Source organism: Silurus aristotelis (genome assembly GCF_946808225.1).
Source record: "Silurus aristotelis genome assembly, chromosome: 16".
NCBI lineage: Eukaryota > Metazoa > Chordata > Actinopteri > Siluriformes > Siluridae > Silurus > Silurus aristotelis.
Window position 1 is genome coordinate 16,836,568 of NC_139589.1, and position 107,664 is coordinate 16,944,231.

A 107,664-nucleotide genomic window follows, 5' to 3' on the forward strand; every position below is an offset into this window, starting at 1 on the left:
TTTCCACATATTTTCTTAGGTAGTTAGCAAAGATGATTCTGAAATTATTCATAATTTTATAATTATCAGTTTATAATATTTACATTTAATGCTAGCTGAGTAGATAACATAATAAAATTTACCCAAATATCGACTGCAATCAGATGCCAATGAATGCTAGTTGATAAGTACTTGAAGACACACGCTTTTGTCTGACTTATATAAAATCCCATTTGTGCCCCCACTGTGACTATCTCTCATCACACTCAAACACACTTATCTTGTCCCTCTTAAAAACACCTTAAAACATCTTATCACACTTAGACACACTGGCCACTCTCATTCAGACACAGATATCTGTCCAACTGTTCTATTCTATTCAGACACACCAATCTGCCATGGTCAAAACATGTCAGTCAAAGGCACAACCATCTCTCCCACACAAAGATAAGTCCATAGATTCTTGCCAAAGAAGGACCTATCTGTCCATCTCAGGCACATATATTTATCCCTGGTAATACACACCATCTCTCCCAGTCAGACACACCAATTTCTCCCAGTCAGACACACTATTTCTCCCAGTCAGACACACCTGTCCCATAAAAATACATACTTATTTATCCCAGTCAAAAACACATAAATCTCATACAGTCAAACCAATACTTCATATGCAAAAAATGCCCTTATACGTTCACAAATTTACCTCCAGTTAAGGACACGCCTCAAAGCCTCAAAGCCTTAAAGCCTACACCTACACACCAATTCAAGGAGGCAGAAATCTTTCCCACTTAAGGATACACACACATTTGTACCTCTCAGACACACCCATCTGTCTATCTCAGACAAATCCATTTGTCCTTATCAAATACACACTCCGCTGTCTCACTCAGATCCACACCCATCTATCCCAGTCAAAGATACACATCTGTCCCACTCAGAGACACGCATTTATTTCATTCAAAGACACATCTATCTGTCTCATTTGAAGACACGCAATCTGTACGTTTTAGATACATTTATTTGTCACTCTGAAAGACACACCCCTTCTGTATTTCTCAGTCACACCTATCTGTCCCACTAAAAGTTACACCTATAGGTCTCACTCAGACACACCCATCTATTCCAGTCAAAGACACACTTATCTATTTCACACACACACACACACACACACACACACACACACACACACACACACACACACACACACACACACACACACACACACACACACACACACACCAATAGTTCTGGTATGAAAACATGTCCTTCTGTAATATCTGTAATAATTTATGTAATAATTAATCTGTAATATTTAATAACACTTCCATCTGTCCCTCTCAAAGGCACACCCATTTATCCCTCTCAGACAGACCCAATGGTCTCAGTCAAAGAAACACAAACCATTTCACCCAGTGGCTCTCTCCCATTTATTTTTTCAATCTCCTATACACATTTTTTTCTCTCACTCTGATAGACCTTTCCCTTGTGTCTGCCTAGTTCCAGCCAGCCTACTTTCTTATTAACATTCCCTTTATTTCGGCTTTACTTCTATTGCTGCTTTTGGGTGATATGCACGAATCCTACTTCCCAAATAAGTAGGTCATTTCTAAAAATGCCATCAGCCCCATCAAACCAAGACACATTTTTGAATCAGACAGATAAAATTAGTGTTCCAGCTAATACCAGGCTGGTACAAGGAGTCTGACGAAACATTATAAAACTGTATCAATGCACCACAAAAAAGGTATTTTAGATCAACACTTAAGACAAACTATTTTGTTAATTATCAATGCACTTTAAGGTTGACTTTTTTTTACCAATATGGTACATAAAAGCCAAAATAATAAAATGATGGTAATAAGGGCCAATATAATGCTATCTAAATTTACTTAGCCATTAGGGTCCTTAGTGCCGGTCCCATGCCCGGATAAATGGGGAGGGTTGCTTTAGGAAGGGCATCCAGCGTAAAACATCCGCCAAATCAAATATGTGGATCACAAATCGGTCGAGGCCCGAGTTACCAACAACCGCCACATGGTATTGTACGCCAACAGGGTACCGGTGGAAATTAGGCTGCTGTTGGCCGAAGAAGGAATAGGAGAGGAGGAAGACGTCTACAGAGACAGCAGAGAAAGGAGACGTGTAGGAGAGTGGAGGTTCGGGTTGGTACTTTAAATGTTGGTACTATGACTGATAAAGAGAGAGAGGTAGCTGATATGATGGAGAGGAGAAAGGTAGATATGATGTGTGTTCAGGAGACCAAGTGGAAAGGGAGTAAGGCCAGGAACATTGGTGGTGGATTTAAACTGTTCTATCATGGTGTGGATGGAAAGAGAAATCGTGTAGGAGTGATCCTAAAGGAGTGTACAGTAAGAGTGTAGTGGAGGTGAAGAGAGTTTCTGAAAAGGTTATGAACGTAAAGCTGGAAATTGTGATGAAGCTGGAAGGGGTGATAATAAATGTCATCAGTGCCTATGCTCCACAAGTGGGTTGTGAGATGGAGGGGGAATAAAAATTCTGAAGTGGTAGAGAGTGTACCAAGGAATGAACGATTGGTGATTGGTGCAGACTTTAATGGACATGTAGGTGAAGGGAACAGAGGTGATGAGGAGGTTATGTTTAGGTATGGCCTTAAGCAGAGGAATGTGGTAGGGCAGATGGTGGTAGATTTTGCTAGAAGGATGGAAATGGCAGTGGTGAACACGTATTTTAAGAAGAAGGAGGTGCATAGGGTGACGTATAAGAGTGGAGAAAGGTGCACACAGGTGGGCTATGTTCTATGTAGGAGATTCAACCTGAAGGAGATTGGAGGCGTGGTGTTGGGTGGGGACAGTGTAGCTAGACAGCATCGAATGGTGGTCTGTAGGATGGTTTTGGAGGTGAAAAAGAAGAGGAGGAGAGTGAGGACTGAAAGAAGAATAAGATTGTGGAAACTGAAGGAGAAAGACTGTAGTGTGAGGTTCAGGGAAGAGGTCGGACAGGGGCTCAGTGGTGGTGAAGAGGTGCTGGATGATTGGGTAACTACTGCAGAAGTGATAAGGGAGACAGCTAGAAAGGTACTTGGTGTGACATCTGGAAATAGAAAGGAAGACAAAGAGACGTGGTGGTGTAATGAGGAAGTGCAGGAAAGCATATAGAGAAAGAGGTTTTTCCAAAACAAAAATGGGATCGACATAATGATGAGAAAAGTAGGCAGGAGTACAAGGAGATGTGGCGGCAGGTAAAGAGGGATGTGGTGAAAGCCAGGGAAAAGGCATTTGAAGATCTGTATGAGAAGTTGGACACTAAGGAAGGAGGTCAGGCAGTTGGTCAGGCAGAGAAACTGAGCAGGGAAGCATGTGCTGCAAGTTAGAGCAATAAAGGAGGGAGATGTAAATGTGTTGACTAGCAAGGAGAGTGCGTTAAGAGGGTGGATGAAGTATTTTGAGCAGCTAATGAAAAAGGAAAATGAGAGAGAAAGAAGGTTGGATGATGTGGAGGTGGTGACGCAAGAAGTGGATAGGATTAGTAAGGAGGATGTGAGAGCAGCGATTAAGAGGATGAAGAGTGAAAAGTCGGTAGGACCAGATGACACACCGGTAGATGCGTGGAGATGTTTAGGAGAGCTGGCAGTGGAGTTTATTATTATTTATTATTATTATTATTATTATTATTATTTTTGGAAGCTGAGAGGATGTCTGAGGAATGGAGAAGAAGTTTGCTGGGACCAATTCTTAAGAATAAGGGAGATGTGCAGACCTGCAGTAACTACAGGGGAATAAAGTTAATCAGTCACACCATGAAGTTATGAGAAAGAGTAGTGGAAGCCAGGCTGAGAGAAGAGGTGACCATCTGTGAGCAACATTATGGTTTCATCCTGAGGAAGAGCACCATATATGCATTATTTGTTTTAAGAATGTTGATGAAGAAGTATAGAGAAGGTCAGAAGGAGTTGCATAGTGTGTTTGTGGATTTAGAGAAAGTGTACGACTTGGTGCCGAGAGAGGAGTTGTGGTATTGTATGAGGAAGTCAGGTGTGTCAGAGAAGTATGTGAGGGTGGTGCAGGACATGTATGAGGACAGTGTGACAGCAGTAAAGTGTGCAATAGGAACAATAGACTGGTTCAAGGTGGAGGTGGGACTGCATCAAGGATCGGCTCTGAGCCCTTTCCTGTTTGCAGTGGTGATGGACAGGTTGAGGACAAAGTCAGACAGGAGTCTATGTGGACTATAATGTTTGCAGATGATATTGTGATTTGTTGTGAGAGTAGAAGAGGTTTAGAAGAGCCACTCTTCCATAATGACATTACAGAGCTACTGGATGTTAGATACATGGTGCTTCTTACTCTTTTGCTTGAGGACGCCCCACAGGTGCTCAATAATACAATTTTATTTAAATTCATTTTTATTTGTATAGAGCTTTTAACAATGAACCATGTCTCAAAGCAGCTTTACACAAATAATGTGGTGATAAATAATGAATAAGAATGTTCTTTACAAGTGTAAGTTTGTCCCTGATGAGCAAACGGGTGCCAACTATGTCAAGGAAAAACTCTCCTTGAAAAACCTTGAGAGGATCTAGGTGGCACAAAATGTCTATTTATTAGTTAAACGAAGTTGAGGTGTGCAGTGATGGTGATCAGATGCAAACTGTTGTCCTAAGTCAGTGTAGACTTTTGACATTAACTACAGTCCAAATCCAAATCCTGAAAGCTCCTGTTCTTATTCCGTAATTTCATGGATCCCAGGCTGTTAATAAGAAACCATCCCCAGCTGCAATCGAAGAGAACACCATCCAGTGGCAGGCCAGGACAAAGCGGGCAGATCCGAGGAGAGGAGAGGGGCAGGAACAGTGGTCACTGGAACCTCAGGAGAATGTTTACTGTTTACTGTTTTCTTTGTAACTTGAGAGAGAGAGAGAGAGAGAGAGAGAGAGAGAGAGAGAGAGAGAGAGAGAGAGAGAGAGAGAGAGAGAGAATAGATGGGTGACAGGGAGAGAAGGATATGGATTGTTATCGTTATTGTTGTATAAAACTCAAAGACACTATGCATTTGGGGACTCCAGCAAGACTTGCTATGGCAGCATAACTAAAAGAGAGAACCAAAAGGTAACACAGACATGAGAGATCTCTGGGATAAGAGACGACCCACCACCCCACCGTCAACAAACCTGAGTGATCTTTTGAGAGAGAGGGGACGACAGCATACAAATATCCCAGTTCACCGAACACTCTATATCCATGATCCCTCCAGATCTGCTCCTTTACCTAAAATAAAATCTACAGATAAAAGACGACTAAATAAATATGTTTTCAGGCTCAACTTGAACATTGAGATTGTGTCTAGACTAATTGGAAAGCTGTTCCCTAACTATGGGACTTTATAAGAGAAAGATCTGCCCCCTGCTGAGGTACAAACAAATAGCCTGAACTGTTTGATCTAAGTGGGCATGGGGGATGGTATAGAAGTTAATTTAGATACTTCGGCATCAGACTGTTAAGTGCTTTATATGTCATTAGTGTTATTTTATAATCAATGCAAGATTGATCATTTCTTGATCTAGTAAGGGCTTATGCTCCTGCATTCTGAACTAACTGAAGCATTTACTCGAACACCCAGACAGTAAAGCATTACAGTAGTCTAATCTAGATGTAAACAAAAGCATGAACTACTTTTTCTGCATCCTTCAACGACGTCACATTTCTAATTTTAGCAATATTTAGTAAGGTGAAAGAAGATGATCCTGGTAATGTTATTCACATGAAGGAAAGACTATGGTCAATAATCACACCAAGGTCTTTGACTGCTGTACACCATGTGACAGAAAGACCATCCAGAGATGCTACATAGATAGTCAATAGGGTTCAGGTCTGGAGACATACTTGGCCACTCCATCACCTTCACCTTCAGCTTCCTCAGCAAGGAAGTTGTCACCTTGGCGGTGTGTTTGGGGTCGTTATTATGTTGGAAAACTGTTGTTTGGCCTATTTTCTTAAGGGAGGGCATCATGTTCTGCTTCAGAATGTCATAGTTCATTTTGAAATCCATGTTTCCCCTGAACCACAAAGTACCTGCAGCACTCATGCAGCTCCAGACCATGATGCTACATCCAGTGGTCAGTATGAGAGAATTGTACTCTAAGCACCAAGTTTTAACTGCTCTAATAGAAGATACACAAATTTGTATGGTCCTGTCAAGCAGACAAAAACATAAACATGATGAATAGGACATGTGGCTTTGCTCAGCTGTAACGACTTAGGGTGTACTCACTTTTGTTGCCAGCTCTTTTGACAATAATTGCTTTATGTTGAGTTATTTTCAGAGGACTACTCTAAAATATATCCAAGTTTAATTTCTACAGTGTTATCCCTTGAGAAGAAATACTAAAATGGTTGCTGAAATGTGAGAGGTGTACTCACTTTTGTAAGATACTGTATATGGAAATTTGTACATATAAGTTTTACATTATAGATTTTTCCCTCATAATTTATCAGCCTAACTTGCTAAGATCATCAACATCCTACATATTCTTCAATAACATGAACACTTTTAATACTTACCTTAAAACTACTCATAATCTTTACAGTCCGTCAAGATGGAAGGTCCGAATTTTTGTGCACCTTCACCTATTGTGTGTAGTTTTCATGTAAATTCTGATTAGAAAAGGTCAATAGACCAAACCCAGCCATTATGGATGCACAAGCCAGTGCACTCTTAGTGCCGGTCCCAAGCCCGGGTAAATGGGGAGGGTTGCGTTAGGAAGGGCATCCAGCGTAAAACATGTGCCAAATCAAATATGCGGATCACAAATGAGAATTTCATACCGGATCGGTCGAGGCCCGGGTTAACAACGACCGCCACAGGTATCGTTAGCCGACAGGGTACCGGTGGAAATTGGGCTACTGTTGGCTGAAGGAGGAGAAGGAGATGAGGAAGACATCTACAGAGACGGCAGGGAAAGGAGCAGTGCAGGAGAGTGGAGGTTCGAGTTGGTACTTTAAATGTTGATACTATGACGGGTAAAGGGAGAGGCGTAGCTGATATGATGGAGAGGAGAAAGGTAGATATGTTGTGTGTTCAGGAGACCAAGTGGAAAGGGAGTAAGGCCAGGAACATTGGAGGTGGGTTTAAACTGTTTTATCATGGTGTGGATGGAAAGAGAAATGGTGTAGGGGTGATTCTGAAGGAAGAGTACAGTAAGAGTGTAGTGGAGGTGAAGAGAGTTTCTGATAGGGTGAAAATCGTGAAGGTGGAAGTTAAAGGGATGATGATAAATGTCATCAGTGCCTATGCTCCACAAGTTGGCTGTGAGATGGAGGAGAATTAAAGATTCTGGAGTGAATTAGATGAAGTGGTAGATGGTTTACCTAGGAAAGAACGATTGGTGATTGGGGCAGACTTTAATGGACATGTAGGTGAAGGGAACAGAGGTGATGAGGGGGTGATGGGTAGGTATGGTTTTAAGGAGAGGAATGTGGAAGGGCAGATGGTGGTAGATTTTGCTAAAAGGATGGAAATGGCAGTGGTGAACACGTATTTTAAGAAGAAGGAGGATCATAGGGTGACGTATAAGAGTGAAGGAAGGTGCACACAGGAGGACTATGTGCTATGTAGGAGATGCAACCTGAAGGAGATTGGAGACTATAAGGTGTTGGCAGGGGACAGTGTAGTTAGACAGCATCGGATGGTGATCTGTAGGATGGTTTTGGAGGTGAAGAAGAAGAGGATGAGAGTGAGGACTGAAAGAAGAATAAGATGGTGGAAACTGAAGGAGGAAGAGTGTAGTGTGAGGTTTAGGGAAGAGGTCAGACAGAGGCTCAGTGGTGGTGAAGAGGTGCTGGATGATTGGGCAACTACTGCAAGAGTGATGAGGGAGGCAGCTAGAAAAGTATTTGGTGTGACATCTGGAAATAGAAAACAAGACAAGGAGATGTGGTGGTGGATGAGGAAGTGCAGGAGAGCATAAGGAGAAAGAGGTTGGCAAAACAGAAGTGGGATAGACAGAGTGATGAGAAAAGTAGGCAGGAGTACAAGGAGATGCGGCCGCAGGTAAAAAGGGATGTGGAGAAAGCCAAGGAAAAGGCATATGAGGAGCTGTATGAGAAGTTGGACACTAAGGAAGGAGAAAAGGATTTATACCGATTGGCCAGGCAGAGGGACCGAGCTGGGAAGGATGTGCTGCAAGTTAGAGCAATAAAGGATGGAGAGGGAAATGTGTTGACTAGTGAGGAGAGTGTGTTGAGAAGGTGGAGGGAGTATTTTGAGCGGCTGATGAATGAGGAAAATCAGAGAGAGAGAAGGTTGGATGATGTGGAGTTGGTGAAGCAGGATGTAGATAGGATTAGTAAGAAGGAAGTGAGAGCAGCGATTAAGAGGATGAAGAATGGAAAGTCGGTTGGACCAGATGACATACCGGTAGAAGCATGGAGATGTTTAGGAGAGATGGCAGTGGAGTTTTTAACCAGATTGTTTAACAGGATTTTGGAAGGTGAGAAGATGCCTAAGGAATGGAGAAGGAGTGTGCTGGTACCAATCTTTAAGCATAAGGGTGATGTGCAGACCTGCAGTAACTACAGGGGAATTAAGTTGATCAGTCACACCATGAAGTTATGGGAAAGAGTAGTGGAAGCCAGGCTGAGAGAAGAGGTGATCATCCGTGAGCAACAGTATGGTTTCATGCCGAGGAAGAGCACCGCAGACGCATTATTTGCGTTGAGGATGTTGATGGAGAAGTATAGAGAAGGTCAGAAGGAATTGCATTTTGTATTTGTGGATTTAGAGAAGACGTACGACAGAGTGCCAAGAGAGGAGTTGTGGTATTGTATGAGGAAGTCAGGTGTGTCAGAGAGGTATGTGAGGGTGGTGCAGGACATGTATGAGGAAAGTGTGACGGCAGTGAAGTGTGCAGTAGGAAAGACAGACTGGTTCAGGGTGAAGGTTGGACTGCATCAAGGATCAGCCCTGAGCCCTTTCCTGTTTGCAGTGGTGATGGACAGGTTGACGGACGAGGTCAGACAGGAGTCTCCCTGGACTATGATGTTTGCAGATGATATTGTGATTTGTGGTGAGAGTAGGGAGCAGGTTGAGAAGAGCCTGGAGAGGTGAAGATATGCGCTGGAGAGAAGGGGAATGAAAGTCAGTAGGAGTAAGACAGAGTACATGTGTGTGAATGAGGATGAGGTGGAGGAGTTCAGGTACCTGGGGTCAACAGTGCAAAGTAATGGAGAGTGTGTTAGGGAAGTAAAGAAAAGAGTGCAGGCAGGGTGAAGTGGGTGGAGAAGAGTAACAGGAGTGATTTGTGATAGAAGGGTATCTGCAAGAATGAAAGGGAAGGTTTATAGGACTGTGGTGAGACCTGCGATGATGTATGGATTAGAGACAGTGGCATTGAGTAAAAGACAGGAGGTGGAGCTGGAGGTAGCAGAGCTGAAGATGTTAAGATTTTCGTTGGGAGTGACGAGGATGGACAAGATTAGAAATGAGTTTATTAGAGGTACAGTGCATGTAGGATGTTTTGGTGACAAGGTGAGGGAGGCGAGATTGAGATGGTTTGGACATGTGCAGAGGAGGGACATTAATTATATTGGTAGAAGAATGCTGAGGATGGAGCCACCAGGTAGGAGGAAAAGAGGAAGGCCAAGGAGGAGGTTCATGGATGTGGTGAGGGAAGACATGCAGGTAGTTGGGGTGAAAGAGGCAGATGTAGAGGACAGGGTGGTATGGAGACGGATGATCCGCTGTGGCGACCCCTAATGGGAGCAGCCAAAAGAAGAAGAAGAAGAAGAAGAAGAAGAAGAAGAAGAAGAAGAAGAAGAAGAAGAAGAAAAGGTCAATAGATTTGAGTTTGAATCTAGAATCTAGAATAGAATCGGAGTTTCTAATACTAATGTGCTTAGTTTTAGTAATAAATGCTCATTATGCACATGAAAATGAGCTCTGTATATGGTCCAGAATGTTTAATCTGTAATGAAGCTTAACACAGAACATTGAGAAAACTTACAATATCTAAAATCTAATATCCAACTGTAAAAGCTTATATATACACACACACACACACACACACACACACACACACACACACACACACACACACACACACACACACACACATTGCAATACCATTCCATATGAGGTACATTTTGTTCGTGTGAATAAATATTACAATGTGTGGTAATTATTATTATTATTATTATTATTTTTATTATTATCATCATTATTGTTGTTATTGTTGTTGTTATTATTATTATAATGATTATTATAATTATTATAAATTTGTATTATTATTCGTAGCAGTAGTAGTAGTTGTAGTTTTATAACATCATTTGAACTCTCTTGACTATGCTAATACATATGGTTCTGCCACCTCGTATATGCATCAGACATTCATAAATATGCAACCTGTACATAAATATGTATCGTGTTAGTTTTATAAACTTTTATAAACAAAAAAAAGCTATTTCGTTTTTCCACGCTGAAGATTTTGGCGGTTTGAATTATTTGAAGCAGACCAGCGAGTGTTTCCTTACACGAGCTTTACATGAATTAACATACCGTATTAATATTTCCATCAGAAAAGCCAGAAAATGTACACATGTTGCCAGTCTACCAGTAATTTCATTATGTTCAACTTGTATTTATTTGTAATTTATTAATGGACACCTTACGGAATATTCGTAATTATTGATATCTCTATTTCGTCTGCAATATCTTTCCATCTCTCTGCTGATTTGTTCCACGCGACTGAGTGTCATATCCGGTCTCAGGGAGCTCGGACGCGCGCGCACGCTCTCTATTCCATCCTCTTGCTCACTCCCAGAGAACTAAAAACTTCAGAAGCTCCTGCAGCTCGGGCTGCGGTTCCTGAGCCAACTTGAAGATCCAGAAGAGCCAGACCTGGGAGAGACGCATAATGCTCAGTGACGCCCACGCGAGGCAGATTTTAGCTCCTACATCGTTCCGCTGCTGAAGAAGAAACAGAACATCAAGGCGAGGAGGAAAGATAGAGAGACGGGAGAGAGGAGAGGCGAAGCTGTTTAAAACTGCTGCGAGAGGAGATGCAGCCCGCGAGTAAGCTTCTGAGCATCATCGTGCTTATGCTGTCTGGCACGAAACTCACGCAAGTACGCTCAGTCCTACACACCCCCTAGCGCACCTTAGACACGCACGTGCCGCGCTCACATCACGCGCGGGTCGGGTTTACATTGGCAAAAACCGGATTAAAGTAAATTATGGCCTATGGATATCTTATTAGAATATAATATTCGACATTGCGCAAGAGCCTGTAAAGCTTGTAGCAAAGCAAATACTTGATAGTGTTTTTAACATCAAAATGCAACTCTACTAAAACCGCGATATATCCCACAAGGTCGTAAAAAATCATTGCACTTTATGCTTCGCTTCTATAATCGGAGTCATTTCCCTGACATCAATGTGTACAGCTCAGAAGAAATCCATTTAGTGGTCAGAGGGAAACTTTGCCCTCGTACGTTTAATACTGACCTCCACAATGCAACTTCAAGAGTTCCCAAAGAGCTCTGACGCTATCATGACAGGAGTCTTTTTAAACCTCAGACTTGCTTTAACACATCAGTTTTCAATAGTATTGTGGTTGAATCAACTTTACCTTGTAAATAAAATAGGTCATGTAAAATCACAATATAATGAATAAAGAAAAAAAGGAATTCCTCACACAGCCTTTACTTAGAATTTAATTAAGCATACACTTTAATCATGGAGCAGTGGTGTGGTGCATAAGATCATGCAGATGCAAGTCGAAAGCTTCAATTGATGTTCACATCAAACATCAAAAATGAGTTTGACCATGCCCAGGTTTTTGGTGCCAGATGGGTTGGTTTAATTATATCCTTTTTAGCAACTGGTGATACCCTTGGATTTTCACTCAGTGCAGATTTTACACAAAATGATGCGCAAAACAGAAGGAGTAAGTGGTAATAAGAGTAGAGTGACCTGAATGGTTTGAGCTATGATTACTTAATCATTACTATTATAAACATTCTTAATGAACAAAACCCCACCATATCAGAATGCAGCACACATTAAAATTTCTTTCAGCAAAGCGCAGCATTGTGAGGCTGCAGTGGGATCACCTGTTCTTTTTCCAATCTTCAACTGTCCATTTTCAGTGAACCTGTGACCACATCTAGCCTCAGGGGATCAGCAGTCTCTGAAATAATCAATCCAGCATGTCTGGCACCAACAACTATGTTACAGTTAGAGTCACTACGATCACATTTTTTCCTATTCTAATGTTTGAGCATAACAATACTCACTCATGATGTCTAATTGGATAACTAAATGAATGTCCAGGTATACAAGTGTTTATCAAGTCTATATATATTTTGTGACAGGCTGCATCACAACATGTTACTCTGGATTATTTTTCTATATCAGCACACACCGGTGTGTCATACTTTTGTTTTCATCATTTACAGCTTGTTCCTCTCTATGGTGGTATGGTGGAAATAAAGCTTCATGATGAGCAGGGGATCCATGATAGCTTTAAGAGGAACTTGATTTAGACTGAGTAAATAGTCATGGATAAAATGATAGTTAAGCTGTTAGGCCAGAGAAAGTAAGTGAGGAGGAACATGTAGTGATGAGATACAGACACACATTTCTGTCAGCACTTAACTTTTAAACAAGATGACCATCTCAGAGTGAAGATTTAAACATGGTATGGACTCTTAGCTGTGATTGAGCCTTTTTTTGGTAGATATACCACTTATTTTTTGACTATGTGGTTGTATGTAAACTCTAAATGTTATGAATATATTTGACCAAAATCACATTAAGTGATTTGAGTTCATGTTTAATTCTGCAGAAGCACAACAGTTAAGTGTGCTTTCTCTAAATATTGAATGTCATTATTGATCTAGTTTTCTATAGCTATGAATGGCGGACATGAGAGAGGAAATGCGACCCCGATTCTTTTACTTTCAGCACGGAAGATTATTTGAAAATAAATTGGCTAAACATTGCTGCTGCAAAAAACACAATATAGAAAGAGCATCATTTATCACACACTCCTTCTCCAAGACATTATATTTCCTCAACCTAGACTACATACTCCCTCCACCCAAATCAACTGAGCGAAGTTGCTGCTGACTCCTTCCTCTGGCAAGAGAGGAATTCCACATAGCCATCTGTGCATGTGTTCTGAAGACCACCTCAGACTTGAATAGCTGAAGTGCCAAGTACCAACAAGTGATAAACATTTTAGCCTCTTCCATGTGGTAGAGCTGGAGCTGGCATAGTCCGAACACGAAATGAAGACATGTTCCAAATGATTATTATTAGAAGTGTTAGAGGATTTGGACCACCCACTTGATGGCAAAGTATACTTGCTTGATCCTACTATAATAGCTCTCCTTCACAAAGATTTTTGCAGACCACCCTTTCAATAATTTGGGACATCTGCTTTTCTTTCCATTGCAAAAAAATAAAAAATAAAGGCTGGTGACATGGTAATTTGAAGTGAAATATTTGCTGTGTCCTGCAATTTTCCTTTGTCCCCTTTCCCTTTTTATAGTAATAAAAATGGGAAGAACCTTGTGGAGTTCTTCATGGGACCTCTCCAACTATAAATAAAACAGGGTTGAAGCACACAGAAGATCCCATAACCCTAATTTAAAGCACCCTACAATTAATCATTTTTAACAATTGATTAAATCATTCAACCAAACACTGGTACTAACTGACTTAATAGCTAATCATTAAAACAGTTCCAAAGTGTGTGACATAATATTAATGACCTGTGTAGTCAGTATCTTTTATGTGATTTGGACATTAAAGTTTACTTGACTGTTTCTGCAGCCCTGCATGTAGGAATGAATGACACTTTTTGTGGGTTATTTGTTGTGTAATCTACTAGAACTAACACAAAGCAATGCCTTCATGTACTCAGTTTTAATGGCCTGTGAAGTCTTCCAATTTTATCAAAGGGGACCTCATTCAGAAGAGAGACCGACGTTACATTAGGGTTAGCCGGAGGATTTATCAGCTGACATTTACACCATGTTGCACATCACCTAAGTACATTGAGGAATCTTGTCTCCCAAATACTCCAGAAGGAAATCCCTAAGGTAATACTCAGAAATGTGGGTCCAGATGATGATGATACCTGATGATGAGCTAGTAGATATTTGTCAATAATTTCATGCACACACCTTGTCTTCACCTGCGTCACCACTTTTGTAATTACATTTTGGTAGTTTAAGTTAGAACCTAAATTAATCAAATACCCCTTAGGTATGCAGTATGTTCTTGCTTAATAGAGGTAAGCCTATGGCATGTCAGAGAGCCCGAAACATGTTCCTACTTAACCAGACACTGCTCTTGTAAAGGTCCATGCTCCCCACAGCACCAACATGCCTGTCTTTAGTATAGTCTGTCTGTCCCTGGATCCTTGCTTGCCATGTGATCCTCACTTGCTGGATTGCCTTGTCCACACTGTTAGTTGGTGGACACATGCAAGTGCTGCTGGCAATCATGCAATGACCTGTTTAAGCACCACCTGATCGATGATGGTCATGACATTATAGATGTTACATCACCTCAGTTGTGATGTCACTTGACCATCTGTTTTCTGGAGAGCCACAGGATCACCTTCTTCAAATCTCAATACAGTTCATTTCAACCGGGAAATGCTTTTCCGATTGCAGATGACGCAGTCAAATGGCCCAATGCAATTCAGACAATGCCCATGCTACCACAGCACCCCCCCTGGCTCATCCTGGCCTATCATCTTGGTGAATGGGTTAGAAATGATGTTAGATTGGTACGATGGTTAGAGATGGTGAGATGTTCGAGATAGTAAAGCTGGCTTGGGTCTTTGGCCTGGGTTGCATCCAAAACAGTAGAAGGATACAGTATTATTTATTTATTAACTGTTTATGAAATCACAGCCCTTTTCCCATTGCCACAGTTCTTCATTTTACAGATGGTAGTATTATTATTATATTTTTTTTGTAGGCTTTCACTTGAAAGGAACCATTGACTATTAAATGGTCATGATATTTAAAAATGGAAAAAAATTAATAAATCATATTTCACAGGTCTGTTCGAGATACAGCATGGCATGCATACAATCTCTGTGATTAGAGAAGGTCAATACATCAATATAAATGTTTTTATTTATAGCCATTTTACACATAAAATGTATAAAATAATATATGAACCACAATTATAGGCTGAAATTACTTTGCCTTTTTTGATAAGACATAATAAAATGCTCAAAAATTTCCCTTGGAAAGCTTTAAATGATATATTTACTGCACTGTTTTATTATCGTTTTGTGACTATAGTTTCAAGGACCAGACTTCCCCCTCTGCTTTATTTGTCGGTTTAGTAAGGTAGAAAAAACTTTCTAAAAATTATTTATCAGATATAAATCACTCTACACATTTGGAAATGAATATGTGAATAACAACGTAATTTATGTCAGCATCTTATGTTTATTCAATTAATTGCCAGTCAAATTAAGTATTTAGATTGCTGTTAGTTAAAATGTGCTTCTGTGCAAAACATTACATCTTTAAATTTTATTTTGTTTTACAAATAAATGTAAAATTAAAAAGTTATAAATAGCAAAGCTTACATTGTGACAGCTTATTCTGTACATTGTACTACATTTCAGTGCTTTACTTTTTTAGATTACATATCATTTTAATGTTACTGGAAATTGTGGGTTGCGCTGAATGAAGGGAAAGTCAGCGATTGTTGGGCATTTTGCTTTGAGGTATGAAATTGTTTATTATTAATTCTGTTTCACATCAGCAAAGGGTGTATGGAACTATTTCAACCACAGCATGAGAGAAGAGGGGATTTAATCCATTTGGGTGAAACCTGAGTAGGCTGTATGCATATGCAGTATATATGTGTGGCTGGATTTGTAAATAGATTGATGGACTAGATGGACTGACTAAATTAATGGACAGGGTTATGACATACCTGAAATTATTATGCTGGGTTTTATGGTTTTATCTCACCACAAATTTGTTATACTATTGTAGCCTAATGTGAACGCTAAAATGCATTTTCCCTCCTTTGCTATCATAAAAACCGCAGTGTCCTGACATAATTACGAGCCCGTGAAGAGAATGAAGCCATTACATGAATAATTAAATTCAATAAAAATGGCTAAATTAATTTATAAGTCTGCAGCAGTAAGTTTTTTTGTTTTGTCTTTTTTTTCCCACAGCACTCCGCACACCATTTTGCAGATTCTGCATGAATAAATAAAGACTACCCTTTGATTTAAAATAAAGGATGAGGCAGTTCACAGAGCCTCCACTTCAGTTCTCTTTTACAACCCAATAAGAGTGATGACCGCATTAGACAAGATGATGCGTTAGTGGTCAACTTTAAAAGCTGTTAATGAAGAACAAGTGATAACAAGTTTTACTTCTATCACGATGTGGACTTTTATAAAAAAAAAAAATACACAAATGAACATTTTACTGTAAATATTAGAAATATTTCGCTATTGATGAAGTTAATGTTAATTTAGATGCCACAGTACCACAGTATATTTGAGATGACATCAAATATTAAGTATTAAATAAAAAAATTTTACAAATTAAATATTGGTTCTAAATACAGACGTTAAACTTTTATGTAAGGTATTTCTGAATCTAAATGTGTATAAACTAATTAATGATTTTCCCCATTATTGGAACCAAAGTAAAAGTTGTGTGTTGTTCCCTGATTATTGTACTTATAGTTAAACAGATGAAAAATCTATAGGTAATGTGTGGCATTTTCATTTGGAATCTGTTGATGTTTACTTTCAAGATGAAGTTTAAAGAAAAACAAAAGATACATTATATCACAGAATCAACTGTTTCATAGAAAACTACCAAAAATACCAATAAAATACAATACTAAAGGGTCTGGAAGATGCAATAACAGAATTATTATTTCCCTGGTTATGAAAAACCTTTCATAACAATAGAGAGCAATATTCAGGAAATATTTCCATCTGTCAAAGTCAACAAGAATAGACTTTAGCACAGTAAATATTGAGGGTTTACCACATTTTTTAAACCACTGGCCTGCTTAAAAAAAAAACCAACAACAACAGAAAGACGAGATTAGAATTAGCACAAACGTTTAAAATAATCCATTATAGTTTTAGACCAACATAATAATGACCTGAAGTAAACTGTGAAGCAACCTAAATCTTTATCTAAGCAAAAAAAGTAAAAAGTGAAGTAAATCACATGAACTGAATCCAACTATATTTCTATTCTCTAACCAGAGACCTGCGTTTAGCACCTCAGTCCATGGGCTCATATAAAGGCAGCCTTGTTTCTAGCAGAATAGCTAGTGGTTTGCATGCTACTGGTTATTAACTTAATAAGTGGCAGCAATTAAAGACAATTTTTCAGAGTATGCACTTAATTTAAAAGCACAAAATAGGGTGGAAAAAGGCAATACTTTTTAATTGAGGTTATAAAGGAAAAAGGCAGCTGTGTCTCTCCTACAGTGTTCCAAGAATAGCATTGTTAAAAAATTGTTCAAGATGCAGCCATCATAACAAAACACATTTGATGGATAGTTTCTACTCCCTTAGCCAACTTTTTGTACAATTATTTGAAAAGTTTTCTTTGCAAGTTACGGCCATTGAGCAATAATGACACTAATTGTGCTTATTGTTCTTGAAATGTCTCTGCTCTGTTATTTTGCTCTTATTCTCTCATACATCACATTATTTTTTTTTTGAACAAAATACTGTCTCTTGGTCTCTCTTTTTACATTCATGCATTATTCTATCTGATATATTTCTTCTTTACAGATTTAAGTTTTCAGTTTTAACATGAAATGTTAACAAGCACCTGGAGATTACAGGATGCTTCAAAAGATTTGACTGTAACCAAATCCCATAGTCAGATAAGAGAAAATAGAGCTTTTTAGCTAAATAGTGGGCTTGGTGTGGTAAAAAGGGGTGTGATGTACACAGGAAAAACTTGAAAGATATATGATGTAGGGCTGTTTTTCTGATAAATGCCCTAGGAGTCATGTAAAAATACATGGCAGTCACTCAGGAAATTTTGTTAAAAACTTACAATTGCACACAAAAAGGTTGATGGACCACAGCAAATATTTTCCACACAGTCACTCAGATTCCAGAAACAACCCCAACTGAAAACATGTGGGGTGACCTAAAGAGAGGAGTCTACAGGAGGTTCCCTGATACTCTGTATTTTCTGCATGCATCATAGGAAAACAATCAGTGCTGTTATGTTGCACAAAGTACTAAATGCTGGGGAGATATACAATATAGGTATTTTGTATTTTATAAGTGTTCATGATATGTGTGGTTAATTAAATGGCAATTAAAGGTAGATTTCCATCATATTTTAAATGTGAGATTAATAAAACTAATTTTTGTAAAAACTTTTCTACATATTGATGGCAGTAATTCAGGAGATGGATGTACACTTTGTGGATACTTTGCACTGACTAATTGATGCAGCTGGTCGTTTCGGCAATGCCGAACTTTCTGGCGTACTGGCTCCTGGCCCGTTACATTATTCAGAACACAATATACATAATCTATTGTTCGTGCGACTTTGCGTTTAAAGCTAATGATACTGATGTAACACTAGTCCAGGCAATCGATTACTAAAAGGTTTCTTAGCTCTGCAGCACGATGCACTGAATCAGTATGGTTCAGTACAGCGCAATGATGGTAATGGCGACTAGAGGGCGATCGAGTCATTCTGGTGCATTTCCACTCTAAGGCAACCCATTTCTAGTTTTTGTTCGCGCACAGTACGCAAATTGTCATAATGTTAAAACCTTTTGCTTTTGGGATCACCGCCATCTTTGTGTGTTTAAGCGAACAAACCATTTATTTATTATATAAAGCGTTACTGAATTACTGTGCATCTTCCTTCTTAATTACTATCAGTGCATGGACACACCCATTTTTCTTTATGTAGAATGTAAAATGGAGTATGATTTGGACACTTGTTGGCTGGAGGACAGAAGCCTGACCTGCTGGCAGTGGAGTAAATTAAACGTGACCTTGGTTGAGCACGCTGCGTCGGCGCTGGAGCTGGAGCTCGCGGTCTCGCGCGGCTGTCGAGGGCGTGGTGCTGTAGTAGCCCTGACGTCATTGCACATCAGTTATTAATGAAAGGGGGCGCGCGGCGGCGCACTCTTCTCCTCTAGTCAGAGCGGGGAAGGACCTCGGTGGCGCGCACCAAAGGTTCATCATTGGCAAATTTGAGAGGGCGACGGGACGTGGTTGAAAAAAGAGAAGCATGCACATTCCACATGTGCCGGTCTACAGTCGCGCACCACCGGCTCTCGCGACGTAAAAAGCAATCACACCATGGCACGGTCTAACCCAGGGTGCGAGGCTCTCTCGGGTGGTTTGACGGCTCTCCGGTAGCGCGCGCGCGCGGTGGCACGAACGCATGAGAGCTGCAGAGCGCCAAGATGACGGTGCCGCTGCTGAAGATCGGTGTGGTGCTCAGTACGATGGCCATGATCACCAACTGGATGTCGCAGACGCTCCCGTCGCTCGTGGGCCTTAACGGCACGGCGCTGAGCGCGGCGCGGAGCTCATACCCAGACCGAAGCATAGGAGTAAGTGCGCAAACCTGTCCTCTTTGTCTGTCTGTCTGTCTGTCTGTCTGTCTATCTATCTATCTATCTATCTATCTATCTATCTATCTATCTATCTATCTATCTATCTATCTATCTATCTATCTATCTATCTATCATCCACGTGTCCATGTGTCAATTCTTTTTTTTTTCTTTTTTGGTTTCTTTTTTTTTATTATTATTTTGTTACTTCCAAACTGCCTGTTTGTCTCTGTATCAGCAGAGGTTGGTTTCTAGTTCATCATGCATAAGAAGGCTGAGTTCTAGAAAAAAAAGAGATTTTTCCATCATTTAACATTTCTAAATGTGATACAGTGTAAATCATAGCAATATGAAAGAGTAACAGGTAGTGTGTTACACACATCTGTGACCAGTTAAATATAATGTGTGATGTTACTTTTTTACACATCCACTATGTTCCCACCTCAGTGGTGTTCATAGTGTAAGAGATGTCAGCCTGTTCGAAAGCTTTCCCTGCACACGTTTATTTTACAATGTAAGAGTACAAATTATGGTTCAGTAATAGGAACTGTTTTAAAGTGATCAGATAAAACATAATACTTATTTGATTTGTCACTGACAATCAATGTTAACTACATGGCTCTTAATTACACCATTAATTTAAATGGATTTATTAGAGTAATCTATCATGGCCATAAAAATGTTCAACGGTGAAAACTAACTTTTAAGTGCAAGATTGGAGATGACAGAATAATTCTTACTATGGTGAAGAGAAATAACGTTTGCAGTAGTTTTCTAGAACATTGACACCCTTCTGGGAGGCATATTTGTGGCTACAATCAAAAAAAGTACAACGGGTTTACCACATGGTTATAACCTTAACCCTAACTGCAAATCCTAAACCCTACCCCTTAATATGAGATCAGATTATTTGCCAAAAATACAGAAAAAAGCCTTTACAGTGTTGTAACAACGTGATCAACATACCAGAATAATGGGGAGAGAAGGGTACAAGAAAATAAGGAGTTTCTCATGATACAAAGTGTGCAGCATTTAGTGCATCCAGTGTAACTGGGACTTACATTTATTGATGAAGTGGTTGCACATCAAACACAAATGAATGCTGGTGCTTTATTATCTGCTTACATATTCAATTCAATTAATTTTTATTTGTATATTGCTTTTAACAATGAGCATTGTCTTAAAACAGCTTTTACACAGATAATGTGGTGATGAAAATGAATAAGATGTTCTTTATAAGTGTAAGTTTGTCCCTGATGAGCAAGCCGGTGGCGACATATAAAGTGCTAAGATTTCTTAACGTTCATATATTCTTATATTACAGTTTTTCTCTGTTGCTTTGGAGCATTTCTCAGATCAGAGATAAAATTCTCAAAATACTTGTTAACTTCCACATCATGCAGTTACTTGTGCACACCATGAAAGCATTTCATGTTGCTTTGAACAAATTGCAAATGCTTTGGTACTTCAATTGATTGTGTACAATTGTCTTCTTTTTCCTACATTATCAGTTGTTTGTCATGTTAATCAGAATATATTGTACTGGTTTCACCTAAATAGTCTCAACCCTCAAAAGATCTCAGCATCAGTTCATTGCACAAGTCATTGAATGCAAAATGGTTAAACTAGTTGTCATCATCTGTCATCTAAAAAATTTTTTTGTAAATGTGACTTGAATTGATGAATTGTGCAGATGAATCTTGAATGTCACTAATGAAGAAGAGTGTATGGCATCAGACCAACCTCGTGAACCTTCAATTGGAGAGTGTATACAGACCGAGATAACACAGAATTATAAATTCTGAAAATGGATGAACAACTAAGAAGCAAATGAACACTCGTATAAAACAGTAAAAGTGTGAAAGCTGTCTGGTCTGTTGCAATCAATATAAATCAAATATGCAATCAAATAAATTAATTTCTGCTGCTGAAATTCATAGATGCCAAACAGAAGGAAATAAAATTTTGTGCATTTTCAGTCACTGTGATCCAAACCATAGTTTATATAAAGAAATCCTGAAAACTGTGTGCCGTCATACTGACAACAGGACTAAACATTTTGATGATTTTGTTTGTGAACAATGATGAAGGGACTTTTCATTCTGATGGGAATGATATGTCCATTGACACAAGTACTTACTTTTGAGAGATGAAGTAAGAATTTTGAGAAAAGTACAGACTTTTGCAAGAAATCCAATGTTTTGTGCTGTTGCACAAATTGTTTAGAAAATGCACTTACTGGTTTGCAAATATTAAGAATGATTTGCGAAATGCTCCAAAGCAGCTGAGAAAAACTGTAATTGATTGTTTACAATTGTCTGCTGTATCCTACATTATCAATTGTTTTTGTCATGTTGATCAAAATGTATTATACTGGTTCTCACCATAGTGTCTTACCATAGTCTTAATCCCCAAAACATCTAGGCATCAGTTAATTTAATGTCATTGAATGCAAAATAGTTAAACCAGTAGTCATCATCTGTCAAGCTTACATTTGTATTAAACCTTTTTTGTAAATGTGTCTTGAATTGATGAATTGTGCAGATAAATCTTAAATGTCATGATTGTAGTCGAGTGTATGGCATCAGCTCAATCAGTAATCAACTAGTTCTCTAAAACAGGTCAAAGGTGAAACTCGTGAACCTTCAATTGGTATATACAGCCAGAGCAAAGCACAGAATTAATACTATGACTAATACTTCATGCTATTGCTGTTCTATTTAAAAATAGCAGATTTACATGCCAAATTTACAAGACAAGGCCTAATGTTTTATGGCATTATCTATTGAATCAGTAACTTGCAGTCTACATGTTGTTACTTTCATCCAGCTGGTATAGTATCTTATGTCAGACTGCTAACCGTGTATATGGGAGTCATTTACCTGGGGAATAGATGGAACCAAGATGTACAATTGGCAGAAGGCAGATTGGCTTCATGGAAACAGTATTCCCTAATGGTAATAACAAATTAGTTTCATGGCAACCATATTCCCTAATCTCAACTTGATTGTGCTTCACATGTGCCGGACAAATAAGTCAGATCCGTAGAGGCCTCACAATTACAACTTACTGTCAGCTGGTCGCACGAACATTTCCGCGATCGCAACGTCTGCTTCCGGTTCGGTGCCATCTTGCAGCCAGTGGCACCGGAATGCCAGCCATCTTGCTTCTGTATAAATATGGCTTTGCGCTTCGTTTGAGACCTTCCAGCCTTCCATTTCCCCTCATGGAAAGTTTAGTTTTGGTTTCGGATCTCCTGGTTTCTCTGACTTTTGCTTTGCCTCGATTTAGTCTGTTTTCCAGCTCTTGACTTCGGACTGGTTTCGGACTCGCTTTTCCTCCATTGGATCTCCCCCCTGCTTAGCGCTCCCAGCACCACAGACGTGCAACATTAACCCAGTGAGTTAAACCCAGTAACACAGCTGGCTGCCTTTGAGCTGCCACCTGATCAGGATGCCTTGATCGCCCTGGCCACTCGGATTGACCGGCGAGCACGGGAACGTCGCTCAGATTGTTTTGTCAGCCATCCGGAGCGGGTCTCCTGCCCGCCTCTGGCCTGTCATCATACACCCCCTCAAACTACTCCTTCCCCAGTGCCCTCTTTCCCACTGCAGCCTATGTAAATTGCATGTCAGTACCCGTCTCTGATGGAGAAGGAGATACGCCATTCCCAGGGGCTCTGTCTCTACTGTGAAGAGGCTTGGCAAATGCTTCTTCATGTCCAGCAAGAGCGGGCTCGACGTTAAGGAAAGGGGCCACAGCGAGCTGCACACTATCAGTCCCTTCCAAGCCCTTATTCAGGATCCGCATCCGTTCTGGTACTCTTTGTCGACTATGGGGCGGACGCTGAATTTATGGATCTAGACCTTGCCGGACAGCTGGGGCTGGAGACTAAGTAATTACCGAAAATCCTTCAGGTCCATGCCCTGGATGAACACCCCCGAGACAGGGCCACTTGCCAAACTAAGCGAACTTCAGGACTCGCTTGCTGCTGGCATTATCCGCCCATCCTCCTCTCTGGCAGGCGCTGGGTTTTTCTTTGTGGAGAAGAAGGACAAGAGCCTCCGTCCTTGAATTGACTATCGGGGGTTAAACAGCATAACCGTCAAGAACCGGTATTCATTGCCCCTGATGTTTTCCACGTTCGACTCTCTCCAGGGCTCCCATCATCTTCCAGGTGCTAGTAAACGATGTTCTTCGGGATATGCTTAATCATAATCGTATACCTGGATGACATCCTTGTCTTCTCGCCTTCGGATGACGAACATGTCCAGCACTTGCGTTCGGTACTCGGGCGGCTCCTCCAGAATGGGTTATATGTCAAAGCTGAGAAATGCAAATTCCTTGTATCCAACACGTACTTCTTTGGATTTTTCCTTTCAGTCAGTAACATTCAGATGGACCTAGCTAGGATTCAGGCAGTAAAGGACTAGCCTCAACCCACTCCCCGTAAGCAATTGCAGAGGTTCTTGGGGTTCGCCAATTTCTATCGACGGTTCATCAGGGGCTATAGTTCCGTCACAGCCCACCTTAACCTACCTCACCTCCATGTGTCAGGCCTTCACCTGGAACCCTGAGGCTGAACAGACCTTTACCAAGCTTAAGAGTCTCTTCACCTCAGCCCCAGTCCTGACTCTTCCCGTATCCAACCCACTAATTCTTTTGATATTTCAAAAGTAGATTTTAATTATACAAATGTCTTTTGTCTCCATGTAAAGTAATAAAGTAAACATGTTTACCTGTAGCTGCCTTGAATGTTTTTTTTTGTATGGGTGTGAATGTTTGTATGGGTGTAGGGGGAGAACAAAATCTTCTGAGAGCAGGGGTTTGTTTATTAAATGAGCTTTAATTTAATGGATGAAAAATAGATGCTCTTGTTATTATGTGTAATGTGGTTATGTATGTGTGCTAATCTCAACAGCAATCAAGATCAAGATTTCTTAGAATACACACCTTAATGAAGTATTACTACAGTTCTCACACAAATTAAAATTGTCTTGTCAAAATAAATATACACTGATTGTTATAATATAAATAATTACATTTAACAATAAAAATTTAATGTGTTGAAGAGAGTTATAATATAAGGCAAATAATCAAGCAGAGACATTTCATTGGCTGTAAATTGAATCATAGTGTCTGTTAATGCGAGCCATCTGGTACTGCCTTGTTGATATTTAGCTTGCCTGAAAGGTTCCAGAATGGATAGTTGCTAGAAAGGAACTCCAGATGCTGTTTTCTTTCTAGGTTTTAGTGGGTGTTAAACTGTTGTTGCATTTTGTTTTTAACTTAAATATGTACACTTGAGTAAGTTTGACTTCCTGTCTGGTTTTGTATGATTTTTGATAAATGTAATTAAACTTTTCTTATATTGTTTTTTTAACAATGGACATTGTCCCAAAGCAGCTTCATAGAAATAAATATTTTACAAATATTAATATTGTAAAATGTTGTCATTATTTTGTCCCCATAAGTTTATTCCTGATTAACAAGCCACTGTTTGCCACAGTGAGAGTAGCCCATCCTTATCTTGGTAACACTGAATATTCATTTATTATAGTGTCAAGATTATTCGGTTTATCAACTGTTCACTGGTGGACACTTGAGTGCAAAACTGTTGATTATACACTATATTTCCTATACTATAGTGTATATAATGTATAATACACTATATTTCCAAAATTATTGGGTCACCTGGTCAAAAGTTTGGTATGTGATTTTTGAGCATTGCATTCCACATTTAGTCCCAATTTGCTCCCTCCACTCTTCTGGGTAGATGTTCCACTAGATTTTGAAGTGTGCTTACGGATATTTGTGTTCATCAGCCACAAGGGTATTACGAAAGGCAGGTACTGATGTAGGTGAGGAGGCCTGGGGTGCAGTCAGTTTTCCAATTCATTCCAAAGGTGTTTAGTAGGGATGAAATCAGAGCTCTATAGCAGGCCACTCAAGATCTTCCTCTCCAAAGCATGTACACCATATCTTCAAGGAGCTCACTTTGTGCACAGGGGCATTGCTATGCTGGAACAGGTTTGGGTTTCCAAGTTCATGTGAATGCAAAATTTTATTATAGCATCTAAAGACGTCCTATACAATTGAGAGTCTCCAGCTTTGTGGTAACAGTTTGAAAAAGAACCACATATAGCAGCAAAGGTCAGGTGACCCAATACTTTTGGAAATATAGTGTATAAGAAAAATGTACTCTGTCTACTTAAAAACAGTTTATTTATTAAATCTATTATTCATTCTTAATAGTTAATAAGCAAAAAAAAAAACTGCCTAATATTTACCTAGTAAGTTTATGTAAATTAAAAAATTATCAAAGATGTATTAGTAAAAAAAAAAAAAAACATTACAATGTGACAGCAAAGGTTTCTTTATTTACAGGTGTGATGTGAGAAACATATTTGTTACATAATAAATGGGCGCTGGGTCTGGGTAGTCATTTATTTACCTTAACTAAAGAAAAACTGTTTAGGCTGACCAAAGAAAAAAGTATAAATGACACTGTTCTCTGTCATTCAAGCATAAAGTATTGAAGTTTGGATATTGCATGTCATTACACTTTACAGAATAAAATTACATTATAAATTTGGGGAAATTTATTTGCTCTGATGCAGTTTCATAAGAAACACTTGGTTTATTGTAACTAATTTGGTGCATGAATTTGTGGCGATGTTAGATGGCAGGGAACTGTGGTTTGACGTAGTGTGAGCAGATGGGACTTTGCATAAGCTTCTGTTGGTCTGTGTGCCTGTGTGTGTGTGCGTATATGTGTGGGCACATGCTAGTATGTCTATGTATATGTATGTAAAGTGATTTTCACATTTTATTTATGAAAATGTAACAGGAAAGCTTAAAGATGCTTGTTTATATAGGTAGAATTTATTTAATGGTGTAAAGATCTGTGAATAGATCAAGTTGTATAGCATTTTGTATAGCAATGGAGACTGTCCCAAAGCAGCTTTACAAAAATTAATAGATTGGGAAAATACATTTAAACATTATAATATAGTCCCTATAATTTTATCCCAAATGACCAAGCCAGTGTCAGCCGTGGCCAGAAAAAACTCCCTGACATTGTCAGTGGAGCGAATGGAAGGACCCAAAATACAAAGTACAAATTAACCAATCTTTATTGAATAAAGTAGCAAAGACAAAAGGCATCCAAAACTTAATAGCACTTGGAGCTGGTGCGAGAGAGTAACCATTCCTAAATTAAAGCACAAAAAAAAACTGAGCAGTAAGGGGGCAGAGCAAAATATTTGTCCAAAAACAGTCCTATTAAAACAAAGAAAAAAAGACAGAGCAAAGCAGGGAAGACAAACTACTAAACAGACATGAACGTCCTTGAGCTGGGGCATGAGGCCAAGCGAACACCTTGGCGAAGCCCGGAGCGGAGCAACGTAGTTAGCAAGGCTTGGAAGTGCAGCAGTGATCTCAAAAGGACAAGAAAGCAGAGCCCTTGGTAAGACTCTGCAGATGACACAGAGTGATTCACTCTGCATGGACCAGTGGCGGAGCGACGCCCTCTTAGGGGACCAGTGGTGGAGCAAAGCCCTCTGTGGGGACCAGTGGTGGAGCAACCTCCACTGCGAGGCTAGAGAGTGAAGCGACGCCCTCTGTGGATGTCTGAAGCGGAGCAATGCCCTCTGCAGGGACCAGTGGCGGAGCGACACCCTCTATGGTGACCAGTGGTGGAGCAAACTCCACTGCGAGGCTAGAGAGTGAAGCGACGCCCTCTGCGGATGTCTGAGGCGGAGCAATGCCCTCTGTGGGGACCAGTGGCAGAGCAACGCCCTCTGCAAGGCTAGGGAGTGGAGCAACACCCTTTGTGGAGGTCTGAGGCAGTGCTACGCTTTCCGCAGCAGTCTGAAGCGGAGCGACGCCATCTGTGGGGCTAGAGATCGGAGCGGCTTCCTCAGCGGGGCTAGAGAGCGGAGCGACAATGAGTTAATGTCATTGTTGTCCTTAAATACCTGTCGGCATGGATAAAAAAGACAAAATGGCTGCCGACCCAGAAGTACATGCCGCGAACCCGGACGTGCCTGACAGAGATGGTATGAGGAAGAAACCATGAGAGGAACTAGACTCAAAAGTAAACCCATTCTCATCTGGGTGACCTCATATGTCAAAACCACTGGCAATTGCAGCTCTAAGCCATTGTAGCAGCCTGTATATATTACTAACATTTTCAAATCCATCCTCATGGTTCTTGAGTTTAACCCTGCCCAGTAACTTTATGGATCTTTAGACTGTTTATGTGGAACCATCCTCAGATGTTAGGGACTGTAAAAGACTGTGCAGTTAAAGACTGTGCACTGCAGTGTTATTAAAGTGCAGGTAGGGACTTTGGCAAAACCCTAGCTATAACAGCAAACCTACAACAGAGAGCCAGAGAATCTCCAGATCTGCTCCTTAAGAAAAACCTATTAAAAAAGCTTAATTATACAAATGTTTTCAACCTAGACCTAAACAGTGAGACTGCATTTGAGTTTTGAACACTAATTAAAAGGCTGCTCTATAATAGTGGGGCTTTGAAAGAGAAAACTCTGCCAGCTGTTGTAGTCCTTATTACTTGAGTTACTGTACCAACAATCAGCCTGCAGCTTCGAATCAAAATAAGCATGGCTGATCATAAAGGACCAGAAGCCTGCTCAGGTACTACTGTGCAAGACCATTCAGTGTTTTATAAGTCAATAGTAATATTTTATAATCAATGCAACATTTGACTGGGAGCTAATTTGGATAATTTAATGCAATGCAATGCAATTCAATTCATTTTTATTTGTTTAAGACTTTTAACAATGGACATTGTCTTAAAGCAGCTTTACACAGATAAGACAAGGAATTGTGTGGAAGTTCTTGATGCTGCATTCTGAACTGGATCTTGTTTATGCACTTTTTAAAACAACCAGACATTTAAGGCATTACAATAGTCCATCCTGTATCCTGATATGTAGGAAGGCTTTCTCAGTAATATTATCTACAGTACATGAGCTTCGAAGGAAAGACTAGACTCAATAATTACATTAAGGTCTTTCACTGCTGCACATAAGGTGAAATAAGCTGCACATGGGGTCCTAGAAAAAGTATGCCTGATGACTTTAGCCTTTAGATATAGTGGAAGAAAGTTAACAAGCATGCATTGTCTTATACCCTTTACACAATTTTTAACATTATTAACCTGATGTCTAACACCTGGCATAATAATTGAAGCTAATACCATGTTTATGATGAATTAGCCCAGAGGTAGCCTATATAAAGTAAAAAGCAGAGGGCCTAAGGCAGATCCTTTCTGAACACCAAACTTTAACACAGTAAGTGTAAGGAACTTACTATTTACCTCTACGAACTAATATTGATCAGTCCGATATGACTTGAGCCAGGAGTGAGCTGATCCATTAATTCCAACAACATTTTAAATCTATCAAGGATAATACTAGGATTAATTGTGTCGAAAGCTACACTAAGGTCCAGCAACACAAGCTAGAGACATAGCCCTGATCAGAGGCCAGTAGCAGGTCATTTACTACTTCAATTCAATTCATTTTTATTTATAGTGTTTTTAACAATGAACAATGTCTCAAAGCAGCTTTACACAGATAATGTGGTGATTTAAAGAACATTCTTATTCATTTTTAAGTGTAAGTTTGTCCCTGATGAGCAAGCTAGTGGCAACTGCAGCAAGAAAAAACTACCTGAGATAAGGAAGAAACCTTGAGAGGAACCAAACTCAAGACGGAACCCATCCTCATCTGGGTTGCACCGAATGTCCATTTATTACAGATAAACAATGTTGCGGGGTGCAGTGATGGTGATCAGAAGCACACTGTAAAACTGAGTCAGTGTAGCAGATTGTTCACATTAACTACAGTCCAAATCCATCCTTAAAGCGCCTGTTCTAACTAATACATAATTTCGTACGTAATTTAATGGAATCCCAGGGCATTGATAAAGAACTATCCTCAGCTGCACAGAGTGGCCTCATTTAAAGAGAACACTATCCAGAAGAAAGTTATCAAGCATCCACTGTCTAATATCCTTTACACACTCAACATTTTGAAGCTGATCTCACTCATTTGGCTTTGCAGAAATATACAGCTGTGTATCATCAGCATAGCAATGGAAGCAAATGCAAGGTCTATGTATAATTTCACCCAGAGGCAGCATGGCAGTGGGCCTAAACAGTGGGCCTAAGACAGATCCTTGCGGAACACCAAACTTTACCTCAGAGAGTGTGGAGAACTCACCATTTACATTAACAAACTGATAGCGAAAGTCAAATAAGACCTAAGCCAGGAGAGACCTGTTCCCTTTATTCCAACAACGTTCTCTGGTCTAGCAAGCAGGATAGTATGATCAATGGTGTCAAAAGCTGCACTTAGTTCGAGCAAAACATGTAAAGAGACAAAACCCTGATCAGAGGCCAATAACAGGTAATTTACCACCTTAATTAGTGCCATCTCTGTGCTATGATGAGGCCTAAATCCTGACTGAGACATTGCAAAAGTGTTATTCCTACGTAGATGTGAGCATAACTGCTGTGCTACAACCTTTTCTAAAATCTTGGAGATTAAGGGGGGTTGGCCAAATTGAATTGTAAGCTCAGAACTGTGAGCTCAGGTTGTGATCCAGTCATTGACAAGATATTGATGAAGGTAGTAGGAGTAACTTCAGACTGTGGAACTATAAGTTTATTTTCGATATATTATCCAAATGTTAGTATTAAATTAAAGGTGTGTCCACCATTATGAGTGGGCCCTATTACATTCTGATTGATGCCTACTAGACATCCAGCAGTTCAGTGACCATAACCTGCTTTAAACTACATTGCAATGACCCTTTGGTTGGAGCAGAGCATACGTCAGCATCAGACATTGCCTTAGCTAATTTACATACCTCTACAATGTTACTTTTAGTAACCTCTAAATGTCAAAGACATTCAGTAGCAAAGACATTCAGACTTGTATCAGTAGCTCCTTAATGAAAATATATCTTAGAAATCCTATGCTTGCCTTGATATCATGTGCTTTAGAATAGAGTTTTTCTATAAACAGAGCTCTTTCAAGTTTCACAGCGTGTTCACTTCACTGAGAAAATGCAAAGCCTGATTTGAAAAGCAGAGAGGAGTGGTGCTCCTGTGAGCCATATCTAAGTTGTCATCCACTTGCCCCGCTTTAAGGGCTTTAATGCCGAAGTCAGGGGATTTCTAAATCTAATTAAAGCATCCAGGCTTTCCCGTGCAGAAACTGTACTGCTCTCACTCTCACTAACCCTCTCCAGAATCCGGATGCACTACTCTAATTCTAGTATTTTCTTAGTCAGAGCACAAACTAACTTACACTTTGTACAAAAAATTCTTACTAGAGAATGACAAAACATTCCACATTTCATGTACTGAAGAAGGTGGATGCTTGCCATATTAGATATATTATGTACCTTAGTGTGAAGTGTGAAGATTCCACCATTAATGGCCTCCACTTGCTGTTTTTTAAAAATGGGAAAAAAAAATCACTACAGAAAAAAGAGAATGCAGGACACCAAAAGAGTAAAATACAAAATATGAAAATGGTATTTTAAGAAGATGGAAAATGAAAAGGTTTATATGCTGACACAAACAAAAAACTCCTGGCAAACGATTCAAGAACAGTACAGTAATCCCCCGCTTTACTGAGGTTTTGGAACATAACCACTGTGATAAATGGGGGATTACTGTATAATAGTTTCACTAAAATTAAACAGGAACATTATATATAGATTTATATATAATTGTATGCAAAGGATTGTGCACCCTTGGCTGATCTTTAAAGTGAAAAAAAGAAACACAACCAATGCAGTTAATTGTTTAATAAATTCCTGGGCATCCCACAGTGAATGTAATTGATATATGTTTGATATAATTCAAATGAAAAGAAAACCAAATAATAATTAAGTGCCCAAACTTTTCCGCAAACTGTAATACATGACACAATTTTCATGCTGTTCAAAAGCATAAAACCAACAGGACTGTCATAGAGATTGGAGGTAAAGGTGTAACTTATGAAACTGTGGTTTGTAGTATTGTCACAGCCATGAGGCATTTATTTAATCATTATTCCTTTCATCATTTTAACCATTCAAACTATACTGAAGTTTATGTGCATTAAACATTGATAGTGTCATAATGAGAAAGTTAATACTTCAAAGCGGGAACTATAACCTCTGCAACGAACTTCAACAGTGGTGATAAGGGAAAAAGCCTGCAGTTATTTTGCTGCTCTTGAGAAATGCTCAAAATGACATACTCAGCATTTCTTTATTTAATTTTAATGTTAGGGATGCATGCTAAGTCTGTCTAAAAATATATTAATGTAACCCAGAACTGATGCATTGAGCTGTTGTAGTCTTTTAGGCTTTGAGAAACTTCTAAAAAGGCTGAAAAGGTTCTGTATGGAGGGAGTGGGTAATGATTGTCCAATTTGGAAACCTTATTAACTCTATCTCTCGTTCACATCACAACCACCTTTTAGGTTTTGCCTTCTAACCTGGATGAAACATGGCAGGTCTATAGCTCAGCTCAGGACACTGAGGGAAGATGTGTGTGCACCATTGTGGCTCCCCAGCATACCATGTGCTCAAGAGATGCTCGCACCAAGCAACTTCGACAGCTCCTGGAGAAGGTAGCTGTCATTCCTTCCTCCGCACTGCAGCAGCTTTCTCTGCCAAGGGCCTTGACTTCTTGTAGTGATGTTACAGGCACAAATCCATCTCCATACCCCCCTGTCCTCTAGATCTGCCTCTTTCAACCCAACTACCTGCATGTCTTCCCTCACCACATCCATAAACCTCCTCCTGGTCTTCCTCTTTTCCTTCTTCCTGGCGGCTCCATCCTCAGCATTCCTCTACCGATATACCCCATGTCCCTCCTCTGCACATGTCCAAACCATCTCAGTCTCGCCTCCCTCACTTTGTCTCCAAAACGCCCTACATGCACTGTCCCTCTAATAAAACCGTTTCTAATCCTGTCCATCCTCATCACTCCCAACGAAAATCTTAACATCTTCAGCTCTGCTACCTCCAGCTCCACTTCCACAAATAATGTTTTAAAAACCTTTCCTAGATAACTATGGCCTATGGGAGAAACAAGACACTTTTATGGCACCCAATAGTGTGTGAGCTCATAGCACTAATGCACAAACACACAATTCATGACCTGATGAGATCCCATATAATTGCATCATCTCTCACTCATAAAAACAGTTTATAATGCAACCATAGATAGAGAGAGTGCATATTTCTATTTTGGTAAAAGCTGAACAGATGTACAGTAGAGTACATTTTGATGATAGTCATGTTTAAGGTACATTGATATATCCATAAAATACAAAGCAATTAATTTTTTTTTTATTCACATGCATCATTTCTCAATTTTAACTAAATTACATTATTATAATCAATGCTGATAAATTAAATATGAACTATAAACTATATTACAATATATAGGTGCACCTCAATAAATTAGAATGTCATTTAAAAAGTTGTGACGACCTTTTGTGTCTTACGCTCCATGTTCAGGGTGTCAATGAACATCTTCTGGACAACTATCAAGTCAGCAGTCTTCCACCATGATTGTGTAGCCTGAACCAGACTTCATATAACACCATTTAAAGGCTCTGAAAACCTTTGCGGGGGTTTTGAGTTAATTAGCTGATTAGAGTGTGGCACAAGTCTCCAATATTAAACTTTTTTACGATATTCAAATTTTTCTGAGATAGTGAATTTTGGGTTTTCATTTGCTGTAAGCCATAATGATAAAAATGTAAAGAAATAAACACTTAACATATAGCAGTCTGTGTCTGATGAATCTATATAATATACGAGTTTCTCTTTTTGTATTGAATTACTAAAATAAATCAACTTTTTAATGATATTCTAATTCATTGAGATGCACCTGTGTGTGTGTGTGTGTGTGTGTGTGTGTGTGTGTGTGTGTGTGTGTGTGTGTGTGTGTGTGTGTGTGTGTGTATTATATATATAAAACTATAATATAAATATATTATTCTCTGACAGTGTTCTATGTGCGTGTGTTTTCTTGGTTATGTAGGTGCAGAACATGACAAAGTCGATCCAGGTGCTCGACCAGCGGACACAAAAGGATTTACAGTACGTGGTCAGAATGGAGGATCAGCTCAGAGGCTTGGAAACAAGATTCCGACAAGTGGAGGAAACTCACAAACAAAACCTCGCCAAGCAATACAAGGTATGGCACAACACACACACACACACACACACACACACACACACACACACACACACACACACACACACACACACACACACACAAACACACCAACACACACATTCAAAGAAACTAAATTTAAAATTGAATTAGTGAATTGTATTTTCTTAAATTGTAAATACAAAGGCACACATGGACAAAACACAAGGAGCATCAAGACACAGAAACGTGTATGATTTTTCAGCATAATTTCAACAAAAAAAAACACGGGGACAGTGAATAGAAAACATGCAATTTTTTGGTTATGCATAAGAAATATTAGAGTACACACTTTGCACACTTGCTAGAGTACACTTGCTTTGTAGTTACAAGTTATTTGTCTTTCACATTTGTATAGATATTGGGGGGGAAAAAAAGCTCTAACAGAGGCAGTGTGAACTGAAACACTTGGATTCTTCGAAATAGCTTTATTAGAAAAATGATGTGACTTGGCCTTTAGAGGCCTACTATAGGCATTGACAGGGCTCTACTTTACTTGAGCAACACCACATAAAACTATAATTCAGCATGCAAACTGCCTAACAAAACAGCCAATTAGGGAAATTATTTTAATTATATATTTAATAGATTCGTCTGCAGACCAAAAATAATTACACAAAGCCTTATATACAGTATTTGTGCTAAATGGAAAGTTCCAAAAGTCCTCCCTTTGATACTTCTCTTGCTCCAAAAAAAAAATTATTCATATACATAAGTAAAATACATAAGTAAATGAATGCATAAAAGTAAAAAATACACAAGTAGCATCAGAGAAAAAAATAAGGTATTTTTTTCCAAATGCTCTTGTTTTAATGATCTTTGATCTTTGATCTTGTTTTAACTGCCTAAGCATTGTCATGTTTAAAAAGTATATATTTTTTCAGCAGTATTGCTATTAAAATAAATCCACAAACATCTCAGTGACAATTAAACATCAACATTGCTGATATTATTAAAAAAAACAGCTATTAGTCCACCAGAACAACAGAATTCCACTCGCATTTGTTTTGTAAACGTGTCAGATGTTGGTTGCACATATGGCTTTTAACTTACATTGCTCTCAAAACATCACCATATAGAAATAAAAAATAAAAAAAACGAAAAAAAAAACCAAAAACAGAGCACTGCATGCATACTTACCTGCACAAATTGCTATAACCATAAGCATTTAACCTAAGTTTGATATGCATGTGTTGCATGCACAAGTGAATGCCTGTGTACCTTTGTGTGCATGAGACTGTGTATTAGTTAGGTTAGAGAGTTAGTGTCCTATGCTCAGTTTGTTGTTTCTTGCTTGCAGGGCTAACTATAAAGACATTATAGGAGAGCCTGAGGCCAGAAGAGGCAGGTCTAACCCACGATTGGGCACGAATCACACCGTTTGTCACAGTTCTTGTATTCCATTTCACACTAATAACTCAAGACAAGCCCCTCCCTATCATTACCAATCAACTAATCAGATTTCTCTTTGCATGTGCCTCTTTACTGCGTTTTATTTGTGTAATTTACTTAAATCCTTATTAATGTTTTAGTTTATTTGTAGTGAAATTGCTATATATGACCATAATTACAATTCTAGTGGCTCACCTGGATTTTCATTTGCTTTTGTTTTTATAACATATGCTTATTGCAATAATATTTAGAGGTAACGAAAGATGGCTGCAAACAATGTTCTGTGTAACATGTCGAATTGAGCATGTCAAGCTTTTGCTGTTGGAATGCATGGTGATCAATAAAGTGCTTTCCAAAATTGTGTGTTTTGAGCACTTGATTTTTGCTCAGATGCCACAACAGTTTGGTTTCTGGCCTCATAACTGCTCTTCTAACACGTACACACATCATCACACCAAGATGCTTGAAAAACACTCACGGAATGGTGTAAAGAAGCCAAAGTTATAGCTAAATTAAACATCAACATAAGAACAAAACCTTAAGTTCTTGCTTTTTTTATTTGTTAACAAAAACATTTTAGGTTTTATTCATTTGTGGTCTATAGCTGTTAAAAAGTAAATCAGTTATATTACATAAATACATAAAAATAACCTACATATTTTATTTATAAAAAGAAAAAAAAATTGCATTACAATGATTTATTATTTTTTTTAAGAAATACCTATTGCAACAGCAAAAGAGATCCTTATTGCACCAGTCTTAGCTGAGCTTGTCCATGTTACAACACAAAATTTGCAGTGACACTAAGTCATACTGTTAGTTGCTCTGTGCACAATAACTGCTATTTTCTGATACCAGCAATGATAGAACAAGGTAAATACTACATGTAAAACCTTGTAAAGTATCCAATCTGCAATCAATATATACAGTGAGGAAAATAAGTATTTGAACACCCTGCTATTTTGCAAGTTCTCCCACTTAGAAATTATGGAGGGGTCTGAAATTGTCATCGTAGGTGCATGTCCACTGTGAGAGACATAATCTAAAAATAAAAATCCAGAAATCACAATGTATGATTTTTTAACTATTTATTTGTATGGTACAGCTGCAAATAAGTATTTGAACACCTGAGAAAGTCAATGTTAATATTTGGTACAGTAGCCTTTGTTTGCAATTACAGAGGTCAAACATTTCCTGTAGTTTTTCACCAGGTTTGCACACACTGTAGGAGGGATTTTGGCCCACTCCTCCACACAGATCTTCTCTAGATCAGTCAGGTTTCTGGCCTGTCGCTGAGAAACACGGAATTTGAGCTCCCTACAAAGATTCTCTATTGGGTTTAGGTCTGGAGACTGGCTAGGCCACGCCAGAACCTTGATATGCTTCTTACAGAGCCACTCCTTGGTTATCCTGGCTGTGTGCTTCAGGTCATTGTCATGTTGGAAGACCCAGCCTCGACCCATCTTCAATGCTCTAACTAAGGGAAGGAGGTTGTTCCCCAAAATCTCGCAATACATGGCCCCGGTCATCCTCTCTTTAATACAGTGCAGTCGCCCTGTCCGATGTGCAGAAAAACACCCCCAAAGCATGATGCTACCACCCCAATGCTTCACAGTAGCGATGGTGTTCTTGAGATGGTACTCATCATTCTTCTTCCTCCAAACACGTTTAGTGGAATTATGACCCAAAAGTTCTATTTTGGTCTCATCTGACCACATGACTTTCTCCCATGACTCCTCTGGATCATCCAAATGGTCATTGGCAAACTTAAGACGTGCCTGGACATGTGCTGGTTTAAGCAGGGGAACCTTCCGTGCCATGCATGATTTTAAACCATGACGTCTTAGTGTATTACCAACAGTAACCTTGGAAACGGTGGTTCCAGGTCTTTTCAGGTCATTGACCAGCTCCTTCTGTGTAGTCCTGGGCTGATTTCTCACCTTCCTTAGGATCATTGAGACCCCACGAGGTGAGATCTTGCATGGAGCCCCAGTCTGAGGGAGATTGACAGTCATGTTTAGCTTCTTCCATTTTCTAATGATTGCTCCAACAGTGGACCTTTTTTCACCAAGCTGCTTGGCAATTTCCCCGTAGCCCTTTCCAGCCTTGTGGAGGTGTACAATTTTGTCTCTAGTGTCTTTGGACAGCTCTTTGGTCTTGGCCATGTTAGTAGTTGGATTCTTACTGATTGTATGGGGTGGACAGGTGTCTTTATGCAGCTAACGACCTCAAACAGGTGCATCTAATTTAGGATAATAAGTGTAGTGGAGGTGGACATTTTAAAGGCAGACTAACAGGTCTTTGAGGGTCAGAATTCTAGCTGATAGACAGGTGTTAAAATACTTATTTGCAGCTGTATCATACAAATAAATAGTTTAAAAATCATATATTGTGATTTCTGAAATTTTCTTTTTAGATTATGTCTCTCACAGTGGACATGCACCTACGATGACAATTTCAGACCCCTCCATGATTTCTAAGTGGGAGAACTTGCAAAATAGCAGGGTGTTTAAATACTTATTTTCCTCACTATATATATATATATATATATATATATATATATATATATATATATATATATAAAACCTTTTGGATTTGCATGGTTTTCTTAATAAATTTGTCATAAAATATGATCTGATTTTCATCCAAGTCAAGAGTATTAAAATATAATGTGCCTAAATAATAACACAAATAGAATACTGTTCTTTCATGTCTTTATTTAATAAACTCGTTTAATATCCAAAATGGTGCTTACTGTAGCTGTGGTACAAACCTGTACATCGTTCAGGAGGAATTTTAGCCCATTTGTCCTGGCAAAAATGCTTTATATCCATCATATTCTTTTGACATCTCGTGTGTATGACTCTCTTCAAGTCATTCTAAAGCATCTCTATAGGGTTGAGGTCTGGGCTCTGACTTGGCCACTGCAAATGATTAATAATGTTTTTTTTGTCCTGTTGCATCAACCAACTTCTACAGCAAAACAGGCCCAAATCACGATGCTTCCTCCACCATACTTTAGAGTTGGGATGATGTTTTCATGATGATATGCAGTGCCTTTTTAATGCTAGATTTAGTGCTGCGTGTTTTTTCAAAATAGTTCAATCTTAGGTTCATCAGTCTATAAAACATTGTGCCAATAATGCTGTGGAGTGTCAGTGTGCTCTTTCACAAACTTCAGACGTGCAGCAATGAAAGCAGCGGCTTCCTTCAAGTTGTCCTGCCATAGACACGCTGTGTCCGCAATATTTTACATACTGTAGACTCATGAACACACATATTAGCCAGTACCAATTATGCTTTTAAATCTTCAGCTGTCACTCTGGGTTTTAATTTTTTTTTTTTTACCTCATTAATAAATCTCCGTTGGGCTCTTGGGGTCATTTTGACTGAGCGCCCACTTATTGGTAAAGTAGTCACAGTCTAAAAGTGTCTCTATTTGAAGATTGTTTGCCAAACTGTAGACTGGTGATTTTCTAAAGTATTTGAAAACACTTTGTTAACCTTTCCAGCTTTTTGTAAAGCATCAATTCTTGATTGTAGATCCTCTGAAAGCTCTTTTTGGCAAGGCATGGCTCACATAAGCATATTCTTCTTGTGTGGAGCCAATTCAAAAAGTTTGAGTGTTTTTTAATAGGCAAAGTAGCTCTAGTCCACACCTCCTAACTCATTTTCTTAATGAGACTCCGTATGCTAAAACCTCAATCCAGATAGCAGATTTTTTGTGTTATTGTTTAGTCACATTATATTTCACAGCTCACATTTTATGACAAATTTATGCAGAAAACCATGAATTCCAAAAGGTACACACACACACACACAAGTATATATTAATTTATATACCTAAAATTAATACATTTCAAGTCTTTAATACTCTAATCAACATGGGCATGAACAAATATTGATGCTTTATGCAAATTTATGTTTATTATTAGTAAAACCAGACTCAACATAGAGCATGAAGACAAAATAACCTTGTAAATGTTTTAAAGTAAATATGGGTTTTTAAATTATATAAATCATCAGGACACCAAACGGAATTGACGAATTGACTTGATGCATCAGTAAAACAAAAATTGAAAAAAAAAAAAAAGATTTAAAAAAGATTTTTTTGTGTAAATGTGTGTTGCATTTTAATTTTGCCTCTTATATTTATTTATTTTATTTTTTAGAAAAATTGTCAAACAGAAATGTGTGCTGCATTAATCTCATGTTAATAGAATTAGTGCCATTAAAATGAACTTGTTAATTTTTATTTATAATTTTTTTAAAGGCATGATGTAAAAAACAGTATTTAATTAAAATTTGAACAGAAGGACATTGTGTGAGAGGAAAAAACAGAATCCCTTGTCAGTGTGATGTTTCACAGTTTTAACCAGAGGCAAACAGGCTTCCTACGCTGAGCCCTGTTTATTTCGGAGGCTACTTTCTCTGACACAGGCTGGAAACTTACATTCTACACATATCACCTCCTATTCTATTCTTTTTTTAGAAAACACACAATTATGTCTTCTTTTTATGGCTAAGATAAGTTTTCAGGCTATATTTCTTACAAGTCTGGCCAGGATTAATTTAATCATAGAGTTAAATATAGAATCCCCATGTACCTCTAATAAGGACTTCTCAGGTGGTGATTTTTCAAAGATACTACAGCAGTATCAGTACTGGACCCAAGTTTTTGCTCATTTAAACTACAGAATTTCTCTTTAAAGCATTTTTTTTTTATGACTATTTAGTTTGCTCTTTTGAAATACTGCACTAGGTTTGCATTTAGAATTTCTTTGTTCCAAATATTAATTTTAAACTGTTATTAAAATAATCTAGCATTTAAATGTGTTGGTGCAACCATCACTTAAAATCTATAACTCATATAATTCAATAATTTATAATCTCCAAAAACCTATACACTAAACTTGAGCTGACAGCTTTTCACCATTTTCGGCTTGGGCTAGGCACCAAAGCCTATGTATACAGGTTTAAAAATGATTTATGGGATTTTTTTAGGCCATGAAGGAGAAAATGGCAGAACTGAAGCCAATGATTCCTGTGTTGGAAGAGTACAAGGCGGATGCAAAGCTTGTTCTGCAGTTCAAGCAAGAAGTGCAGAACGTGACTGCCAATCTGGCATTGCTTCAGCAGGAGATGGGAGCTTATGACTATGATGAACTGCACTTGCATGTCACCAGCTTGGAGAAAAGACTACATGCCTGTATGCAGAAACTGGGTATGTACATATAATCTGTTTTTTGTTCAAACAAATGGCTGGTTCTATTCTTCTGTGGTCTAAAGTTGTTAAAGAGCCAGAAATGGCAAATGTTTTCAGTGCATTGTCAATGAAATGTTCAACCATAGCCTTTAGATTGTTCTAATTCAGACTGGCACTGGTCTCTTAAACACACACTTGGTGTTGGGTCACCACAAGTCACCAGAAAAGCTTTGTAAGCAGAAGTAAATTTCGGTACAGTTAGAGGGAAGAGATGCAAAACATTAAATTGTGTGTTGTTTATTTACAGTATTTACACAGTTTATTATCAACATTTGAGCAGTTAAAATTTTTTTAAGCAATACACTTATATACAGTATATATATATATACAGAGAGGAAAATAAGTATTTGAACACACTGCTATTTTGCAAGTTCTCCCACTTAGAAATCATGGAAGGGTCTGAAATTGTCATCGTAGGTGCATGTCCACTGTGAGAGACATAATCTAAAAAAAAAATCCAGAAATCAAAATGTATGATTTTTAAACTATTTATTTGTATGATACAGCTGCAAATAAGTATTTGAACACCTGTCTATCAGCTAGAATTCTGACCCTCAAAGACCTGTTAGTCTGCCTTTAAAATGTTCACCTCCACTACATTTATTATTCTAAATTAGATGCACCTGTTTGAGGTCGTTAGCTGCATAAAGACACCTGTCCACCCCATACAATCAGTAAGAATCCAACTACTAACATGGCCAAGACCAAAGAGCTGTCCAAAGACACTAGAGACAAAATTGTACACCTCCACAAGGCTGGAAAGGGCTACGGGGAAATTGCCAAGCAGCTTGTTGAAAAAAGGTCCACTGTTGGAGCAATCATTAGAAAATGGAAGAAGCTAAACATGACTGTCAATCTCCCTCGGACTGGGGCTCCATGCAAATCAGCCCAGAACTACACGGGAGGAGCTGGTCAATGACCTGAAAAGAGCTGGGACCACCGTTTCCAAGGTTACTGTTGGTAATACACTAAGACGTCATGGTTTGAAATCATGCATGGCACGGAAGGTTCCCCTGCTTAAACCAGCACATGTCCAGGCATGTCTTAAGTTTGCCAATGACCATTTGGATGATCCAGATGAGTCATGGGAGAAAGTCATGTGGTCATATGAGACCAAAATAGAACTTTTGGGTCATAATTCCACTAAACGTGTTTGGAGGAAGAAGAATGATGAGTACCATCCCAAGAACACCATCCCTACTGTGAAGCATGGGGGTAGTAGCATCATGCTTTGGGGGTGTTTTTCTGCACATGGGACAGGGCGACTGCACTGTATTAAGAAGAGGATGACCGGGGCCATGTATTGCGAGATTTTGGGGAACAAACTCCTTCCCTCAGTTAGAGCATTGAAGATGGGTCGAGGCTGGGTCTTCCAACATGACAATGACCCGACGCACACAGCCAGGATAACCAAGGAGTGGCTCTGTAAGAAGCATATCAAGGTTCTGGCGTGGCCTAGCCAGTCTCCAGACCTAAACCCAATAGAGAATCTTTGGAGGGAGCTCAAACTCCGTGTTTCTCAGAGACAGGCCAGAAACCTGACTGATCTAGAGAAGATCTGTGTGGAGGAGTGGGCTAAAATCCCTCCTGCAGTGTGTGCAAACCTGGTGAAAAACTACAGGAAACATTTAACCTCTGTAATTGCAAACAAAGGCTACTGTACCAAATATTAACATTGACTTTCTCAGGTGTTCAAATACTTATTTGCAGCTGTATCATACAAATAAATAGTTAAAAAATCATACATTGTGATTTCTGGATTTTTTTTTTTAGATTATGTCTCTCACAGTGGACATGCACCTACGATGACAATTTCAGACCCTTACATGATTTCTAAGTGGGAGAACTTGCAAAATAGCAGTGTGTTCAAATACTTATTTTCCTCACTGTATATATATATATATATATATATATATATATATATATATATATATATATATATATATATATATATATATATATAATATATGAAACACACACACACTGAATTTCCAAAAGTATTGGGTCACCTGACCTTTCCTGCTATATGTGGTTCTTTTCCAAACTGTTTCCACAAAGCTGGAGGCACTCAATTGTACAGGACGTCTTCAGATGCGCTATAATAACATTTTGCATTTACATGAACCCCAAACCTGTTCCAGCATAGTGCACAAATTGAGCTCTATAAAGATCTGGTTTACATGCTTTGGAGAGGAAGATCTTGAGTGGCCTGCTACAGAGCTCTGATCTCATCCCTACTGAATACCTTTGGGATGAATTGGAAAACTGACTGCACATCAGTACCTGCCTTTCATAATACCCTTGTGGCTGATAAACACAAATATCCATAAGCACACTCCAAAATCTAGTGGAACATCTTCTCAGAAGTGTGGAGGGAATTATAAGAGCAAATTGGGACATGCGTATTGCAGAATATTGTCCACTAATTAGATTGGGCATGCTGCATTCCAAGTGTGTTGATATTTAATACTGTATTTAGTTAAAGCACATGCCACATTTGAAATGTAACTTTTAAATACATAAAACCCCAATTAGCAATAATCTTGAATGAAATCACTTTTAATGGGTTGTCAGTAAGTCTGTGTTGCTTGGCATTTTTGGGAATGATAAACAAATATTTGGCCATGTTGTGTCTGCAGTGTTAGTTGGTAATAATTGCTTAAATATTGAAACATTATATAAAACCCATATCACAGTTGCACAATACTGTTGTATGAATATAGTGTTGAATATGGACTTGCTCTGTTATAACAGCCTAGGCTTTTCTGGGAAAGCTTTTTATTAGATTGAGGATTTTTGCTGTGGGGGTTCCGCCATAAGAGCTATTAGAGAAGTAGCGCAATGATTTAAGCAAAAAAGACCTACAGTACAATGCTGTTGTTGCTCCAGTTCATCTCAAAATGTTCTCTGGGGCAGGGATTATGGATTATTTGGGATTATTATGTATAACTATGGACAATGAACTGTCCTTCTTCTCGCTTGACTTTAATGTGGCTCGTTCCTGTCGATTTCTTCTCTACATCATCCGAAGGATTCGACCATTTCTGTCACACACAGGCTGCCCAGGTGCTTGTTCAGTCTCTTGTCATTTCAAGACAGGACTACTGCAACTCTCTGCTGGCAGGTCTTTCTCTGAACTCTATTCGTCCACTGCTAATGATCCAAAATGCAGCTGCACGACTTGTGTTCAATCTGCCCAAGTTCTCCCACACCACCCCACTGCTGCACTCACTTCACTGGCACAGTAGCTGCACGTATCAGATTCAAAACACTGATGCTTGCCTACAAGGCCAAAAATGGACCAGCACCATCTTACCCCAGAGACCTCATCACATCTCGCACTACACCACGCTGTCTGAGATCCTCCAGCACTGCTCGACTGGTACCACCTTCTCTCAGAATGAGAGGTAATTATACTTTAAGGCTCTTCTCTGTTCTGGCATCGAGGTGGTGGAATGAACTTCCCCTAGATGTCCGTACAGCTGCTAGGGCATGTCCCTAGCTATCTTCAAGCGACGGTTGAAGACCTTACTCTTCCTGAAACACTTAAATTAACACTTTACAAGTTTGCTTTGTAGAATTCCAGAGTTATATTTATATTAAGTGTGTAATCTTTCGTACCAGTGTAGATTTATTCATTGCTAGAGACTCAAAACACTTTTGTACGTCGCTCTGGATAAGGGCGTCTGCTAAATGCCGTAAATGTAAATGGATTAGGGCTCTGTGTAGGCCCTTTGGGTTCTTCTATGACAACATTGGCAATTTTGTTAAACTACTGCATACAAATACATTATAGGCAATCATGCACCTCTAACTTTGTGGTAAAAGTTTGGGGAAGGCACACATATGTATATATAAATATATATAAAATGTGGTTTTTTTAGTCTAGTAAGTCTGCAGAGTCACACAAATTAAGTTTGCTGTTTGCGGACTTGATGATGCAAGATGTAAGTATGAAGAAGCCCGTAAAGATGTTCAGAAACAAAACAGAGAAAGGTTTTGAAAGTGATAAAACAGTAGCTTATTTTGAGGACATGTAAAGATAGTAAACAATATCACCACTATGGCTCAGAAATAATATTAGAGCAGATCTGGTATGTTACTGCACTAGCAGCTGAGACCTGAATTTGTTGTAGTTCAGTTTTGCAGGTAGACGAATAAAAAGAGCATTACTGTAATTTGATTAGAGTAAATAAAAGTTTTTGATTTCTGGGAAAGTGTGAAGATTTCACTGCCCAGGAAATGGTTGCGTTTGTGAGATGAAATGTAATGTAAGGCTCAAGTGAAAGTGTATAGTCAAGTATATTCCTGAACAGATTTAACCCACACCACCAACGTAAATAGAAAAATCAGACTACATCAAACTTTCCCAAATGTTTTTTGTAGCCAGGGACCCCTTTAATTCTAAAATAAATGTGACCAGTCGAACAGATGATACTATAATACATATTAACATTTTCATTGTAACTAACTACAAACATTACAGGCCCAGAGTCATGATTCACAGATCCCATGCCACTGACTTCCGGACAACCCGAAACATAATGATATATGAATTTTATTTCGTTCAATGCTGCTTAATGCTGTTTCTACAAAAAAAAAAAAAAAAAAACATTGTTTATTGCGACAAAGAGTTTAATATTTACTTCACCATGCTTTTGTCTTATCTATATAATGCTTTGCATACATCAAATGGTAAATTTTGTGATGAGGTCACAGGTAATGTATTCTTCCGATAACTCTTTTATGCAGATGTTTGTGCTGGCAGTGCTAAACATTTTTCAGAATCTCAATTCACTGCTTAGAGAAGTCTATTGTTGTTGAGATTTTCCACATCAAAATATTTTATACTATATGCATAAATGTATATGCTTTCTGTATTTTAGCAAATTTAGGCTTACATTATAAAAATACAGTTGTTTAAATATATCATCTACAAAGGTTTGGTATTTGTTATTATGTGTGTGCATCTTGCAGCATGCGGAAAGCTGACCGGCATCAGTGATTCTGTCACTATTAAAACATCTGGGTCTCGCTTCGGATCCTGGATGACAGACCCACTGGCTCCAGAGGGAGATAATCGAGTGAGTATATGCTCATACTGCAATCTCACAATAAAATCATTAAATCACTGTATTCAAAATTAGGCATAACTGTGGCCTTGCACACTAGTCAGACAGATATGGTTGTGTGGTGGAATGTATGTACAAAATTACAAAAGAAAATCAGCTTATGAAAGGAACAGCTTTCATGTATATTTTAGCCTGTGAATAGATGTAATTGAGGGCAAGATTAAATATGTGAACTATTAATTACTACTAATTAATTCATCATAATATGGCTGTAATATCCAAGGAAAGATGAGGAGACCGTGGGGACTGATTTTTTTGGTGGATAAAATTAAACTAATGAAGCTGCAACTGTTCACTGTGCAAAAACATTGTGCTGCTTCTAGTGTTATTTTTTTTTAGGTTGTTGAATGATGTAGATTGTAATAATTTTAAAATAAATACAAATCTTCAGTAATTATTCTAGACTTAATGCTATCTGTTTCTGGGTGTTTCATAATTACTCTTTATTTTGCTTGGTTTCATACCATTAATAGCTAGCTTCTCTCAGCAAAGCACACCTTTTGGCAGTGGCTTAGCATATGGCAGTTGTCTGAGTATAGCCTTAGATTCCTGTGTGGCTCTGTATCTGACAATTTGCTACTGCCATAGCTGTTAAACATGTTTAACACGTTGTATGTTATGAACATCCAACATACTCTCTTCTATTACATTATGGCTAGTCATGGCTAGACAACATTGCTTGTTCCCATGGTCACTATATGATGTACTAATATACCAATGCTAATACATTATAGACTAATAGAATTTGCTTGCAAATCACGACAACTGTAGGACATGACAAAACAATAGAATTTTATAAAAAATTATGATATGGGGCTTGAAATCAGCTTTACCGAGATATTTAGAACGTGACTGGAAAACTAGAATACATTTTTTATATGAGCTAACATTTAGCACTCCCCTAAGGATGACCCCAGGGGGAAAAAAAACTTTTGGGCAACCTGAAGTCTGTAGATATTTTCAAAATTTTTTTTTATAGTTGGTTCAGAAAAATCTTATTCATGCAGAGAGTAATATGGCATACAGATCATTTTGCTTTAAAAACCTTAATTTGTCAGTAAAAATGGTCCATCATGCGCACAGGCTTGTAGTAATAACATTAACAGAACAAGAAATATAGCAGTGCACTGAAGCTAATTTATATAAATTTATAAACCGAAATACATGAATATCAATTGAGGGAAGGTAACTATGTGCAGTCTTAAAAAGAACATTAATTCACCTGGCTCCAATGCTACATATAGAAGAAAAGATACATTTTCGTTATTATTGCTGAAACATCTTAAAGTCCACTGTGGTGAGACAGAGTTTCATCACCAATTAAATTAATAAATCTGCTTGATCTGGCCAAACAGTAAAACCTTATAGGTTAAATTCTTTGCAATTAGGTTGAAAATTATTTGAATTGCAAATTAGTCATATCATTTTTCCCTATGCTATAGTCTGACATGTGTGTCTTCTTTTCAAAAGAATTGTAGTTATTAAAAACTCTATTGTTGGTGTTACAGGACATGCATTTGCTCATTTATGCCTGAGCTTTGTGACAGCTTTATGATTGATTTTTTTTACCACTGTTTGACATTAACCTGGGGATCCTGCATAGAGCAGTCAGTAGGTGCTTCTAGGTACCGTTTATGGGAGTAGTTACAATCGAGTAAAATGCACACTGATTTCAGACATATTGCTCTGATGAGAAGATCCACTTTATACTGCTGCTCCACACATATCCACAGTGCATTCCCTTCTTCAGTCTCTAGATTTTAATGGTATTGAAAAGTTGGGGTCTGAATTGAAGAAGGCAATCTATTCCTGCAACCCTGAGAATCTTAGCCCAAATCAATTTCAATTTATGTCTAGAACATTTAGAAGATTTTAAAGAAGCTGAAGCTGACCAAAGTGCTGTACAGCTGAGAGGAATTAAGAAAACATTACAGGGTAACAAGACAGGGTAACATAAAAGATAAAGACTAAAATATAATAAAATAGACAAAGTATAAATCACTATTAAAATTACTAAGTAAACACATGGATAGTCATATGCCAAGGAGAAAATAATGTAATTTGTTAATTTGTTTAGTTGTAGATATTACTCTAAAATGTAGTGTATTCCATAGTGTTTGAAGAATACTCTGCTATTATTGTTTATTAATCTTGAAAGTGGGCCATTTAGCAGTAATTTATTAGTAGATCGAAGTGCCCCATCTGATATATAAGGGCTAATCATATCACTGATGTACTGTGAAGCCAGACCAGCCTTAAAACACTGTCAAATTTTAAAATTGATTTTGTACTTGACCAGAAGCCAGTGTTATGGATGCCAAGACTGGAGAAATACTGTCTCTTATTCAAGCTATGTTATAATAAAAACTTAAAATACTGTATTTAAACATAAGGGAAGATTTAAATATGCTAATATGTCTCAGGTGAGAAAAAAATGTATTCGTTTGTTTGAGATTTTAAAAAAAAATTACCACAAGGTTTTTGTGCAGAAAAAATCATTTAAGTTGTAACAAAAAATGTGAGCGCTCTCAGGACCAAAAATGACTACATGTTTAGCTTGTGGAAGTTTATTGTTAGCCATCACATTAATCTGTAATGCAATAAAATATTTAAAAAGGATAGCCTTAGGTTTTTCCAAGGTAAGTACAAGTGCAGACCAGTAATATGAAATTCTGTATTTCTAGATTTAACCCAGTGGGAGTAAACATAAAGAGAACAAAACAGGGCCCAAAATGTAACCATAGGCAAGGCTCCCGGCTAAAGATGATGTACACTGATGTACATGATAATGAAAAGACAGTCTCTTTGAATTCTATAGTTTTATATATCAGCACATAAAAATCATACAAAATAAATCATAAAATCATAAAAATCATCTGCTCTTATCAGGTCTTAGGGGTTTTGGTAAATTAAACCTCAGATGAACAACACTATGTCATTATTTTTTCTTTCAAAATTCAAGCTAGAATGAAAAAGCCATGTGTGGAAAAATGTAGTACACCTTATGATACTTAGCTTGTAAAAAAATATCTTTAGCAGCAATAACCTGAACTAATCATGTGCTGTATATTGCAATGTAATGCTGGCTTACTCTTTTTTACAACTTTGCTTTGGTTTATTACTTTTTGCTGGCAATTCTTTATGCATAACTCTCTGAAGGTCCTGTCACAGTATTTCATTCTGGTTGAGGTCTGGACATTGGGCCATTGCAACACCTTGATTCTTCCTTAGCCATTTTGATTATGACCATTGTACATTCCTGAACATTCTTCTGTTTATTTTTCTGGTCCCTATTTCTATCAGGTTTTTGATTCTTTAGATTTTTTTGTGTGCACAAACTTGTGTGTGCACATATTACAATTTGGGATTTAGATTTTCGTATTTGTGATTGTTTGTTTTCAATAAATTCCTTCCTGCATTTGCATTCCTTCCTGCATCTATCTCTGCTTACCTGACTTGACAGTGTCAGGATTACAATTCTGCCACATGTTTCAGGTTCATGGATAAATAGCACTTGTATATTGACTCACCTTGTACTGCACTTAATGAGTCAGGGAAGAGAAGTATTGGATGAATTCAAGAGGCTCATAAAATTGTAAAAGATCTAGGGTTTTAACTTTGTCAAAAAGAAAATGTAAGGGTCTCTTCAAGGTATGGAGTCTCCAGTGAGTTGAATACTGCATTAATAGTCCTAAAAAGGGTCTTGGGGCACTGGGAAAATTCAAAGATCTACTCTAAAAAATAATTGCCTTTTTTTTTTTGTTGCTTTAATTGAGTGCTGATGCAATGTTATAGTATCTTTTAATTCTTCATATGAGATTTGCATTTTATTGCTCTGCACTTTTACCTAAGAGTATCCTTAGAGATATTTCCTTAGAGAACTAGGGCTTAGTTTTTAATTTGTGCTTTTCTTATTCTTGGTGGAGCTATGGAGTCGAAGATATCTGAACAAGTTGAATTAATTATGCTATATAGCCCCTACAGATTGTTGCTTTTTAATTGTGTTTGGAACATCCAGCAACAAAATATAAATCAAGACAGTTTTGCAGATCCTAACCAAGCCTGCATAGTAGCACTCATAAGTGCTTTCTCATAGATACACTCTTGTAGAAAAACAGTCAGCTTTGCAAAAGTAATGCTGGGATGGCATTTTATAAAACAAAAGCAAGCATAGAGCATATATGCTAACCAAATTTTAAGGCAAATCATTAAACTAGTGTATAGGCAAACATAAAAACTTGCACACAAGCAGCATATTTTATATTTGCACTAGTATTCCTGTTGTCATTATCTTTCCCTTTCTTTCTCCCACAGTCTATTGTGGGTAATAGAGAATGACTTGATGAAGCTGTACAACCCCAAATCCAAAAAAGTTGGGGAATATGTAAAATGTAAATAAAATGGAATGCAGCGATTGCAAATCTCATAATCCCATATGTTATTCACAATAGAATGAGGAAATTTGCCATTTTACAGGAAAAATAAGGTAATGTTAGCCACAACCCGTCTAAAAAAAAAGTTAAATCAGGGACAAGTTTACCACTGTGTATCATCTCCTCTGTCTGAAACATTTGTTGCTCTAAAACCTGTATATACCTTTCAACATTGATAATGCCTTTTCAGATGTCCAAGCTGCCCAGTCCATAGGCATTAATGCACCTCCATATCACCAGAGATGCAGGCTTTTAAACTGAGTGCTAATGATAAGCAGGATGGTGCCTTTGCTCTTAAGTCCAGACACAAAAATAATTTCTAATTTCAATTAATTTGAGTATAGAACAGTTTTCCACTATGCCTCAGCTCATTTTAAGCTATGGCCCAGAGAACACAGCATTATTTTTGGATTTTTTATGATCACATATGGCTTCGTCTTTAAATGATAGAGCTTTAAACTGCATTAAATAATAACTATTTCCACATACAATGATTTCTGTAGATGTTTCTAAACCCATGCAGTGATTTCCATTACAGAAGCATACTTATTTTTGTTGCAGTCCTACCTGAGAGTCAGAAGATCACAGGCATCCACTATTGACTTTTTCCCTTATCCTTTGCACATAGCAATTTCTTCAGATTCTTGGAATCTTTTCACCATATTATCTACTCTAGCTGATGAGATATTTAAAGTCTTTGCAATCAGATGTCGAGGAATATTATTCTGAAATTGTAGTTTGGTAAACTTCTGAGGGACTCCAACTCTTTTAGACTTTATTTATACCCAATCATGTTACTTCAGCTGAAAAATGTTCCTTCAACTGTTTCAATTTCGCAACACTTTCTTTTCCAGAATTTCATTGCACAGTTCCAAATTTTCTTAGATCTGTTGCAGCCATTAAAATGAAAAATTCTTATTTTTTCTATAAACTGTTGTGTTTCCTCAGTTTAAACTTTTGATATGCTTTCTGTGTTCTATTGTGAATAAAATTAGTTTATTGCATTCTGTGTTTTTTGTTTTGTTTTTGTTTTTTGAATTTGGTTTTTAAATTGGTGTTGTACTTTGTATGTACATTCTCTCTATTTCTCAGATTTCTTCCCCCTTGCGATTTGCTTGTAGGATTTTGGTGGGATTTATTTACACAAGGCAGGGTGATTCAGATCCAAACTTATTTCGAATGATCATTTTAGGTTCCAAGACTAAGTACATTTTTATCCCTGTTGTTGTTTAAGAATTTAATATCGTTAGTTTATGCCATGTGTTATGTTTTTATCTGCAGGTATATTATATGGACGGGTACCACAACAATCGATTTGTGCGAGAGTATCATTCAATGTCAGACTTTATGAAGTCAGACAACTTCACATCCCACCGCCTGCCACACCCTTGGTCTGGAACAGGCCAAGTGGTTTATAATGGCTCAATTTATTTCAGCAAGTTCCAGAGTCATGTTATCATCAAGTTTGACTTGAGGACCTCCACCATCAGCAAGACCCAGAGGCTGGACAGCGCTGGGTACAACAATATGTACCACTATGCATGGGGTGGCCACTCTGACATTGACCTAATGGTGGATGAACGTGGGCTTTGGGCCGTTTATGCCACAAATCAAAATGCAGGCAACATTGTCATCAGCAAACTCAATCCTGTCACCCTACAGATCATTAAGTCATGGACAACCAATCATCCCAAACGCAGTGCAGGTGAATCCTTTATGATCTGTGGCACACTCTATGTAACCAATGGGTATGCTGGAGGAACAAAGGTCTACTATGCTTACCACACCAACTCCTCTTCCTATGAGTACATTGATGTCCCATTTCAGAATAAATACTCTCACATCTCGATGTTGGATTACAACCCAAGGGATCGTGCACTCTACGCCTGGAGCAATGGGCACCAGGTGCTCTATAATGTTACCCTCTTCCACCTCATTCACTGAATCATATTTTAAGCAGTCATTAACCATGTTATGCTGGTCAAAAACAAGCTACGAAAAGACAATGGATGAGATACCTGGATGGGGCACAATGCACTCACGTTTGCACACACATTTACAAAGACAATTTAACATAGCCAAGCCCTGCACCCAGCATGTTTCAGGAGGTGTAAGTAGAAAGAAGAACACAACATGGACATCGAGCAAACACATAAAACACCGTATGGTCAGTAACTTTCAAAATATGTTGGAGAATTGAGGTGCCACCTGCTTTACCACCTTGCCACCTATTTATGTATAGTTCTCTCTCTATTCCTGTTTCTGTTTCTGTCTCTGATCGATCTATCTATCTATCTATCTATCTATCTATCTATCTATCTATCTATCTATCTATCTATCTATCTATCTATCTATCTATCTATCTATCTATCTATCTATCTATCTTTTAGCTTACCTTTTAGCTAATAATTATTTGATTATTGACAACATACCTGTGCAACAGCAAAGATAAGATAATTAAAGTACTCAACAAAATGAGCTAATTAGTTATAAGCTAATAAGGGCATTGACTGTTGGTAAAGTTATAATCTTTTGACATTTTACTTGAACCTGCCATTCCTAAAGCCCCATCAGTGTATGTAAAACAATGTGGCCTTTTGGACCAAAGACTGCTATAAGGCAAAGAAAGAATGACACCCTTCAAAGATGTGCTAACATACTGACTAACATATCAAAGCTGACATCCACTCAGCATTAATGTTTTTACATGCAGTGTAACTGATGCTCTATAAGAGGTAATATGGAACATTTTTGTGATTGTGACTAGTAGTGAGATGTGTTTTGCATGAAGATTTAGCAACACAGGCATTATGGTCGGAATGTTTATAACTTTATGATCTTCACATTAATCGGTATGTGTACGTGTCAGGGGCCGTGTACAGGTGCTACTTTTTAGAAACACGTGTTCATATATAGTGTTTATGTCTGTTAGTAATGCCTATGTGTTTTATTATTATTATTTATTCTTTGTCATTTTCAGTAATTGCTTTATTCTGGTTAGTGTTGATGTGAATGTAGAGTACATCCTGGGAATACAGCCTGGATGGGATAGCTCTTTTATATTGCAATAGTAATATAATAATAAATTATTTGTATTTCATTATACATTACTTTTAGCATGCTACTTATGAAATGTATCTAATCAATATTGTTTATCAGTTTTTGTCTTACCTATCAATGGATTCAGGAAAGGTGCCAGTGCTTCTACTGTTTGCCCAATAACACATCTGGTCAGCTAGATAACAAGAATAATTAAAGATTTGCTATTATTTTCTGATCAGAAAGTAGCTATGACAGGTGAAAGGTGACATTAGTTTTTAATTACTAAGCGATCTTTAGCATGTTACAAACTCAAATCCAAAAATAAACTTGACTGTGAGCTATCAGACCGGTAAGCCACAGTTGTGTCTTTTCAGGTAAAGCTACAATTGATCAAATGTTTTATCTGGTATAGCCTCCTGTCCTCTACATCTGCCTCTTTCAAATTAACCACCTGCATGTCTTCCCTCACCACATTCATAAACCTCTTTTGCCTTCCTGGAATAGAGACAGTTGATAGGCAGAAATAGGATTTCTTTTGGCTCACTATTATTACTATATTTAAAGTTACAATGTAATATAGTGTATGAATAATACAGTATCCCACAAAAGTGAATACACCCCTCACATTTCAGCAACCATTTTAGTAGATCTCCTCAAGGGACAATGCTATAAAAATTAAACTTGCATATATTTTAGAGTAGTTAATGTGCGGATTTGCCATCCTCTGAAAATAAAAAAATGTACAGCCATTAATGTCAAAATAGCTGGCAACAAACGTGAGTACACCCTAAGTGAACATGTCAAAACTGTGCCCAAAGTTTCAATATTTTGTGTGCACTACCTTAATCCTCCTGGGCATGGAATTCACCAGAGCTGTACAGGTTGTTGTTGAGATGTTTGACAGTATGAGAGAATTGCACTCAAAAACCTAATTCTAACTGCTCTAATACAAGATACACAAATTTGTATAGTCCTGTCAAGCAGACAAAAACATGAACATGATTATCTATATGGATTTGCATGGTTAAGCGACGTACAGATTTATCACTTAGGGTTTACTCACTTTTGTTGCCAGCTATTTTCATAGGACAGTAAATCTATACTGCTATACAAGTTGCACATTGACTACTCTAAAATATATCCAAGTTTCATTTCTATACTATTGTCCCTTGGTTGCTGAAATGTGAGGGGTGTACTCACTTTTGTGAGATACTGTATATTATTATAATAAATCTTCTGTCAACTGAGCCAGACCAGCCTGTCCTCAGAGTTAATGGGATCATATCTTTCATCATTAAATAATTATTTTATAAGTCAATCAGAATAAAATAAGTATACTAAATGCTTTAAAATAATTATACAAAAGCAAACAATATCCATGCTAAGAATAAAAAAATATATATCATATTTACCTTATATAGTCTTATTATGCATAAATGTAGACATTTAACAGAATGTTTGAGTAATAATTTTGTGTGAATGTGAATACAATATGCTTTTCAGTGTTTAGCATCTTGGTCAATTACACTTAAATTCATTTAACTACAGGTAAGAAGAAAATCATTGTGATTTTGTTTCTGGTTCTGTTTTCCATAATTGCCTTTTTATTTGCAGCGACCACTACTTCAAAACCTCCTCTAACTTCAGTGAAATTCATTTTTCTTTTATTTTCACTCCAATTATGCCAGCTTTATTTATTTTTTATTTTTGGATTTTGGTATCCAAATGCTTTTTTTTTTTATTAGCTGAATATTGCAACATATAAAATATCCCAATAAATGATTGTGCATCGTATGCATTTATAAACAAGGGACAAGTATTCAGTAGGAGTCTAAGAAAATTACATCAAACAAAGAACCTGAAGGTTCTTTACCCTTTTATAAGGCAGACAGTATTTTCATATATTTCTTTAAGCAAAATATACTGTAGGGTCAAAACATTGGTGCTTGATTATCCCAAACTGGAACCATCAGAATCAACTAAAGTGTTTCTTACTGTGAAATAACTGTAAAACTGTAAAATAAAACAAACAAAGAGAAAAACAAACAAACAATTAAATAAAATGTCGTAAATGGCCAAAAGTGCTAAGTAATATGATGTAATGATAATCCATACAATCCCATTTTTTTTACCTTCCTCCTCCTTCTCCTGTTTTTTCTCTTCTTCTTTATCTTCCTATTTATTTATTTTTTTTATGATTATTTTATAATGAAATTATGATCAAATTACATTAATAAGGATGTTCGGCCACACATTGATTTTAGGGACCAAAAGACAAAGTTACTACAAACAGATGTTTTATTTTGACTCTTTTACATTCTTTTACATTCTTTTTTACATTCTTTTTTACATTCTTTTACATTTTGACTCTTTTACATTCCACAATGCATTACAAAGAAATAAGTGTGTATATTGTTTGGATAACCAAACTCTTTTAAAAATTAAATGTACTTTGATTATATTATTTATTTTGTCCAATGATATAAAACCATACCTTTTATTTATTTTAAATTCCACTGTTATTGTTGTTGTCGTTGTTGTTGATTCAAAGTGTCTAATGTTGCTATGGGTACTACTTGTTCTAGGAAGTAAACTTATACTTTTGGACCTTACTGCATTCTTTCCTAAATGGTAGTTTTTTTGTTTTGTTTTACACTTGTAGAATGATGTAATGTCTGCTTTTATTCTCTCTTTGTGCTTGGCTGGATGCTGATGGTCGATGTGATATAATTGCTTGTGTCAAGTTCAGACTGTCTGTATTTGCCTGTTACACAAATTCGTCTTAATAAAAGGAATGATTCCCAGGTTCCTGTAAGTGCCTAATATATATATTTTTGTGTGTTATGAAAAGCTTACTAACTAAGCCTACTAATGTGTTATGAAAAGCCTACTAACAGATTACAAATGAACGGGTTTACATTTACATTTGCTGCATTTAGCAGATGCCCTTGTCCAGAGCGACGTACAAAAGTGCTTTGAGTCTCTATCAATGAATAAATCTACACTGGTATGCTAGATTACAAATTTCAGATCAAGAATCTTTTTTTTTTTTAAACAAAGCTTAGAAAGTATTAGTTTACGTGTTTCAGAAAAAGGTATGTCTTCACCCATCACTTGAAGATAACCAGGGCCTCTGCTGTTTGGACATCCAGGGGAAGTTAATTCCACCACCTCAATGCCAGAACAGAATAGAGCCTTGACGTATACTTACCTCTTACCCTGAGAGAAGGTGGTACAATTCGAGCAGCACTACAGGATCTCAGGCACCTACAATTCCAAAGAAGTTGTGATGCTGGGTAAGATATAAATAAAAACAGAATGCAATGATTTGCAAATGCACCAACAGAACATGAAAAACATATAAAATGTTTCATTTGTGGTAATTGATAGTTTAAAAAAAAAAAAAAAAAACAGAGCACTAATAGCAAGTCAGATGGTCCCTCACCTTCTTAGTCCAGAAACTTGAAAATCTTTATTTCCAAAAGGATATTTTTCCACTTTTCCTTTGCTTTGGCCCAGAGAAGATGGTGACGTTATTGGCTCATGTTTACATATAGTTTCTTCTTCGTATGACAGAGCTTTAGCCTGCATTTGTGGATGACCTAAAATACTCTTTTTGAACATGTGGGGTGAGCATGTATTAGTGCTCAGGCTAATGATAGTGGGAATCTGCTAACCCAAACTGATTGTGATCTCCCTGTGAGGAAGTCAGCTAGCCACTACACAGGGCAAAGTGATTATCAATCAGCTGATAGGGAATGATGGTTTTCAACTGAAGTCTTTGAACAACATTTTAAGATAAGCATTCTTCTTGTTACGGTAGGTCTGTGCTAGGGACAATAGTATCAGAGATTATATTCTCTATGGAGCGTTTAGGGCTGTATGCAAACTCGTGAGGGGTGACTCATGACCATGCCAATTAAGCATTTAATGATTACTAGTGTAAGTGTTACTAAGACCTAAGGTTTCACACTGCTGACTTCTTTGGCACCTATAAGATTGAGGTAGATTTAGATACAGTTAAATTACTGTTGGCTCAGGTAAATGTTAATGTTATTTTAGAAAGTCAGCCAACAAATCTGTGCAGTCCTTGAGAATTTATCCTGCTACAGTATGGTTTTGCAAGGGTTACTCTGGAGCCTTCTCAAATTCACCGAAGGCAAGTACCTGGTCATCCTAGTGATTTGTGAATTTCCTTCCCACAGTGTTTATTGCTTTCAAATGTGCATAGAAGGACCTGAGTGTGTCTGCCTGAACTTCTGCTTTAAATTATTTATGTAGGCAATTACTGTCTCTGCATATTCACTTGCATTTGTGAGCTGGCCTTTGGTAGTTGCCTCTCTGAAAATACTCTGTAACTTGGTGTTAACAGAACTGTACCATCTAAGTCTAAGATCAACATGGGTGAGGCTTTGAGTTTTATTAGTGAAACCAAATTCAGGATGCTTTTCAGTTTTGCATGATGGATATCCCCAGTGACACTATGAAAGCTATTTTGGTAAGCAGATTAGTTCACAAGGAAGGAATGCACATAGCCATATTAACAATGCTAAGAAATTGCTAGATACAATTCGCCCACATCTGACCACAATGACCAGTGATTACAGTGTATTGATACCTGCACATTGTTCATAAACAGTTAGTAACCTTTTGCCAAGGACTGACTGGATCAACCTTTAGTTTAGCACAGACCTCAGCCAGCTTTGTTTTGCCTTGTTTTCAGATTCATTTGCACCACTTGCAGTATGTCTTTACCTGGGTAGTGGTGGTAGGTCAGGCCAGAATCTCACTGAGATTTTGCTCTAGTTAAAGTTTAAGCCTTTTATTGTCCACTATTTTATTCATTTGCATGTATGAACATATCACACAGGCATATCTGATGACAGCCAGTCATATCTTATTGACCAGCATTGCCATTCTGGCAACAGAATTTAGGGATCAATAAAAAAAATTACAGTAATGAATGATATGGCTGAACATCTGGGGGTCCACAGTCATAGAAGTCAGATGAGGCTTTGGCAGTCAATTGAGGTATCGCTGAATACAGCCAGTGTTAAATATCTTGTAGGTCAAGTTGACCCATTATCTGCATGGGAGTTCCCTCTCAGGTCACCAGTTTGATGGGGCATTAGTGTAGTCTCATAGTTGAGATGAGTTGGAGTTGGATCTTGGACAAGGTTGAGTTGTAAAGTCTATGCAGTTTATAGTGTTTGCATTTCATTCTCAGGCTTTCTTCAATAAACAGACGAACATTTCATCAAGGCTGTTAGATTGTGTAGGTTTAAAGATGCAAAAGACTTGTCTACATGAGTGTATTGTAAGCATTCACATGTATGCTAGAAGTGTCTAATAAAACAGAAACCATGACTAATCCAAATCCTAATCCAAAAAAGACTTTTGCTTCTTTGTACATTTGCGACCTCTATGATGAAGGATCAGTGGAGCATTATGATGAACTTGATCATTTCGAATTGCAGGTATGGTATTCAGAAGCATTAGGCACAGATCTAGGTGCTGAATTTACATATATCTAAGTTCTTCTCCCACCATCTTTCTTTTAAAGCCATAATTGAACTCGGATTGCTATGTATATTTGCACGAGCTATCAAAAATATTAAAATGTAGAGGGGAATTGACTCACGGCACCTCACTGTGGCCTAGTTTATATCCTTCCATCAACCAAACATTAAGCTCTTTCTTTCTTTGTTTACTGGTAACAACCCTGGGGAGGGTCCATTTGGGTGAAGTCTAGTCTCTAAGTCCTCTTTAGCTTATCTCACAAACATTACTATTGTAAGACTCCTTAGTCTAGTTACTATAATTTTGTTTTGTTCTGGGCAAAGCAAATATCTGGTTATAGCCATTTTATATGTTATACATGTAGAAAATTATGCATGCTCTATGGAAGACTATATTTTTGTGCTGATAAGATCACAACCCACACCCGCAACTCTTATTAATGTTGTGCATGCTATTTGAAAGTGAGCTGCAGAAGATATTACACATTTAGACATTTAGCAATTTCCCCAGCAAGAATATATTTAACAATTAACACAATAACACACCAACTACTGCTCCATGTTTGCACAAAAAAGACCTTAGTTTTTTTGCCTTGTTTATTTTGTTCTTTCCTCCACACAGCTCTCATCTTTTCTCATTCATTTATTCATTCATTCATTCATTCATTCATTCATCCATTCATTTGTTTATTAATTCATTTGTTCATGGCCAGATTCACAATAGATTCAAGCATATCCTGGGAATATATAATGTATAGCTAATAACAATTTGTTTAGTTGTTGAAGCATATGTCTGTTTTAGTATAGCACATGTAGATCTACTTCAGGTTGACGGACGAGGTCAGACAGGAGTTAGCCTGAACTATGATGTTCATGGATGATATTGTGATTTGTGGTGAGAGTAGGGAGCAGGTTGAGAAGAGCCTGAAGAGGTGAAGGTACATGCTGGAGAGAAGGGGAATGAAAGTCAGTAGGAGTAAGACAGAGTACATGTGTGTGAATGAGAGGGAGGGCAGTGAAATGGTGCGGTTGCAGGGAGAAGAGGTGGAGAAGGTGGAGAAGTTCAGGTACCTGGGGTGAACATTGCAAAGTAATAGACAGTGTGTTAGAGAAGTGAAGAAAAGAGTGCAGGCAGGGTGGAGTGGGTGGAGAAGAGTGACAGGAGTGATTTGTGATAGAAGGGTATCTGCAAGAGTAAAAGGGAAAGTTTATAGGACTGTGGTGAGACCTGCGATGTTGTATGGATTAGAGACAGTGGCATTGAGTAAAAGACAGCAGGTGGAGCTGGAGGTAGCAGAGCTGAAGATGTTGAGGTTTTCGTTGGGAGTGACGAGGATGGACAGGATTAGAAATTTGTTTATTAGAGGAAGAGGAAGAGGAAGGCCAAGGAGGAGATTTATGGATGTGGTGAGGGAAGACATGCAGGTAATTGGTTTGAAGGAGGCAGATGTAGAGGACAGTCAGAAAGTAACATTTCAACACATTTTTTCCAAATAACTGCTAAAACTGTTAACATTTTGATTACTTGTTATTCATCATTTTTATTGTGTCAATAATGAGAGTAAACATTAATATTCAAATTTTTATCGCTAACACTAAAACATGCTTATAAAAATCCCACCATGAATGGAAATCAGATTAGTTTGTCGAAGAAGACTTTGTGAACAGAAAGGCCATACAAGACGCAAGCCACTTATCAGCAGTAAGAATCGAACAACCAGATTGAATTTTGCAAAGAAATTGAAAATACACTGAGGTGCCACAAAAAGCTGGAAAGGTCTGGAAACAAGTGTCAAATGAAAATGTCAAAAAAACTTCTGCTCATGGTCCAAAACATTCAAAATATCTCATTTATTTTCATTTGTTTTGCACTTTTAATTGTGGTCATTTTCCTAAAGCAGCTTTCCAGAAACAAACATATTTTGAATTTAAATTTAAAATTCATAAATTAGTCTCTGTAAGTTTCTCATTTGAGCTCATCAGTTAACCACATTCTAGGCAGTGCTAATGATTGGGCCTGCATGGCTGCTTCTGGAACATGCTGGAGAGGAGGGGAATGAAAGTCAGTAGGAGTAAGACAGTACATGTGTGTGAATGAGAGGGAGGGCAGTGGAGTGGTGCGGTTGCGGGGAGAAGAGGTGAAGGTGGAGGAGTTCAGTTACCTGGGGTCAACAGTGCAAAGTAATGGAGAGTGTGTTAGAGAAGTGAAGAAAAGATTGCAGGCAGGAGGAGGTTTATGGATGGAGGAGAAGGTTTATCTTTATTGGTTATGTACCTTGTGTTTGTAACAACAGATTCAATTTCGAAGTCTACAGAAACATGTTGCATGTTGATTTACAAAGAAATACATTCAATCAAATTGAAGTAATTTCATCATGCAGCAAGACAATGTCCCAAGAATGTTTTAGACTGGTCAAGTCACTCAACAAATTCACAAACACAATTGAATATACATTTCAGCTCCTGCAGAAAGATCTGACAGGAAAAACTCCCAAAATGAAACAACATGGAGTTTTAACAAAATGAAACTGCCATAGCAAAGCATTAAAAAAAATGCAGCAGAATGCAACAGTTTGGTGATGTCAGTGAACCATCAGTTGGAATCGATTTTTGCAAGAAATTCATATGCAATCAAATGATAGATACAATTTACTATAATATATTTTTAATGATCTGTCCCAAAACCTTGCTCACCAAAACATTGAATAGTTGAATCTGTTTTCATAAGAACATTAAAACACTGGAATAATTGTGCTTATTTGTACAATACTACTTATTTGTACAATATCTCAGTACAGTTCCTGCAAATATTTGCCAAAACTGAATCACAATTAGCTTGAATCAATCAGCCAATCATAAAAACATTACAAAATGCTACATTTACAGTAATGTCACTTTCCTTTTCTTTATTCTACTATACAGGATTTACAATCGTCATTATATTCATTTTCTTCCCTTTTCTGTCTCATTCTGTTTCTTTGCATAGCTATGTTTTATTTCATGTCTCTCAAACACACATCTGAAATATAGACTGCGTCTCCCCCTGCCATGTTTTAATATTTCATGACCACATAGTGCAGATGCCACCATAAAACAAAACATCAATATTTCATTTGCATTACAGTGTTCCTTGTAATAGCTTTTGAGCCGTGTCATGCTCTATACTTGCAACAGTTATGAAATACTAAATCTGAAAATTCCTTCCTACCAATGTTTTCTTATTAGGAGATTTAGGGCTTTATTCAAGTGTAACTTTGTGATATAATGTTGGCATGTTGCTAATCTCATTATAAGCCAACAGGGTGCTGGAGTGTGACATTTGGAATTTGCCATCACAGCTTGATTTTTCAAGCCATTCGAGATCAAAATTGCAGTGGTACTAAATATTGAAACCTTTTTTTCTGGGTAGATTCAGTGCCAAAACAAACAAGTGACACTTTTAAAGCTATGTCCCATATCATAGCCTGTTTATTTTACAGCCATCTACTAACTAAATGAGCAGCAAAATTACAGCAAAATTCTATCTGTTTTATCTTCTGCTCTGTCTACCCTTCTTTTGTCCTGAATCAACTAATGAATAGATATTTCAGCCAGCATATTCAACTAACATGGTTTTACAACAACTGCAAAAAAAGTAAATGATCATGTGTCATGGACATATGGATTATAAAGTTAGTTTTTTTAAATACTTATTCTTCTGAGCGTGGTCCTAAATGTGAACATGAAAATGTAAGTATAGTTGACTGAAGAATTCTTTATCCATAGAATTATTTGAGATTCAAGAGTTTCATATATACAGTAAGTCATCAGTTAGCATAGTTTATAAAAAGACATAAGGAAACAAAGACTTAAAAGTTGGAGCTTAGGAGGAAGAAATAAAGCTCAGTATTGCCACTCAAGTATTCCTTCCAACTTTCAATTTTAAAAACACAAGATACAGTAATAAACATGGTAGGGAGGGTAAGATTTATAGATTCAAATTGGTGCATCGGCATAAAAGTAAACAATGTTATAAATATGACGTATCACAACACTATGGAGATCGAGGCGTGTCCTGAGAGTCATAAAGAATATAGATTAACATGGCAGAGGTAGAGCTGCATCTTCCTGAAAAAAGAAAAAGAACATCTGGTTTTATTTCATCTTTTTTTTTATTGCACTGCAAAGGGCTCTTTGTGAAAGGGCAATGCATTAGAAGTCAGAAGGCACTTAAGAAAATTTATGAATGTCTGTTTGTATGAACCAAAGAAATAAAAGCCAAATATTTGCACCATATTAAATTGCATAGCATCATATTTTTCCATTGCATTATATTGCATTGCATGTTTCTTTAATGTGTTTTATCGTTGTCTTTGCCTTGAGATGTTAAATAGATCTGCCCTAGTTAAGCAGATGCACATCCGTAAAACACAATACATACATTCTACATCCTTTTTTTTTTTTTTTTTGCCATATTAAAAAAATCTTTTCATATTTAAAAAAATCTATTTGAAAACAGAGTTTGCTAAAGATGTCTGTTTTCTTACTCTGCACAAGTTTGTACAGAACATTTTACTTTCCTCCAAAAAATAATAACGACTGCTGGGTTCATGCAGAAAAAGAAAAAGTCCCACAATGTTTCCAGAACAGCTGTGGCAGATTTTCCAAGATGCAATAAAACGTACCAGCTAAAGTCCTTATGAAACTGCACAACGTGTACCTGTGACTAATAATGCACTTTGAAATAAATGTTGTTGCACCAAAGGTTTACAGTTTATTACTCTCTGCCAATCTTTATAGTATTGTATATATTATGTTGGAACATTTATTCTTTGTTGAGGCATTTCAGCAGAATTTTTATGAAAAATCAATTGTCCTTAGAAAATAGAAAAACAGCTTTTCAGCATCCAAAATGCAGACAATGATGATCTATACTGTTAAAAATAATATATTCTATATACTATTAATAATAATACATTCTATTGTACTGTTTATAATAATATATTGTATAATGCATATTGTATTATTATTGTTGTTACAATTATTATATATTTTATGTAATTAGAATTATTTGTTACACAGCAGTAGTATCACAACAATGCGTATATATGCTGTAAACAAATATAATATAATGTGTATAAATAGTGGTAAATAGCGGAAAGAATACTAATTTATCTGTCCTGTACAATTACCAAACCCAGTAATCACACTCAATATGATTTTGTTCCCGCCAGGATCATCATAGTGCTAGCAAATAGCACCACCTAGTGATTTTATTTAAACATAACAATAGAAAAATAAGGCTTTAAAAAAAAAATTTTTCAACTTTATTTTATTTTTTTTAAAAGAAGGATATGTAAAATAGAACTAGATGATGTCTGGAATATCTTTAGCCATATCAGCCATTGCACCAAACTACACCTTGTCACGCAATTGTTTTTGCACTTGTTTCATGTTTATAGATAATGAGCACATGAATATGAGTCTCACCTTACATCAGTACCTGACTTTATTAAACAAGTACAAATCTCCACAAACACACTCAAAACTCTAATGAAGCATCTTTTCAGCAGAACTGAGGTTATTGTAACAGCAAACAGGGACTAATTATGGAATAGACATCTGTCCATTGCAGCCCATATTACAGCCTGTTGGAGCTGTGAAAGGGGGGTTTGCTCAGTGGTTAAGACTCAGATCACAAGTTTAAATCCCAGCATCTCCAAGCTGCCACTTCTGGGCCCTTGAGTAAGGCCCTTAACCATCAACTGCTCAGATGTAAGTCGCCCTGAATAAGAGAGTCTGCCAAACGCCGTAAATGTAATATAAATGAAACTTAGCAGATTGATTAGTAAAGGTCTAAAAAAAACATTTTCACTAAATTAAAGCCAAGTTCTGCCAAAGCTTTAGTGTACTCACCTTCGAGTAATTTTAGCACAAATTTTAAATTGCACACCGCAATGTGCAATATACAACAAGTTTACTGGTGGTGCTATTTTGTATTTTGTGTATTTGTCTTACACTGTCTTGTGTTGTCTTGCACTGTCCTGTATTGCCTTTGCATTGTTTTGCATCAGGTTGCACACGATGCACTTTATGTGGCGAGGCCACTTACTAGTCCTGAGCCCTGTGTTTTCTTTGATTGCTGTTGTTGTATGTAGCACCAGGGTTTAGGAGGAACGTTGTTTCATTTCACTGTGTAATGTGTCAGCTATATGGAGAATTTGTATTTGTAGCTATATATGGTTGAAATGACAATAAAAGCTTTTTTATTTTATGACGTGACTTGAATTTATTTTTATGGTCTCAAGTGTTAATGTGTCGTTGTCTCCACTAAGACATTTCTAGATTCACTGGGCCAAAATAAGTTCAATGCACTTTATTATGCCATTTTCTGTTAGAATTGTCTAATGACTAATTTTCTAATTAGCATCTAATTTCCTAATGTGTCTAATCAACAGCAGATTTGAAGAATTTGGAATCATACAAACATTTTGCTTGTCATTTGTTAATGAATTTGTCAGCAAAGCCATTATACAAGAATGAGACTGTTTCAGCAACAACTTAGCACACTCACTCAGAAAGATCAGCGTAAGATCTTAGTATAATATAATGGCACAGAATTTAGGCATAAAATAAAATGTATCTGCATCTGATATTAAGAATTTCTATAATATATTGCATTTACTGTATGTTTATATGAAATAGTGGAATGTGGAAAGAATAAAGTGATAACAGTGTAGCAAACTGATATCAGTGCTCTTCATTGCACCATGTACAGGTATGAGCTTGTAATCTTTAGACCTTTTGGTAGAACTTCAGCCTTGTCACAGAGCTGCCATTATCTGTTTAAACTACTTCTTATTGGATGGAATGAAATAAAAAATTTAATAAAATAAACAATAATTGCATTTTTAATAATTGCTTTTTAAAGCAACCTTATACTCTAATGAGTAATGCAACCTCGAGATATAGTGGGCTTACAAAGCTTTTAAACATTTTTACTTTAACAGACTAGTACCTTAACCCTTTATTTTCTACTTTGTGATTACATTTACAGCCACTATTCTTGTTCTGTATATCTCTACATATTACTTTGGGCACAAAGCATATCCTTTCATTTCCTTGCATATCCTCTATAAAACCATTGAAGTTAAAGCTTTGTTAGAATAGACCTTCTGTCCTGGTTACTGAGTGTGGCCATATACCCAGTTGTAGAGAAATTCCTGGTGGTGTCAAATTGATTTCATTTTAATAATAAAAAATAATAAAATAATAATACAAACCCAACCCACTGTACATGTAAAAAAAAAAAAAAAAAAAAAAAAAAAATTTGAAGAAGAAGAAACATGTGCAAGAGAAGTCTGTTTTGTTTGAGGAACCAGTAGGGCACATGTTTGCTGATGTGTTTGTGAAACTCAGTGAACTCAACATGTCCATGCAAGGTAAAGACACACACATCATAAACATGTTTGACAATGCCAACAGTCTCATAAAAGTCAGACTATAGGAAAGTAGTTTTCACAGAAGAAATGTGATGTTGTAAGATATTTCCCATTGCTTGATGCATATCTCAACTGCACTAACTGCATAACTTCTATTGTGAATATATTAAAAGGCCTTAACAGTTAGCTTCCAAAATACTTTGAAATCAGGCCTGTCTTCATAAGTAACACCTGTAGTGAAACGATTTTCGGTTTAATATGAGAAAGGAGTACTTTAAGTTGGGGAAGTCATTATAAACCCTGGTTAATTAAGCACACACACCATTTAAGAAAATGTGTTGTTTTCAATTAATTTGGTTTGAATACTGTTTTTTTTATTTTTTTACATGTAAACACATAATTATAGCAGTAGTTGTCACACAAAGATTATGTTGCTTAAGCTTCACTCTTGAAGTTTAAGTTGAAGGTAGATGGTAATTGTATTTTTTTAGAACACATATAGCGGATTATAGCTAAATTTACTTACCAGTAGTTTTTTTTATACAAGTTCTAAAGCTCTCAGCATAATCGGGACAGCAAAAACGGCTATTAAAATAGCAATATATCAATTACACAAAAAAAAAATCAGATAAGCCACAACCTTTTTTCATGGATATGATATTTTTAAATAGATATTATAATGTAATATTTTATATTTTCAAAAGTAGCTTAAGTGTCCATATTGCAATCACATTTCCACAACATTTAGGAAAAGAGGATTTAGAAGTTTAACATTATTGTTGGCAGAAGATTTGACTTCAAGTTAAGGTTCTAAACGACAGATCATCCAACCACACTAGGTTACTAATTATTTTAATGTAGATCACTTGAAAATAATTCTGATGAATACTATGCTTGTGTGCAAGAAACCTGGTTGTGGTGGAGGTGCTACACTGAACATTAGAGACTGTGTTCCATCATATTTCTTATCTTGTATTAGTGTTCTAGGCTAAAATAAGACCTCTTTGAGACTCCCACTGCGGATATCTTTTATTCTTGAGTGTGTGGTGTATTTACCACCTTAATCACCACAGCAGTATAAACTCATCTCTGAGTCCATGGAACCTGCCTAGATAACAAATTCTCACAGGTGGTTTAAAAAAATCTGAGGTAAAGACCTCTTTAAAAGGATTATCAAATTAAATATTAGGTTCTAAAAATGACTAAATGTCTACATCTTCACCAAGTACTTAAATTACCACATTGTAATTTCTTTAATAAAATGTGTGATAAAATGTTTCTTACTGTAAGAACCTCCCCATAATACGAATTTGTAACTGATGGTATTCATAGTCTCCTACTGTTTTAGTGATTTGATCATAGCACTGCAGGTAACTGATTCACTGGCCCAATTCACCATTCAGAGAAAGTAAAGATTTGCAGTGGAAAAGACATTATTGCATGTGATGGCTATTTTTTTTTGTTATATTAATGTGTAACACAGCACTGGTATCTAAGGGCCTCCTAGTAAACACTTATAGAGTATATGTTTATTGATGGGAAAAAAAATCACTTTTGTATGTTGCTCTGGATAATGGCATCTGTCAAATGCTATAAATGTAAATAGAGACTGTAAATTTTAGTTGCAAGACAACTAGCAAAAAACTCATTAAAAGTCAAACTCATTAAAATTTGCATTATAAATGCTATTGATTGATGCACTTCTCTAATGTAATGGAAATTAATAATTAAGTAATTAATCAAAAATAAAAAAAAATATTACTGGGCACAAATTTTAATTCACCATAGACACCATATTTTGGAGCTGCATTCACACAACCATTCACAACTAGAGGCAATTTAGAATAGAAAATACTTCTAAGTGCATGTAGCCTGGAGGTTAGAGCTGCAAGACGGCAACAATACAGCAGAGCATCCATACACCCAACTATACATATACGATCCAAAGAGTTGGGACATTGTGTAAAATGTAAATAAAATCAAAATGCAAGAATATGCTTTTAATTCACATATCATAGAGAACATATCAACCCAGCCATTAGGGGGGCACAAGCCAGTGTACTCTTAGTGCCGGTCCCAAGCCCGGGTAAATGGGGAGGGTTGCGTTAGGAAGGGCATCCAGCGTAAAACATGTGCCAAATCAAATATGCGGATCACAAATGAGAATTTCATACCGGATCGGTCGAGGCCCGGGTTAACAACGACCGCCACAGGTATCGTTAGCCGACAGGGTACCAGTGGAAATTGGGCTACTGTTGGCCGAAGGAGGAGAAGGAGAGGAGGAAGGCGTCTACAGAGACAGCAGGAAAAGGAGCAGTGTAGGAGAGTAGAGGTTCGGGTTGGTACTTTAAATGTTGGTACTATGACGGGTAAAGGGAGAGAGATAGCTGATATGATGGAGAGGAGAAAGGTAGATGTGTTGTGTGTTCAGGAGACCAAGTGGAAAGGGAGTAAGGCCAGGAACATTGGAGGTGGGTTTAAACTGTTTTATCATGGTGTGGATGGGAAGAGAAATGGTGTAGGGGTGATTCTGAAGGAAGAGCACAGTAAGAGTGTAGTGGAGGTGAAGAGAGTTTCTGATAGGGTGATGATCGTGAAGGTGGAAGTTGAAGGGATGATGATAAATGTCATCAGTGCCTATGCTCCACAAGTTGGCTGTGAGATGGAGGAGAAAGAAAGATTCTGGAGTGAATTAGATGAAGTGGTAGATGGTGTACCTAGGAAAGAACGATTGGTGATTGGGGCAGACTTTAATGGGCATGTAGGTGAAGGGAACAGAGGTGATAAGGAGGTGATGGGTAGGTATGGTTTTAAGGAGAGGAATGTGGAAGGGCAGATGGTGGTAGATTTTGCTAAAAGGATGGAAATGGCAGTGGTGAACACGTATTTTAAGAAGAAGGAGGATCATAGGGTGACGTATAAGAGTGGAGGAAGGTGCACACAGGTTCTGTGTAGGAGATGCACTGTGTAGGAGATGCTATCTTCTGTGTAGGAGATGCAACCTGAAGGAGATTGGAGACTGTAAGGTGTTGGCGGGGGACAGTGTAGCTAGACAGCATCGGATGGTGGTCTGTAGGATGGTTTTGGAGGCGAAGAAGAAGAGGAGGAATGTAAGGTTTGAAAGAAGAATAAGATGGTGGAAACTGAAGGAGGAAGAGTGTAGTGTGAGGTTCAGGGAAGAGGTCAGACAGGGGCTTGGTGGTGGTGAAGAGGTGCCGGATGATTGGGCAACTACTGCAGGAGTGATGAGGGAGGCAGCTAGAAAAGTACTTGGTGTGACATCTGGAAATAGAAAGCAAGACAAGGAGACGTGGTGGTGGAATGAGGAAGTGCAGGAGAGCATTAGGGGAAAGAGGTTGGCAAAACAGAAGTGGGATCGACAGAGTGATGAGAAAAGTAGGCAGGAGTACAAGGAGATGCGGCAGCAGGTTAAAAGGGATGTGGCGAAAGCCAAGGAAAAGGCATATGAGGAACTGTATAAGAGGTTGGACACTAAGGAAGGAGAAAAGGATTTATACCGATTGGCCAAGCAGAGGGACCGAGCTGGGAAGGATGTACTGCAAGTTAGAGCAATAAAGGATGGAGAGGGAAATGTGTTGACTAGTGAGGAGAGTGTGTTGAGAAGATGGAGGGAGTATTTTGAGCAGCTGATGAATGAGGAAAATCAGAGAGAGGGAAGGTTGGAGGATGTGGAGTTGGTGAAGCAGGATGTAGATAGGATTAGTAAGGAGGAAGTGAGAGCAGCGATTAAGAGGATGAAGAATGGAAAGTCGGTTGGACCAGATGACATACCGGTAGAAGCGTGGAGATGTTTAGAAGAGATGGCAGTGGAGTTTTTAACCAGATTGTTTAACAGGATTCTGGAAGGGGAAAGGATGCCTGAGGAATGGAGAAGGAGTGTGCTAGTACCGATCTTTAAGCATAAGGGAGATGTGCAGACCTGCAGTAACTACAGGGGAATTAAGTTGATCAATCACACCATGAAGTTATGGGAAAGAGTAGTGGAAGCCAGGCTGAGAGAAGAGGTGACCATCTGTGAGCAACAGTATGGTTTCATGCCGAGAAAGAGCACCACAGATGCCTTATTTGCTTTGAGAATGTTGATGGAGAAGTATAGAGAAGGACAGAAGGAGCTGCATTGTGTATTTGTGGATTTAGAGAAAGCGTACGACAGGGTGCCGAGAGAGGAGTTGTGGTATTGCATGAGGAAGTCAGGTGTGTCAAAGAAGTATGTGAGGGTGGTGCAGGACATGTATGAGGACAGTGTGACGGCAGTAAAGTGTGCAGTAGGTACGACAGACTGGTTCAGGGTGAAGGTTGGACTGCATCAAGGATCGGCCCTGAGCCCTTTCCTGTTTGCAGTGGTGATGGACAGGTTGACGGACGAGGTCAGACAGGAGTCTCCCTGGACTATGATGTTTGCAGATGATATTGTGATTTGTGGTGAGAGTAGAGAGCAGGTTGAGAAGAGCCTGGAAAGGTGGAGATATGCGCTGGAGAGAAGGGGAATGAAAGTCAGTAGGAGTAAGACAGAGTACATGTGTGTGAATGAGAGGGAGGGCAGTGGAGTGATGCGGTTGCAGGGAGAAGAGGTGGAGAAGGTGGAGGAGTTCAGGTACCTGGGGTCAACAGTGCAAAGTAATGGAGAGTGTGTTAGGGAAGTAAAGAAAAGAGTGCAGGCAGGGTGGAGTGGGTGGAGAAGAGTGACAGGAGTGATTTGTGATAGAAGAGTATCTGCAAGAATGAAAGGGAAAGTTTATAGGACTGTGGTGAGACCTGCGATGTTGTATGGATTAGAGACAGTGGCATTGAGTAAAAGACAGGAGGTGGAGCTGGAGGTAGCAGAGCTGAAGATTTTGAGGTTTTCGTTGGGAGTGACGAGGATGGACAAGATTAGAAATGAGTTTATTAGAGGGACAGCCCATGTAGGATGTTTTGGTGACAAGGTGAGGGAGGCGAGATTGAGATGGTTTGGACATGTGCAGAGAAGGGACATGAATTATATTGGTAGAAAAATGCTGAAGATGGAGCCACCAGGTAGGAGGAAAAGAGGAAGGCCAAGGAGGAGGTTCATGGATGTGGTGAGGGAAGACATGCAGGTAGTTGGTGTAAAAGAGGCAGATATAGAGGACAGGGTGGTATGGAGACGGATGATCCGCTGTGGCGACCCCTAACGGGAGCAGCCGAAAGAAGAAGAAGAATCATAGAGAACATATCGATTGTTTAAACTGAGAAAATGTACCATTTATCTGAAAATATAATGAAATAGTACAGGGCAACAAAAGACCTTTTGCAACAAATTAGGTAAATTGAAAAAAGATCTGTAAAATGACTGGATGTGCAAAGTGTACCGTAGAAAGGTAGAGTCTCTCAGGAGCAACGATGAGCAGAGGTTCACCAATCTGGAGAAAAAAAATCAAATCGTGGAACAATTTCAGAACAATGTTCCTCAACATCTGGAGACATTTCTGGGTTCTCCTGATATTCGGGCCCTCAATTGGCATTATTTTTGTAATGAAATCACTGCATGGGCTCACCTTCAGACATCATTCAGCTCCAGAAATCATCAAGAACGTTATTTTTCTGTTTTCTCTACACAATGATGCATGAAGGCAAAAAAAAATCCAGACTGTATTACAAATAAATGTTTTAAGATTTGCATTTCAAGTACAATTATATTTTAAGTAAAAATAATAATAAAAGTTTTCTCTTAGATTCTAAGGATGGTTCTAGAGTGTACTGTAGCTTTAAGTGAGCTCTCCATGGTAAGTAGGAAGCGCGGCTACTCGAGAACGTGCATTTTCTGCGCGCTCCAGTGCTGAGTGGAGACAGAAAAAAATATTTTATGTCACAATTCTGCAAGTTTCTTCAAAACTACAAGATCAGCACATGAACGCGAGCGTTCGATCGCTCACCAGGTAAACACCTAGACTTTGTTCAGTATGTCTTCTGGGGTATTCGGTGTCAGTTTTGGTAATGTTTACGATACAAAGGGGCTCCAGAAAATGAGCCGGCTTGCGGACCGAGAGGCCGCACCGAGCCTTCCGTCCCGAGGCTTCCGCCCCTCGCGGGGACGCAAATAAGTTGGAGTGTTCATTTCATGATTTAGTCGCTAATTACACATAGAACATACAATCCGGAGTCTGTAGTTTCTCTTTGGCTGGTGGATTTTCAAAAGCAGGGAAGCCGATCATGAACGTGGAGGTTTCAGTGCGAATAGGCAGCGGAACGGAATCTGGTTCCTCTGCGGTGTCTCTTAGCAGCGTTGAGCGGCAAACAGTGCACCCTGAGCCGCTAGCGACACGGCGACAGCGCGGTGCGAGATTCGGGCTCTAGAGCCTAGCGAATTGGGAACATTTAAACAAAGAATGCTTAGCGTTTATAGAATAATCGTGCTGTTAAACACGTGTGGGTGAAAGTCCACGTGTGTAAGAGTTATATTGTGGTGGGGAAAAATTGTTTTTGGAAACGAATTGAGCGTAATTCACGGTTTTTGGGCGCTTGGAGCCGAAGCTGCGTATGCTAAAGGCTCCCGAGAGCTGAACCCGAACACCATGTAGCCGTTATGGCGAAAACCTCGGGGGGCTTTCAGCAAGGAGTTTAATCTCCGGATTGATACAAAACAACTTTCTTTAGATCGGTTTGAAATGTGTTTTTCATGAATAGTCTGCGTTTTTCCTTCCCGCAAATAGTCGGGTTCATGTCATAAAAACATTTATAACTTACTAATGTGTGCTAAATTTAAAAACCGTTTGACTTTGTAGCTCAGGACGGAGTCACCTGCTCGATTCGCTACATATACACGGTACATCCCTCATGTCTAATGTAGCTCATCAGCTAGGACCTATTGGTTGTCTGACTGTTTTTTTTTTTTTTTTTCTTATGGAGGGATTTTTAACTCTAGATTTCGATAGAAACCCTTCTTGGTCATAACCTGACCGAAGAATCTTTTATTTAGAATGTATTTTATTTTATAATTTATTATAATTGAAGTAGTTTAGTATGTAAATTGTATTGTGTTTAGAGCCCAACCAGGGACAGGAGTTGAAAATTAGCATTTGCTATAAACTTTTTATGTAGCATTTCAGTGACAAGCTTGCTTTGACATTATGTATGTTGCATTGTCCCTGTCAAATAAATAAAATGAAATTAAATTAAATAGATTGACATTAGTTTGATTGACTAAAAGCCCAAGTGTGCTATTCTTTAAAACTAACTAACCAACTACACTTTGAAAGGTAGTACAGTATCTCCAGACGATTGTTACGGCTTGGTGACTTGTCAGTGGTTTAATGGTCCTAATCTGTTGCGTTTTGGATCACTGTCTTACAATTGAAATATATTTATGTTTAAAGATGTGTATATATATATATATACACGACTATGTTGAACGCAATAACACGTGAAAATCTATTTTTCTTTCTCTTTTTTCAGAATGTAATAAGGTCACAGGTAGAGGATCCGAGCCCCACCTCCCCCCAACCTGTCATTCTATAATGTTTCTGAAAACGGTTCCTCCTGTGGTGGCAGTTCACTCAGAATGGAGGTCCGGTAAGAGCTTGAGCCTGCCTCTTTGCTTCAATGATAGCGCTTCAGACAGTGACTTTGTATCTTCAAGCGGAACCCCCATCCCGCACAAAGTCCAGATGATCATTGACAGCCTCTGCAGCACACAGTCCTCAGATATGAACAATGAGATCAACTCTAGTGCCCAGTCTGCCCTCAACCTGCCCAAGTCGGCATGTGGTGGCCACAATTCTTGTCACATGGACACTCTGGCGAGGTCTCGCCGAGCAGTAACGGACAGCAGTAAGCTTCACGCGTCTAGCTCTGATGCCACCGAAGGTTCAGACAGCGATGATTCAGTAGATCGGGGGATTGAGGAGGCCATTCAGGAGTACCTGAAAGAGAAAGTGGACCACAAGCTTAAGAGGGAGCCAGTAGAGAACCCGGTTCAAGCACCTAAAGTCCAGCCGGGTGGTAACTGTATGGCAGATGCACCAAAACAGCTCATGCATTCCACCAAAGTGCTAATCAATAGCACTGATAGCCTGAAAAGTTCAAAAGGAATCCAGCCATTGGTAGCCTTAAAAAGAAAGAAAAAATCAATAAAAGAGAACCGATTTGGGAAACCGGTTGTTGCTAAGGCCTTGCCTACAAAAGCACCACCTTGCTCTGGAACAACTTCCTGTTTGCCCCAAGTAGATTGTACACCAACTTCACTCAAAATAAAAGTGAATGAAGAAGATTTAATGGACTCGAGCAGCGATGATGGCATCGAAGAGGCCATACAGAAGTTTCAGCAGGAAGAGAAGGAGCGTCATGAAGGCTTTCAGCTGAAGGAAATGCTGGACTCCAGTAGTGATGATGGCATCGAGGAGGCCATCCGAAACTACCAACAGGAGATGCAGAAGGAAAAAGATAACAAAATTCACCCGAACCAAACTTGTTTGGATGATCATATCCATGTTAAGCCTATTAAAAAAATAAATAAGAAGAAGAACAGAAAGAAAAATGCAGTGGACCCTAAAGAAATGAAGTGTGCTTCACCAAAACCTGTAGGTCTTTCTCTCAGCATGTTGCCTACATGTTGCCTGCGGGCCAGTGGAGATTCACTGTGTCCCACTAAAGATGAAGAGCAACAGGATGGGCGGCAAATTCATTCCACATTCACTGTGAATACCACAGCTGAGCTGATGTGTGCCGAGGCCATCTTGGACATCTCCAAGACTGTCATGCCTGCAGCATTTGAACCCGCTTTGGACCTGGCCAGTACCCCTACAACAGAGACTCCATTTTTCTTTCCCACTGGTGTTTCATTGCAGAAGTGCGAAAAGAGCGACGAGAGCTCTGTAGACAGTGAGGATGGAATTGAGCAAGAGATTCGTAAATTTCTGGAACTTAAAGCGAAGCTTCATGAGCAGGCATCCACAACTGACTACTCTGGATTACCCACAGTCACTAAAACCCCACAGCACATTAAAGTTGAAGAGGATCAGAACAAATCACTGAGACTATCCTTCTCACGGAAAAGGAAATGGAAAGAAGAGGATAGCAAGAGTTGTAAACAAGGACTTGCTGGTACATTGAAAGAGGAGCCTCAACCCATGTCCCTAACCCAGAGTGATTTTTCTTCTGTCACATGGCGCACCTGTAGCCCAAATACGATAAAGAACAGCCACCCTACACAGGGCTCTCCCCATCATAGCATTAAAGAAGGATCTACATCCATGAACAGAGTTTCCAGCTGTGGAACCAGCCCCCCAAAGTCTATTATTGCCTCTGAGAGGAATTATAGCAGTGACAAGAGCAGCTCATTGGACAGTGATGAGGATCTTGATGCAGCAATAAAAGATTTGCTTAAGACGAAAAAAATTGTGAAAAAGAAAGTCAGGGACATGAAACTCAAGGCACGTAAGAGCTCTAAACCTGTGCAACTACAAAGTACTGACACCTTAAAAAAACACAAATCTGTCAAGGATCAAAAATTGGTTCTTGCTGCTAAACCTATTAAACCAAATACTATAAAAAGCATCAAGGGGTTGATTAGCATACCCATACAGGACAAATGTGCTAATCCTAAAGCTTTGAAGTCACAGAACAGCAAGAAATGTAATGTCGCCACAAAAGAGGACCAGGGTTCTCTGGCAGTGCATTGCCTCCAGTCTTCACATGTTGAAGAGGACAGCAGCTCAGTGGACAGTGATGACAGCATTGAGCAAGAGATCCGTAGGTTCTTGGCTGAGAAAGCAAAAGGGTCTTTTACTCCAGAGACGATGCTGAAGCAAGAAAATGCTGGAGGTGCAGCAGAAGCTTCTTGCAGTACATCTGGAAAGATAGATAGTAAAGTAGGAGTAAAAATGGAGGAGCTTCAGACAAAGACTTCTGATCTCACAAGGGCTCCATTGAGCTCCAACCCAAAACAGGAAGAGCAAACAGGCACTGCCATGAGCATTAAGAGTCCACCTTCATCATTTGACAGCTGTTGCAGCTCGGAAGAAGGTAGGACGGGTGATCAGTTGCACGAAAGGACTTTGCATGAGTGCAGGAATATCAGCTTAGTCAAGGATCAGGCTGAAAAGGTAACCGGAAAGTTCACAGAAAGAACTGATTGTGAAACATTTATCAATTTAACTGGCCCACAGGAGTCCAAAGTTGAAGCGCAACACCAGAACCTGTTTCTGATGAAGCATGATAACTGCAGCATAAGTACCGCTAGGGACAAATCAACTGACCTTTCAAGCAGCTTGCAGAACAGGGGTAGAATTCCTCTTATAGAGGTTATCAGCACTGTGTGTCCTTCTCCCCCTCCACTAGGGAAACAGGTCCTTAGTTCCTCTTCAGAGACTCTCGTGGTTGCCAAGGAAGAACGGAAGGAAAGTTCTTCTGAGAGCAGGCTGGACTCGTTTGACCTTTGCAGTTGGGAAAGGAAAGGACAATGGGACCAACCACATAATCTGACCTCTAACACCCGACACACATCCTCGAAGCCTGCACACCTCTCTCGGCACCTGCCTTCTTACCCCTCTCACATTTCCTGTGTCCCCTTGCCCCTTGCACTATCCCAGCCACGTTCTGGTCACAGCTTGCGCAGAGATCAGTCTTCAGTTGTAGCTCTGCCATCTCACAAATCCAATCATCTGCAGCTTAAAAATGCACAAAAAGATACTAAAAAAACGAGTGAAGTGAAGGAGGAGGAACAGCAGGAGAGGTGCATAGATGAGACAGATGTAGAGTCAGGTGAAGAGAGGACAGATAAGAGACAGCAGCAGTGCAGCCAGTGAGTACAGGCTCTCAATCTCTTTCATTCATTTCTGTCTGACTGAAAATACAACGAGCCAACATAGACCCTATGCATGTCTTTCCACCCGCAGCACTCCTTATGCCCTTCAATTCTCTTTATAGAATTGAAAAATCACTATATTTTAGCACATTTTTGGTGGTGATTCATTATTTATTTACATTTATGTGCTTCTCTTTTAAAAAAAAAAAAAAAAAAAGAATTGTGCCCCTGAGCTGAGGAGACGTTTATAAATATAAGTGAATCCTGTAACGTAGTTAAAATGTCTTCATAGATTGCTAGTAGTTGTTTATGACTGCCGACAGTAATCTAGTGGCAGATTGTGGCAGAACTCATGGCAGAACAATGACTGCCATTAATTGAGGATCCTCCCTCAGGCAACCGGTTAAAGCAACAAATGCCACCTGTCCAGTATGCTTAACATTGTCATGGGTAAATTGATTGGTGACCTGAACACGAAGCCTTCCAGGTGTTTTGTTTTGTTTTTTCTCATTGCTGTGAGACACGGACCTTATTAATGACGTACCACCTTCCCATAAAGACCTCAGCTTGTTCTGAAAACCAAATCCATATATTATAAAGTTATCTAGAAATATATTTGCTAATTATTATTCTTGGTAAAAAATGTCAGTTTCACCAACTTTGTTTAACCTCCTAAACAATGAAGATTTAGAAGGTTAGTTTGGAATTAAAGCTTTGGGTCCATGTTGGCTCTGTACAGGGAAGAATTCCCAGCAGCACTCCATGGTTGCACCCTCTCTGTAATTTGTATTAGGATGAGTCACATCATGCAGTAGTAATACTCCCAATTGTTCTTTTATTTGCACCTTTGAAATTCCATTTCATTCATAATATTCCATAATGTTTTGTGTGCTTTATTTCAACCCTCTCATATCCTGTTTTTTTTTTTTTTTTACGGTTTTCTTTTTTTTTATACAGCAAACAATGGCATTGGTATTGTCATCCATAAAATATCAAAACCAATAGTGATCTTTTTTTTTTTTTTTTGTCTTACTATAAACTGATTTTTTTTTTAACACAGAATAAAGAGCAGTCCTTCTTGAAGACTTTATGGTTACAGTGGTAGAATAATAACAAAAAAAGTTGAATGTACTTCCTTTAACACACATTTGCTTGAACATGAATTGAAAGTGGTAGTGATTCTGGAAGCAATCTTCAAACACAAAATGAAATACTACAAAGTCTGTGTGTGCAGGGCTGAGGTTTATCTCATTTAGATTCATTACCATCTCTCCTTAATCCCTGTACAATGCTTCAGTTTCCCTGACCTTCAGCTGGAGAACACCCAGGTCTGCAAACGCTGACTTTTTGCAGGTCTGGCATCCACTTGATTCATCAAAAATGAGAATGATTAGCTGTTTGAGTTAAATCAGGATGTAATAAGCATACATTTGTTCAGTAAAACTATCAGATTCAAATTTTAGTCTTTTATTGTGTAAGCCCCCCTTTGCACTGCACATTTGTGTGCTGCTATAGCAAATATTATTTCTTGTGGTATTTATTAAGCCTTTAATGATCTCTCTAAGAACCAATGCAGCAGATGCAGAGAAAGTCAAAAGGATTACTACCTCAGCACTTGTACACTTAATCAGAATAGTTCGATAAGTAGACTTGTGTGGTCAACACTTTTTTTTTTACTTTTTACATTGACATACCATCCATCAGAAAAGACCAGGGTAAAGGTTTAACTTGTATTCCTTCTCTATAAATGCAATTTAAAATCAGACAGTGTCTCTTTATAGCACATGGGGGTGCCATGAGTTTTGCACAAGGTTCTTAATGGAAACTGGGTTACTATCACAGTGGCACAAACACGTGCTTTTTTTTTTTTTTTTTCCCCTGTTTATATTGTAGCCTGAGCTGTATGCTGTCATGATTCATTCATGCACATTAATACATTTACATGCCTGTTAATACATTTACACAATTGTAGCTATTTTTGTACTGCCTACAGGCTGTGCAGTCTCCTGATTGTTAATATTCATATATCTCTAATAAAACATTCACATGAATCACTCCAAACCAGTTATAACAGACATTTAATTCACTTTGCTTGTCATCTGGACTTACCCAAGCACACCACCTACTAGTACATAACCGTATTTCTAGTTCAGCTTAGGGTTTCCATATTTAGAAAATGTTTAATACATTTCTGTGCTTTTCAAGAAACCAGTTTGACATGAATTAAGCCTTAGTAATTTTATGAAAAGTAATACCCTGTAATATATTTCCTTAAAATCTGCTGAGCGAAGTGTACATTAAGTACTTATGAGCAGTTATAAACTCTACTCTGTAGTGTGAGGAGTAAGTAGGAGTGTTTGGGCCCAGACCATTCCCATGATTTTAAACTTCTGTTTTTATGTTAGGTGTTTTGGTTGCTTTCATGGATAGCATGATGGTATAGTGGGTTGCATTGCTGCCTTATATCTCAAGGGTCCCTGGTTGGATCCTTAGCTCATGTTACTATCTGATCTCCCCATGTCATTGTGTGTTTTCTCCACGTTATCATGTTCCCTTCCACTATTTACAAAACAGTTTGGTAGATTAATTGTCTATGCTAAATTGCCTCGAAGTGTGAATGTGTGTGCTCAACGGACTAAGATCCCATTCTGGGTTTATTCCTGCTCATTCTCTGTGTTCTTTAGATAGGCTCTGAATGCATGTTCCTGACCTGAATGACTGAAAAGTCTTTAATGAACAAATTTCTTTCACACTAAATATGTATAACTATTTTCATAACATTTATAATATTTGGTCACGTGTTAACAATTATTTCAGAGGAGCTCACAGGAGAGTAATGGATATGTGTCTGTGTAACCTTCTTTTTGTACTTTTTTTTTTTTTTTTTATTATTGTTGTATTTCAGATTGTGTATATCTAAGCTAACCTGGTTGAAGTCATAAAAATGTTTTACTGGCATGCAAAATGCGGAGAGAGCATCATTTTTCTCTAGCTCACATGCTTCTGCTGTTTACTAATTTACTTGTGTTGGCTCCTGCTTACGTGTTTGTTTCTGATCTCTGCCTTTGTTCTTTTAGTTAATGGCCCCATGTATACTATGTAAATATACATTTTATGTGATTAGATGATGTTACTATTTGACCATGTAAAAAACAAAGAAAAGGTAAATGCACAAAGCAGGCATTGTAATTATAATGTGGTCATTTGGTGTACACTGTCATCTGATTTCAGGTAGGTGTAAATGCAGTCTGTACAATGTGATCCTTTAAGACTGCCCTTAAGTGGAAATATAAACTGACAGGATATGTCATGAAATATACTAAATATAGCAAAGGATCCAGAAAGGATGATACTAGACTCTACTATTCCAATTTATGCAACCGTGCCAGTGTCAACGATGACATTTTCCTCAATTGTGGGAAAAATAAGAATAGGCTGTTCACTAAAATGATCTCTGGGGCACCGATTTCTGCTTCTTTATTGTGTGGGTGAAATGAGGCTACAATGTGTACAGAGTGGATCAGAAGACTGTACATCAATATAGAGACGATACGGATATGATAACGCAAGGTGTAAAATGGGACTGTGTTTTTTCCTTTTTGTGTGTCAACTGATTTTACAATGTAAGAAAAATGTTATTTATTTTTGTTTTGTAGATTTGAAGGAAAAATCTGGGCTGTGCCATCTTTCACTGTTTTTTGCATAAAATAAGCTTTTTTTTTTTTCTTTTTGTCCAGCATTTTCATTCATAGGCCAGATACACCAAGTGTCTTAAAAATGTAATAAAAAAGTGATGCTTAAACATCTGCCTGTAGATCGGTGTGGAGGGTTGCATTATTAATATTGTCATTTCTTCAAACCTACTGGCATCGTGATATCATGAGATCACATTAACAGTACATTAAAGCACAGGCTCTACATACAGTACATTTCAACCAAGTGTCCTTCATCGGCTTTGCAGACAAGGTGCTTGTTTTGTTTTTTTTACACCAGGTGATGAATGAATCTTTAAAAAAAACAAGTTAGTTCATACAAAAATGCTAAGTAAAAATATTTTTTAATCAACATCAATATATACACTCTTTGCCTGCAAAACAGCATCAATTTGTCAAGGAACACTGGCACTCCTAGGTACAGTTCTTGAAGGAACTTGGCAGGTAGATTGTTACAAACAACTCAGATCTTTAGATACAGGAACCACCTACCTGCCCAGTTTCTTCAAAAACTGTGTGCAAGTGTATAAGCAGAAAGAATATTTGATGCTGTTTTATAGGCAAAATATTGATTTGATTTGGATTTTTTCTTCTGTTTATGTACTTTTCATTTTGTTAATTGAGAAACAACGTTTACACAGTATTGTGTGTGTGTGTGTGTGTGTGTGTGTGTGTGTGTGTGTGTGTGTATATATATATATATATATATACAGTGGGTACGGAAAGTATTCAGACCCCCTTAAATTTTTCACTCTTTTTTATTTTGCAGCCACTTGCTAAAATCATTTAAGTTCATTTCTTTTCCTCATTAATGTACACAAAGCACCCTATATTGACAGAAAAACACAGAATTGTTGACACTGTTGCAGATTTATTAAAAAAGAAAAACTAAAATATCACATGGTCCTAAGTATTCAGACCCTTTGCTCAGTATTTAGTAGAAGCACCCTTTTGATCTAATACAGCCAGGAGTCTTTTTGGGAAGGCTGCCACAAGTTTTTCACACCTGGATTCAGGGATCCTCTGCCATTCCTCCTTGCAGATCCTCTCCATTTCTGTCAAGTTGGACGGTAAACGTTGGTGGACAGCTATTTTTAGGTCTCTCCAGAGATGCTCAATTGGGTTTAAGTCATTGCTCTGGCTGGGCCATTCAAGAACAGTCACGGAGTTGTTGTGAAGCCACTCCATCGTTATTTTAGCTGTGTGCTTAGGGTCATTGTCTTGTTGGAAGGTAAACCTTCAGCCCAGTCTGAGGTCCAAAGCACTCTGGAGAAGGTTTTCGTCCAGGATATCCCTGTGCTTGGCCGCATTCATCTTTCCCTTGATTGCAACCAGTCGTCCTGTCCCTGCAGCTGAAAAACACCCCCACAGCATGATGCTGCCACCACCATGCTTCATTGTTGAGACTGTACTGGACAGGTGATGAGCAGTGCCTGGTTTTCTCCACACATACCGCTTAGAATTAAGGCCAAAAAGTTCTATCTTGGTCTCATCAGACCAGAGAATCTTATTTCTCACCATCTTGGAGAACTCCATGCAGGTTTTCATGTGTCCTGCACTGAGGAGAGGCTTCCGTCGGGCCACTCTGCTATAAAGCCCCACTGGTGAAGGGCTGCAGTGATGGTTGACTTTCTACAACTTTCTCCCATCTCCCGACTGCATCTCTGGAGCTCAGCCACAGTGATCTTTGGGTTTTACTTTACCTCTCTCACCAAGGCTCTTCTCCCCCGATAGCTCAGTTTGGCCGGTCGGCCAGCTCTAGGAAGGGTTCTGGTCGTCCCAAACGTCTTCCATTTGAGGATTATGGAGGCCACTGTGCTCTTAGGAACCTTAAGTGCAGCAAAAAAATTTTTGGAACCTTGGCCAGATCTGTGCCTTGCCACAATTCTGTCTCTGAGCTCTTCAGGCAGTTCCTTTGACCTTAATGATTCTCATTTGCTCTGACATGCATTGTGATCTGTAAGGTCTTATATAAACAGGTGTGTGGCTTTCCTAATCAAGTCCAATCAGTATAATCAAAAATTTCTGGACTCAAATGAAGGTGTAGAACCATCTCAAGGATGATCAGAAGAAATGGAGAGCACCTGAGTTAAATATATGAGTGTCACAGCAAAGGGTCTGAATACTGACCATGTGATATTTCAGTTTTTCTTTTTTAATAAATCTGCAAAAAGGTCAACAATTCTGTGTTTTTCTGTCAGTATGGGGTGCTATGTGTACATTCATGAGAAAAAGAAATGAACTTAAATGATTTTAGCAAATGGCTGCAATATAACAAAAAGTGAAAAATTTAACGGGGTCTGAATACTTTCCGTACCCACTGTATATATATATGTACACATACAGAGTACTGTGTAAACATTTATACAGTTTTATTTATATTATACACAATAGTAATATACATTTTCATGAGAAAATAATTTTAATTCTATTATTAATTACATTTAAAAATAACCAACAATTTGAAAATGCACATTTGACCATGCACAGTGTTTGATCAAATTATTCAGTTAAAGGACCTACATTTAATTTTTAAAGTAAGAAATTATCCTAAAGACACCTCATTTTATTCAATAATGAATGTCTCTTTATATATATATATATATATATATATATATATATATATATATATATATATATATATATATATATATATATATATATATAAAATAAAATAAAGGATTTTATCAGTGCATTATCATCTGCTGCTAATCTCTGATTCACATAGTCACCGGTGTGAAATCACTTTTTTCTAGCAATTCAATGTAAAAAAATATGAGAGGAATTAAAATAGAATTCATGAAGTTTCGTAAATTATTCTCATTTTTCTTTAATATCCATTTTTATCTGATAAAATTAGACAGCTAGCAAAGTACACATTATCGCTGCATAATGATAATGCAGGCCAATCTCAGTTAAACAGACAAAACTTTTGACCCCTAAATGATCATTTCTAAAAGCAGGTGATTCCTGAAATCCATGACACCTTTGTGTGCTTATTACACAAAAACCAAAACATTCATTTGACACAATCAGTTGAATATAAATATATTGTTTTCTAATATAATCTCTTTGCACACATTTTCTGATCAACATAAATCAGATTTCTTTTTGCCGATACTAAGCAAAAAATATTTTAAAAAATCAGTTTTCCCCAAAACTCCCTTACACCATGCGTTCATACTAGTGTAGAAGAATGTTGGGTGAACAATGTATGGTTGGAGAAGTGGGATGTATTGAAATGCATTTGTGGTCCAGGCGTATATAGTGTGGAGATGAGACTGGAGAGTTAGTTGCTCTGCAGACCAGCTACAGCTTTTGTTGATTGATAATAAAATCCATTATCTTCTGGAAGCAAAACCCTTGACTCTGAGTCGTTTCTACAACACTAGCATATGACAAGTCACCTATTACTTGCAGTTTTTTTACTTGGGCATGGAGCAAATGCTACTGTTGTCATTTTTTGGCATGTACGGTCCATCTATCCTTTTTGGTTCTGAGAAGAAACAGATGTATAGGTTTAGCACGTTTTGATAAGTATTGTTGTTGTTTTTTTTGTTTTTTTACTGTGTAGCAACTTCAAATGTAAAGATAATAGAATCCGAACTTTTCTGCTCCTTTTTTTTTTTTTTTTTTATGAAAAAGTGACTTTTTGTAGAAATTATATGAAAATATTTATTTGGATGTCCTCAGCTGAGTAGTTTTGCTTAAAAAACTATGCAGACTAAATGGATTAAACCCCTTAAATCTTAAAGCACCAACATGCTCACCTTTCTCTAAAGTATCAGCCTTTTGCCCATTTTACGATAGAGGTCAGACCTTTGAAGATCTGATAATGTCTGCAGCAATTCTTCGATTTCAGTTAGTGATCTGTGTAACCCCTTTAGTGTCTTAAACTGGACTGTAGTGTCTGGGTTGTGCCATAATTTTTCCACTTTACAATAATGGATTTGGCAGTGCTCCTAGGATGACTCGATCTTTGCTTATCTTTTTATAACCTTCTCCAGCTTCATCTTGAAGTTACCCAGGCAGCTTTTTTGGACCGTCTGACAGCAGGGCTAATCTGATCCTCTGTTTCAGGACCTCTCAGTAGGAACATACAATTGATCTGTGGGATAATTCCAGCTAATGAAAATAAAATTCCATTACATGAAAATACAATTTGTGTAAAGTTTACAAAAATCCCAGCAATTGCTTGTTGTACTTTCATTTATCATACATTTTTTTTAAATCCTGTCGTTTTGTCACTCATTAGTATGAATTTTGGTAGTCTACTGATGTGTATAGTGGCAAATCTCTTTTTTAGAGAGAATGTTCAGTGATGTGTTAGCAACATTTGTGTAGGTCTGATCCAGTCTGATGCGTTTGTGAACACTCTAGGATCTTACTTCAGATTTAAATTTGTGCTGTATTAATCACATTTTAAAGTTATTTACTCGTATTTACTACATATATATGTGTGTGTTGCTTCATCAGATTTCTGTCCACCTGTATCGATCCAGGTGTGCTTCTCAGTCCCTACATTGCCCTTAACACGGAGGAACGGAGCCAGAAATTCAGACACAATAAGAAGGTACAATGTTGTTTTTAGGACTAATATAGCTTATAGGGTAAATAAGTCTGCTTTTTGTAAACAAAAAAACAACAAAAGTTGCTCAAACACCTCTCCCAAATAAAAAGTTGGTTACTGTTTTACTTAAAATTAAAATAAAAACTTAGACTTAAGTAGTTTTGCACAGTCAGTAGTGTGGTTATTGCATAGGGTGAGTGCCACAATTAATGATTGCAATAAAGTGTAATATTCCTTCCATACAATAGTTCTATAAAAATGAAATATTAGGTTAGTACATTTTGGTTACAATATGGCAAAATGTTAATAATTTTTGCTTCATTGCAGGAAATCGATCCCCCAAGTTTATTTTATATAATTTCAGTAATTCTAAACTAAAGTGTCATTCATTGGCATTCTTGGTAAATATGAGCAAAGTCTTTATTGTTTACATTTTGATCATTTGTTAAAACAATCACAACAATACTGTCCTCTGATGGATATTAAACAATTACAAAAAAGAAAACACCTATGTGTGGCACTATTGTTGACACCTTTATAAATTCATATAAGTAAAATGTAATTGAAGTGTATATCTATTGATATTTTACATTTTTGTATACCTGTGTGACTAGGAACAGAAAATTGTTCAATCATGACTTCCTGCTTAATAGGGGTATAAGTAAAAGGAATACAGTATATAGGCCAAATTCCTTTTAGTCATTCATCACAATGGGTAAGACCAAGGAATATATCTATGTGACAAAAGGTTAAGATTTATGAAATGGGAATTTTTTTATAAGAAAGCATTTCTACCATCAGAGTGATGATTAAGAAGAAATGTGGTGTTTCTTTAGTATTTTCTGGCGTTTTTTTCTGTCAGAGTATCTGGGAATTTTGTTAGGATGCATAGCATCAAAGACTCTTTAAAGAATTATTAGATATTAAATAAACACTGGACTGCCTCTGGGAGACAGCTCAAAGTTGGCTATGGCTGGATCTTCCAGCAGGACAATGAACCAAAATATACATTAAACTTAACACAAAAATGGTTCTGTAAACCCAAAATCAAGGTTCTGCCATGGCCATTCAAGACCCTGTTGTGAAAACCATTAAAACACCTGTGGGGTGCACTGAATGGAGCATGTGGACCTTGAAATTGAAAGGATCAGGACCAATTTGAATTTGAATTCTGTATGAAGGAATGGTCTTAAATTCCTTGCCATGCATTTTAAAACCCAATCAGGCATTTTAGGAGAAGACTGTAATCTTGGCGAGGAATCACATATGTAGAAACAGAATCATTTTTTAGACTGTGTTGTGTATGATATCCATGCGAGCAGTGTACTATTATGAGTGTTTTTAAATTTTCTGAACAGCAGATCGAAAGATTAAACAGTAAACAAATGTGCCTTCTGTGCACATTTACCAAGGGTGCCAATATTAGTGGAGGGCAGTGCAATAAGTCTGCATGTGTTTGTGTTTGTATGTTACAGAGAGTGCTGAAATGTGCCAAGAGAAAGCTGCAGTTTGTGTTCAGCAGTGTAATGATGAAGAGCATATGATGCTACACACAGTGTGTTTAAAAGATAGCTGTGGAATGTTCTAACTCACTGTTTTATAGTAGTTGTACTGTTCAGTGTTTTCTATTGCTGTTTTGCAGTTTATGTTTCATTGGATTTCAAATTTACTTGGTTTTAACAAGATTTTGTTGTTTTTCCAATGGCCTCCAGACCATGAAAACCCATTTAGAAATTTCTTTAGAAACAATGTTCTACTACTTTTAAAATGTTAATGCACTTAATGTTTAGACAATAAATGGTGCTTGATTCAAATAAGTGTAGTCGTTTATGCCTAGCTTTTTCAGTTCTGAATGTGCTGGATGTTTGAGTGGAATAGAATGTGTGCTTCTCTTTCTTTACCAATCCTGAGGCATCCCGAGGTTGCGCCAGCTCCAGGTGTGTCCCACCACATGCAGATTATGGACCTTTAAAGAACAGGATGTACCAGCGCTATTTGGATCCCACTTTATCTAGAGTTTGGCATTGGACCGCTTCGATTTTTTTAAAGGCTCTGGCATGGAGGAGTTCCATCTTTTGAGATCATCTATGATGAACATTGGCATTCATAATAACTCCGCAAAGTATGTAATCATTGAGAAACAGCAGGCTTTTCCTCTACATTTCTATGATGTTTATTACACTGCACCAGTACAGAAAGCATACTGCTGTGCCAAACAAGAGCAGCTTCTTGATTATTTCCTGTTTTTTTTTTTTTTTCTGCACATTTTAGTCTAATGTTATACTTACCTGAATTTATTAAAGTCATCCAAAAAAGATTATCTAAAAAGCTTGCACCCCCATTAAGTATGCTGCAAAATGTATAATGTGCATAACCAAAGTGTTTATCTTACAGTTATAGTTGTTACAGACAGTCTTGAGTCTGAGTGTGTAGAGTACAGGTTTACAAAATGTTATGCATTATTTTTAATCCTATCCTTGGGTCTGTATAAAATGGTATTCATACAATGTGAGAGATATTAGCGTTTTTATCATCCTATATTTCCTAAACTACCAATGTTATGTCAAATATCTAAGAGTTGTCAAGTGACACAATTCTGTCTTACCACTCTAATCCCCCAACATCTCCCTATCCTGCCCCTCACCACCATCATCGCTCCATGATTCATTATAATAAAGTCTATCAGCCATCATAACCAAAACATGGCCTAATGTTTTTGTGCCTCAAAACCTAATGTCCATGTGACAGAATTCCAGAAGATATTCAGTCAGCTAATGCAAATTGTAGAAGACCTGCTCCCAATATCAGGCAGCAGATGGTACAAATACTTGAAACTATGAGGCTAATCCCATTCTTTCTCTGGACCTTACCATTTGTCAATGTATGATCATTGGTTATATAATTGCTTTAGGTTTTCTTTACTCCTCTCTCAAGTAAAACACTAATTGAGAACATCAACTGCATTGGGACCTTGAGGCTCTTTGTGGCATCGCTGGACACACAAGGGGGTCAGTTTATACTTATGAATGCACATGATTCCAGCCCAAGCTCCCTCCAGAGAAAACTAACAAGACAGTTGAGGAGAAACACCAATGACTGGTGTCTTCAGTGCAGACATATAAATGAGATTCCTGCAGCTTCACTTGACAGCTTGCAAAGCAAGTGGCTTTACTTTTTTACCCAACAGGGAATCTATGTTTTTGTTGAGCGCCTGACAGATATTCCTGTGCTGCATGGAAGTTTGAGAAATATATGAAAGCAATTGTAGAATTGTTGCAAAAAAAATAATTAACTACCAAAAAGAAAGATATAGAGAAAGAGAAAGATGTATGTATAGATCACTACAGATACTATTGATATGCTCATATTTTATGCCATTGTACCTGCTTGGTAGGTGTTTACAGATGCAAAATTACAAGCATATTGTACTTACAATAAATTATAGGTAATCTTTTATAAAGGACTGTAAAATGCATCTTAAATAATTGCTGAAATGCTGTTCAATAAACGTAAATTAATACATTAAAAGAAAATCAATTTATAATATTCTGCAAAGCAATCACTGTCTAAAATGGCTAAAAAATACCATTTGATTTTACTTGGTGATGGTGTTATATTGGTGATATGGTGTTTAAACTGTGTATCTATATGATTTGTTGTTATAAACAAAATTGGTATAAACAAACATTCCAGAAAGGGATTTAAAGCCCAGCCATGGAAAAGACATTTCCAAAAAGACAGGGAGATGCGTCCAAAAGAAGTCAGGCATGTTAGCATTCTTTTAAATACATTAATGAACCCTGAGTTAATAAATGTTTTTAAAAGTAAATTTTTACAATGGCTTAGAACTGCAATTATGATCAACAGTTTTTTATTCGTGTCCATCAGTGAACAGATAAAAACATCAACCATGATTGAACTATATTGAATGGACATGCGGTGTCACTGGTGGACATTCAGGATGGGGGAGTGTATTGTTAGAAGTGATATATAAATGACATTTTATTCAGTTAAACAGACTTTGTGAGGGACTTTATATAGGTTGGTTAGTTAGTTACCCTTTTCTCTTCTTTTTGTTTCCCTTCTAATAATCTGTTATTTTTCTTTCTCTGTGCTAAATATTTAATTCTCTTTCAGTGAACTCTGCCTACACATGGACATGGCCTAAACATGCCAGGTTTTAAAAATATGAAATGTTTGATATATTTAATATGCTAAACGTTTAGGTAGTGTCTTAATTGTTTAAAATCTTTCCATGTTTTGTTTAATAAATGTTTGATTTCATTGGCTGTCACTTGTCTTAGCATTTTCTTGTGTTAAAATACAACATTAAGCTCAAATTCACCAATTTACCAATAACATGCATAGTCTAATACATTCTGAATACATTCTGTTAAAACCTTTTATGTAGATTACAGTAGAAATACAGTTTGCAATTCCAGGTAAAGTATTCTATTCTAAAGCCTTAAGGCAGTATAGTACTGTCAAACGTTTAAACAATACACTGTTGGTAAATGACATGGAAAAAAATGTTAAATGCTGTTTACTGCGGCAAACAAGTACTGTATTGAAATTTTACCTGGACATAGAGACATTAGAGTGTATGTCATACATAGCTACAGAACTATATAAAAAGTATGGACATATTATTGTACAGTGATGAGTACTGATCACAAATGCACAAGAAGAGGTGAACATATGGCCCCTATGAGGATGTTTCTTCAAACCAACTCAACAATTTGGTCACTAGACAATAGAACTTGTATCCAAATACTGCCATTATCATTGTTGGTGAGGATTATGTACCATGGCACCATGCAGCATAACAAACTGAAATATTTCTTTGCATATTTCAACAGTGTGAATAAAAACACATCTTCCATGAAATGTTCATAATTCTGCAGGACTCTTAAGAAAGTTGACCACTGTAAGTAGGACTCAACTTGGCAGGGGTATCATAAATATATTTCACTTATACAAGAGCTCATTCCCTAATCTTTGTGTCTGGAAAACCAAGCACTTAGAGCCATCAACCTCATACTGGAGTTGATTGAAAGCCCCCTATAACCTCCTGCTCAAACAGGTCTTGCATCACTCAATTCCTGCATATTTTTTCATGCATTTTACTACATTCCAATAGGATTCTATTGAATTCAGATCTTGTGACTGGGAAATCCACTGAAAAACACTGGACTTATTGTTATGTTCATAAAACCGATTTCAGAGGACTTGCTTTGTGACATGGTGCACTGTCATGCATGTTGTAGCCATTAAAAGATTGGTAAATTCTGGTGATGACGAGGTGCACGTAGTCAGCAACAAATCAAATTGGCTATGGCATTCAAACAATAATTGACTAGTATTAACAGCCCCAAAATGTGTGAAGAAAACATTCAACACCACCACCAGCCTGGACTGTTGACACAAGATAGGTTATGTTCATGGTTCAAAGAATGACAAAGAATTGATCAAGATTCATCAAACAAGGCTGTTTTTCCAATCTTCATTATGTGTTGCTGAGCCTGTGCCCACCGTAGCCTCAGATTTCTGTTCTTGGATGATAGTAGAGAAACCTGAATTGATCTTCTGCTGTTGCAGCCCATCTGACTCAAGGTTTGACATATTGTGCAGCACAATTGTACAGAGCAGTTTACTGTAGCCATTCTGTCAACTTGGAGCACTGTTACGTACTGAATGTTTATCGTAATTTTTGCATCTCCTTTGATGCACAAAGGCAGAGCTAGCCCATCTGGTCCAATCCCAAGAGCTTTTGTAGCACAAACTGTTGAAATGGGTATTGATATAAATGTGTCAAAACATGTTTTATATAGGGCTGCATCGCCACAGTCTGGTCAGAGTGCCCAAGCTGACATCCAACCGGTTCACAACCGACAACGCCTACAGCGGGTACATGAGCATCAGAATTAGACCACGAAGCAATGGATGAAGGTGGCCTGGTCTGAAGAATACTTTTCTTTTACATCATGTGGGTGGCTGGGTACATGTATGTCGCTTACCTGCAATGTAATGGCCTGTGTCTTGGAAACCTTGGGCATTCATGTAGATGTTACATTGACAGGTACCGCCTATCTAAGCAATGCTGCAGATCAAATACATACAATTCATAGCAACTCAATTCAATCAAACACCTGTGATGTGCTGAACAAGTCTGATCCATGGACTAACCCTAGGATCTGCTGCTAATGTCTTCAGTGGTCTTGTGATGTCATTATTTAATGGGTTTTAACTGCCTTGCCATCACAAGGGGACCAACACAATATTAGGCATGTGTTTCTAGGCATTATACATTTACGAGTCGTTTTTAAGCAGTATGTTTTGACAGTGCTGTCCAATCTAATTAGACAGCACTGATGTTAATAATTATCTAAATGTTAATTATCTAATGTAACACTGATGTTAATAATTATCTGTCACAATAATTTAATTTAAATTTTTTTATTGACAAATATTTAGTAACCTTGTCACAAAAGTGTAGAGATGGAGTAGTTATTAATATTTTATAAATACTAAAGTGTTTACAATGGCCTATCACACAAATAGAAATCATGGTTTACAACTTAATGTGAAAAAAAATTCATTTAGGCACATTAACTAATAATTTTGTCCCACTGTGCATAATACCACTGAGTTTCCTGTTTTCAAGACTTTCCATATAAATAAATGCTAGTTAAGGTTTTACTCTAACTTCAACCTGTAATCAAATAAAGCTTTGACTTGGATTACTTTTACAAGTACCTTAACATATTTGCATACAGCTCTATAAGAAAAAAAAAGTTAATGTTCTAGCCTTTAAAGGATTTAGACACAAATAATCCTTCTTTGATAGAAAATGTTGGAGAATATTTTGCTAACATTTTGTCTTATGTCTCTTTTACATTAGTGCCCATTTGCCCGACCGCATCACATGACTTGGTCATATTTTTTCACCAATTAATAACGCTATTAAGTTATTCTGTCTCTTTGTCAATCATTAGTCTTGTCTGAACTTTTAGATGTCTGCCTTGTGCAAAGTTTATAATCATTTTTGTTTCAGTCACCTTATTGTTTGGGTTCTTGTTTTATTTGATAATAAATAGCTTGCATTTACATCCGCCTCCATCTCCAATCTCTGACAATAGACAGAAGTGTACATTTTCGATTTTCAAATGTTCACTTAAAAACAATGAATATCATTTCTTGTATGCCATTCAAGAAAATAACATTACATAATAGACCACATTTAAAAAAAACGAAAAAAAAAAAAAAAACAGCTGTGAAATAGAAGCAACTGAGAGCCAAAGTGTGCAGAAGACCCACGGCAAGACCCAACTAGCATTGTTTGTTAAAATACTGCACCACAGTAAACCTGAGTTTTACTGACCCACTTTTAAAGGCAAAGGCTGGTCACCAAATACAGATATACTATTTGTAGCCCATTTTTAAATATTTAGACATTTTTTTTTGTTTATTTTTTTTTACATGTTTTCCCCCATCACATTCAACAAAGACGTTTGCACGATACTGTCATTTAAGGTAAACACAGCCAATGTTGGAATACCTAACCCAAATGTAAAATAAAGAAGACTCATTGAGGGTCTTTGAGACTTTTTGTGGACATCTAAACTACCCTATCTCACTGATTTTATAATCATCTAATTCTTTATCTGAAGGAAGGAGTAATGAGGAAAAATAAGAATTTGGGAAGTGGGTTTAATAATAACCCCTTACCCTCTCTAAGTCTGATAAATGAAAGCGATTTCCTGAGGCACACTTTTAAAGAGCTTTTACTAAAGCTTCTTTGCTGAAGGGTATGGCTCATGGCTAGTCCATTTAAACATACTTCCTGAAAGCATGGCACTCAATAGTATCTAATCTACAAAACAATTTGCCATATTCTGTTTCAGATTGCTGGTCAGTATGGTATAGTTTTCTTTCGCCCTGAAAAAGGAATTTCTTCCATATTTCTGTGTCCAGTCGCTTTTTATCAAGAATACTTGGTGTCCGAGATCTTCTTCCATAGCAGCGTTTTGAGGTTGTTTAACACAAGTGAGTGATGCACCTCCATTTGTGAGGCCAGGCCACTCAGTGTCATGCAGGTGCTAAGTTGCTTGTCCAAGTCATCCATCAAGTCAGGAGGTGCCCCAAAAAAAAGGAAATCCCTCAGAAGGGCACACACTTTAGCCAAATTTGGTCGCACCACCTCTATGTTGCACTGCTTGGCCAGGCGGTCACAAGTGGCCGTGCAGTCACTCCCAAATGTGCAGTCAGCGTTGACTTGGCAATGTCGTCCTTTCAGGAATGCCCGTACAGTTTCTTCAGGTACCACAGTTCCCAAGTCAGACATCTTGCAATCATAATTAGTGCTGTATCCCACTCGCTGAGGAGTAGCATCACACATGTAGAAAGTGCCATATGCACCATGGAAAAGTTCTTCGACCATCTCTAGCAGACCAATTGCGACATGGGCACGGCGTGGCCAGGCTGGAGCCAGCCAGTGATTAAGGGAGTTGCTTAGAGCTTCAGGCACCAGGGGGTGGAGCCAGGATGGCATGTTTACACTGAGGAGGGTACTGTGGGCTACATGCTCTGTGGTGTAAAGTTGGCCACAAAACCCCAATAGACTGGGTGCATGCTCTTTGTCCTGTAGAACCAGGGTCAAGACAAACTCATTAATGCGCAACAGAGCCCACACTGACTTCGCTTCGGCTAGAGACACTTTACCATCAGCATTGACATCGGCCAGTGAGACAATGCGCAAGACAAGTGAGCCAAGAGACAGCTGTTCACCCAGACTGTTCTGCAGAGGGGACAGAAAGATAATAAAAGTCACATTTCTACTTAATTTACTGTATATGCACTATTTTTTCCATCCAACTCTGACTAGGTCCTCAAACCCATCAGGGGTCCAACATGTATTGCATGCATTGTAAAAAATCTATAGCATTTTTTATTAAAAGTTCTAACTGGCTTTTAACTTTATGTATTTACATTTTCATTATGTTTTAACCGAGAACCAGTAAGATACAGTCATGTAAAAATACGTACACCCTCTATGAATTCTTTAATTTTATATATCAGGACATAATAAAAATAATATCAATTAATCAATCCTAACCCTGATCTGTAGCATGTCTTAAAAGTAGAACCTCAGATAAACATCTCATGATATATAAAATTCTTACAAAAATAAATCTAAAATGACCTTTACTGCTTTAAGAAGCAAATGCTAATGCTAATTCAAAGGCCTTGATTAATTGACCATCAAAAAGTGTGACTACCTCTATAATAAAAAACTTTAAAAAAAATAAAAAAGTTTTAGCAGTTTGTGGTCTGGAGCATTCAGGGGTGTGTTCACACAACGGCAAGGAACAAAGACATCAACAATGACCTTAAAGAAGCAATTGTTGATGTCATCAATCTGGGAACGGTTATAAGGCCATTTTCAAACAGTTAAAAGTCCATCCTTCAACACTGAGGAACATTATTCGCAAGTGGAAAACATTCAAAACCAGGAGTGGACATCCCAGGAATATCGGCACCTCAAGCATGGTGGTGGAAGGGTGATGATTTCTGCTTATTTTACAGTGACAAGATCTGGGCAACTTGCAGTCGTTAATCTGATCATCAACTCCTTTGTCTACCAAAGTATTATAGAGTCAAATACGAGGCAATTGTGCAACAGCTACAGTTTAGCTGAAATTGGGTCACGCAACAAGACAATAGTCATAAGCAGATCAGCAAATCTACAACAGCATAGCTGAATCAAGGTGTTGCAATAGCCCACTCAAAGTCCAGACCTCAATCCGACTGAACTGTTGTAAATAAAAAATACCCACACACTTCAATGCACTTAGGCGACTTTGTAAAACGATTAAAAGTTATTGCTGCTAAAGGTGCTTCTACAAGCTACTGAATCATAAGGTTTACTTACTTTCAAACATAGTTTCTAGATTTTGGCTGGATTTTTGTGAAAATAAATAATGACATGGTGTTATATTGTGTGTTGTATGAGGTTGTATCTACCTAATTCTGACACTTGAAAACTTCAGAGTGTGTACTTTTTATTTTTACATAACTGTATTTGAATGGAATGTTAATAAACTCATATCTAACCTATTATTTTGTATTAGTATTTGAAGATTTTATGACAGGTTTTACACTATTGCTGTCATTGTAATGGTGCTATATGTGAATAATATTGTATAATAGTAATAATAGTATACCCCAGTATACCCCATTTTGGTAGCCAAACTAAAAATGAAATCAGTGAAAAGAAGTACCTTGAGAAAAGAGTGCAACATTTCTCGGAACTCATCCATGGATGTGCCACGAGTGGGTTTATCATACAGACTAGCATCGCGCTGATCATCATGTAATCCACACTTAACTACCACAGCTTTCTCCTTCCACACGGCACTGTACACCTGAAATACACACATTATAGGATTACTATCTGTGTAAGGGTTGACATATTTATTAATGCCACTCATTAATGATATAACACATTAAATAGCAGGAAACATTTTGCCTCTGTTAAAAAGCATAAATAAATAAATGCTGAGGTTGAAGGGCATATGTGAGTGTGCATAATATGTGAATTATTTGCATTGAGTCATTGGTTGTTTGTCCAATCAGCCAAAACTTCAATTCAATTCATTTTTATTTGTATAGCGTTTTACTCTATGCAGGTTCAACCCAACAATTTTAAACAAAGATATTATCAGGATACATTTCTGTTAAACTAGTTGTGAGCGCTTGACTTGTTCTATTACAATTACTGCAGGTAACAGAAAGGTAACAAAGGTTATAACTGGTATATATGTCACCTCAAACTCCTTATTGAAATCAAAAATGCTTTTTTAAATGTCTTTCACATCATTGATTCAATGTTTTTTTTGGACTACCCAAAGTAATACTTTGATACACTTTTTTCACTTTTTAAGTAACTGCTATCAGTTGACTGGAACAGAAAAAGTGTCTCAAAGTAATGAAGCAGTCTAGTTTAGTCCTGAGAGACTTTCATACACGATGTGTTTTAATGAATAGTAATAGATATGTAAGTAGTACACTACAATATCGAAGTAAAAAAAAGTGTTCAATAGGTGGTGATAAATTGTGTTACCACTGAAATGACACGAGTTGTGAATGTGTTCACCTGATGCGTTGGCGATGTGGAGAGGCAGTGCTGTAGAGTGAGAGTTTTCTCCTCACATAAAGATTTACACACTGAGCCAGAGATAATCCCCTTGTGGTAGTGCTCGCACTGACACATAATCAAACACAACACATCACATTCTAAGGTAAGCTTGTATCTATAAACACACAATACACATACAATATTCCTACAACTGCAAGTCCACTGTGAATAATAATCTTACTTGGCCTGATTATAAGTGCGTGATGGGTAATATAAGCAGAGCGTAAATATGTGCTTTAGATTTGACGTTATAAAAATGACTTAACTTAATTAATAGCATTGTGTTTATGGCATCCATTTAGTCTCAGCAACATATAACAAAAACAAAACTGTTCCATTAGAATTCTGCATTTAATATGGCTAATTAAATAAATGGGGCATGTCTGAAGCACAGGGCTTTTTTCTATTCACCTGTGAACTAGTCGTAAGTATATGTAAGTAGTCCTGCATTCTCCATTACTGAACTTCCCAATAACTATGGTTTCTTTCACTGCATCCACAAATATCTGAATGTGTGTCAGATAGCCTTATCCTGGGCATGTTTTGAACAAGACAATACTCTACATTGTATTATTACTCCTTTTTCTTCTTCTTTCGGCTGCTCCCATTAGGGGTCGCCACAGCAGATCATCCGTCTCCATACCCCCCTGTCATCTACATCTGCCTCTTTCAACCTAACTACATTATTACGCCCCTAGAAATATGATATAATGCACTTGCGAGGCATTCCATGTTACAAATCTGAAACAAAATAATTTTTGGGGGGAATTTACAGTACAGCATTAGAGGTAAGCAATTAAAGAGCTATTTAGATTTGCATTGCAATAAACTGCTAATGGCTGCCACCTGATTGTACAGTTCTTAAGGTTGGAATAAAGCCAGCCTATAATTGCCATTCACATTATTTAATTACACCCCGACATAAAGGAAAGCAATGACAAGAAGGCAAGTGCAAGGAGGTCCAGGAGTGAATATGATGATGAAAGTGGGTCATCTGATTTGTTCTGTTCTGACGATACATTTGCAAAGGAAGGCTCTAACATATGGAAGTGGTTTGAACATGCTCAGAATGCAAAATATACTACATTTCATCAGTACTAGAGTGCATGCTACCAACTGCAATCTTTTACATGCAGTGTGACACATCTCATAGCTGGCAAATAACTCCTTTTTTTCAAGGTGTAACTACTATGTTCCACACCAGAAACCTTTTAGGAGACAATCAAGACTATGGCTACATGTTCTATTTACATGAAGTGATATACTGTTCTGTTTCCTGTAGCATGTTTAATGCATTTTATCAGTCAGAAAACATGAGTCTGGTCAGCACATTGAAACTTTCTGTAGATGTAGCTAAAGTTAAATATATACTTAATTTTGAATTCATAAGGCTAATGTCATTTTGGTTTAAACAGTATGCATTATTTAGGATATTGTGCTTTGGAAATAAATTCTGTATCATTTGGTGAAGTTGAAGTGCATTTTGAGACCCAGAGGCATGACATATCCTCTTTTTTTTAATAATGAGAGCTTCTCAATGCCGCAATCTTGCTTTGAATCTATTGAGTGATTGAAGTTAAAATCAGCTAGGCGTTAATCTTTTGTTTTAGAGATTATTCTTCTGTATTCAGTCTGTTTTCTAGCCTGTATGTTAAATAACGTTCAATAAATCAGTATCAGATTATCAGGCATTTGCATTTAGTGACAAACAATTTGGCTTAAAAGCTTAATGCACGCATATGTACACTCATATAGAGTTTAATTCTGTTCTTCTGTTTGCACTAATTACAACTGGAATAAATGATTATAAAAAGCTTTTTGAAGTTTTCTTCAATAAAGTAGAGGTTTACATTGACTATGTGTCAGCAAACATTAATACAGTAATTTACTGTGAGCATGGGAGATGGAAGATGTGTATTCTGGGTGCTGGTGTTGTAGCTTACAATGAGCATTGTGCAGACATGGCCCCGGCACAGCTCCGAGTAGGAGGAGTACTGTATGTAGACGACCCAGCTGGTTACCAGAACACCCAACCATGCCACCAACAGGTACTTCACCTTCACTGCAGGCAAACGGGACTGAGCACAAGTAGAAAGGAAGCAACACAGGAAAACTGATTTAGAATGTCAAGTTCCAGTAAAAGACAACAAAAACTTCAAGACACACACTTAAACCCCTGATGAAGCACACAAAGTGGACTAATCATAACAATATTTAAAAAACATGCTAAATAATTTTTTTGGGCATATAATAAATACAAACTGAATTTATGCATAAACAAGAAACTCGTCTTCACAAGCATTAACAATTCTTAACTTTTAAATGCTTGGTGATATTATATCCTATATATTATATATAATAATAATAAATAATATATTTATGGTTAGACTAGATGAGAAACTTGACTGTATAAAAATGCTTGGCGTGGGCAGGGCAGTATGTGCTCTTGCATTAGGAAGGCATCCCTATTAGCTCATACAATGAGCAGCCTCAGGTCTTAGGACGCCCGTGTTATGTAATCGAAGAAGAAGAAAAAGAAGAAGAAGAAGAAGAAGAAGAAGGAGAGATCTTTGTTCTTAAATGCTAGGCTCTGGCATTTAAATAATATGTTCAGTAGTGTAGGCATGTATTTAAAATAGTCCCAGCTAAACTGAGCCAGACAATTTGAGCACCCAGAGCATTACCAATGAGTGTGGGCATTAAAATTTAGTGCAACATGTCATTTCAGCAACGATTTTAGTATATCTTCTCAAGGGACCATACTATAGAAATGTAACTACTTAGATATATTTTAGAGTAGTCAATATGCAGCTTGTATAGCAGTACAGATTTACTGTCCTCTAAAAATAACTTAACATACACCCATTGGTTTCAAAATATGCTTGACAGGACCATCTTGAATTAGAGCAGTTAGAATTTGGTGCTTAGAGTACAATTCTCTCATACTGACCACTGGATTTTCAACATGGCACCTCATGGCAAAGAACTGTCTAAAGATTTGAGTATTAGAATTGTTGCTCTCCACAAAGAAGGCCGAGGCGATAAAAAGATTGGTAACACCCTGAAAATGAGTTACAGTACAGTGGTCATGGTCATACAGGGGTTTTCCAAGACGAGTTTCACTAGGAACAAGCCTGGCAAGGGTCAATCAGAGAAGTTGAGTCCTCTTGCTGTGCTGCTGCTTCAAAAAACAGACGCATGAGTGCTGCAGCATTACTTTAGAGGTTGCAAAAGCAGAAGGTCCACTTGTCAGTGCTCAGACCATATGCCGCACACTGCAACAAGTTGGCAGGCATGGCTCTCAGGAGGAAGTTTCTTCTTCACAAGAAAGCCCGCAAACTGTTTTCTAAATACAATCTGTCCAAGAACACAAATAACTGGAAACATGTCCTGTGGTCTGATGAGACTAAGATAAACTTGTTTGGCTCAGATGGTGTCCAGCACGTGTGGCGACGCCCTGGTGAGGAACACCAAGAAAATTGTGTCTTGCCTACAGTTAAGCATGGTGGTGGTAGCATCATGGTTTGGGGTTGCATGAGTGAAGCTGGTTCTGGGGGATTCCAACATTTACTGTGATATTCTGAAGCAGAACATGATGCCCTCCCTTGGACGAACTGCAGTTTCCCAACATAATAACAACCCCAAACACACCACCAAGGTGACAACTTTCTTGCTAAGGAAGCTGTAGGTCAAGGTGATGGAGTGGCCAAGAGTGTCTCCAGATCGGAACCCTATTGAGCACCTGTGGGGGATCTTCAAGCGGAAGGTGAAGTGCCATGTCTCTTAATGTCCAGCAAGCTTTGTGATGTCATTATGGAGGAGTGGAAGAGGATCCCAACAACAACTTGTGCAGTTCTGGTGAATTTCTTGCTCAGAAGGATTAAGGCAGTGCTGGATAACAATGGTGCTCACACAAAATATTGACACTTTGGACACAGTTTTGACATGTTCACTTAGGGTGTACTCACTTTCGTTGCCAGTTATTTTGAAATTAATTACTGTATGTTGAGTTATTTTCAGAGGACAGTTAGTGAGTTAGAGTTAGTGCTGTGTCATTGTGGCTATTCACTCCGTACTGGAAATATGCATGAAAACACTAAAGAATCCATAACGCTAGCGTTTGCCACTAACCAGGAAATGGCTAATGGCTATCACTAGCGATATGAATTTTTATGTCCAGCTTCAAGAATTTCTATTGAAAGGAGAAAATCCTCACAATTACACACACACACACACACACACACACACACACACACACACAGGGGTCTAACAAATGTAAACTATTACATTTTTCTATTTATTTAATTTTATTAAATTGATTTAATAGCTGCCACTCTTGGGCCCTTGAGCAAGGCCCTTAACCCTCTATGCCCCGGGGGTCCATTACGAGGGAAATATCAAGGTCCGTGACGTCGGAGTGACGTGGGGCCGCCTTTCCGTGGGCTCACCACCTGCAGGAGGGACCGTAAGGGACGGTGCTGTGAGGATTGGGCAGCAGTCGAAGGCGGGGGCCTGCTTAGACTGCTGCCCCCGCGACCCGAATTACGGATAAGCGGGAGAAAATGAATGAATGAATGAATGAATGAATGATTTAATATGTGCCAATTTAATTGACTGATTGACTTAATTTATTCAATATAATAAAAAGTATATTGCATTAATATGATTTATTCTATGTTGTTCTTATTAAATATTAAAAAATATTATTTGATATATTATGTAAACAAGCAGGTATTTTATTTAAATTTAAAAATGAAACTAAATTGTTACCTTTAAGTCCATCCCCTCCTTAACCCAACATCCGTTATTCGGGCCATTCATGCATAGTTAATTAGATTAACTGTTAAAAAGGAAGATACTGTTAAATAAATAGTGTGATAGATCATACAGTAATGTATAATATGATATTGATAATAGCAATGATAATGTATGGATTGAATTACAGAGCCTATAATATATTATAAACAGTAGCTCAGCAGGCACTGTTAATAATAAAAACAACAACAACAACATACTACCTATCATTATTACCATTGTAATGATGATGATTGCTGGGGTAGTAGTACAGTATTATGTTGGTTGTGTTTTTAATGCTGCGTATTTATAAATTTAGGTTTAAAGTTCTTGGGGAAATAATGAAATAAATTTTAATGAATGAACTCATTAAAATGTCCAGTTGAAGCAGAACTAAATTCACCGTGCCCACATCAGGTAAATAGGGAGGACAGCCAGTGGATGGGAACAGCAGCCTACCTGCAGGCCCTTGGAAAGCGGGCACAACAGCACGAGATGCACGAGCCTCCGCAAAGCGCGTGGCATCTTCGCAACAGTCTCCGCGCGCGGCTCACGTCCTCTCACCGCCATACGCAGCACTGAGATACGACATGGCGTGCACCCCCCCCTCTGCCTGCAAAATAACTGCAGCCAAACCGGATTAGGAGAAAGGGGATCTCGAAAACGAGGTGCAACGAGCGTTTAAATCGTGCGTCTTACAGCCGCGAGCTTCGTTTACGAACAAAACAATGGCGTTTGTGATATGTTATACAGGTCTCCGTTAGAGTGCCGCATCCCGCCGCATCGATCGCTTTCTGTGAACCTTTAGCGCGCCGAGCTTCTGTTTTTTATGGTCAGTTGCATGAGAAATAGGATATACGTGAGGCCCGGTTCTCCTGCCCTCCTGCACACAAACGAATGGCCGAACGCCTTTTCTCTTTCTCCCTCGTTGTGATTCGACGGGGTTTTAAAGGGGTGGTTGAGATATGCAGAGAGGTGGGTTAGACCGCCCAAAATACCCTCTTAAAGGCATAGGTTTGCGAAATGCTGCTAGAATCTTAGACTATGTTCACACAGGCGACTTTAATCTGATTCTTTTTTTGAATGTCAAAACGCCTGAATTTGATTTCAAACAGAATTAAAATGATTTTTTTGTGTCTCAATTCGGATTCATGTACATTCTGCACACTTTCCTTTTTTTTAAACCTCAAAAGCATTTAACATTTAAAATTGTTTAGGGAATAAACCATTTATTTTATACAGTGTGAGTGGCAAAACAACAACAACAACAACAAAAAGATTAAATGAATCAATAACCGTTTAACAGACACTGTCTTTCGTTAAAGTTTGTGTAAAGTTCATGAGTTTCAATGTAGACACCTGCGGCTTATAGACAGGTGCGGCTTATTTATGTTCAAAATAAAAATCTTTGTCAAATTCAGTGGGTGCGGCTTATATATGGGTCCGGAAATTACGGTAATTGGTACTTAAAAGCAAACACTTACTATACAACAATTTACCCAAATGACCACTCATTTTCACAAGTAATTTACTGGACACACATGCATGAAAGTAGAAGATGAAGATATTCAGATAAAAAATTATTACGTTTAAATAAAAAAATAAATAAATTTGATTATTTATGCAAACCGATAGTAAATAATACATTTGACAAAAGTAAACTAAACAAACACTACACAAAAAATACAATATACTAACTAAAAAAGCCCCATTAAGAGAGCATCTGAATATCTTGATCTAAAATTATAAAGTTGAACAAATGTAAATGTTATGCTTATTGCAGAAAATGCATAGTGAGAATATCGATTTCATTACTGAGAAATACTAAGAATGCAGGTTTTAAGTGCAGGATTCAAATTATTCCCTTAGCAAAAAATGAAAACTTAAACCATCCAAATTATTTTTCCAAGCTGTTTGATATTGGTTAGAACCTTTTATGATGGTTATTAAACCATAAGCAGTGGGCTTAGAGAAATCCTTGGTTTCAAAAACTATTGTTTTACCATGGTTACAATAATATAAAAATAGTTTGCTAACCATGGAGATAAATGGTAATGAAGAAGGTCCAATACCTCAAGACACACCATCATATTTGGTTCTGAATGTTATAGCATATTCATATATTTTATAACAAATGTGCAGATTAGGAAAAGAAAATAGACAATGAGCAATATATAGGACTGTAATATATGCATTGCATGTTGCCTTGGAATAATAATTACAATGCAATAAATATTAAATGTAATGTTTTGGAATATATTGCACCTACAGTAAACATCAATAAAGTGATCGGAATGGTGTGTGTTGGATGAAGTGTTACATTACAACTAACAGCATAGAAGTATTTTTACATTTAACATTCTGTGACTGTTGTGCTGTTCCTGTATGAAAGGTAATACTGATAAAAGTGTTTAGTGCATAATGATATTCCTGAGTAACACATGATCTATGAATATGGAATTATAATGAATAAGTAATGATATAAATATTATAAGACATTTCCACGGGATAGGGTGACTGCAGTTTGTTATTAACGATCATGACACCTTTAAAGCTGTTATGGAATATGGTGGATGTAATCTGGATCATTTCAGCATCTTCTATCAGACAGCAGATAAAAAAGGTTTATGGGAGTGGTGGGTGTAGTTCGGTGCTATATTTGTCATAGATGCCCGGTATGAGAGACAGAGTGACTTATAAAATATTCTGTACTGTTTTCATTAGAACTCAACCACTGCAAAGTCAATTTGATATGCTGCAGCTCCCCTACTATACCCTCAACAATATCTCTATAGAATGTTTTTAGCATGTGAAAGAGGAGTCTAGATCTCATCATTTGGCACAAAATGTGGAAATGATGTTTGGATTATTATTTTTTTTGCTCAGGAATAGTGTTGTGAAACCAGATAAATTCAACGGACAGCCATGGATGAGCACTGGGTAGTGATGAACACTAGTTCTCCTTAAGTATACAGTCAGCTCAGATTATTGACCTGTTTATCAGCTTTGCCTTCATTCTGTTTGCTGTCTCATCATGATGGCTGATGAATCACACTACTGTGGCATCATTTACAAATTTAATAATGCATATTTACCTGTGCTATGTTGTGCTGTCATGGCCCTGGGGGCCAGTGTGATCTATGTGTTTCTTTCAGTCGGAAGTCTGTGGAATTCCAGGCTGCTTTTGCAGACAGAGAGTATGAAACCAATGTTCTCTAACTAATTTCTATGGGATTCTGTATCTTGTATTAATAATATAAGTAATGCTGAGTTGAAATCAACAAATTACTTCCGTACACATGATTTCATCAGTTGACCAGTTTTATATTTACATTATATTTACATTAACATTTGGCAGACGCCCATATCCAGGGCCCAGACGGCTTCTCTTGTATATACACTGAGCAGTGTTCTGCACAAGGGCCCAGCAGTGGCAGCTTGGTGATGCTGAAATTTGAACTCATGACCTTTTGAGTGAAAGTCCGATGTCTTAACCACTGAGCTGCCACTTCCCCCAGTTTGAGTGATATGTTATGTTTTGTTGAAATTGAGGCCTTGTATTCCATTTCCACTTTGTCACTCCGATCAAATGAGACAGACAACCTTTGACTAACTATGTGCTCTGGGCAAACTCTACTTTATACAGTGGGGGACTCTCTGCCTCACTACCTAGTAAATTGAAATATCTTGTACACTTGGTTTGAGGCAAGCAATATAATATCTGCAGCCAGATTTTTTTCAGTGACTACCAGCCAAATGGCTTTAACCTCTGCATTTAAACGCAACATCTGTACCTCGCTTCTGGCTACCACAGACCCTGCCGATTTGCATACCTCAAAAACAGATTGACAAACGATGCCATTGGTATGGCAATGCACAGTGCTAAAACACACATAGAAAAAGAAAGCATATAGAGTATATGTGAATTAATTGACTACAGATCTGCCCCATCACATACATTCAGTCAAACCCATCACAAAACTTATGAATTTAATGTAGGATTGACCGCAAAGCAGAAAGCTGAACTTATTACTGGCAACACACTCCTAGCCTTACAGGACATCCTCCATTCACAATGTCTCAGAAAAGCTCACAGCTCACAAGCTTAGTCATCCAGCATATGGACTGTTTATCAGACTGCCATCAGACAAACGGTTCCTGGAGCATTCAATCAAGAACCAGCAAACTGAAGAACAGATTCTACCTGTGGGCCATCACAATTCTTTTGCCTCCCACACACTGGTCACCTCACTGACAGCTCAAAGTCACTTATGGAAAATTTGTTTAATAATTTGAAGTGCACCATTACCACTTTATTGTGGCTAAGTCTAGTCTTAGACATTTTGTATTATGCTATTTTGTACATTTTTGTACTGTTGCTACACCTGCCATTTATACATGTCTATAAAGAACTGCTCAGACATAGCTACTTTCTCTTTTACTGCCTTTAAACGTCTATTGACACATGGCAAATGCATATAATTTAATGTTTACGGTTACTGTAATTATATACTGACTATACAACATACAAACTAATAAATTCTGCATATTTTGTGTGGATGTGTATTTGACTTGATGCTCCATCTGGATCTAGTTATATGTACCCTGCTACTGTACTGTTACATTATGTTAATTCTAAAACAACATTTTAATTCAAACAAGTTATATGGAAGAATGACAGAAAAGCAGTTGCGGCTTGTCCATAGCGGCAGTTGTATACTGTATTGTATACATCATATAAAGTATATTAGCCTTTCAAATAATTTAACTTTGCTCATTTGTATCTAAATGCATTTTTAATTCTGTGGAATGAATGACTTTTGGAAAATTTTACTTATTACTTATTTACTTATTTAGTTATTACTGCATCTAGTGGTCAAAATGGGAACTGAAACAAATGCTAATAGGAGCCCATGCATGAGCCCATGCATGAATCATACCCCTATTTTTGGAAAAGGAGCAGCAGGCAGGCAGCTAGTGACAGAGTCATGTCCTCATATTTATATTTATGGCATTTAGCAGACATCCTCATTCAGAGCAAGGTATATTGGAAAGATTAAAACAGGGAAAGAAGAACATTTTCAACTGGATAATGCCCATGCATTAGAAATGCAGATGTACCATGGTGATATTGTCTTGGCTAAGAAAAAGAACAGTGTGACAAAGTGATCAAAACAAGATGCTTGACCGTAGACTGAACAAGTCCATTTTTCTGATTCTATTACGTTAAGTATAGGAAGGATTATGAGGTATTAATTCTGTTCAAGCTTGGCTTGTAACAGGTAATCAGTTTTAGTTAATTACCTTAAAGCATTATTTAATCATCTTACAGCATTATTTAGAAACTATCAAATAGCCATATTGTGGCTTTTAAATTGTACTCATCATGACTGATTTTATATAGACAGTCTGAGATTTGTTAGATTAACTGTAGCAGAAATGTGAGTGTACAACTCAAAGATTCTTTATGGTATCCAAATGTGATTATCGTCAGCAGGAGGTTAGTCATAAGCAACTCAAAGCAGAGGAAGAGCATCATGATGTATCAGACTGGTCTGGAGGTTAAGAAGAGCCACAATTAGAGGTAGGTGTTATGCTCTGATGTATATTGTGATCAAAGTACAAGTTGTTACCATAATGTAGATACCTGAATTGGTATGCACTTTAATAACTTACTGGGATAAGGCTTTTGATGGCATTTACCACACAACAGTTATCTTTTGGCGCTTGGAGTAAGACCAGGTATGATTCCATGAATTTGCAGATTTATGACTATACTTCATCAGAAGTTACATTAAATTTCCTGACTTGCAATAACCAACTTGAGGATTAGCACAAGAAGCCATAGGACCAATATCTTTTAGCATTAATCAAACAATCATAACCACAGACCCAAAAGTTCAATTAAATCCAGCAAAGCCTGAAAATATCACAATCCAGGCCTTGACCAGGAATCAAAACAAACTGTCATATGTAACAAATGTTTTGGGCATCGTCACATCGTTGATTTAAAATTTTGGATTTCTGATTAGAAGGTTGTGAAGCTGACACTGCCGGGCCCTTGAGCAAGGCCCTTAACCCTCAAATAATTAGTTGTATAAACAAGACAATTTTAAGTCACTTTGAATAGGGGCATCTGCCAAATACCATAAATGTAAATGCATCACTGTACAAGATTATCTGTACCAGGCCAGGTAAGTGGATTATTTTTAGACAACAAACTGTTTATACTGTGCTCCCCTGAGAAATGGTGCTCCCTGAGAGTTATTTAAAAGAAATCCCTTTAAATTAATTATTTATTACAATGTCCCCAAGTATCAGGTTAAAAAAGTACAGAACAAATTCAGAAACACATCTGCCAAATCATTCCCAGCCCAATCTAAACAAACTATTCCAAAGCACATTAGATGCTCAGTCACAACTTTCCAACCCTTGAAAATGAATTCTAAATTTCCTGATCAGGTGTCTTTACTTAATACAGGAATGAAACCTGAACTACTCCCGCCTGACGTGTCTAGCACTTTTCCCCATAATGACATTTACATAGAAAATTATATGAATTATTAA

The 107,664-nt window shown here is 37.7% G+C and overlaps 3 protein-coding genes across 6 annotated transcripts; 2 read left to right on the forward strand and 1 right to left on the reverse strand.

The window, feature by feature from the left end:
• The first annotated feature begins 10,701 nt into the window (after positions 1-10,701).
• Positions 10,702-53,747, forward strand: olfm1b (olfactomedin 1b). Of its 3 annotated transcripts, none has more exons than XM_083565180.1 (6): positions 10,702-11,078; positions 32,088-32,237; positions 33,662-33,817; positions 40,232-40,451; positions 45,471-45,577; positions 51,340-53,745. In XM_083565180.1, the coding sequence occupies exons 1-6, from the start codon at positions 11,013-11,015 to the stop codon at positions 52,000-52,002; spliced, it is 1,362 nt and encodes a 453-aa protein (XP_083421306.1). In that variant the 5' UTR covers positions 10,702-11,012; the 3' UTR covers positions 52,003-53,745. The 3 variants fall into 3 exon arrangements, with proteins under 3 accessions (XP_083421306.1, XP_083421307.1, XP_083421305.1); XM_083565179.1 differs by lacking the exon at positions 10,702-11,078 and adding an exon at positions 18,857-19,575 and having other exon boundaries at positions 51,340-53,747; XM_083565181.1 differs by lacking the exons at positions 40,232-40,451; positions 45,471-45,577; positions 51,340-53,745 and adding an exon at positions 35,136-35,585.
• An 18,055-nt stretch (positions 53,748-71,802) lies between these two features.
• Positions 71,803-86,923, forward strand: ppp1r26 (protein phosphatase 1, regulatory subunit 26). Of its 2 annotated transcripts, none has more exons than XM_083565028.1 (4): positions 71,803-71,958; positions 73,475-76,820; positions 85,013-85,109; positions 86,582-86,923. In XM_083565028.1, the coding sequence occupies exons 2-4, from the start codon at positions 73,537-73,539 to the stop codon at positions 86,648-86,650; spliced, it is 3,450 nt and encodes a 1,149-aa protein (XP_083421154.1). In that variant the 5' UTR covers positions 71,803-71,958; positions 73,475-73,536; the 3' UTR covers positions 86,651-86,923. The 2 variants fall into 2 exon arrangements, with proteins under 2 accessions (XP_083421154.1, XP_083421155.1); XM_083565029.1 differs by having other exon boundaries at positions 71,813-73,001; positions 73,203-76,820.
• A 5,248-nt stretch (positions 86,924-92,171) lies between these two features.
• Positions 92,172-102,034, reverse strand: dipk1b (divergent protein kinase domain 1B). The gene is made up of 5 exons (XM_083563611.1): positions 101,557-102,034; positions 98,247-98,381; positions 96,262-96,369; positions 95,387-95,530; positions 92,172-93,903 (listed from the first exon to the last, which is right to left on the reverse strand). The coding sequence occupies exons 1-5, from the start codon at positions 101,665-101,667 to the stop codon at positions 93,091-93,093; spliced, it is 1,311 nt and encodes a 436-aa protein (XP_083419737.1). The 5' UTR covers positions 101,668-102,034; the 3' UTR covers positions 92,172-93,090.
• Positions 102,035-107,664: the final 5,630 nt, after the last annotated feature.

What these genes read in the sequence shown, in the direction of transcription:
- olfm1b (XM_083565179.1), top strand. Translation starts at nt 19,426, where the DNA reads ATGACGGTGCCGCTGCTGAAGATCGGTGTGGTGCTCAGTACGATGGCC. An exon ending in ACCCAGACCGAAGCATAGGA is followed by an intron (nt 19,576 to 32,087) that starts GTAAGTGCGCAA and finishes ACCACCTTTTAG; the next exon opens with GTTTTGCCTTCTAACCTGGA. An exon ending in TTCGACAGCTCCTGGAGAAG is followed by an intron (nt 32,238 to 33,661) that starts GTAGCTGTCATT and finishes TTGGTTATGTAG; the next exon opens with GTGCAGAACATGACAAAGTC.
- ppp1r26 (XM_083565028.1), top strand. Translation starts at nt 73,537, where the DNA reads ATGTTTCTGAAAACGGTTCCTCCTGTGGTGGCAGTTCACTCAGAATGG. An exon ending in AGACAGCAGCAGTGCAGCCA is followed by an intron (nt 76,821 to 85,012) that starts GTGAGTACAGGC and finishes TTGCTTCATCAG; the next exon opens with ATTTCTGTCCACCTGTATCG. An exon ending in AATTCAGACACAATAAGAAG is followed by an intron (nt 85,110 to 86,581) that starts GTACAATGTTGT and finishes TGTATGTTACAG; the next exon opens with AGAGTGCTGAAATGTGCCAA.
- dipk1b (XM_083563611.1), bottom strand. Translation starts at nt 101,667, where the DNA reads ATGGCGGTGAGAGGACGTGAGCCGCGCGCGGAGACTGTTGCGAAGATG. An exon ending in CGCTTTCCAAGGGCCTGCAG is followed by an intron (nt 98,382 to 101,556) that starts GTAGGCTGCTGT and finishes ACTTGTGCTCAG; the next exon opens with TCCCGTTTGCCTGCAGTGAA. An exon ending in TGTTGCACTCTTTTCTCAAG is followed by an intron (nt 93,904 to 95,386) that starts GTACTTCTTTTC and finishes TCCCCTCTGCAG; the next exon opens with AACAGTCTGGGTGAACAGCT.